The 144,179-nt window shown below is 42.1% G+C and overlaps 1 protein-coding gene across 2 annotated transcripts; it reads right to left on the bottom strand.

Moving 5' to 3' along the window:
* Positions 1 to 61,583: 61,583 nt before the first annotated feature.
* Positions 61,584 to 126,504, bottom strand: ZNF366 (zinc finger protein 366). 2 transcript variants are annotated; one of them, XM_074384884.1, is made up of 5 exons: positions 111,443 to 126,504; positions 79,596 to 80,941; positions 76,314 to 76,505; positions 66,919 to 67,093; positions 61,584 to 63,234 (listed from the first exon to the last, which is right to left on the bottom strand). In XM_074384884.1, exons 2-5 carry the CDS (start codon positions 80,925 to 80,927, stop codon positions 62,702 to 62,704), a joined length of 2,232 nt encoding a protein of 743 aa, XP_074240985.1. In that variant the 5' UTR covers positions 80,928 to 80,941; positions 111,443 to 126,504; the 3' UTR covers positions 61,584 to 62,701. The 2 variants fall into 2 exon arrangements, with proteins under 2 accessions (XP_074240985.1, XP_074240982.1); XM_074384881.1 differs by having other exon boundaries at positions 126,256 to 126,503.
* Between the last annotated feature and the right edge of the window lie 17,675 nt (positions 126,505 to 144,179).

Raw genomic sequence — 144,179 nt, 5'->3', positions numbered from 1 at the left:
GGAAAATGGAGTATATTTGAAAAACCTTAGGTATCAGAACATCAAGGTTATAATCTAATGGTAACAAGTAGTGTTCATGTTAGCACATCCCACCCGAAATACAATAAGTTCTTCTTTATTTTATTCCCCTCTATCACTTGCTGACCTCCCCACCCTCCATTCAACGAGGCTCTGGGCTCCATCTTTCCTAAGTGCCTCTCAATCCATCCATGGCCGCTGCTCTACCTTGGGTGCACGTCCTCTCTCACCTAGACCACTGCTGCACCTGGTCTCCTTTGCCTTAGTGGTCTATTCTCCACATTGCTGCTACATCAATCTTAAAGTGCAAAATGTAGGCCGGGCGCGGTGGCTCAAGCCTGTAATCCCAGCACTTTGGGAGGCCAAGGTGGGTGGATCACAAGGTCAAGAGATCAAGACCATCCTGGTCAACATGGTGAAACCCCGTCTCTACTAAAAATACAAAAAATTAGCTGGGCATGGTGGCGTGTGCCTGTAATCCCAGCTACTCAGGAGGCTGAGGCAGGAGAATTGCCTGAACCCAGGAGGCGGAGGTTGCGGTGAGCCGAGATCGCGCCATTGCACTCCAGCCTGGGTAACAAGAGCAAAACTCCGTCTCAAAAAAAAAAAAAAAAGTGCAAAATGTGAACATGTTCTTTCTCTGCTTTAACCCTTTTGGTGTCTCCCAAAGCTCACAAAACAAAGTCTGAACTCTGAGTCTAGGATAAGGCTTAAGATGGCTTTCTTATTAGGCACTACCTTGGTTAGATCATTGATTCTCAACCCTGAGGTTTAAAAACATTTGCTTTTAATGCCAATACATTTTGAAAACTCATCCCAGATGATTCGACCCCCAAGTGGCCAGATGCTTTTAGTGTGAGAAATGCTGATGAGGGACAAGGTGCTGCGTGAAGCCAAAAAGAAGGCAAGTCAGAGGTCCAGAAGTGGGTGCAGCCTGGAGTTTGGCATTAACTAAAGCTGGCTTTCTAGTCTGAATTAAGCCTTTGTTCCTAGGATTTGCATCAAATAAGACTCATTTCATCTCATCCCCTGGGTCAAGAGGAGGATGCTGGTGATACGCTCTAGTCAGGGACTCTTTGAAAGAACAATTTAAATATTGAATCTGCTCTGCTGTAAATAATGCATCAACTTATTTTAAAAAGTGAATAGTTAATAAGTTGCAGTGCAGCAATTTGAATGTGGAATTAATCTGCTTATAAAATCCACAAGGGAAAAACCAATTCACATAAATTCCTATAACGTTGCCATCACTTCAAACATTCCTGTATACCGGTTGTGCAAACACATACTGTGGTTGTAACAGGGGCAGGGCAGGAATTAGGTGTCATAGTTTGCTTTTACATAGCATTTCACTTATTTTTTCTTTGCCTTCACACAGGACTGAAAAATGAGTCCAAATAGAATACCTCTGTTGAGTATTTGTTTATTTATTTATTTTTTGAGATGGGCCAGGCTACAGTGCAGTGACATGATCTCGGCTCAGTACAACCTCCACCTCCCTGGTTCAAATGATTTTCTTACCTCAGCCTCCCAAGTAGCTGGGATTACAGGTTCGCACCACCTCACCAGGCTAATTTTTGTATTTTGGGAGAGACAGGGTTTTACCATGCTGATCAGGCTGGTCTTGAACTGGTGACCTCAGGTGATCCACCTGCCTCTGTCTCCCAAAGTTCTGGGATTATAGGCATGAGCCACCATGCCTGGTCTTCTGTTGAATATTTCAAAATGAACTTGAGAGAGACCAGTGACTCTTAGGTAACTGGGCATTCTAATTTCTTTTCTTTCTTTTTTGAGATGGAGTCTTGCTCTGTCACCAGGTTGGAGTACAGTGGCGCAATCTTGGCTCACTGCAACCTCCACCCCCTGGGTTCAAGCGATTCTTCCACCTCAGCCTCCTGAGTAGCTATGACCACAGGCACGTGCCACCATGTCTGGCTAAATTTTTTTTGTATTTTTAGTAGAGACAGGGTTTCACTGTGTTGGCCAGGATGGTCTCGATCTCTTGACCTTGTGATCCGCCCGCCCCAGCCTCCCAAAGTGCTGGGATTACAGGCATGAGCCACCATGCCTGGCCTCTAATTTCTAAGTCTTATTACAAGGGTCTTTTCATTTATTTTTATACTAATTATGTATCATTGTTATTATCCTTGAACTAGACAGACCTGCATTTAAACACTTGAGAGTTTAAAAATCCCTGAGAGTTACTAGTTGGGTTACTAGTTGGGTTTGAAATCCCTGATAGTTACTAGTTGGGTGACTCTGATCAATTGACTTACCCTCACCAAGCCTCTAGTTTTCTGGTTATTGTCTGTGCAAGGTAACTATGCAAGACTTCTCAAAAACAAGCTAGACACTGAATGCATGTCAGTCCTTCTCTCTTTCCTCCCTTTCCACTCCCCGTCACACACTGTGGCATAACCTCTGTGCTGTATTTGTGCAGTTGATGATCTCCTGTTAGTCTAGAACTGAAATGTATTTTCTTGCAGTTACGTACTCCTTGATAAGGTCAATTCAGAAGGAAACATTGGTCCCAGTGTAGTACAGGGGTGTACTGTAGAACAGGAGAGCTGCTGCTTGGCTGTCAAGAGGCCATTCCAGGTGATTTATCCTGTAGGGATTTACAAGGGTTCAAGGTATTCTGTCAGCCATCCAGACATAGGACTTTATTTGTACTATATACAGATGAAAGGTCTCTCCTCTTGGAGAGTATGTATGTCAACCAAGGATACAGAGACTGATATATACAAACCAGAATGCTGATTCTTTTAATGTATGATGAAAAATATACCATTGCTAGTGAGGGGGTGGGCAGTGGTGAGGGTAGGGTGAGACAATTTATTAGAGGTCCAAACCAAGGGAAATTGGCTCCACAGTGTCAATGCTTAGGTCACCCTGACAGATCTCTCTCTCTCTCTCTCTGTCTCTCTCTTTCTCTCTCTCTCTCTCATACACACTGTTTTATTTTCTATGTTCTAGTCTGTGCTTTTCTGTTCATGCATCTTTCTCCAACTGAAGTCCTATAGCATTCCAGCCCATTGCCTTGAGTTCTCCTTGATTGCTCTCCTGGGTGTCCCAACGCTCAGATCGTCCTGTCACACTCCTGTGGCTTTACTGCCTGGTTTATGTGGGGATGCCTCTTTCCTGCCTGCTGTTTCTCTCTTTGTGAGTGAAGATCAATTGCTATAATGGCCTGACCTTTCTTTCGTTCCCACTTTCACTTTCCCAATTTGCTTCTGTTTAAGTCCCCAGGAAGACGGAGTGGCTTCTCTCCTTAGTAGATTTGGGAAATATAAACTGGATGTACAAAGATCAGCTTTCACCTCTGGAGCTCCATTCTCCTTTTCTATGTTTCCAAGGGTAACCAGCCTCTCTGATGACTGATTTAAATCTTTATTGTAATATGACATTATGTTCTATCAGCTCTCCAAGATTATATATACCTGGGAATTATTTCTCTTTTTAAGCTCCCCCAGTGCCTCTCAGCTCTGAGTTAAAATCTGTTGCTTTAAAAGCTTAATTGTCAGACGCCATTCATTAAAAAAATACTAATCAGTACAGACACTGTCCTGAGTTTGGGAAATAAAATGAGAAACAAAATGAACCTGGTCTAGCCCTCACACAGTTCGTGTTTTCATTTCATTATCTGGTCTTAGTTTTGCATTCTTTCTTGGGGAAAGCCTGAACAGTATCTCCTAACCACAGTGCATTTTTGATGGTAGAAAGAGCTCTGGACCTTTGTGTCAGGCAGATCTGGATGGAATTCTAGCTCAGCCACTCACTAGCTGTATGTCAGCAGACAGCCAATGAATTGCTCTGAGCCTTAGTTGTCTTAAAAGTTAAATTGCTATGTAGTTAAAGTACATGATGGCGGTTGTGAGAATAAAATGAAATAGGGCAGGTATAAAGTCTTAGTAGAGAACTTGGAACTGGTAGGCACCTCATAAATGTAAGAAGACACTTACTAATGTAATAAACGTGTAATACACTAGCCTCTGTGCTACCTTCCCACCCCCCTCAACTTAAGCTTCTTGTGAGCTGGAATCATGTCTTATACTTCCTAAAGTCATAATAGAAACTCAATAAACATGTCAATTTAACTGATTAGTTAAATGAGATTCACAATAGGCTATTTTCTTAGTCAGCCTTCTATTTTCTCAGTGGTGACAACATGGCTGGTTTTTCCCCCTCAAAGCTGTGTAACTATGTAGCTGTTGTAAAATATGTCTTTTAATAGCTTCATGCCTGATTTTCTGTTTCAAATATGTCTTCATAAAATAATAATAATTCTTAGCTGTGACCTTGATTAAATCTTCACTAATGTATAAATAACTTTATTGTTAAAAACTATGAAAATTTAAACTGGTTATTTTAATACTTTTATTTATGTGTTATAAGAAATCATACTGATTATGTATTTGAATGGAATGAATTATGTATTTGAATGGAACACTTCATGTACATTGACACAAAGAGTTGAAGAAAAGGTTAAAATATTTTCCTTAAGATTTTTTAGTACGGATGTTCCAATGATCCTGGAATTCTCATTGTTTCAAATAAAATGATGAGGTCATTGTGAAAACATCTGAACTGAGAGAGCAGAGTCATGCTTTTGCATCCTGTTCTGTTGAACTGCACTCTGATCTTTACCTTATCACAAAAATCAGCTATCGCACCTTCAAACTGACGGAAAGCTCACCTAAGCCACACTCTTGTGTCAAAACTGGCTGTTTTTGGCATCCTGGCTTCCTTGCTGTTGACTTAGAAGTTTACTTATTAGATTTTTATTGGAAAAGTCAGCAATTTTAGACTATCGGCAAATTGTCCGGTAAAATTAGGTTGATGGTGTTAACAAGAACGTTAAAGCAAATTTTGCAGGTGATAACATACTGATGGTATGGTAGGAATTGGGAACTGGTTTCTAGACCTCTCGGGGTTTCAGTGAATGCTTGAAGGTGTTTGAGGTACAAGCGCTAATAGTCCACACCCATATGGAATTTTCAGTCAAGTGGGGGAGGTAGACAATAAACTTGTAATTATAGATAATATATGTTAAAAGAAAAGTGAATAGGAAAGGAAGCTGTAAGGAAAACAAGGAGAGGTTAGCTTCGGTAGTTGGTCAGGGGAGGCCCTCCTGAGGAGTCTGAATTGAAGAAAGAGAAGGAGTCAGTCCAGGAAGGACCTGGAGGGATGATGCCTCAGGCAGAGGAGAGCAAGGCAGAGGCTGCGCGGGACAAGCTTGGCACAGTCTCAGAAGCATGGCTCAGCCGGGCTGGCTGGAGGACAGGGAGGAAACACCCAGCACCAAGTTCTGTTTTGTTCCAAGCGCAGTGGAAAGCCATGGAGGGGTTTGTAAACCAAGTCGGGATTGGAACTGATTTCCATTTTTAAATGGTCGTTCTATATTTGATGTGCAGAACATTGTAGTGGGGCCCACAGGGAAGCAGGGAGACCGGTTAGGAGACAAAGCAGTCGTCCAGTGAGAGACGATGGTGGCTTCTATAGGGCTGGTGGTGGTGGCCCTCAGGAAGACAGGTGGTGTCAATCTAAAGATGCATACCGGCCGAACGCGGTGGCTCACACCTGTAATCCTAGCACTTTGGGAGGCCAAGGAGGGTGGATCACCTGAGGTCAGGAGTTCAAGACCAGCCTAGCCATTATGGTGAAACCCCACCTTTATAAAAAATAAAAATAAAATAATAATAATAAATAAATAAAGATGCATACCTAAAAATGTTTCCTAGTTAGATCACTGCTTTCTTAAAATAATGAGAACCGAGTGTCTTATAGGCATCATCCTCAAAAAACACACTGACATTACAAAACAATGTCTCATTTCCATATAAATGCATAGATTTGACAGACACTTTCCATGGAATCCTCACATCTGAGCAGAAGAGAACACTCATACCAGCCATTAGCATAGGAACTCAGAGATGGTGACTGATCCTCTTGCCAAGCAAACTGCTGTTCTTTGTGATTGGCAGAGGCTGCCATGCGGGCAACAGGTTTGTCTATGCACAACTGTCTTAAAATTGGCTGGGGCATTGGGTGTGTGTGGGAGGTGTCTATTATTAAAGGTATATTGGGAAGCAATTCTCCTGTCTCAGCCTCCTGAGTAGCTGAGATTATAGGCACCCGCCACCATGCCTGGATAATTTTTTGTATTTTTAGTGCAGACAATGTTTCATTGTTGACCAGGCTGGTCTCGAACTCCTGACTTCCTTTTCTTCTTATAAGAAGAGAGAGCAGAGAGCTTGCTTTGTCTCTCTACCATATGGGGACATGGCAAGAAGGTGGCCATCTGCAAGCTAGGAAGAGAGCCTGTATAGAACCCAAATTGGCCAGCATCTTGATCTTGGACTTCCCAGCCTCTAGAATTGTGAGAAATACATTTCTGTTGTTTAAGCCCCCCAGTCTATGGTTTTTGTAAAGATAGCACAAGCAGACTGTGAGAAACCAAGTCCCTTCCTCTGTCTACTTGTAACTTGCAAATGGGAGGGAGAAGAATGTTTTAGCCTTAAACCAACTTTAGATTTTCAGTGATTATATAAATCTGAATATTTTTTTCTTACTGAATTGAGATCATAACTTGTTATATTTTATTCCTAGAGAGTAACCAGAAATAGAATGGAATTGTTTGAGACATCTTCCAGGAACTGGGGAAGAACTAGCCTGAAAAGTTAATTTAGGGTCAGTGGGGGAGGAAGATAAAGTTGCTTGAACAATTCTTACATCCTAAGAATTGTTCTTGTTCAGCATATTGGATTATAAATTAGCCTCCCAAATCAACACATCATGTTTCATACTAGAGATACTGAGATATCCTAAAGGAGATAGAGTGACTCCAGGTTCCTTAGAAATGACTACCTGGCAAAGCATGCCGACTGGAACCAGATTGGCCCATCATGGAAACAAAGGAAAATGGAAGAGCCAGCTGGCTGACCGCACTTTCGGAGACATTAATTATCAGATTTCTTTCCATTTCCAAATGTACAAAAGATCGCTCAAGACACAGGGGAAATTAATGTTTGTGAGCGCTGGAGTCCATGCAAACCATAGCATTTAAGTTAGAGTTGTTTAATAAATCATAGCCTAACTTCCTCTGTTGCTCATGGCTGCTTTGTTGTTGTTGCTTAAAATGTCTGCCAAACAAAGGGTTATATAACTTTTTACCTTACCGTGGTAGAGCTTATTTAGTAGGTGATGAGTAAACTGCCTCAGCTGTGCAGCACAGAGCCCAGTTATAACCTATGTGCAACTGGCATGTGTGTAGATAGTCTGACAAGAAAATTTAATTTCACTATGATTACTTAAAACCTAACAAGGAGATTCTGTCTGTTAGCCACTTCTGGTTTGGTTTCTTCAGCTATTCTGGCCTCCTTCCCAAGTGGATAATTCTCATTACTAAAATAGTGCAGCTCTAAGGCAGGCCACATGATGTTTGAATGGAGTCAGGGCAGACGGCAAACATTTTTGACCTTCTATCAACATGAAACCAGAGTAGGTTAATACCCTCTACGTGGCAAGAAGACCAGTCTGCTAAGTAAAAGAGGACCCAGATTTTGATGAAAAAAGTTAACGCTGATAAATGCAAAATACGAGGCCTCTTTTTACTTATCTTTAAATATTTTAATTGAATGGACAAAGTGACACCATTCTTTAAAGTTTAAGAGAGCATTTCAAATGTGTTTGTTTATTCAGGATTAGATTTTGCAGGCATTGACTAACATTGTCAAAATTTGGTATACCACTAAAGCAAATCAACATTCACTCTTAAAAGTCTATTTGGAGTATAAGTTGCTCAGTTTTCATGCAAGAGTAAACAGCACCAGGTGATAACGTACCGTGTTTTGACCCTCTCCTGTGATGCTAGTTTGCCCAGAAATGAGTATATGCGTAGCAAATTAAGGCGGCTCATAGGTTCAAAAGCTGATCAATAAAGCTAAAGATAAGCACTTAGCAAAACTGAAATAAGGAAATTGTCTGAGATGAATTTCTATACCATAAAATTCAGCTATTTCAAGTGCTCAATTCAATTTTTTTTTTTTTTTTTTTTTTTTTTTTGCAGAATTGTGCAACCATCGCCACCACCCAGTTTTACAACTTTTTCATTGCCTCAAAAAATTACTTCATGCCCATTTGCAGTGAATCTCTACTCCACCCTCCGCCCCAGGCAACCACTAATCTAATCTCTGTCTCTACAGATTTCATAGAAATGAGATACAATATGTATTCATGTGTACATCTGGCTTCTTTCAGTTAGCATAAAGTTTGGCTCTTATGAATAATTATGCAATGAACATTTGCTTACAAGTCCTTTTTGTAGATACTTGATTTTCTTTCTCTCAGATAGGTACTTCAGAGTGGAATTATTGGTCTGTATGGTGAGTTTATGTGTAACTTTTTTAGAAACTACCAAACCATTTTCCAAAGTAGCTGTACCATTTTCCATCCCCATCAGCAATGTTCCAGTTGCTTCATATTCTCCCTAACATTCCTTATTGCCTGTCTTTTCTATTTTAGCCATCCTAGTGTATAAAGTATTAACTCATTGTGGTTTTACTTTGCATTTCTATAGTGAGCAATTACATTCAACCTCTTTTCATATGCCTGTTAAACATTCCTGTGTCTTCTTTGGGAAAATATTTATTGAGTCAATTTTTAAATTGTGGTGTTTGTGTTCTTGTATATTGAGTTATAAGAGTTCTTTATATGTTCTAAATCAGGTCCTTTGTTAGGTACATGCTTTGCTAGTATTTTCTTTCAGCCTGTGACTTGCCTTTTTATTGACTTAGTGGGGTGTTTTGAAGTGCAAAAGTTTTTGATGGTGCTGAAGTCCAATTTATCAATATTTGTATTTTATGGATTGTGCTTTTGTTGTGACTGACTTTTTAAAAAATAATGGTTCTATCGTAAATGGGTGCATGGGAACATATGTCTCCTCTTCCTGTTTGCTATATCCCTAAAATGGCCCAAAAGTATTCTACTAAAGAAAAATAGTGATAAGGGAGTTTTAGATAGGCATAGTCTCTAAAAGATTGTTTTTTTTGAGAATGTAGAATAATGACCTTGCTTTGAATAAAGGGTAGGAAAAAAACCCAAAACACAGCAAGAAAGTTATTCTGAGAGAAAAGTTGCATTAAACATAACATTAAATTAATATTAACAGTTATTAACAATCTAGACAAGCAGGAGGAGAAGAAGTGGTTAAAACTTAATATCGTTATTGCTTGGGCTCAGGAGTTCGAGACCACCCTGAGCAACATAGTTGGATCCTGTCTCAAAGAACAGTTGGATCCTGTTTCAATAAACAAAACACATAACATCATTGATTCTTTCTGGGGACAATACGTGAAAAAAACAGAAGCCTTCGCTGTTTAACGGGTGGGTCAGGTCTTAACTTCAGACGGGCCAAGGGGAGGGACTGTCAGTGCTTTCTTCCTTGTTATTCGCTCATCTGTTTCCTGGCAGCACACGATGGGGCTGGTTAGTAGAGTGTAAAAGAGAGGAGAAAAAAAAGCCTAGCAATAGATAAAGAAAATAGCGATGTGAATAAGTTGGAGTCAGAAAACCCAGGCTTATATCCCAGCAATAGACCCAACTAGAGAAATTCCATCAGGACCGTGATCTCACAGTCATTGTGTCTTCCCCTTTAACATGCAAACAGTAATTCCTTTTCATAGCAGAATCAGGTGGCGATGAAGTTGGGGGAGCCGCTTGTGAATGTGCCTGCTGCACTGTAGGAACCCAGTTCCTACCACAAAGATCCAGAAAAGTTCTGGGCCAAAGCACCTCTAGGTGGGGCAAGAGTGTGCTAGCATGAGGTCCCAGAAGATTAGAGATTAAGACCACCATTCGCGGCAAAAGTCAACATTTCCTCTGAAAACCTGACTAGACGCTAAGAGAAAGAATCCCAGGCTCATCAGTCATCTAATATGGGGAGTGGTGTACAGGAAAAGCTCTCTGAGAGAGAGAAACCCCATAGATTTCTGTTTTTATCTTATTAGAGGTACAGGAGACCTTAAAGAATAACTGAAAGATAAACAATATCAGAGAACAAAGGAGAGCAGAAGAGTTTTGTTGAAATCTAAGCACTATCATTAAAAAGAGAAAAAATCATGAAGAATTTTTCTTATCCGCCAATTGAAGACGTTGGTTTACATAACCTCCGAGACTACTTCTTGTTTATGATTCCACCGCAAGGAAGAACTCTTCATAGAAGTAAGACTTTACTTGCCAGAAGGAGCATTTCCAGAAGACATTTTAAGGTGGTTGATAACATGGAGTTGCCCGAAAAATTTCCTTAAGAGGAAAGTATTTTGAATGAAGTAAGAAAGCAAGGTTCCTACCTTAAGACACATGCCAGTACTTAAAAATTCACACGTGGACTGGGCGTGATGGTTCACTTCTAATCCCAGCACTTTGGGAGGTCAAGGAGGGCGGATCACCGAAGGTTAGGAGTTTGAGACCAGCCTGGCCAACATGGTGAAACCCCGTCTCTACTAAAAATGCAAAAATTAGCTGGGTGTGGTATTGTGAGCCTGTAATCCCAGCTACTTGGGAGGCTGAGGCAGGAGAATTGTTTGAACCTGGAAGGCGGAGGTTGCAGTGAGCTGAGATCGCTCCCCTGCACTCCAGCCTGGGCAACAAAGAGTGAATCCTCTTCTCAAAAAAAAAAAAAAAAAAATCACATGTGGAAAATACTGAGGACAAGTCTTAATTCTGCAGATAGAATCTCCTTTAGCTAGGAATCCAGAAAAAGCTGATAATTTGGAATGTGATACTGGGGATGGGTAGCTTCCAGATTACAATGTTAGACATAGTAATGAAATTTGGAAAGACCTGGAAATTTGCAAATAGATCTGGACCTACACCTGGGCCTGGAGAAATCCTGCTAACCACAAACATCACAATTAAATCGATTGTCATGGAAAAGATTATTTTCAGAGATTGGAAATCTCCTCATCATTCTCTGGGCCTGCTAATCTAGTTGTTAGCCCCCAGCTTAGACTTATTTGGGGCACAGAAAATGGCTGTGACTGAGTTTTAAATTGTATGCTTTGATAGTTGAATACAGTGTTGTATAAAAACTACTAAAGTAACTCTGACATTCACACTCTAGCTGAGTATTTTCTGTTCTTCCTCTCCACTGGTGACTGTGCTGCTCTTGGCCCTGGGAGGCTTGTTCTCTGTATATCCCATCAATCGCGGCTTTTGCTCTCTGGTTTCCTGTGGGACCCTGATGAATACCACCACATCTTAGTGTTAGGCGTTCGAAGAAAAAACCCCGATTACATTTATCAACCTCAGGAGAATGAGAATGGAAGTTCCGGTTAGAATGTGTGTCTGTGGTGTGTTTTGTATGAAAGTGCATTTCTGTAAATAACATTTGTGCCTCCTCAAGGCCAAACTTAAGGGAAAGAAGGAAGGAGAAAATAGATAAATGAACCCCAATTCTAGGCAATGACACCTCTGTCAGAGAGCTCCTTATGTTATGGATGCAAGGCTCTTTGCCTTTAGTGTATGTAAAATAGTACGAGTTTTATTGTATATCTTGTTAATCCATACTAACTGCAAAAAGTCCACACAATAGTGAGTTATACAGTATTTCTACAAAGTAAAAACGACTTATAATTCCATTAGCCAAAGCTGACACTTGACAGTATGTCCTTTGAGACTTTCTCTTTTCTCCATTTCTCCGTTTATTTATTTGCGTGTGTATATGTGTGTGTTTAATTACTACAGCAACATGGGCTGATTTGAAAAATATCATGAATATATCAAATTGTAGAGAGAAAAAAATTGAGTCAGATTTTTGTTTTGAATCAGAAGTTTGTAAAGGGGAATCAAAGTTACTTAAATATTTTTTATTTCATAATAACCTAACCTAAACTTTCTCCATACTCAGCCTTCAAAGCCTGATACTCGCAGAATGTGGTTATACATTCACAGCCTGAAAACAAGTCCAGGGACACTGGCTTGGCACAATTCCCTGAAACTCCCCCAGTTTCACTCTCCCACTAGCTCTGTTCCCCTCTTCTTTTCAACGAGTAACTATTTATTGATGAAAAATTTAATAGCCATAATCTTAGAGGAGTTTTAAAAAGCATTAGGTAAGGCCGGGTGTGGTTGCTCACACCTGTAATCTTAGCACTTTGGGAGGCTGAGGAGGGCAGATCACGAGGTCCAGAGATGGAGCCAGCCTGGCCAACATGGTGAAATCCTGTCTCTACTAAAAATACAAAAAATTAGTATGTGGTGGTGCGTGCCGGTAATTCCAGCTCCTTGGGAGGCTGAGACACGAGAATCACTTGAACCCAGGAAGCAGAGGTTGCAGTGAACCAAGATCATGCCTCTGCACTCCAGTCTGGTGACAGAGCAAGACTCCATCTCAAAAAAAAAAAAAAAAAAAAAAAGCATTAGGTAGAATTTTTCTTTTCTTCTGAATAACGTAAAGGTGTTTTTAAGGAAAAAAAAAAGGGCTGGGCACAGTGTCTCACACCTATAATCTTAGCACATCGGGAGACCAAGATAGGTGGATCTATGAGTTCAGGAGTTCAAGACCAGCTTGGAAAACATGGTGAGACCCTGGTCTCTACACACACACAGAAAAAGAAAAAACAAAACTAGTCGGGTGTGGTGGCACGTGCCTGTAGTCCCGGGTACCCTGGAAGCTGAGATGAGAGGATCACTTGAGCCTAGAGAAGTTGAGGCTGCCAGTGAGCCCTGATCACGCTACTGCACTTCAGCCTGGGCAACAGAGTGATGCCCTATTTCAAATAAACAAATACAAAAAAGAAAGATTTTTCATTGTAAAAATAATGTTATTGTTATAAAAACCTCAAGTAACAGAAAAATAAATATAAAATGAAGTTCAAAAACATGCCATTCCCCTGTCAATTCTTACCTAAAACCATCCAATTCCCATACCTCAGAAATAACCACTGATTAAGCATATTTTTATAAAAAACTGAATAAACAGGACAAATTTTCTTCAGATGTTTTTAAGAAATGTAAACCAAAAAGTATCTGAGACAGCTCTCAATCAATTTAGAAGGACACTCCCAGAAGAAAAACAAACCCAGAATCACAGAAATGGTCGGTGGTCTGCGCCTTTCTCCAAAGATGAATTTGAGGGCTTCGCTATTTAAAGGGGGAAAGCAGGCTGGAGGGGAAAGAGGGAGGATATGCTAATCCACATGTTGCCAGAGGAAAGGAGCAGGTAGCGGGACAGTCAACTGTGTATTCCTCTGGTGCTCAGAAAATCGGCACCTTCCCTAAGATAGGATGAAGGCAGAGTAGCTACCTGTGGAGATGTTTAACATGTTATCTACAGCCATCTGCTTAGGAAGAGAGGAAAGGCAGTTTCTTGCATGACTCAGCTTTCAGCTTCATTTTTTTGCCTTTGGCATAGTGAACTGGGGTCCTGACTTTTTTTTTCTTCCTTTCACAGAAAAAAAATGAAGGTTGGAGAAAAAGAATTAGCTTTTGTCTTGCCCATTTTAAATTGGCAGAAAGGAATCATACCTACATACAATGGATTCAAAGCTAGAAATACGCTTACAGAATGGGTAGCAAAAAGAATGAGACAAGTTTTTTCTGTTTTTTGTTTGTTTGTTTGTTTTTTAATTCTGAGAGAAAAATGTACCCATAGAGAGGAATTCAGCTTGGGGGGAAACTAAGAAAAGATTCAGTATTACCAAGTTTTAAGAATTGAAACTTCCAGGGAGAAGTAGAGACAGAATGTGGTTGACACACCATGGGAATGTGAAGGGAGGGCTTCAGCCAGAGGGTGACAAGTGTCCCCCATGGCTGGCAGTGGGAATGAAGAAAGGTGGCCTTGATTGCTGGGTGCTGAATGTTAAGCCCTCAGGCATGACCCATTTAGTGGAGAGACAAAGGAGTGGTGGGATGGACTGAAACCCAATGGTAATATGAAAATATGAAGCAGACAATAGAAGGCATGATATGAGAAAAGGGACATGAATGACTCCAATGGTACATTGTCTTTTTTTGATAATTAAAGAAGATGATGATATTTTGAGGGTCTGGCTAAAAAGATGAGAACCATTGATGTTTACTAAGTGCTATCATCTGTGAAATTGCTTCTGTTCTAGTTTATGGTTATAATTGTTTGCAGAACCTTCTAACAATTGCAACCAGCCTTCTTAGAATTTATTTTTTTCTTTCAAAAATAGCCACTGTATTTTTGAAGATCTTTGTGTTGTGATTAAAGTCCTAAAAGCACTGTACATGAGAAAATAAGATCCTGCATAAGCTTTTAAAGGACAAATTTGGAGTTTGAACCCATTTAGGAAAGAGAGAAAAATCCTCCCTAAGGGGAAGTGGGAAGAAAAATGAGGAACAAAACTGTAAAAGAGGTAGACTGGAGATGTTTATGCTCACTAACTGTTATCGGTTTCTGAGTGCGGTGTGAAAAAAAGTTAATAGATGATGATTGACTAGGAAGTGGTAAAATGGAGAGAAAAGAATGCATTCTTCAAAATGGGGTTAAGCTATTTTTGTTATTATTGTTGTTAGACAGTTATTCATTGAACTAGGTTTACATATTTTGATTTTTAAAGTACAGGAATTATGAAGATAAAGTAAATGATATTTGGGAAAATATAATGTTTGCTTTGTCATTTTAAAACTTCTTTTGTAGGACTTTTCCCACTAGAATATGTTGCCTTGTTAAGTTGAAATCTGATTTAAATCTGCTGAAAAATCCACAACCAGTATTTTCTCTAGTTATCTATGGGATAACAATTACGGGATAACTAGAAAAAATACTGGTTGGGTGCTCAACAGTTGAGCACCCAAGACTTAGAAGGGAGGAATTCAGAACAAGCGTTTTTTCAAGTGGGCAGATGTAAGGCAAAGTAGCAGAGAGGATGCCCAATGTAAAGTGCTGGGAACGAATGTGGCAAAACAAGCCGTGTGCGTCTCCAGTCCTCAGGAGTGGTTTGTACTCAGACTATCAGAATGGCAAAGTTGGAACTACCCTGTTCAAAACCATACTTATTTACTACCTGCTAAAAGATGAAGAGGCCTACTTACATTTCAGTCTGTTGACTATCAAGAGCCCCGGTTAGGACTGTGATTTCTTTGATTGTAAGGAACGTTGTGGTCACATGCAAATGCAGGAGAAGGATTCAGGCTGAAAACGCTACGATGTGGGGAGGGTGAGAACCAGAGCAGCCTTGGGCTCTGGCTAAATCTTCTCCTCTGTCCTCTTGCTCTGTCCTTCCTTTCACTCCCATTTCCTTCCCACCCCTCCCTTCCCCCTTCTCTCCTTTCTTGGCAACTCTCCTTTCCTCTGTCTACTCAGCGGGTCCAAAACGGCTTATGCGGGTTATCCCACCTCGTCTCCCTCTTTTCCTTGAATTTACATAGGCTGCATCATAACTCTGGACTGTTCTCCCTCTCCTTACCCTAACTAGGTCCCGTCTATTCGTTCAGAGTGTCCTCAGGTACTGCCTCTCCCAGGTAGCTTCTGTTGATCCCCTAAGGCTGAGATAAGTGTCCCACCTGTGAGATCCCAGGATCACAGTTGCTAACCATGCCATCTTGGGTATTTCCACTCTGTATTGAATGGCCTGACCGCTTGTCCCTTCCCACACTGCACCATGAGGCCCTTGAAGGCAGGGATGAAACCCCCTTGCAAAAATTATAACAGTGAGAAAACTATGATAGTGAAAGAGATCTATCTAACCAACTTCCATCATACCTTTAACCTCCAAACTGCCCTTGGTCATTCTTGGCTTGGGCCAAGTTAATTTTGGGAGAAATTTAGTTTATAGCTTAAATGATAACTGCCCTTCCCCAAATTAAAGTGCCTTTGCAAAATTAGTGGAAGACTACCAGGTTGGAGAATGAGAGGAGCCTGAATTCTGCTAAGATATAGGCATAAAAGATTACCAGCAACTATTCTGGAGGTCACAAGGTTTGCAACTTCCCCTAATAATTCCTGTAGATAACATGGCAATTATAGAACCTAGGATTGGCCTTTTGAGATGTCTTTTCAGGCTTTTGCATTTCTGCAAATGTCTCCACCCAGACCCATAACTTTTAACTTAACTGGTCCTATAGCCCCCATCCAGAAGTGGGCTCAGTGTGCAAGGACTGTTTTTCACACTCTTATGATTGCATCCCCAAACAATCAGCAGCACCAATTCCCCTGCTGATCAAATTATTCTTGTAAAACCCCAGCCTCTGAATTTTTGGAGAAACTGATTTGAGTAATAAAACTCCTGTCTCCCAGTCAGCTAGCTCTGCATGAATTAAACTATTTCTCTATTGCAATTCCCCTGTCTTGACAAATTGGTTTTATCTGGGCAGCAGGCAAGGAGAACCTGTTGGGCAGTTATAGGAAATGTTTCTTCTCTTCCCAGAACTTTATACAGAGTATGAAAGTATCTATGAATGGTATGCCCTGGGGTTATGCAGTGGCCCCCTGACCAGAAGCTCACTGGACATTTATTGAATGAATGAATGAATGAGTGAATAAATAAATATATCACTCACATTTCTAAATTACACAGAAATTGTATTGTCATAATACCTATTCTTCTGTGTTTGTCTTTCTCATTATGGTATGCATCAGATTTGTTTATTCTAGAGTTTAATTTCAGAATTCTATACTGCAGACCAGGCATGGTGGCTCATGCCTGTAATCCCAGCACTTTGGGAGGTCAAGGCAGGCTAATTGCTTGAGTTCAAGAGTTTAAGACCAGTCTGGGCAACATGGCAAGACCCCATCTCCATATAAAAAAATACAAAAAACTAGCCTGATATAGTGGCATACCCCTGTAGTCCCAGCTACTCAGTAGGCTGAGGTGGGAGAATCATTTGAGCTTGGTAGGTGGAGGTTATCATGAGCCAAGATCGTGTTACCACACCCCAGCCTTGGCAACACAGCAAGACCCTGTCTCAAAAATAAAAATTATTTTTAAAAAAGTATTCTATAGTGCAAATTAGTACAGGTCTAGCATTAAGTAAAATTGGACTGACACCAATAAAGAAGGACCCTGACTTATTTCTTGTCTTGGATTCCTTGATTGAGAATTTCAGTAGCTGATGTATCTCAGCTGGCTAAGAAATAGCCTACTTTCAGGAAAACGGCTCAAGATGAGTGGTTTTGTTAATATCCAGGACACAAGCTCTGCTTTAGATGTCAAATGACTGAACTACTTGGTATTCCTCCTAAACACTTTCACCCTCAACTGGAGAAATTCATTATGTAAAGAAAATGTGTTCATGTTCTCACCAGGCTTATAAACTCTTGCTTTGCATCTTCAGCTGGACTTGAGAAACTGATTCTAATGTTCCTGATTTGATTTCACCATGGTCTGTGAACACCACAAATTCACCATGTCCACAATGTGAAAGTGATCTATTTCAGTTACTGCTTCATTCAAGAGTTCATTACTATGCACTTCAAGCCAGGCTCATACTCACCCGCAAAAGGAGGGTGAAGAGGTGGTTTTGACCCCTGAAGTATTTTGCAGCCTAGCACAGCAAACCTATTCTAGGTCTTTCCCAGTAGCACCAGATCTGACTCCGCGTTCAGGTGTCACATTCTCAGTGGGGCTTATTATGAATTCTTGGGATACCAACATCAAGAAATATCATCTTCCATCTCCAGTAAGTAGAGGGGGATAAACCCCATTTCTTAGATGAGAAAGTGGAATTTCCCTCCCAGAGCTCATGGAGAAATTTTTGACTTATATGATTTTGCTACCACACCCACGATGGTCTGAGTGTCCTTAAGTATAAGAATCCCATTTCCAGTTGTTGAACTCTTGTGCCAGGTTGGGGATTAATTTCTCACTTGGCTAGTTTCAGTGGCCTTGTCCATAGTTATGTTCCTCTCAAATATCTTTTACTTAAAATAAATAAGTACAAAAAATCCTCCATGGAAGCCTGAGGGGCATTCCTTACACATGTGCTCACGGGGAATTTCCAAGAAGCTAATATGGTTCTAGGATGGGAAGGTCAGAGAAAGAATCAAATCAGTCTTGATTAAAAATGGCCGCTTAAAACAGTGAGCATCTGTCATAGGCAACTACATGGAATTGTGAATTTATAATAGGAAGCTATGCGATGTCTGCTAAATATTTTTTGCTAATTTCAACCCCAGGTTTTGCTTTCTGGAACAATATTTTGGATTAGGCATGAGCTGAAAAGAACTAGCTTGCAAGTAAATCATTTCCTTTTGCAGTATAAATAACCTAACGGGTAGTTTGTTGGCTGGTGGCCATCCCCACTTATAAAGGTCCAAGCCAAGATTTGTTCTTTCCTGGGTTAAGATTTTCCCAGAGCCACATTTAGGAACAACCGCATCCTTTCCTTATTAAGGCTCGAGCTATAAAAGAAGGAATGGAAAAGGTGGAAGCTTGTCTGTCAGCAGGGTCACTAAATATTCCATTCCAAAAAGCCAGCTGGCACTTGGTCAGCCATTCAGAGTTGAAAGGCCGCAAGACACCTGGATCAGGTGCATCCTTTCGTAAGTTAACTGTACAGGAGCCACAGAATCAGACCCTGTTGTATTAGAACTAACCAACAGAATCAGACCCTGTTGTATTAGAACTAACCAATCAGCCTCCCAGATTCCCATGCAACTCATTCATCGGACATCAGGTGGCGCCAACGGTAATCATCTAGGCAAAAATATCTCCCATTTTCCTGTCTCTGATGCCTAAAATATCACCATTAAAGATTTTTATCTTCATATTGAAGAGCTGAATTCACAAGCCAGCGGTCTGGGATCTAGCTCTGTTGCTGTGGCAAGTCATTTAACTTCTTTGAGTCTCAGTTTCTCATCTATAAGATCTGATTAATAACGCCATCTTTTAGGTTGTTGTGAGGATTACATGAGATATTGTTTGGTTTCAAACTTTGGTGCATATGAAAATTATTTTGGATGTTTGTTAAAGATGTGTATTCTCAAGTTTCCTTCAGAAGATAAAGTATATTGGTTTATTTTGTAAATGTAAAGAGTTGCATGTATGTAAGTAATTGCTCATATTATCTTGGGAATTCCTGAACGAGTTAACACTTCAAGTGGTAACCAGCCCATTGTATATCAAGAAAGGGATTGAGGTTAAAGAAACTGATGTTCATGGAATATCTAACGTGGTCTAGGCCCATTACACACATTATTTAATTATACGAGGTAGGTATTCCCATTTTACAGATGAGGAAATTGAGGCTGACAGAAGTTAAGGTTCTTGCTCAGCATCACATGGCTAACAAATGTTGGGGTCTGTCTGTGAATCTGGCTTTACTTGCCTCCAGCTTCAAGATCTTTCCGTCATACTAGAATTAATTCATTGATGAGATCCTTTCTAAGTGAGCAAAAGTAAAACCCACACTTTAAGAAGAGGAAAGAGAAAGATGAGTAAGACGTTCTCAAAGTGGGATTCCCAGGCCAGAAGTTTTAGCATCCCCTGGGAACTTGTTAGAAATGCAAATTCTTGGTCCCCACTCCAGAACTTCTAGATCAGACACTCTGGAAGTGGGACCCAGATACATGAGTTTTAACAAGCCCACCAGGTGACTTGACTTCCACTCCCATCTGACAACTGCTGCTATAGAGGTGAGGTGGAGTGTGGGTGTCAGTGAGCTGGGGGAGTTGTGTCTGGGAAGGATGGAGGCTCAGGGCAGCATGAGGCAGGAGACACCATGAGAATGAAAGGGTGACTGAAGGCAGAGGATGGCAATCTCCGAGCATACACCTTTGCTTCTGCTCTTGCTCTGTTGTTCTCAGGCTAGTCTCACTGTGAGGCTCCAGGCAGGATGGGACCCGCATCCTCCATGCCAAGGAATGGCATGGTCCCAGGAGAGAGTCTTCTATAGAAAGAAGAATCTGCTAAACATTGGAACCAGTCATTCATTAATTTCAGTGACTGAAGATTTAGGGCAAGGACAACAAGAAAAGTTCAAATATCAGAATGATCTCACAATGAATGGAAACAAGAAAATAGGCACTAAAAAAGCTGCCCCTTTTCTTTATAGTTTTGCCTTGCCTCTCTTCCCCTACCACCTATCTGGAAAATAGTATCTAACCATCAGAACTATCTTGCAGTCTTTCAAAGTCAAGAATTCTGCCCTCAAAAGTTTATGAAGATTAAAAAAAACGTGAATGTGGACCTCGATAACCTCAATAACAGGCAAAAGGCTTAAAAGAGTATTTAAAAATAAATACCCATTATTTGAGCTCAAGAGTTTGAGACTAGCCTGGACAGCAGAGTGAGACCCCATCACTAAAATAAATGAATGAATGAATGAATGAATGAATATCCTTGGGAATGAAATGACCAAAATGTAGTTTTTGAATTGATTAGGCCATGAATGTAAATGTAATTAACCACAAGCATGTGCAACAAATAGGCAAGAGACTTTAGCAAATTACTAAATGTGAAGAAATTGATTCTTTCATTTCATTTTTTAAATTTAAAAACTGTAGTTTTTGACAAGCAATTACATTCACATTGTTCAAAATTTTCAAAGGTTCAAAAAGGCACACATAGAAAGTCTTCCTCTTATCCCTCACCCTTGATCACCCTGCTCCCTTTCCAAAGGCTACCAAGGCTATCAGTTTATCATAAATCTTTCCAGACATGGCCTACACATTTAAACATTTTTACATGAGTTTCAGCACACTATACAGTCTTCTGCATCTCACTTAAAAAAAAAACCCTAATATCTTTCAAATCACTAAAAATAAGATATTTCACACAAAAATATGGGCCGGAATTATCAGTGTGCCTTCCAAAAGAGTATTCCCAGAATGAAAGAGTATTCTCATATGACTTGTTCCTCTGTGAAGTAATGCTGACTTTCTAAGCTTCACTCTATCTGATTCTACCATCTAGTAGTGGTTTTTGCTGTTAAAGAGAAGCAGCAGGTGAGCTGATACCTCTGGTAAACACACTTTGGCTGAGTGGCCAGATAAGATGGGGTGCTCTGTACCAGTATCAGGTCTTGACATTTGCAGGTCCAGAAACACCCCTTTTTGTCACCAAGAGCTGTTCCAACTCAGTGAGGCTCTCAGAGGAAATTTATAAATGCCTGCCCAGTTTCAACAAGACTCAAAAGTCAAGTGGTCTCCCCTTGGCTGATAAGTCCCCTTTCTCCTCTAGATAAGCCTGTAGAGGAAACCAAATTACTATCTAAAAGGTACTTGGTAAAAGTAGAGTCAAAGCTAGAGGCATAGTTGGTGGTGTTAACAGCTGCTGCTATAGACGTGAGGTAGAGTGTGGGTGTCAGTGAGCTGGGGGGTGTGAGTCTGGGAAGGATGGAAGCTCAGGGCAGCATGAGGCAGGAGACACCATGAGAATGAAGAGGGTGATTGAAGGCAGAGGATGGCAATCTCTGTTTGTCGTTATATCTTTTGGTAAGAAGACTCTTACTTGTATAGTTATTATTTATGCTGATTATGGGCCAAGCACAGTACTCCTGTTATTGCATTCAATTCTCTCACGATGTAAGGCAAGTTGTCTTATCTACATGTTACAATTGAAGAATCTGAGGTTAAGAATGGTGAAACAGCTTTCCCAAGTTCACACAAAACTCCTAACTATCCTCTCCACTCCCTCTATGATTTTCAGGAAAATCCGTCAAAGAATGCCTTCACACAGGTTAAAATTCCTTGAAGGTCGGGGTGGGGGATCGTAGTTCTCTTGATTACATCCCAGTCCTGATGACGCACATTCAGCTCTCGAGACACCATTCATACATCCAGCCAGCATCACTGTGGCTCTCTGGGTGCTAGAGATGCAGGAGGAAGAGGCTCCCACCTAGGGGCCTGGTCTAGCAGCGAAGAAAGAAAGGTAAGTTGGTATTTACAATGTAGGATGTTTCATAGAGAGAAGGTGTATCAGACATTACCTGAGGGCTAGGAAATGGTTATAATAGCTAACATTTATTAAGAACTTGACCCCAAACAGAAACTGCTCTGAATTTTTGACACTTATTTAATTTTCCCAACAATCCCCTGAGGGAGGGATTATTATTATGACATCTCACTGGTGAGAAAACGGTCCTGGAGAGGTTATGTAACTGGCCCCAATGGCACACAGCTAGTGTGAGCTAAGCCCTTCCAATAGGTGTTTTTCTTAGTTCAGTTCGGAGGACAACATGTCTGAGATTCATGGCGCCTTTTCATGACTCTTAAGAGCTAACTGTGTCATCACAATTAATAAAGTTTGATGATATGACAGCTAACATAGTTTCTGCGGAGAAAGAATAAAGTAGGAAGGTATCCAAGGAAACCTTAATTTTTTTGACAATGTACTCATCTCATCCTTGAAGTACTGAATGGGGGCAAGAGAGTTGACTTGATATTGATATAGACATATGTTATTTTCAAAATTGATAACTCATTCAATTTAAGGTGTCATGCTGTTGTGCCTGAATTAGCTTTCCTTCTCCCACAGTGGCCAGCCATCTTTCCACTGGGAAAAGCCATGTTTTGTGGTGAGCTGTAGACTATATCCCAGGCTGCTCTTCATTGTGCAATAGCAGTCAAAAGGGAAACTGATACGGGTGACTCAACTCGACCCATCACTGCCACTAGAAAAAATAACCCGAAACCAGAACTTACTGGCTCTGATTTCCTGGTATCATTTATCCAAAGAGCAGTATCATCTCATTGATCTTAAAGGAGTTCCCTCTAGAGAGGGGATTTCACCAAAATGCATGAATAAGCAGGATGAGCAAGCGACTATATTCACCATGGATGGGACCTGTGGGGAAAGGGAATGTGGGAGGCATTTCAGAAATGCCTTGAGCTGGAACGGAGTGTGGAGAACTGGAAAGGGAAGACAGGAATGGTTTATTCTAGGGGAAAGTTTAAGATCTGTTCTCAGAGCATGGACTAAGAGTTAGGAGTTAGAGAAGGGAGTCGCGAGAGTAGAGGCTTCTTGGAGAAGTTGCCACTCTCTCATTTCTCCTTTTGTGAGAGCTAGCCCTCACTCACATAAACAGACTCCAAACTGCTACATCTGAATCCCAGGAAACTATTCTTTCTTAAGCGTAACTGATTGGTTCAGGCGAGTGGAGCCAATTAGATTTGTCTCTGAGGAATTTAGAGGTTTGAAGTGAGTGGTTTCAGGAGTCCATGTGGTCGAGGGAGGTTAATGGCCTGGAATTGACACTGATGCTGATGATTGAATCTGCCCTGGGCCCAGTCCTCGCTCAGTCTGGCTGTTTGGATTCTCCTTTGAGTTCTTTCTTTCTTTACTTATTTACTTATGTTTAAGTTAGGGAGGGTTGGTTTCTGTAATTTGGGACTAGAAGAACCTTATCTAAGACAGTGAGAAAGCTGGAAAATGTCACTTCAGTCTTTGATGACATCTTTTCAACACTGACTGAAGAAAACTAATTGATTTTTTCCTTTTATTTGAGACAGAGTCTCACTCTGTCACCCAGGCTGGAGTGCAGTGGTGCGATCTCGGCTCACTGAAACCTCCGCCTCCTGGGTGAAAGCAATTCTCCTGCCTCAGCCTCCTCCTGAGTAGCTGGGATTACAGGTGCCTGCCACCACACCCAGCTAATTTTTGTATGTTTAGTAGAGATGGGGGTTTCAGCATGTTGGTCAGGCTGGTCTCAAACTCCTGACTTTGTGATCTGTCCTCTTCAGTTTTCCAAAGTGCTGGGATTACAGGAGTGAGCCACTGCACCCGGCCAGAAAACTAATTTCTTCTAAGTAAGATTGACAGGTCAATTTGCTTGAAATTAAGGCTCCACTGAAGTCTGAGACTACTTGAAAGTAGAAACCAAGAAAAGTGGCTTCTCTCTCTCTCTCTCTCTCTGTCTCTCTGTCTCTCTCTCTCTCTCTCCCCCCCCTCTCTCTCTCTTTTACCTTCTTAAATCATTTAAATTATATCTCAGGAAACAAGATTAAGGTCTGTGACTGACTCCAGCCAGGGGTGGCCCAGAAGCCTACCTCTGGGTAGGCTAAGATTTCCAGAACACATTACTGGCTGCTAAATCAGGCTTATAGCATCAGAATACCTACAGTGAGGCCCAGGAGACTGCATTGCAATATTGTAAACAAGCTTCTCATTTAAGTTTTGCGTCATTATTTCGATAGATTTTATATATGTGTGGGTGTATATATGCATATATATTTAACAGCAATGTTGGAGTAAATTCCACTTCTGAAACATTTATTAATTATTAGCTTACTATACTAGTTTCCCAGTGTTGCCTAACAAGCTAACATAAACCAGGTGGCTTGAACGTACAGAAATGTATACTTTCAAAGCTCTAGAGGCTGGAAGACTGAAATCCAGGTGTTGGCAGGCACGTGCTCCCTCTGAGGGCTCTAAGGAGAATCTTTCCCTGTTCCTTCTAGTTTCTGGTGTTTGCCAGCAGCCCAAGCGTTCTTTGTCTTGCAGCTGCATGACTTCACTCTCTGCCTCCATTGTCATGTGTTGTTCTCCCCGTGTGTCTGTGTCCCTGTGTCTCTCAGTCATTGGATTAAGTGGCTTAAGGTCCACTCCAATCCAGTAGGACCTCATCTAAGGTTGATTATGTCTGCAAAGACACTATTTCCAAATAAGGTCACATTCACAGGCATGGGAATTGAGTCCTGAACGCTTCTTTTTGGGAGAACACAATTTAACCCACAGCATTTCCTGTAGAACATTTATGCTTATTTCTATTTTTTTTTCCAAATGATAATGCTGCAATATTTTACATAAATCTTTGATGTCACCCCCTCCATTTCTCTATGACTGATTACTGGAAAGGATGACAAGTCAGATAGAGTATCAATTCAAGTCCAACCAGGAAAACAGAAAACTCCTTTTAAATTTTTATAGCAGTGGGGAATTAATGCAAAAAAAAAAAAAAAAGAAAAGAAAAAAGAAAAAAAAAGAAAAAGAAAGAAAGAAAAGAAAAAGAAAAAGATTACGCAGGTGCTGGAAGTGGCTGCAGAGCCAACAGGGAAGGCGAGGCAACCCAGAGTTTGGGAGTGAAGCCACTACCATTCCTGTGAGCATCAGGATTCATGGGCATCAGATGGGATCTAGAATCATGACAAGCCTGGTGGCCAGGAGTTGGATCCTCAGCAGTGACTTTCAGAGGTGCCACCTGAGGTAGAGTGTAAGGACCCACCTTCTCCTTCCCTCCCACCTCCCAGCTCCATACCAGTGTCTCCATGGCACTGTAATAAATAATATTTCCCCGAATTTCAAAGGCAATATATACTACTATGGGAAATTTGGAAATTAGAGAAGCAACCAGAAAAACATTGAAGTTCCCTTACCATTCAGAGGCAACGACTATTAACATATAACTGTGTATATATTTCTTCTATGAAGTTATAGTATTCTATACATGCTATTTGGTAGACTCACTTTTAGTCTCAACAATACGTTGAGAAAATAATAAAACATTTTTAATATTAAATTGTTTGATAGCATTCTACAATATGGGTATATTATGATTTTAACCTGTCTCCTGTTATTAAACTTTCTGGTTGTTTAAAATCTTAAAAATAAAGAAGATGATAATTTCAGATGGTGATAAATGCTGTGAAAAAAACGCAAACATGATATTTTGGGGAAAAGACTACCGTAGACCCAGCAGTCAGGGAAGGTCACGAAGGGTAGCATCTGAAGCTCGAGCCTCGCTGGAGCATGCTTGCTGATTGGCACTTTACCGAGTTCCACATGGTAGTCCCTAGAGCTGCGCTGGTCAAATTGGAGTGCTTGTACTCACTGTTTTGTGTCACGGCTATTCAAAGCCACAGTATAAGCACCTATTTGGAACACCCCATTTTACTGAAGGTTTTGGAGAAAACAGTATTTTATATTAAAACAGACTGACCTGTTATTGAACGAAAGAAGATAATTAATATGAATACTTAAAACAAAACACAGAGACTCAGAGAAATGTCAAGTTTGCAGCAGACCCCACACACTAAGACCCCTAACTCCCAAGTCTGTGGGTCTCCAGTTCGTTTCCTGTGCCCTTCGGAGCACTTCCTTGGGAAAGTCTGAGAAATACTGCAGCCCTGCCACGTGCCTCATACGCATCGGTGAGTGCTCAATAAATATTCCAGACTTGGAATGGAATCATGTATTCATTGCCCTATTACATGCAAAGTGAGAGTTGCCATTCACAAGTGGCTCGTTTTATTTCTGAATGTTGGAGTTTCTCTAGGACTTAGTATTTGCTCTCCTGAACTCTAGAGCTTACACCACTGTTAAAATATACACTATGATGCAACTCAAAATCCAGCAAGAAACCTCACAGATTCTGCCTTCAGGCCCCTGACTTAGTGATTCCGCTTGCTGGAGCATAAGCTCTGGGAAGACCCTTTCTTCTTAGCTTTCCTTTGGGGAATATCAGCCCTGTTCGAAACTCATAGTAGGTGTTCTGTGTGTGTGTGTGTGTGTGTGTGTGTGTGTGTGTGTGTGTGTGTATTTAATGATGAGAGAATGAATGACATGAGAATGAATACTGTCTTTGAAATTAACCACTTCAGCACAATTAGTGTTACATAAATGCAAATCTAACATAGGAATACTTTTCTCCTAGAATAGCATAATGAAATTACTGCCCCTTGGTAATATTCTCAGAAACAGAGACTTGTCCTAAGATATGAAATATTCCACAGGTGCTAGAGTTTACTCTCCCAGGGCAAGGCAGCCCCCCTAGGTTTGTGTTTAAATAGATTTCAAATAAAGCAAGCCATTAACACATCCAGTATTCAGACCAGAAGACAAGTATCCTTAAGTAAATAAAAGCCTCCAGGAACCTACAGAAAGGCAAGCCATAGGAGAAATTTGCTTATCCCCATTTGCAGACAGTTCAGCAGAGACAACAGCTTGCTGGCTGTCCACCCTCAGCCCACTCTAGGTGAGAGAGATATCAGAGACTCAGGCAAATCAAAGGCACAGACTACCTTTAAGTTCCTATCCAGGGAACTTAACTTATTGGGACTCCTGATTTGTATTTTACTTTCCCATGTTAAGAAGGCAATGACAGAAAGGGCTCATGGCCACTATAAGGGGTAGGAGGCATTTTGCAACTTCGTTGAGGCTTTTACAATGAATATCAGACACTTGTTTCCCAAAAAAGACAGACCTAATCTGCCATAATGCTTGCTGTCATGGTCAGATGACATGCAAGTTGTGAAGGATGTCAGATAACAGAAGTGATGAAGGAAGACGGGAGAAGAATGCTTTCTGGTATTAGGTATAAACCAGGTAGCTCAGAGGGCACCTAGGAAAACAAGGCTGGGTAAAGGGAACAAGGGCCAAGACATTATGGTTGCAGAAGTGTGGCTGTCCCTAAGCAGGAGTGGAGGAAAAAGGGTCATTTGTACTGCAGACACCTCTGGCTGTTCTTGTCTAGAGTTTTCATGAAATTGAACTGATTTCACTGAAGTGGTCTGGAGCTTGCTGTTCAAGAGTGTCTTTTCTTTCTTTTCTTCCATTTGAAGGCGAAACTGTTCAATGGGAAACGTCAGTGATCAACACCTATGCTAAGAGACCCCACCCCCAAACCTAGACTGGAGGTGCTGGGCTCTTTACCCAGAGAGTTTCTGCTGTTCCTTGCTCTTCTTGTCCCATTCGTATCCTGTAGTTGACCGAGACTTCCAGAAGAAGGGGTTACAGCTCCTATTTCTCACTCTGCCCCATTTTTCTATCACTACTCACCTCATCTCACAACCCCAAGGTATTAAAACCATAGAGAAAGTAGGAAGAGTTTCCTCTAAATCTAAGAAAAGTCTTAGACTGACAAGTCCTTCATTCCACACATATTTGTTGCTTTCTTATCCTGTCTTGGGTTTTGTTCTAGGAGCTGGCAGTGCAGCAGTGAACAGCAACAAAAAGAGATTTCCTGCACACATGAGACTTATAATCTAGTTGGGAGAGGCTGACAATAGCAAATAAATGTATGGTATGTTAGAAGGCAATAGGTACTGTGGGTAAACTAAGGCAAGACAGTGGAGGTGAAACTGGGAGGGACTGTTTATCTTAAACAGGGTGGGCGGGAAAGGCCTCTCTGATAAGTGGCATTTGACCAGAGGCCAAAAGACAGTTAAGAAATGAGCAGTGGGATGGATATCTGAGGAAAGGAAATTCTAGGCGGAGGAAATAGCACCACAAAGGCCCGAGTCCAGAATGCACGATGTCCTGTCCAAGGAGCAGCAAGGAGAATATGGTAGCTGGGAAATGAGGAGCATGGGAGACTTTTGCAGAGTTCTACCCAGAGCAGGATGGTGCTAGCTTGGACTCAGGTAGCAGTGGTAAAGGTAGTTGAGACACTATCATATGTATGCTCTATTTTGAAGGTAGAGCTTTCAAGATTTGCTAACAGGTATGAAACAGTAGAGGATCAATAGGTTAGAGAAAGACATCTTTTAGACATCCAACTCTGTAGAGAACAGAGTTGGTTATCAAGGTCTAGAATGCAGAGGAGATACTAATGTGGGTATTGATGGAGTCTAGGCAGCTGGTGTTGGGAGCGCAGAGAGAGGAGGCCCAAGGACTGGGCTCTGGGCACTCCCACAACAAAAGGTCAGGGAGATGAGAAGGGATCCGCAGAGGAGACCGAGAAGGAGTTGTTCATGAAGAATGGAGAAAAGAGAAGGGAGCGGTGTCTCGAAGCCAAGTGAGGAAATGTTTCAAGAAGGAAATTGTGATTAGCTCTGTCCAATGCTGAGGAACAAGTAAGATGAGACCAGATGGGGCAACGCGAAGGTGAACGGCGACATTAACAGAATAGCTCTGGCGGAGTGTAGGGGGACGGACGGCTTGGAGGAAAGGGGAGGAAGGAAGCAGAAACAGCAGGTAAAGATTTGCTATAAATGGGAGCAGAAAATGGGCAGAAGCTGGACGACATGGGGTCAAAGGAATGTTTTTTCATGATGGGAAGTGTTATTTTTTTCTTCTATGTGGTATTCATTTATTTATATATCAGACAAGGGAGATAGGTTTGTTGTAGCCACATTAGAAAATACAGATAAGAAAACAGGAAGAAGAAATTTATTGAAGAAACCTTTAATCGTACCGTGAAGACATATGAACTCTGTCAGCATCTTGGTGGGCAGCCTTCCGGACGTTTTTCCATGCTGTGCAAGCCGTTTAGTAACCTCTCTTTTAAACTGCACAGTATAATCTTAACATCTCTTGTGTCAGCATGCATTTATGGCGTCTTTATTAAATAGCTGCATAATACTTCATTTATTTGAATATACCTGGATTTGCTTAGCCAATCTTTTATTACTAAACATTTAAATTGTTTTCTTCTTTTACCTATTAAAAATACTCCTTTGTACCTATGTTTTTGTGTACCTGTCTGATGATTTTCTTAGGATGAATTTAAGAAGTAGAACTATGAATCTATGCACATTTTAAAAAGAAGTTTAAAATACTTTTTTTGAAAAAAGATGAGATGTTCAGCATATTTTTTAAAAAGATGTTTAACATACCAAAGCATAAGCAGCAGTGTGATATGTTTTCCATGGCTGCTGGAGAGTGGAAAATTTAAAATCTCCAAGTTTTTAAAGTCAGAAATCCAAGCAAAGACAAGGTCCCAAGGTTTTAAATAGCAGAATCTTTCAGGAAGGGAGAAACATTGATTTGTTGGCACAAGTCTTTAAGAATAAAGCTTTTATACAAATGAAGAGAAAAGAATATGTTTAAATCAGATATTTTGAAGACTAAGAAAACATAACTTAATTTGAGGAAAGTTTTGTTTTGAATTGTCAAATATATACTTATACTTGTCATCGTAGAATTCAGTCTGGGCTTGTTTGTGAGAAGCTTTCCGAGGAGATGCTGCCATTGCTTACTGTTGCATAACCTTGTCCTGAGATGATGATGCTTTCTTGTTTGTTTTTGCAGGAAATTTTATTGACGTAGCATTTTTGTTAAAGGAAACTAAATTTCAATTTATTCGCTAACCGTGTAACTTTTAACCCATTATCTATCTCTGCACATAATTAATCTTGGTTTAATAAAAACAGGAACAAGTATAAAACTTGTTCTAATTCTCCCGGAAATAAGATATTTTCCTTTTTATCAGTTATGGTAGATTCTTGGCTTTTTGTCTGAGATCACAAAGGCTAACTTTTTTTTTAATGATCTGGCACTGAGCAAGCAGTATAGTTCAGTAGAAAATCTTCGTGTCCTCATTCCACTAATTTGACTGAGATCTGCAAAATGGAGATAATACCTGTCTCTAAGGTGTTCCTTTCTATTTACTTTTAAAAGTATGTGAAAGTCTGGAAACTTTTTTTTTACTTGCTGCGTGATTTTATTACTATAAATATACAGTAAAAACAAACGGGCCCATCTGAGCGCATCAAATGGCAGCACGTAGGAGTCCCAGCGGGCCATTCTGCAGCCCGAACTTCACGCAGAGCCCTGGCACCAGGACTGATGGCTAGAGGCTGTGGCCTTGGCGGAGCGGGAGGAGAGGTGGGGTTGTGGGGAGGTGCGTTGGGGAGAGGTGTGTGGGGAGATGCCAGGGCTGAGTGCACACACACGAGGGAGCATATGCATATGTATATGTGTATGTGTGCGCATGTGCGGGAGAGCATGTGTGTATGTGTGTGTGCAAATGTGCCTGAGCATGTGTGTGTGAACGTGTGAGCATGTGTGCGTGTGAGCATGTGTGCATGAGCATGTGCAAGTGACTGCATAAGCATGTGTGCATGAACGTGAGAAGTCGTTAGTCACTTCATAGGCACTCAATAAAGAGCTACTGATTTATAGCATCTATCAGTCACATCAGATCATGTCAGCGTCAAGGAGTGACAGATGTCTTTATTTTCCAAAAACAAATTGTGACCCGAAGATCCCAACTGGGGGAGTCAGTATCAGTGTAATATTTGTCATTTTTCATGTTCACCCTTTCCTTTGGGTTGCACTTGGACAGTGGCTCCTTATCAATGTGTCTCTAATTATGTGTGCATACACACATCCGTGTGTGTGTGTGTGTGTGTGTGTGTGTGTGTGTGTGTGTGTGTGTATTTGGAGGAAACAGGAAAGGAATCTGCCTATCGGATCACACTGGTCACTCTCAACATCACAGCTCATTCTGCTGCATGCTGCTGTGGTGGAGAGCTGGCCCCCTGTTCATTGGTAAGACCATTCTCAAACATAAGAGTAAAAGCCTAACTGCCTAGCTTTTATTTGTGGGAGAAGGGAGTATAATCATTTTTGTTTCTTTAGAAAAGTCTAGACTAAGGAGGAACAAAAACAGGGCCTATTGCATGTGTGAATGCTAAGGTCTAGACTCCCGGATTCTAAAATGTGGACGGAATCACTGAGACTTGAACTTCCTTCCCCACTTACAGATTTGTGTCTGACATGCTTTGCAAATAACTACTTTGTCTCAGACTATGTACGTAGGGTAGGAAAGAGTTGGCTTCTTCAGGAGACAGCTCATTCCATCACCGGACAGAACAGTCTTTAAAGTTCTTCTGATCTTGAATTAAAAACTTCCCAATTGCCATCTTTTATAATTAGTTTCGCTTTTCAGGAGTAATGAGGAGCAAGGGAAGCCCAGTGTTGAAACATTTAAAGCCAGTTGTTACATTCCACTTCCTGGATGGCTGAGTTCCCCAGTTTCTACAGCTGGAACCTCTTATCTCTCACTACAGGCCAGTGAGGGACCAAGATGAAACGACCTTGAATGCAAACTTCTGTGCTTCCACATCAAGCAGTGTCATGGGTGGTTCTGCTTCACCTGAATATCCTGATAGTTCTGATGACTAAAGAGAAGAGCAACATTAGCTGACAATTATATGTGCTGGAGTCATTGTTCTAAGTACTGTGTGTGTGTGTGTGTCTTAGTCCTTGCAACTTCCCCATGAGGTAGGTACCATTTTTATCCCCAGGAAACTGAGATCACATGGCTAGTTACTGGCACAACTGGGATTTAAACCCAGGCATGCTGGCTCTAGAGTCCATGTGCTTACTCTCTAAGCCAGTGGTTCTCAAACATGAGCATTCCTTAGAATCCCAGAAGGCCTGCTCAGACATAGACTGCAAGGTGCTTGAGATTCAGACGTCTTGGGGCAGGAAGAGTCAGAATTTGCATTTCTGGCTGGTTCCTAGGTGCTGCTGCTGCTGCCAGTGAGATGGGCATTGTGAGAACCACTACTGTGTGCTGAGTCCAGCTCTTGATTCCCCTTCTTGAGTGGCTTCCTTTGTTGCCTGCCTGGTACCCTGACACCTCAGGGCCTAGCTCCCTTTTCCCTGGAAGTCTGCCGGAACATTCCTGAGTCCCCACTCTGCTCTGAGAAGCCCCATACCGCCTGCTTTCCTTGGTCTCTACCTACTCTCATCTGCAAGACGTCCCTGTTCTCCATCTGCCTTCCTGGCCTTCCCGGTGCTAGAAAACTTCCTCCATCATAGCCACTTCGTCAGGGGTTTATCTGGCCTGTGGATTCTACTGCGTCCTGTCCCTCCACAAACTGAGCTGTGGCGATGGCAGCTGTCACATGTACCTTAAAACTTCTGAGCTGGTGGGTATGAGAGTGGGGAGTTGACTCTAGAGACCCTGAGCAGCCCCACCGCCCCCCGGGCCCGGTTGCCCTCTGGCCCAGCCCGGGAGGAGCCTCGAGATCGCAGCCGACGCCACTAGCCGTCCCGCACCCATGAGCTGCGAGGCTGAGGTCCAGCAGCTGCCGCGACACCAAGCCCAGCACCAGGGGCAGCCCGCAGGCAGCGGTGGCCAGGGACTTCACCTCGGCCGCCCCTGCCCGAGGGAACAAGAAGGATGCGGTTCCATCAGCGGGAACCACACTAAGGAAGACGCATTTTGTACAGCAGACTGCCATAAAGCAGCAGCAGCTCAGGAAGCACCTTGGCACCTTGGACATGGAGAACTGTGTTTGGTGTTGACGGAGCAAAAGGTGTGGAGGCGGCGAATGCCACGGGTCCTGGTAGCGGTCCAGTCCAAGGCAGTACATGCAGAGACCGCAACCCTCCACCTTCCGAGACCGGCAGGGGCCTCACGCACTTAGCAGCAGAATCAGCAGAATCATGGGCACAGACGACGAACAAGGGATGGGAGCGCGCACGCCCGAAGGCCAGGCCCAACCATGCGCTGGCTGCAGGCGCAGGGCCGCCCTTACCACCTGCGGAGACCCGCGGGCGCGGGCCACCACGCCAGCCCTCCTGCAGGAGCAGGGATGAGGGTGCCCACAGCCAGGCGCAGGAGAACAGGGTAGACCAGGGAAGCAGGAGGCGCATCCGGGACTCACACCACGATTCCGCAGGGCCCTCCTCTGCAGTGCTCAAGGGGGTGAGACCCAAGGTCAGCAGCGACCTCAACGTCACTTACCGACACCAGATGCCCAGAAAACCCTAAACTACAAGACGGCAAAGAGACAAAAGCAGCGGATCCATCAGCTGAGAATCCGGCTCCCGAAGCTGAGTAAGTGCGGGCTTTCCATCTCTACCATCATCCTGGTTATCATCCAACCAGAAGAAAGGAACGCAAAATTCCAGCCACAGGAAATGAACAAAAGTTGAAGATCTTAAGAGCTTGTTATTTGTCGGTTGACCAGACAACTGGAACTATCTGCAGTGTCCATGCAGCATAGCGGGGGTTTGTTGTTGTTGTGAGACAGGGTCTCACTCTGTCACCCAGGGTGGAGTGCATCGTGGCTTACTGCAACTCCCGCCTCCCGGGTTCAAGAGATTCTCCTGCCTCAGCCTCCCGAGTAGCTGGGAATACAGGCATCCACCACCACGCCCAGCTAATTTTTTGTATTTTTAGTAGAGACGGGGTTTCACCATGTTGGCCAGGCTGGTCTCAAACCCCTGACCTCATGATTCTCCCACCCCTAAAGTGCTGGGATTACAGGCGTTAGCCACTGGCCTGGCCGTTTTGTTTTGTTTTTGAGACAGGGACTCATGCTGTCACACAGGCTGGAGTGCAGTGGTGCAATTTCACTCACTGCAACCTCCTCCTGCCTCAGCCTCCCAAGTAGCTGGGACCACAGACATTTGTACCATGTCAGGCTAATTTTCATACTTTTTTGGTAGAGACGGGGTGGGGGAGTTTCCCCATGTTGCCCAGGTTGATCTTGAATACCTGAACTCAAGTGATCAGCTAGCCTCCAGCTAGTTTTTTAAAAAGTTATTATTATTGTTATTATTATTATTAGAGACAGAGTCTCTTGCTCTGTTGCCCAGGCTGGAGTGCAATGGCGTGATCTCAGCTCATAGCAAACTCTGCCTCCTAGGTTCAAGCAATTCTCCTGCCTCAGCCTCCCAAGTAGCTGGGATTACAGGTGTGCACCACCACGCCCAACTAATTTTTGTATTTTTTATGTAGAGACAGGTTTCATCATGTTAGTCAGGCTGGTCTCAAACCCCTGACCTTGTGATCCACCCACCTCAGGCTCCCAAAGTGCTGGGATTACAAGTGTGAGCCACAGCGCCTGGCTTAAAAAATTTACCTAAAGATGTCTCTTTGTGAATAATAAACATTTTTTAAGCTCCCCCTCCCCCTTTTAAATATATCTTTAAAGGTTTTTAAATTGTTTCATATCTGGTCAAGTTGGGATTTTCAAGAACTTCATTTTTAATTTGTAATAACGGTTTACGACTTGATTTTTTTCAGAAAAGTCAACAAACTGCAAGGACCTGTTAATAAAGATCTTAAATAATTTTTTTAAAAAGACTTCTGAGAACCTGTGATCTAGGTTAATTGTCCTGGGTCAGGAAGTCTTAATGAACAGTGATTTCAAACCTGTGACTGTTCAGGAGACCCTCTTCTGACCTTGCTCTAGGCAATCAAGGTGCAGAACTGTACACAGTGCTCCACGTGGAATCTGACTGCAATTCATTGGACATGATTTTTCTTCTTTCAGAATTTGATATTCTATTAATACTGCCTGTGATTGCATTAGTCTATCCCTTTGGTATGTATCCACTTTGCGTCCAAGATTTCCAAATATTTTTCAAATAAACTGTTTTCAGACCGTTCTTGCTTCCATCTTATGCTTATGTAAGTAGTTTTTTTCTCCACCTTGACAAGAGACTTTACAGTTATCCATGCTAACTTTCATCTGGTTTGTTTTTATATTGCATTAGCCAACATAATTTTTTCTTTTAGAAATAAATCTTTTTATTGTTTTTTAATGAAAGGAATATTTGCTCATTACACAAATACTATAAAGTACAGATAAACAAGCAAACAAAAAAAGAACATTAAAATTTTATTATGCCACCCACCCAGAGTTGATCATTGTGAATACTTTGGGGTGTATCTTTCTAGAATCTTAATAAACATCTTTCTAAATTATCCATAAACAAATTTCCATACATAAATGACCTATAGCAGTAATTTTGTAGATTCAGTCTTACCTCTAGTGTATTTACTATTTCTTCTAGCTCTGAGTCAGCCACAAAGTGGCTTCTGTGTTTTTGTGCATGTTGTTGATAAAATATTGTATAATATAAACGAAAACAGAATCCTGCCTCATAGTGCAATATTTTGCCCTCTGGAAGACTACTGATTCACAGTTCAGCACTTCTTGGGTAGAAGTTTTCAACCCGTTAGAAATTCATGATAATATGTAGCCTGCAGATATGGTGATCTAACTCTTGGAATTCCCAAATTACCAGGCTTCACATTAAATCTACTATTTGTAGATTCCAAACTTCAATATTGTACTAGGCTGGGCACAGTGGCTCATGCCTGTAATTCCAGCACTTTGGGAGGCTGAGGCAGGTGGATCACTTGCACCCAGGAGTTCAAGACCAGCCTGGACAACGTAGTAAGACCCTGTCTCTATTATATATAATTTTGAAAAATTTGCATTACTTTACCTGCTTTCAGAAATAAAGTCATTTGTCCATCTCTAACTTTCAGGCACTTTTTCTATTCTGTTTGATTTTTCAAAAATTAATGGCAACAATTCTTTTTTTTTTTAAATGAAACATGAAACGATATTTTATTTTCCATCAAAACATAGGCTATCACAAGTAAACATATTAAAAATATTAACTAACAATAGCTATTGATTTTAATATAAACAGCTCAGCCATGAGCCTTCCTAAATTTGATTTTTGACTGGCCAATCTCAAATTGTAGGAATATTTCATAGTTTGGGTCCCAGGTCTGTGAATCTTACTTATTTCGTCTTTCTTCAATGTTAATGATAAATCCTTGCACGGCATCCTTGATTCTTGCTCGCACAAGGTTGTCCAAAAACTTGCAGTCATGGTGCTGGTCCCACTCAACTTTCAAGCGATCCCGCGCATTTGACTTAATGGAAGCCAAAATAGCATTATGCTTCTGATGGGTACGTTGAATTCTTTCTAGATGTTGCTCAGCCCTTTGGCCTTTAGGAGGTTTGCTTCTCTTGGCAACCAGACCACTGTGTCTCGGAAGCGGGTTCCACCCAGGCTGAAAATCTCCGTGATCATGGGTGTGCCAGCCCCTCCTGCCTCCTCCTCCTCATTATTCTGATTAGTTCTTACATCTTGAGCTAGAATTCATCCAAGTCTAAAGAATCAAAATCTTTCATGAAGTCTATTCTGTTACTAACTTGGCCCCCATCTTGGACTTCAGTGCAACCATGTTTGTTCTACACCTTCAGGTTTTGAGGCTCTCTCACTGTCATAGAGAAGGTAGAAGCAAAATAAAAGCTGTAAAGAAGTTTTACTTCCCTGGTTTTTTCCATTAGCTTTAGAATGTGAGCCTCAATACACAGTTCCGGCCATTGTCACTCTGGTTGTAGCCAAGAAAGCCATTTCGATGCCTCTAGATTTTTTCATAAGCTTTGATTCATTTGTTTTCTTGGCTTCAGCCTTCTGGCTATGATTTTGGCTCTTCTCCACCAATCTGTCTTTTCTCTCCTAGTCAGGTACTTTTCTTTGATCTTGTGTGCATGTCATATTTTACAATCTGATTCCACTGACATGGACTTAGCTACTCATTTGCTTCCTTACCTTCCTGTCTCTTTTCCTTTACTCCACGATCATTTTTTAAAAATAATATCTTCAGATTTTTTATAGACTCTTAGGCAACTTCTCCTTTTACATGAAGGCTCTATCTGCATTAACATACTTGAATATTTGAAATCTCAGACAGATGCCTCATTCTGCTTTCCATTTTCTTCTGGGCACAATGGAGAGTGTATGGATATCATTTAATAAGGTTGTAGGTTAGTAGTAGCAGAAACAGACTATGGCTAAGGGAAACAAAAATGGAATTTGTTGGAAGCGTTATCAAGAAGCTTAAAGACAGATGGTCAGAATCAGGCTATGCAACAGACAGAACTAGGGTGGCTCCAGGAGTTTATTCAGCAGAAATTAATCTGCCTTGTTGCTAATAAAAGAAGACTTCAAAAGTTCGTGGAAGAATAAAATTAAAAAATAAAAATGAAAAAATATTAACTTGATGGCTCACCATAAGTTCCATCAAGGTCAAGACACTTTTACAAGCTGTGATACCAGCCATTCAGTCCATCCCTAAAGAACTGAGGGCCCTGGAAATTTCACCATGTCAGTGATGTCTAATTTATATTTTTAACTGAATAAAAATCGTGTCCTCTAAAGATTTTGTTTAAAGATTAGGAAACAGACGGAAGTTAGAAAGAGCCAAACCAGGAGTCTAAGGAGGATGCCTAAAGATTTTTCACCAAAAGTTTCAAAAATTACCCATGTTTGATGAAAGGCATGAGCAGGAGCATTGTTGTGGTGAAGTAGGACTCTCCGATGAAGCTTTCCCAGGTTTTTTTCCTGCTAAACCTTTGGCTAACTTCCTCAAACACTCTCATAATCAGCAGATGCTGTTGTTCTTTGGCTCCCCAGAAAGTCAACAAGCGAAGTGAGTTGAGCATCCCAAAACACTGTTGCCATGACCTTCGCTCTTGACTGGTCCTCTCTTGGTAGCCATTGCTGTCACTGCCCTTTGTCTGCGGGATTGTACTGTTTTCATTTTCGGTTGCAGTTCTTCAAAGAAATGCTTCGGGATCTTGATCCCGCTTGTTTAAAATTTCCATCGGAAGCTCTGCTCTTGTTTCAGCTGATCTGGGCACAACCGTTTTGGCACTCATTGAATGGAAAGTTTGCCCAATTTTAATTTTTCAGTCACATATATAAGCTGAGCCAAATGAGATGTTTGCGGTGGCTTTTTTTTTTTCAGCTGTTAATTGTCAGCCTTCCTTAATCAGGGCACTTAATTGTTAGCCCTCTTCAATTATGGCAAGAACAAGATGAATTTTTCCTTGCAAATTGGTGTGGATGGGCTGCCACTGCTAGCTTCATCTTCAACACTGTCTCATCTTTTCTTAAAATGAGTTATCCATTTGTAAACTGCTGATTTCTTTGAGGCATTGTCCCTATAAACTTTTTGTAAAGCATTAATGATTTCACCATGCTTCACCCAAGCTTCATCCTACATTCGATGTTTTGTTTTTACTTCATTTTTAGCAGATTTCATGTTGCTCTGATATGGGCTGTTTTCAAACTGAAGTCTTATCCCTCTTGAGATGCCTCAAACAACATCCTATTTAGATATGTTATAACAAGTTAGCACAAGTTTAATTTGGTGTACGAAATTGAAAGTCACTCAGTTTTTTCATAATGTGCATTTTCATGAACATTCTGAAGACCCATCACATACTTCAGATTGAAAATCTTAAGAGAGACAGTGCGTCTGATTGGCCCAGCATAGGTCAGATGCCTATCCCTTGGCTAGCGGAGGCTAGGAAACTGATTTACATGTCCAATAAGGCTACACACAATGGGGAGGAGGTAATGCTCCAGAGGGAACTGGGGTGCAATTACCTGTAGTGGGGTGAATACATGATAGAATGCCAAAGAACAACTGATGTCCACTGTAGCTACTGTCTCCCAAGGTTCACCTCACTTCCACTATACTAATAGGTTTTACCTTTTTGCTCAGAGTTAAGAGTTGGCCATATTTCCTTTATTGATCCATCTGCTTCTGAGAAAAGATGTTATTAGCAAAGGACATTAGAAATTTATAAGATGTTCTACTTTCAGCAGGGTGAGACTTCCCACAGGTATCAAAGTAGTGGAAGTCTCAGGAGTACTGGTAATATCTGTGCCAGGTTGAACAATACCTCTGAAATTCTATTACCTTGTGGCCCCAAATCTTTTAGAAAGGACTATCAACAAAAGCATTTGCTTCATATTAACCTATTAAATTACTTTAGCAATCAATCATATTTGGGGTTTGTGGTATAGCCACTAGGGATTCCCAAATGATGATTCCTGAAACTTTCCACTATTTCTTTTTGAGAATTGTTAATTGTGCCCTCAATAACATCAGCACCCATGTGGATGCTGATTATCCAGCACTTAATACTCTGTTTCATCTTTCTTTCATGTCTTTATAGTTTTTCTTAGACTTTTTTCTCTTCCTCATCATTTCAGGGTTGCCATTTATTTTTCTTTTTAAATGAATTCCTTTAAGCCTTCACAAGCGGCCCTCAACATTCACCAGGCACTTATCCTAAGACATGGTAAGCCAGCCATGTAGCTGTCACTCACATCTCATGACTGTCTTCTCTTAAAGACAGAATCTTCAACTAGAAGGATAAAAATACCATTGTGGTGCCTGGTTCTTAAATTTCCTATCTAGAATAGAGACATATGTCAGTTTCTCCTGACTTTATCATTCATTCCCTCGTGAGCCCATAGGCAGCAGGCTTAGGCTGGGCTCTCCTTTTCAGACATCTTCAAACAGATGACACAGTTCTGAATTGACTGGATCAGGAAAACTACAGTCATCTCCTTATTCTCACTATGGATAAGCTCCACAAAACACATCTTTCACGTGCAAGATTAGCAGGCATATAGGCATTGGAAGTGTAAAAGTAATTCTTAGGATAGTTGATTCAAAGACAAAATCTTAAGAGGTGATAATAGGGGTTGGAAGAATGAGATTAAGGGAGTAACATGGTAACAGGAGAGGCAAGATTCCTTGATAAATTTTCCTGTTAGTGCATTTTCTCATAACATCCTGGAGCTCTCCCCTGCTCAGCAAATTAGAATTACAGTTGAACTGGGAGATTATTTTGTAAAACCTTCTGACCTTCAGATGTCATATTTGAAATGGAGGCAGGGAACAAAAGAAGTCCTAAATGTCATACACAGGCGTCATCAACCCCAGAAAGACTTGGACTTTGGTGACTCTTGAGAAACCACAGCTGCCAAGATGAATGGTGATTTCCATGAAGAGATTATTCGGGAATCTGTCATCGGGATGCCCTTTTAGTTTTAGAGACAGCTAGTCTGGAAATGTGAAACTTGCTCATGACCCAGTTTTCCTTTCCTTTCAACTGCCTTTAATGAAGTCATAAGATCTGACAATGACTAAGCAAGCAGCCATGGAGTGCATCCCAGGTTCCGGCGTTGACTAGGCAGGGTCACTTTCTGGGGTGCTTAGACATAAAGGAAGCTGAAGGTGAAACAACATCTAAGAGAGTGTGTCTAAGAGTCAAAATGAGGGAAGCCAGGCTGGGAACAGTGGCTCACACCGGTAATCCCAGCACTTTGGGAGGCTGAGGCAGGTGGATCACCTGAGGTTGGGAGTTCAAGACCAGCCTGGCCAGCATAGAGATACTGCGTCTTTACTAAAAACACAAACTTACCTGAGTGTGGTGGCTCGTGCCTATAATCCCAGCTATTTGGGAGGCTAAGGCAAGAGAATCGCTTGAACCTGGGAGGCAGAGGTTGTGGTGAGCTGAGATCACGCCATTGCACTCCAGCCTGGGCAACAAAAAGAGCAAAACTCTGTCTAAAAAAAAAAAGAGGGAGGCCACCAGATCCAAGGCCCAGTGATTCAAGAACAGCATAAGAAGTGTAGTAGAAAAGGCAGGACTAAAGAAAGACTATTTTTGCCGTAAGTGGGGCTGGGAGATGAGAGCTTTCTCTTTTCTGTAAGTGACTCTCTGTGGTATGACACCCGTGTTAAAAACACTGAGCAGACTCAGTAAGAACAACTGTTCCCAAAAAAAGGAAGCATCTTTCATTCTCTTAACCTGAAGCAAAGTAAAAATCAAGAGCTCTAGAATCTTATCATCAGGAGCTGTTGCCCTTAATGACTAGAGGCTGGAAAGTCAAAGGTATGGCTTGTCATGCTGTATACCTAGACCAACAGCCACTCCTAAACTTCTATTTAGACAGTTTCAGGGATGACAATTTTGTTGGGAGAAGGGACAAGTGGGCTTAATTAAGGCAGATTCAGTTAGATTTTGTATGTATTTTGGGATAGCTTCATGGTTGAAGGAGATGTGGTCTGATGGCTATGGAGAGTCAGGAGTCCTCAACCAGCCTCCTCACAATCAGATAAGTTGACTCCCCTGATGATGAAGTTGTGTTGCAAAAGATGCAGAGAATTGTGAAAAAGGTGTTCGTGAGGAGGACAGGACACACACTCTGACCCCAATAATACAATATACAAAAATGATTGAAGGGAGCACAATTCCAATTTCCAGGCTACATTTCCATTTTTACCCATGCAAGTAGAAAAAATAATGAAAAGAATGGTGAGGTAGAGAGACATAATAGGAATGAGATGATTTCACCTTATCAGAGGAAAGAGAGAGGAGTTCATCACTGTCTCAGTCTAGGAAGGATAATGGGGAAATAATGATGAGCACAGATTCTCCATGCCCAGGGTAGACATAATAAAACAGAGGAGATTGAAGCCATGGCCAGAGGGGAGATTGATCTGGGTAATAGAATTTCCTCCTCTGCAGGCTGTTAGAACTGAAGACATGCTCTTTTTCTAATATGACTTAGTTGCAGCTTCATTGGTGTCCTCACTACCTATCCATCCCTCAGATATGATAAGCACAGTCAGCTTAACTAGGGACACCTCCCACCAGTTCTGCCTGGGTGGCGGAAACAGACCCAGATGACATCTTGACCACAGCCTCGTGAGAGACCACATGCTGGCTCAACCCAGATAAGCCACTCCCCAATTCCTGATCTGTGGGATTTTTAATGTGTATTGTTGTTGTAAGCAACTAAGTTTTGGGGTGATTCCTTAAGTAACTAAGTTTTGGGGTGATTTCTTACACCTCTCCACCTGTGGAACAGAAGAGAAAGAAACAGGTTTGGGCAAAGGCAGAAGTTGAGCTTGGATACAGTTTCAAGGAGGTCCTCAGCTGGCCGTATGAGAGCTTCTGAAGCTGAGATGATACTCACAGTTATTATTATTTTTTTAAACTATAGCAGTTTTTTAACCCTATTAGAAACTGTCCCATACCAGTGCATAAAGAGCTTCCTTGTTCTTTTCCACAGCTATATAGTATTCCACTGTATGAAGGTAGGTATGACAATTTATTTAGACAATCCCCTATGGATGGACATTTAGATTATTTCAGTATTTCAAGGCATGCCTCAAGGTGCCTATGTGTACAATCATCTTTTGTACACATACATATAAAAGCACAGAACAAATCCCTAGAATTGGAATTGCTGATACGCAGGCTTCTCACTCAGTATCCACAGGAGTTGCCTGATCCTTTATGTGTCGTCTACCTGCCCAGAGTTCTCACTCAAGTACTGGAACCTCTACCTACTGTAAGCTGCCTGGAGACCCCACTGTAGTCATCAGACAAGGAGCACTTTATGTAAACTCAGAGAAAACAGATGAAAAGTTTATGGGTGAGTTATTGAAAACATTAAAATGGGACTATTTCAACAAGTCCATTACAGCATCCTGCATAGACTCTCAGGTCAATAAAAAGTTCTCAGACACCTAACGCAGTAAGACATAGTGTGAGAGGCAAAAAGAAATGAAAGACTTGGTCTTCACTCTTCACAAGTTGAAAATCAATTCTTCCCACCAGCTGGGACTCAGAAGAGCTAAATCCAGTCTGGTGGTTTTTCTCCCTCACTGATACAGCTCCAGTCGCCAGGGGAGAAACTGCCCCGAGGTCACTGGGGGTGGGAATACACTCTTGGGTGGATTCTCTCTTTTTGTTTTTCTCTCACACATACACACACAATTTTTTGTGTGATGAAGTAAAATTATACCATTATGAACAGAGGGCATTGGCTGAATGATGTGGGTTTCCCATTATCTTCATGGACTTCTTTAATCCAGAGTGGTTTTGTTTGTTTTGATAAAATGCACATATGTTTTCATGTACATCTAGTGTTTCAGTGACTTTCAGTCTATTTTGACCATGGCTAACAGTATGAAACACATTGGCAATACAATCCATCCAGCCATCCACCCGTCTATGTATATCTTTTTAAAAAGCATCATCAAAGCACCTAGCCTTATTATGCATAATATTTTCTGATAGTTTCTATTCTAGTCTATTCCATTTTGTAAAAATGTTGGTCTCAACCCACTTGATTTCATGATCTACTAATGGGTCATGACCTGCAGTTTTAAAAAACACCACTCTCTATACCACATTACATGCCTGGATTAAAATTCAAGTGTTTGCCTTGTGTAATAAAAACCTTAAAAGCCTTAGAGCCTGGCTTGTTAGATTTGCTCTTCCTTTAAAAGTTAGCAGTTATCTCTGCTAAATGTGCTGGAGGCGACATAAATCTGAGACTTTCTCAGACGTTGGCATTAATGTGCTGTCATTTGGGGCTGGTGTTGGGAGTACCAGTAAGTGCACCTGGTTCTGCCATTCTTCTTGACTGTCTGTCACAGCTGGAGAGGTACTTTCCCACCAGATGCCCTTTGATGCAGCTCACAGGAAGAGAATGCCGTCTCCCTGCAGCTGATTGGGTTACGTGTTGGGGAGAAGTTTGTGTGTCTATCACTAGGAAGAGTGATCTGTATGCAGAATCCTGGGGAATAGAGTAAGATGACAGGCAGATGTGAAAGAATTCTCCCTAAGGTTATGCCATCACGCCTGGAGCAATATTAATGATCTCACATGTGTGTTTGGTCAGCCTGGGGACATAGAGGAGGGAAACTGACACGATGGTTTGTGGGTCAGCTGTGTGTCAGGACTCACTCTAGGCACATGCCTGTGTCGTCACATGCTGGAGTAGGTGTAGTAAGAGCTAACGTGCATTGGGTGCTTATTTTTCTTGAGGGATTTACAAGCATTATCCCATTTAAATCTCACAATTCTATGAGGCTGGTACTATATGACTCCCAATTTTTCAGTTGAGGAAAGTGAAGCTTAGATGGAAGGAATCATTTCCCCAGAGCTACCCAGCTAGTGTAAGACAGAGCCAGGACCAGAGCCCAGATAGTCCCCAGTCCACAGCCCATGCTCATCACCACCACCCTGAATTATTGTAGCGGAGGGAACTGACTCAAAAAGAGTAAGTAAAGGGTACGTCATCCCAGTTCCACAGCTAACCAGTGGCAGAGCCAGGATTCACAAAAAGTCTGTCTTGACATTGAAGCCAGATTCTTTCACTAGAACCCCTCAGCTCTGTTGCTTCCTGGGCCCGTGGTGACCAGGAGGAATTTAAGGGGAAATGTGATTCAGGAATGCAAGTTTGAACATGGTAGGATGGAAGGATCTGGTGCTGCTATTGAGAAACATGTATTCTAGTGTTGACTCTCCACAAGCTTGCCGGGGGTTGAAGGGTCAGGGGATGAAGTCTCAAATAAATCATTCTGTGTCTTCAGACAAATAACCATGCAAGCCAATGGGCTTTTATGAGCTCCCTAAGGATTAAAGCTAAAGGGGTGAGGGATTTGGACATTTTAAAGTTGAATACAAATGTAAAACCTGACTTAATATTCCTTCTTAAGCCATGTACCTTATGCCAAGAGAAATGTGATACTTTATTCTTAGATGGATAGAAATAAAATGCTTGTGGTCAGTAACCACTTCATGGTTCTCAGAAGACTTACCACTCAAGTCCTTCTCCACTGTTACCTTGGAGCACCAGAAAAGGAATTGCTACTGCCAGGAAAGACATTTGAAATTTGGGGTAGGGGAGAGGTGTCTAGATAGACAACCTCAACCTATTGTACACATCTAAGTAATAATTGTCATAGTTGTTAATACGATACCTAGCTAATTTATATAAATAGAATTCTGGATCGTTGCCTCAAAAGAAGTTTAATTATCCTGGTTATAATTTGGGAGCTTTCTATATAGCTTCTGTATTGTTGCTTATTAGGGTAGTCAGATTGATGGACTTTTTATAGAATGGCCTACTGATAAAGGCCTCACAAAACTGTTAAGTTCATTCAGGACAGTGACTGTGTCTGTCATGTTTATTCTGGAGTCTCCAGAACCTCTCCAACACAGTGCCTGTCATGTAGTAGGTGGTCAATAAACATTCATAGAATGAGTAAATAAAGCTGTCGGTCCCCTTATTTTGATTTCAAAGGGAAAAGTCTTGCTTTACAAATACTGTGGACAAATTTTTAACTTTCAGACAAAGTATCAAGGCTTCGCATATGATGACAGCAGCATATCTTCAGTGGCTAAGTGTAGGCTTTCATCACCAAATGCCTCATGTGAGTACTTAAACACATTGATTCTTTCTCTCTAGACAAACGAAAACCCCAGAGAGGATTTCTGAGGTTTTTGCTTGCTGGCTTTTTGAAGTGTTTACAGTTGAAAATGTGCAAACTTCGGCAAGGGGGTAGACCGACAACTTGAATCCTGGTTGGATACACGCTCCGCTGCTTCCCTGGGCACGCACATCACCACCTCCACCCACTCAAAGGGAAGATGCAGTGCTTGTCTACTATTCATGGAAAAGTCCTAGGAAAGATTAACCCACAATATTCGTGGTGCAAGTTTTTTTTTTTAATTGTACTTTGGGCTCTGGGGTACATGTGCACATCCTGCATCCTGCAGGATTGTTGCATAGGTACATATATGCCATGGTGGTTTGCTGTCTCCATCCCCTGTCCCCCCCCATCACCTACATCAGGCATTTCTCCCTATGTTATCCCTCCCCATCTTCCCCACTTCCACCTGCTGTCTCTCCCCTGGCCTCCCCATCACACCTCAACTAGCCCAGTGAGTGTTGTTCTCTTCCCTGTGCCCAAGTGTTCTCATTGTTCATCACCTGCCTATGAGTGAAAACGTGGTGTTTGGTTATCTGTTCTTGTGTCAGTTTACTGAGAATGATGGTTTCTAGATTCATTCATGTCTCTACAAAGGACATGAACTCATTGTTTTTTATGGCTGCATAGTGTTCCATGGTGTATATGTGCCACATTTTCCCTGTCCAGTCTATCATCGATGGGCATTTGAGTTGGTTCCAGGTCTTTGTATTGTAAACAGTGCCGCAATGAACATTCGTGTGCACGTGTCCTTACAATAGAATGATTTATAATCCTTTGGATATATACCCAGTAATGGGATAGCTGGGTCAAATGGAATTTCTATTTCTAGATCCTTGAGGAATCGCCAAACTATCTTCCATAATGGTTGAACTAATTTACATTCCTACCAACAGTGTAAAAGTGTTCCTATTTCTCCACATCCTCTCCAGCATCTGTTGTCTCCAGATTTTTTAATGATTGCCATTCTAACTGGCATGAGATATTATCTTAATGTGGTTTTGATTTGCATTTCCCTAATGACCAATGATGATGAACATTTTTTTCATATGTTTGTTTGGCCACAAATATGTCTTCTTTTGAAAAGTGTCTGCTCATATCCTTTGCTCACTTTTGAATGTTTTTTTTTTTTTTTTGGTGTTGTTGTTTTCTTGTAAATCTGTTTTAGTTCTTTGTAGATTCTGGATATTAGGGCTTTGTCAGATGAGTAGATTGCAAAAATTTTTTCCCATTCTGTTGGTTGCCAACTCACTCTAATGATTGCTTCTTTTGCTGTGCAGAAGCTCTTAAGTTTAATTAGGTCACATTTGTCTATTTTGGCTTTTGTTGCCATTGCTTTTGGTGTTTTAGTCATGAAGTCCTTGCCTGTGCCTATGTCCTGAATGGTGTTGCCTAGGTTTTCCTCCAGGATTTTTATGGTGTTAGTTCTTATGTTTAAATCTTTAATCCATCTGGAGTTAATTTTTGTATGGGGTGTAAGGAAGGGGTCCAGTTTCTGCTTCCTGCAGATGGCTAGCCAGTTTTCCCAACACCATTTATTAAACAGAGAATTCTTTCCCCACTGCTTGTTTTTGTCAGGTTTGTCAAAGATCAGATGTTTGTAGATGTGTGGCATTGCCTCTGAAGCCTCTGTTCTGTGTCATTGGTCTATATCTCTGTTTTGGTACCAGTACCATGCTGTTTTGATTACTGTAGCTTTGTAGTGTAGTTTGAAGTCAGGTAGCATGATGCCTCCAGCTTTGTTCTTTTTTGCTTAGGATTGTCTTGGCTATGCAGGCTCTCTTTTGGTTCCATATGAAGTTTAAGGTAGTTTTTTCCAGTTCTGTGAAGAAAGTCATGGTAGCCTGATGGGGATAGCATTGAATCTATAAGTTACTTTGGGCGGTATGGCCATTTTTACCATATTAATTCTTCCTAATCATGAGAATGGAATATTTTTCCACGTGTTTGTGTCCTTTCTCATTTCTTTGATCAGTGGTTTGTAGTTCTCCTTGAAGAGGTCCTTTACATCCTTTGTTAGTTGTATTCACAGATATTTTATTCTCTTTGTAGCAATTGTAAATAGGAGTTTGCTCATGATTTGGCTCTCTTGTCTGTTGTTGGTGTATAGGAATGCTTGTGATTTCTGCACCTTGATTTTGTATCCTGAGACTTTGCTGAAGTTGCTTAACAGCTTAAGGAGGTTTGGGGCTGAGACGATGGGGTCTTCTAAATATATTATCATGTTGTCTGCAGATAGGGACTATTTGACTTCTTTTCCCAATTGAATACCCTTTATTTCTTTTTCTTGCCTAATTGCTCTGGCTACAACTTCCAATACTATATTGAATAGGAGTAGTGAGACTAGGCATCCTTGTCTAGTGTCAGTTTTTAAAGGGAATGCTTCTAGTTTTTGCCCATTCAGTATGCTATTGGCTGTGGGTTTGTCATAAATAGCTTTTTTTATTTTGAGATATGTTCCATTGATACCTAGTTTATTGAGAGTTTTAGTATAAAGAGCTGCTGAATTTTGTGGAAGACCTTCTCTGCATCTATTGAGATAATCATGTGGTTTTTGTCTTTGGTTCTGTTTATATGGTGGATTATGTTTACAGATTTGCATATGTTGAACCAGCCTTGCATCCCTGGGATGAAGCCTACTTGATCGTGGTGGATAAGCTTTTTGGTGTGCTGTTGGATTTGGTTTGCCAGTATTTTATTGAAGATTTTTGCATCAATGTTCATTATGGATATTGGCCTGTAGTTTTCTTTTTTAAGTTGTGTCTCTGCCAGGTTTTGGTATCAGGATGATGTTGGTCTCATAGAAAGAGTTAGGGAGGATTCCCTCTTTTTGTATTGTTTGGAATAGTTTCAGAAGGAGTGGTACCAGCTCCTCTTTGTACATCTGATAGAATTCAGTTGTGAACCCATCTGGACCTGGGCTTTTTTTGATGGTAGGCTATTAATTGCTGCTTTGACTTCAGACCTTGTTATTGGTCTATTCAGGGTTTCAACTTCTTCCTGGCTTAGTCTTGGGAGTGTGCAAGTGTCCAGGAATTTATCCATTTCTTCCAGGTTTACTGGTTTATGTGCATAGAGCTGTTTGTAGTAATCTCTGATGGTAGTTTCTATGTCCAAGGAATCGGTGGTGATCTCCCCTTTATCATTTTTTATTGGCGATGCAAGTTTTATAGCAGTCAACCAAGGACACAGTTAGCTATTAGGTCACCTTACAATGCAGAATAAAGGGAAAATAGAATCCAGAGTGGGAAAAGAAAATGAAATGGTAAAACAGAAGAAAATGCCTTAACTGGAATAAAGACTTGATATAGTTTGGATGTTCATCCCCTTAAATTCTTATGTTGAAATTGATTGCCAGTGTTGGAGGTAGGGCTTAACGGGAGGTGTTTGGGTCATGGCAGAGGTGGGGATCCCTCACGAATAGTGCCCACCCACTGTGGGCAGATGGTGGGTGTGAATTCTTCCTCTGTTAGTTCCTGAAAGATCTGGTTATTGAACAGACTCTACACCTCCTTTGTCTCTTGCTATGGAATCTCTGCACATGCTGGCTCCCCTTCCCCTTCCACCATGAGTGGAAGCTTGTGAAGCAGCCTGTGACCTTCACTAGAAGCATGCTGGCACCGTGCTTCCTGAACAGCCTGCAGAACCATGAGCCAAATAAACCTCTTTTCTTTATAAATTACCTAGCCTCAGATATTCCTTTATAGCAACACAAAATAGACTCAGACAAAGCTTCTATTCAAAACCCAAGTAGGTTCCTTGTTGTTTGAAGAATAAGAGGTACAGAGCAACAGCACGGCTATAGAAATAAACCCCATATAAATCACTGAGCATCTATTTACAAGAAACAGGTACAATTTATCTTTTATTTTCTATTTTTATATTCATGAGACAAGAAGGGCGATTATGAAAGTAAATATGGAACCCAGCATTAACAGCCGAGTAGATAAAGGAATTCAAGTGCTTTAATTAAAAAATTATGACCACAGTGAGACACACTTCACACCCATTGCGATGGCTATTATTAAAACATGGAAAATAACAAGTCTTGATGTGGGTGTGGGGATAATGGAACTCTCAGGCACTGCTGGTAGGAATTTAAAATGGTGTAATTTCTGTGGAAAACAATTTGGCAGTACCACGAAAGTTAAACATAGAATATTACCACATGATGGCTGGGCACAGTGGCTCATGCCTGTAATCCCAGCACTTTGGGAGGCTGAGGTGGGCGGATCGCCTGAGGTTGGGAGTTTGAGACCAGCCTGACCAACATGGAGAAACCCCTTCTCTATTAAAAATACAAAAATTAACTGGGCATGGTTGTACATCCCTGTAATCCCAGCTACTCGGCAGGCTGAGGCAAGAGAACCACTTGAATCCAGGAGGCAGAGGTTGTGGAGAGCTGAGATGGCACCATTGAAACTCTGTTTAAAAAAACAAAAAACAAAAAACAAACAAACAAACAAAAAACAAAGAATATTACCACACGTAGGTATATGCTATGGCTTGAATGTGTCCCTCAAAGTTCATGGGTTGGAGACTTAATCCCACTGCAATATTGTTCAGAGGTGGAATCTTTAAGAGGTGGTCATGTCCTGAAGACTCTGCCCTCATAGATGGGTTAATGCCATTATCTTGGGAGTGGGTTCCTGATGAAAGGATGAGTTTGATTCCTTTGTCTCTCTCACCCATGTGAAGCCTTCTGTCATTCTGAAGCAGCAACAAAGCCCTCACCAGAGGCTAGTCCCTCAATCTTGGACTTTCCAGTCTCCAGATCCATGAGTCAAACAAACTTCTATTGTTTAGAAATTACTCAGTCTGTGGTATTCTTTTATAGCAGCATAAAATGAATCAAGACAATATATACTCAAAATCAAAATGGAAACAACTGAAAACTAAGACTGAAACAAGTGTTTGGACCCCAGTGTGTTCATAGGGGCATTATTCACAACAGCCAAAAGGTGGAAAGAGCCCAAGCGTTCACTGATGGATAAATGGATAAACAAAACGTAGTATAAATATATATAATGAAATATTTTCAGCCTTAAAAATGAAGGAAATTCTAACGTGCTACAATGCAAAATATGCATGTGACATGTGCTACAACACAGAATATGCATGAACTTTGAAAACATTATGCTAATAAAATAAGCCTAACATAAAGGACAGGTATTATATAATTGCACTTATATGGGTAACTGAGTAGTCAAATTCAGAGTCAGAAAGTAGAACAGAGTATACCAGGGGCTGGGGAATAGAGAGCATGGGAATTATTGTTTAATGGGTGCAGAGTTTCAGTTTTGGATTATGAAAATTTTCTGGTAATAGATAGTGGGGACGATTGTACAACACTGTGAATATACCTACTGCCACTGAATTATATGCTTAAAATGGTAAATTTTATGTTATGTATGTATTTCTACGATGATAAAGATGGTAATGTAAAACCTATGAATACGTTAATTGTATTCCCAGTGTTGTATGGCCATCACCGCCATCGTCTGCTACTTCCGTCAGTATAGGTCTTCCACAGCTCAGTGCACGGCCAGGGGAAATGGAACCTGTTGGTGTTCACTGGCTGCTCAGTTGGCCTAGAATAGCTTTCCTGCACCAGGACACTGGGGAAGATGGGAATGCCAGTTGGCTGCTGAACCAACCAGGACAGCTCCACCACGACACGGAGTTATGGGGAATGAAGGGCTGCACTCCTCACCAGCTGCTCCACTCAGCACCTCCCCACTGAGCAGTGGCTGGGGATGGGGGAAACTGTTTCCTGGACACCCACCCAGGAGAGATCTTCTGTCTGCACAGGTTGGGGAGGTGGGAGCTGCCAGCGGCCAAGCCCACTGGACAAGCCACCTGGAGCTTGCGGGGGAAAGGGTGCAGACCCTAGCTTGACTGCCATGGCCTCTCACTGCTCCTACTGAGTTTCTGTAGATTTGTTGAATAAATATTCCTTAAATTGTTGTAAACCCTTTGGCCAATCACTAGAGATTTTTGACCGATTGTCTTTTACCTGTTTAATAGGTGTCTCCCTGGGGGAGAAGTTTCACTGGCATCGTTCCTTTATCATTCTGAAAACTCCTTTCTTTCTCATAGAGTTTTAATGAACCACAGTGGAAAATGCATCTTTTAAGACAGCAGCATTTTGTAGAGGTGCTCTTGAAGGCTTCTCCTGATAAGTTCATCTATCAATCTCCGTCTGATGGAATTCTAAGGAGAAGAAGAGATAGTGGCTATATCTGATCGCAGGTATGTTTAAAACCTTGCTGAAGATGGTATAGTAGTAGCCAAGCCCTTTGCTCAGAGAGCTAACAGTCTGAATAAGGCAAAGCATTTGAGTAGATAAACCTGAGATCAAAAGTAAAGTATCCCTGCAGGAAGGTAAGAAGATTAATAGCATGGAGACATATGGAGCTTTCGGAAATACAAGCCATTTGAAATCCACAAAATCACCTGTGTCTTCGGAGAGGAGAATAGAGGGACTTCCAAGGGAATTAGACCCTGTCAACAGTGTTTGCTTCAAAGAGATGCATCAGTATGCCTGATGAATGTTGATTGAATGTACCTGGGGAGGCTGACATTGTAATTATCCGTTTCTGAGGCTCTGCATAACTTTGCTTTGATTTTTGCTTTTTCTTCCTATAAAGACTTTGCCATTACTGGGAATTTCCTGTTTCTTTTATTTTAAATTAGTTTTTAAGGAGTGAGAAGAGGCAATCGACTCAATGCTGTATGTATACAGTCTTGTAACACCACTGCTGAAGATTTTAAATATTATTCTGACTCGAATAACTTGCCATTCCAAGTGAAGCTGTTTTCTTTGCTAGACTTGCCACAGTTTGGAAGGGAAGCTGTTCTTCAACAATGATAAATGACACAGCAATTGTTTCTGCAAGTCCAGAATGATGAATAGATCTTACCTCATCCATTCCCTCATTTGACACAAGATTGAGACCAGTTTCATTACTGCTACTTTATAGAAGAAGAAAAAAAACCATTTGCCAGCATGCTTAATGTGATGAATTGCTAAACTAAGAGCACTGTCCTTGTAATCCTTTTTGACGTCTCTTAATGTGTCTATCCATTTTCCTTCCAAAGACCAGTTGTTTATTAAGATCCACTCTGTGAAAAGAGTCACACGATGTATTTCAAAGTCAGTTGAAAATGATTTTTCAGGTACAATGCCAGAAATTTTAATAGCCCTCCACTTCCCCTTCATATTGCCGGTGTAATCTCTGGCATGTCCTGCCAAGGATCCTCACTCTCTCACTTTCCTTGCCCAAGTGCATTCTGAGTAGCAAGGACTTCTGCTTGGACTCATTGTTTGGATCAGGCTCAGAGAGACAGCCTTTGTGTTTTTTCTCATGGGCTAATAAAGATGAGGGGTGGAGTCGGGGAAGCACGTCTTAGAGATGAAGGGCAAATGGAGATCTTTGATTTAAAGAATGTAACTCCATCACTCTCTCTTACATAAAAATTCTATTCATCCCACACTTCCTACTGCAAATCACATTGGTACACCATGACAATGCAGTAGATACACAAGGACTTTTCCCACATCACACTACAAACACAGCCACCCTCTCTGGGGAGCGTAAGAGAAACTTTTGGGTTTCCACTTCCCCTCCATTTGTTTGAAGGATCAAGAGAACACTGTTCCATTTTCAACAAAAATTAAAAAGGAAAATCATGAAAAGAGCCAACCTCCTTTTTTTTTGTTTTCTCCCTTAATATATTGTTGCATCCAGGGAAGAGGAAACAGTGAGCGCCACTGATACTGGGTCCCTGGGGACCCCATAAGGGTCACTCCCCAGCTATCAAATGAGCATGTCTTCCTCCAGTTGCAGAGTGAGTTTGTAACGGGAATGGAAGTTACTCTTGGCTCAGCTCTGATGTGCAAAAAAAAAAAAAAAAAAAAAAAAGAGGAAAAGAAAAAGTAAAAGAAATGCCACAGTGCTTTAGGGAACCAGGCTGTGTTCACACCTGGGTTTTCACGGGACAGAGATTTTCAGCTTTAAGCCTTTGGAGATTTGGAGAAAGGAGTTTTGAAAAATCATTAGCCATGTTCCTGCCAGCCTCAGCAGGCCAGCTAAGAACAGTGTGTTCCTTCAGGGCAGGGACAAATTCCTTCCACATGTTTTTTTTTTTTTTTTTTTTTTTTTTTTGTTTGTTTCTTCTTAAGGTGCTCTTATTGATGCCATCGGCCAATTGACTTTGGGACTTAAAATGTGACAATATCTCATTTATTCTACACTGTTGCTAAATAAGACGATCACTAGATAAAATTTTCCAGATAACTATCATCCTTTGAGAATTGAATTTTTTAAAAAATGGACATGTATTTGGACTCCATTTGGTGAATAAAAACAAAAGAGATGGCTAACTCTTCGATTGTGCAAGCTCATTTTCATGGGTACATTATTTTATTGGCTGGATCAAAGATGTCCTCAGAGTCTACAGAGATGAAAAGGTCTCTGCAGCCTCACATCATGGTCTTGAAATTCGAGCCTTTCCATTCGTTTTCTGATCTTCTAACTCAGTGTTCGTTTGGTATTGTTATTCTGCCATTTCCTCCCAGAATCTGTGTCTGAGAGGCCTTCTTCACTGATTGTAACGTACAGCAAAACTGAGAGAAACCAGGATTTAGTTTTACATACATTACTGAGTAAATATGCCCTCCTGCCAACCAAGTAAAGAGCATGGTTTTTATGACAGCTATAAAAATCTAATTGAAGCTGAGCGCGGTGGCTCAAACCTGTAATCTCAGCACTTTGGGAGGCCGAGGCGAGTGGATCAGAAGGTCAAGAGATCAAGATCGTCCTGGTGAACATGGTGAAACCCTGTCTCTACTAAAAATACAAAAAATTAGCTGGGCATGGTGGCGCGTGCCTGTAATCCCAGCTACTCAGGAGGCTGAGGCAGGAGAATTGCCTGAACCCAGGAGGCAGAGGTTGCGGTGAGCCGAGATCGCGCCATTGCACTCCAGCCTGGGTAACAAGAGCCAAACTCCGTCTCAAAAAAAAAAAAAAAAATCTAATTGATCCCTTCAGTCATTATGTGAGGATATGGACTTTATATCAAGTGGCATTCTTATTTTGAACTTACAAAAATATGCATCTTATTATCCTTTACCTTTGTATCAGATTTCGAGCCATTCATTTCTGAATTATTTGTTACCTCCTTAATCCAGGCCAGTATTATCTCTCAGAGATTATGGAAACTGCCTCTTGATAGTCTTCCAGCATCATCCTGGCTTTCTTCCAACCGTATACACTACAGTTAGAATGAGCTTTCAAAAAGTGAATCTCATTATTTCGCCTCCTTACTCTATGGCTTTCCATGTTAGCTTCACCTTGCATCACTCACCCTCTCCTGCTCAGCTCTACCACACCGTCTTAAGGAGTGAAAAGGGGTAACTGACTTGATCCTGTATGTACACACTCTTGCAAAACCACTGATGAGGATTTCAAATATTGTCCTGACTGGGATAACCTGCCACTCCAAGTGAAACTGTTTTCTTAGCTAGACTCACTGCAGGTTGGAAAGGAAGCTGTCCTTCAGCAATGATAAATGACATAGCAATTGTCTGTGCAAGTCCAAGATGATGAATAGATTTTACCTTATCTATCCCCTCATTTGACACAAGGTTGAGACCAGTTTCCTAGAAAAAGAAACAAAATTATTTGCCAGAATGTTTACTATGATGAATTGTTAAACTGGCCATATTTTACATATATATCACAGAATTTTTGCAACTGCTGTCTGCTCTGTGTGGAATGCTCTTTCCTCTTTCCCTGGTCGGTTTCTTCTATCTTTAAGTTCTCAAATTTCACTTCCTCAGAAAGGGAATTCTTCACCATTTTCATTAAAGTAGGCATTCACTATTATTCTCTGTCTAGGGTAGAGTATGTTAATAGACATGAGAGTGAACATGAAGTATGGAAATCTTTATATCACATGTTCATACACATCATCAGATAGCATCTACCATCGAATAAACATTGAATCACCTGGCAGACAAAAATGACCTCACCAGTTGACTTCAGCCACCCCAGCACTGGAGCAAAGATCACACAAACAAAGTAGCCATGGTGGCAGAGATTACACACGGGCCCAACAGCAAGAACTGCATTTACAGAGGCTAATCCAGCCACTACCACCACTGAATAGCCAACATGCCAACCATGAGGACTGGGGATGGGCTTCCAATATGACACCATTGCTCAAGAAGACCAATCAGTCACTTGGTAAGATGTTGGCTCTAATGAGCGTCTTTCATCCTGAGGGTCCAGTGGTTCCTTAAAACAGGCATAGACACACAGTCCGGGTATACGTTTGCTTTCCTGCTCATGGGAACTTAGCCAGCACTACTATGCAAGGGATGGAGTTATGGAATGCTTAGAAATCTGTTGGCACAGAATTCTATATAGCATTGCATCAAGCCATGGCCTTCAGCTTATAGTAACTGAGGTTTAGAAATGAGCCCTGACCGCAGGATCTACTGATCGTATCAAATATGCACCACCCAGAAGTGGCTAGCTTCCTAAAGCGCTTCTTGGAGGAAATACTCTGGAAGGATGGATTACCACCCTCTGGTATATGCATTGAATCAAATACTTTTTTATATGGTGCTATGTCCTAATAGAAAGACTGCATAGGTCCAGGGACCGGGAGTGGGAGTGGCCCCACTTGCCACCACTCCCAATAACACTCTGGGGTGACGGGGCCGGGGAGGGGAGTTGTACTTCTTATCATATAACTCTGGGATTTGCAGGGTTAGAAACTCCCATCCTCAAAGATGGTACACTTTCACCTTGGAACATAGCAAGAGTATCATTAAGTTATAAACTACAGCTGCCACCTGGACACTTTTGTTCCTTGCCTCCAGGGCCCAGCAGACAAGGAGAGGAGTTACCACCTTGGCAGAGGTAATTGACCTGATCATCAGGAGGAAGTAGGGCTGTTACAGAGTGGGTCATGAAGTAAAGTGTGGAACCCAGGACCTACTTAGGCTCATTTTGCTACTTCCTGGCCCACTTGTGATGTTAAATGAACAGGCATAGCAACCTCATTCTGCAAAGGGCATATGTCAAATAGCATCTGAGCTGCTATAACAAAACACTATAGACTGGGTGGTTAAAACAACAAACATCTAGCTCTCACAGTTCTGGAGGCTGGGACGTGCAGATCAAGGTGCAGGCAGATTCAGTGTCTGGCGAGGGCTCCGCTCCTGGTTTGCAGACAGCTACCTTGCTACATCTTCACATGGGAGAGAGAGAAGGCCTAGTCTCCTCCTCTTCTTCTAAGGGCACTGATCACATCATGAGGGCCCCACACATAACTCAATCCAAACCTAATTGCCTCCTAAAGACCCTACCTCCAAACACTATCACACTGGGGATTATGGTTTCAAGATATGAATTTTGGAGGGACACAAACATTCAGTCCATAGCAGCATGGTGACAGGGGCTCCGATCTCTTGCAGATAAGGACCTAGAGGAAATCACTAGGAAAGTCACCGAGACTACCAGTGTGTAGAGGAATGGACATTTGGGTATTTGATGGTGAGGGGAATCTAGACTGAGTAATGCAGGAAGAGAAAAAACAGTATCAGTTTTGGTCCCTCGACTCGCTGCAGCTGTGGGGGCTGAAATTTGTGCTCACCTTCTCTTCTAAGTTTTCGTTCAGGAGGAGAAGCCCACTGGAATCTGCAGGAGATGCTTCATGAATATGCATGCATAAGCGGACTGGGGCGAGGCAGAGATGAGTCATCCAGTCTCTCCAAGGAAGCACTTGTACCTGAGCTGTGGAGCTATGAGAGTGTGGTTGGCAGACAGCCTCCAGCTGCCAGCTTCTTCAAGGCCTGCCCCAGCTGCAGAGAGTCACGCCGTTCCAGGGAAGCCCACATCTGGTGCTGAGCCAGGCAGGGGTGTAGAGAAATGGACATTTTTGTTCACACTGGCACAACTCTGATGGGCAACATCTGACCCAGAGCTGCCCACCACACTTGCTGAGGCTTTGTTAGGGCTGCACTGCAAGTTGCTTTCTCCCTCTGCTCAATCTTTCTTTCTTCTTCCTTCTTTTTACTGGTTTTCATCCTTAATAAGTAGCTTCCATTCAAATGTGTCTCAGCACTGCTTCCAGAGAATCCAGCATGCTATAGGCAGAGAAACTTGCTAACTAGGTAATTTGGGGTGAGTTATTTCACTCTCCTGAAGTTCCATTTCCTCATTGATAAAATGGGGAGAATGTGTGCGAGTATGTAAACCACCTGGCACAGTGCTTGGCATATCACAGTGTTCAATATGTGCTGCCGTTTTGCTGTTTTAAAGGGAAGTTCCCCAAGAATGTACAGTCCCCCATGCTGACACAACTTTGTGACGTTTCCGTTGAGGATGAAAAGCTGATTGCTCAGTTTTCTGGCCACACTGTTGACAATCACAGTGCCTAATTAGTTTTTGTTTGTTTGTTTGTTTGTTGGGTTTTTTTTTTGTTTTGTTTTTTTTGTTTTTTTGTTTTTGAGATGGAGTCTTGTTTGGTTGCCAGGCTGGAGTGCAGTGGTGCGATCTCGGCTCACTGCAACCTCCGCCTCCCAGGTTCAAGTGATTCTCTTGCCTCGGCCTCCTGTGTAGCTGGGTCTACAGGCACACGGCACCATGTCCAGCTAATTTTTTGCGTTTTCAGTAGAGATGGGGTTTCATCATGTTGGCCAGGATGGTCTCAATCTCTGACCTCGTGATCTGCCCACCTAGGCCTCCCACAGTGCTGGGAATACAGGCGTGAGCCACCGCGCCCGGCCTCACAGTGCCTAATTCTTAACACAGCATCACTGTGAATCCAGCACATTCCAAGTGTCTTGCATGTTTTAAGTCATTTCAACAACCCAGGGGAAAAGGTAGAGTTCCTAGTCCCATCCTACAGATAAGGAAATGAGGCACAAAGTAGTTCATGAACGAACGGGTTGTGGTTCTCAAAGATTGGAAGCGGAAGAGCTGGGCTCTGAACACAGGCCACCTGGGAGCAGATTGGAGCTTTTGCTTATGGCATCGACTGTCTCTTTGTTGAACTTTATTTTACAAAGAATGTGAGTCAGAATGAGACAATCCTGCCTTCACCTCTCACTTGCCTGTAACACCCTTCCAGAATAATTTTTTTTTTTTCTGACTAGGAAAGAGCAACAGGATGAGGAAGATGTCACCTTCCTGCAGATAGATTGGGATTCATTCATCTCTTTCTGAAGCCCTGAGGGAGGGAGAGTCCAACACACTTGTATCCCTGGGGCTGAGGAGCCAGGCACTGGGAGCTACCCTGGCAGAGTGCATAATGGCAGGAGTGAGATATTGACAATGGCAGCTTCCCTGCAAAATTTCAGGTATCTGCAAATAATTAACTCAGCTTTTTCAACATGTCTTTATTCGCTTAAATTAACAAAATATAGGTTACATGCTCTTTTCAGGTAAACTGCTTTTTCAGTGAAACACGAAGCAATATTCACAACTTGGGCTGCTATATGCTTAAGAGTTTTAGTTTTTAAATAGCAAGCCAGAGTTCTGTACAAAATCAACATTTGGTGTAATGTTGTCCAAATATGTGAACGATTTCAAATGTTAGCTCTGTTATATTTTGTTCCAGCAAAGCAGACAAAGATCGTAATTCAAAACACAATGTTAATATTTTATTAAATGCCTTCAGGGCTTAATAAATACAGTATGCACATTGAGCTTTCTCATGCAACTAAACTACTCATATACAAATATACCAGTTACTTTTGTGGGTTTATGAAAGGTCAGCCTTAGTCTCATGGCCAGTGGGGAGTCAAATTTTTAAAAATGAAAGAGGAATTGAAAGGCACCATGAGGAGTGATCATAGGAATGAATAAAAAGAATAAAAGAGAAATATGCCACTTGACTGGTCCATTAATTGGTTCAAAGTGACAGTGGTCAAAAGGCTGGAAAGTATTTGGTAGTAACCTATTTTCAGAGTCTCACAATGTGATATTCTGGTTTTGGAGTGCTGGTAATCTTGGAAGGCTTGCCTTCTCCTTCAAGGCTTGCCTTCTGGTTCATCAGCTCATTAGGCAAGGTTGGCCAACCCTTACCTCAACTCTGCGCTCATGCATAGGGTGTCCATGTAATTTCTCACCCAAAATGGAATATTTCTGAGAATTAAAGTGACACTTGAATAATTATCCTGGGACAACAGGTCTAAACTAGGATCATCCCAGGCAATCCGGGACGTTGGTCACTCAACAGCATACAAAACCAAGGTTTTAGCCTTCGTGCTTAGAAGGTTAATGCTGTATTAACCATCAGGTTAGATCTGATCAAGTGTCTTATGCCCAGAGTCAACAACTAAAAACAAGCCCTGGAATACACTCCGTAACAAATTGTTTTTACTTCTCCTAGACCTTTTATCTCCCTCCAAATAAAATTTTACTTAGAATGTTAATGTATAAATCAGATGGAACTTGAGCTGCTTGCAGTGAGGTGGGTGTGGGAGTAGAGTTTCTCCTCCGCTAACCACTCTTCGGAGGCCTACAGATCACCTCTGGCTCCTCTAAACACAATCTGAAAACCACCATTCTAGACCATACTCTGTCCATCTCAACATTAACGAATCCCTCAAACATTCCCACATGGTTTGTTCTGGGTGGAAAGGACTAGAGCCTGTTACTCTAGAACTGCCTAGTTCCCATTCCAGCCGGGGATCCGTAGACCCAAAGGGCAGTCTGCAGCACCTGTGGTCAAACACAGCACATGCGTAGGTCCTCGACACATGGCCACAGTGTGGACAAATGTGCAACTGGACCCTAAGAGTTGGAGGCCTCCCAGGCCACTTTGCCAACTTCCCGGGCAATTTTATCTGAGGCACTGAGGAGCTATATTAATAGTGAGTGGAAGGGACTTGCCCTTTTTGACCCAGAGTTGTGCTTGTAACCACAGAAACCCACAGCCTTCTCTTCACCCTCTCCTTTGCAGGTGCCCTTACTGCAGGACATCGTAGCCTTTGCACTTCATGGTGGTGGGGAGGAGAAGCTTTAGGCAAGGTGGCAGGGGAAACGGGTCAGAGATGGACAAAACACACGGGTGAGTGATGATGACCAGGTGGGGCTGACAGGGCAGCACCTTGACCTACAGAAAAGGCCAGCCCCCAGCAGCTGGAGATGGACATGGGATAGGATGAAGTACGATAATAACCAGTACCAGGCTCTACAAATAAGAGTCAAAACTACCAACCAAGAGGTTTTCCCATAAACAGACACAGTACCAGAGGGTTATTGTTTATGGGCAGTCACACGTACACGACACCCGGTCAGTGTTGCTTTTCTCAGTGCCAGTGCCTACGTAAGGCAACCTGCTGGGCCCAACCCACCCAGTAGAGCCATTTCCACTCACTGGCATCATGGTTCAAGCATCTGGGAAGAAATAAGGAGTCACCATAGGCCAGTCATGCATTTTTCAACGTAGTAAGTGACCATGAACATTAGAGGCATCATCTTCTAGTATAATGTAAAAAGTATGTATCTATGTGTAGAGTGTGTGTGTCCCTTTACAAGGCTCTTACAGACAGGGAGGAAGGCCTAAGTCTGCAGTATGATTGTGAAGTCTCCCATTCTCAACCTTAATGAGTGTGAGGCTACGAACAGAAATGCTTATGAAGTCCCTGGGAGACGTCCTGGAAGTCACAGAAATGGTGAGTTCTATTTTAATCCCCTCAATCTTCTCAATATTGGCTGCACATAAGAATTGCCTGGAGCAATTTGGAAAAATCCAGTTCTGGGGTTCCACTCCAGACCAATTAAATCAGAATCATAAGAGGGGAGGCCTTGGTTTGGTGTTTTTTTTTTTTTTTTAAAGGCCTCCCAGATGATTCTAATGTTCAGCCAGCACTGAGAACACAGTCCAGAGTCTTCTTTACTAATGATCAGCTCACAACTATTCTAGTACCCCAAATAAGTCAGAGCTTAGAGTCCTAGGATAATTCTCTGGGGTCGCCCCTCCACCCCTAGCTCTGAGGAGAAAGCCCCCTGCTCACTGGCTAGCTGGTGACAACTCTTCTGCATTTGTCCTTTTTCTTTTCTTTTTTTTTTTTTTTGTTGAGGCAGAGTCTCATTCTGTCACTTAGGTTATAGTGAGGTGGTGCGATCTCAGCTCACTGCAACGTCTGCCTCCTGGGTTCAAGCAATTCTCCTTTCTCAGCCTCCTGAGTAGCTGGGACTACAGGTACCTGCCACCATGCCCAGCTACTTTTTGTATTTTCAGTAGAGATGGAGCTTCACCATGTTGGCCAGGTTGGTCTCAAACGCCTGACATCAAGTGATCCGCCTGCCTCGAACTACCAAAGTGCTGGGGTTACAGGCATGAATCACCACGCCTGACCCCTGCATCTGTCTTCCGGGGCATGAGACCTCAGAGCCAGACAGCAATGGTCTCCAGGAGGGAGCTCTGCTCAAGAAGTGGGGGCTTATCGGAGGAGACAGGACTCTGAACATCATCAGATCATCTTGAAAAAAATGCTCCAAATGCCCAGTCTGACGAAGACAGCAGACACAGAACAAGAGAATCTTAAGTATTCTAAGCAGGAATCTAAGTATCGCCCATTTCCCTTAGTCAAAAATTATTCTTCTGAAATTTTACCTTATATCTGCAGCAACTGCTTGAGAGCATTCTCTTCAATAGCTCATCCTCCCATGCCATTTCTGACATTCTTGGTTATAGAATAAAGGCTACATTTATATATACAACTACTAATATTTTCATCTATCTGGAAAATATTATAACCTTCACGAATTCACCTAAACAGTTATTCATAAGGTGACACCTCAAGCACCATATTTTTGCAATTAGAAATTTACCATGTATTGCATATTAATCAAATGAAAACAGAATTCTAAAAAGCACCTCGGCATCAACTTATAATTAGGTATCTAAAAGAACATGCACAGTTTATTATACTGGCGATACATAAAATACCACTGAAGAAGACCCTGTACATGTGTGAAAGGCATCACAGCCCGGTGAATGACCTGAGAAGCCTTTACATTACCTACATCCCTGCTCATTTAGTCTAAGCCATTTGCAGAGATTGGTCCTATTCACCAGTCCCCAGAAAATGACAGTTCATGCAGAAGGCTATAGTTGAACTGCCTCGTTCTCATTTTCCAAATGTAATTTTAAAACTGTCCACTTAGACACCTAAAAGCATTGCTTGTTTTTCCATTTTCCTCTCCAGTAATTCTTTCAAACTCTCATCTCTGTGCTTGAAGTATAAGTAATCGGAAAAAGAGGGGCCCCGCCGGGTGCTCGGAAAAGCCCCGAGGCTGAGACACTCCTCTCTGCCGGCACAATCTCTCTCCTGGCCGCCCTCTGGCCCGAGGTCGCCCTTGCTCCTCTCCTCCCATTCCTCCTTGGAGACTTCCTCCTTCTCTTTGCAGGCTTCCTCCAGCACCTCGGGGGCGTGCTCGGGCTTGGTGGACAGATCCTCGGGCGCGCAGAGCGCCTGGCTCTGCGGGGCCAGGCTGGGGCTGCAGGGCGCCACCTCGTAGCAGTTGTCCTCCTCTTCCTCCTCGTGGCAGGGGCTGCCCCGGGCACTCTCCCCGTCTGATTGGAACACGGGCCCCTGGACACGGCGCTTCTGAGAGAGGTCAAAGGGCTCCTCTTGCTCCAGACTCCTCAGGACGCCGGCTGTCTGTGCCAGGGCGATTCTCCCCCTTCCCAGACCTAGGAGAGCAGAGCGAGAATTCATGCACCTGAGGAAATACTGCCCAAACGGGGCCTCGAGGAAGGGGAGCAGCCTGGGGCCGTTTAATATATTCTGATCGCATATTTTAAAAATAGATCATTCCCAGTAAGGATGTGGTGACAGGAGGCTTGTCACAGACAGCGTTAAATTGGTTTAATCCCTTTAAGGTGAATTTGGCAACATGCACCAAAAGCTCTAAAAATAAGCTTTGACTTAGCAATTATGCTACTGTGAATTTAAACTGACAAAATAGGCAGGCAGGCGCACAAAACACATGTGTGTGGATGCTTATCACCATACTTTTCATCACAGTCAAACTGTGAAAAATGTTCATGTTTAACAATAGGGGTTTGGTTAAATAAAGAATGATATATCCATATAGTGAACCACGTATAGGTGATGTAGAGATCTACTAATGATCATAAAAAGATATTGGCTATGTATGTTAAGTAAAAACAAAATATATACATTATGTATGTGTGGGTATATTTATTTATTTATAGTACAGACCTAATTATATCTAGCTAGCTATCTCTATTTAAAAAAATGTCTGGAAGGGGGTATGTCAAAATCTTAAACTCAATGAACATTTTCTTTTAACTTTTAATCTATTACTGTTGTTTTTTTTAATCATGAGCGTATGTTTTATCATAAGAAAAAAGCAAATCGATAATAAAGCTATTTTCACCTTGAACAAAGCAAAGAGATCCCATTTGGGGCAGCAGACACCACCCCATGACTGTGGGCCCTATGCCAACAGCCTACTCATAGACAGGGTAGAGATGGCATGCAGAGGTCCTCTGAGGAGTTCACACAGCCCCTGTGTCTGACAAAGAGTGTCCCTGCTGTTGGGCACAGTGATTCGAGAATGCCTCATATTTTTTTTCAGATGGACTCTCTCTCTGTCGCCCAGGCTGGAGGACAGCGGTGCAAACTGGGCTCACTGCAACCTCCACTGCCAGGGTTCAAGCGATTCTCCTGCCTCAGCTTCCCGAGTAGCTGGAATTACAGGCATGTGCCACCACACCCGGCTGATTTTGAATTTTTTTGTAGAGACAGGGTTTCTCCATGCTGGTCAGGCTGATCTCCAACTCCTGACCTCAGGTGATCCACCCACCTCAGCCTCCCAAAGTGCTGGGATTACCACAACACCGAGAAGTAATCCACCACAGTGATTCTCAGTGATTCTCGGTGAGCCACCGTGCCTGCTGAGAAGACCACGCTTTTGGCTTTAGTTTGCAGGGCTGTAGGGATGGGCTTTTCAGCATGGCAGTTTCATTTGATCCTATCTTTAAGGCCTTGGCCTTTGATGAGCCAGTAGTCAGGCCTCCAGGAACGGGCTGGACACTGAGGAGAAGCAACAGGAAGGGAGGGGACCCAGGATGCAACCATACCAGGCTTCTGCAGCAGGGGGGAGGCGGGGGGGGGGTGTGTACAAAAAAGAGGGGTAGAGGCGATGATGTCCAACTTTGCTCACTTTATGGTGCTGTCAGGTGATGAAGCTTTCTGTATCTTTAATCTTATCAGGGGACAGGAAAGATCTTTTTGTTTGTTTGTTTGTTTTCGTTTTTTTGAGACGGAGTTTCGCTCTTGTTACCCAGGCCGGAGTGCAATGGCACGATCTCGGCTCACCGCAACCTTCGCCTCCTGGGTTCAAGCAATTCTCCTGCCTCAGCCTCCTGAGTAGCTGGGATTACAGGCACGTGCCACCATGCCCAGCTAATTTTTTGTATTTTTAGTAGAGACGGGGTTTCACCATGTTCACCAGGATGGTCTTGATCTCTTGACCTCGTGATTCACCCACCTCGGCCTTCCAAAGTGCTGGGATTACAGGCGTGAGCCACCGCGCCTGGCCGGAAAGATCTTTTTAATGATTTTTGAGCCACTTCAAAAGCTAGAGTGAAAAATAAAAGCTAATACCCTTTGTAGATGAAAACACCAAGATTGTTGAAAGTCTGTTAAAATTTTTCAAAGCAACTCTCTGATAGTTATTTTTCCAGAACCACAGAGCTGTTAGGTGCCTTTTAGAATTTGAGCATCAGTGTGGGGTAAGTCATGGCAACCAGGTCGTGCTGTGCTTTCAGATGGAGTGTGGTCTTACTGACTTGTATGTTACGCATCCTGATGACCGAGCAAACCTCACCTCTTCTGGAAAAATCCAGGCCTAGTTTGGGGATGTGGCTCAGGCAACTAGAAATTTTGTGAATAGTGCAGGAGAAAAACATTTGCAGGAAAAATAAAGTTGTTTTTGTTTTAACTAGGTTGTTTCTCAGGGATTTTGCATAAACTCCAGGCCTTGTGTTGTGACCACAGCTCCCTGTCATCCAGGAATCACTAGAAACTCAGTGGGTACTGTGAAAAACCTGAAAGCTACAATCATTTTGTTTCACGCTGTGTGCGCATATGTGTATCTATTTATGAATACACATGCCCACTCAACCATCTCTTTTGTAAGTGGGTGAGTGAAACAGCACACAAACAAATTACCCCATGTTTCTGCCTAGGGTAATGAGCACTGGCTTGATTCAGAAATTATTAACTGGGAATCCCAGTTCTGTCTTCAGACTTGCTGTTTGACCTTGAGGAATTTATCTAACGCCTCTAGGCCTTGGTCTCCTCTTACATAAAATGAGAATAACAAAGTCTCTCTCATGGCATTGTGGGGACAAGCAATAATGTCCCTAAGGTGTCTCACCCTGTGCTTTGATCATACTAGTGACCGAAAAGCTGTTAATATGATTTTGTAAATTACATGTAAACCTGTCTCCTCTCCCCACGCACAGACATCCTAGAAGGCAGACCGTCTCCTTCCACTTGTATCTGCCTCTGCGTGTAGTGCACTGCTTTGGACACAGATGCATTTATTTCCTGTTTATTGAAGGACTGATCGATTAGGTGATTAAGGAGCAACCCTGCTGAATTCAGTAGATCTAGAACACAAACTCTTCATTGCCAAGGGCCCTGGGACTGAGCAGGTAAAGGCGATAGGAACTTTTCATTAGTTTAGTGAGGACTCAGTAGGGTGTAAACCCCTGCTCTGCATATGGGCCAATCAGCCCTACCTCCCAAGCACAAAATTGTCCTTGGGTTTGTCTGGTCATGAACAAGTTAGAAAGACCTAGCCTGCTACTAACACACTTCTGCCAACAGTAGGGCTTGCTCATCTATTTTCTAAAAAGGAAAGAAAAACTGTGTGCCTATTAACAGCAATGCCATGAAGTGCGTACAATAAAGGCTGCAGAGTCAGAAAGGCTGAGGTTCAAATCTTGACTCTGCTGCTTTTCAGCAGAGCAACTTTGGGCAAATCGATCTCTTGAAGCCTTCGTTCCCCTACTATAAAATAGAAATAACAGAAGTTCTTCCAATCTGGAGTTGCCATGGATATTAGCGGCAAGACATCTCACGTAGTGTCTGGAACAAAGGAACCAATAATGGTACCGAATTGCATCATGATGATGGTCCATTGTCCTCTAATTCACCTGTACTTACTACCTTCAGAAATGAGCATCAGATTTTTTCTAGTAACATCATTAAGGCTACTCCTGCTACTCTGCTCCGGTCTTGACAAGAATAACCCTCAAGGTAATGCCCCATAAAACGAATTCAGCTCCCATTTGTTTTTCAATGGACTGACTCACGGGGCTTCGCAGGAGAGTGATTACCTTGGGAATGAAGGCCCCGCTCCATGACTCCGTGCTTGACTTTCATGTGGCGCGTCAGGTTCCCCTTCAGGGTGAATTTGCTCGGGCAATAGAGGCACTTGAAGGGTTTGCTGTCCGAGTGCAGGTGCATGTGGCCCATCAGGTTGTGCATCCGGTTGAATTCCTTCCCGCATAGCTGTTGAAGATGGGGATGAGAACACAGGTTACTCTGCCTGAGTAAAGCCCCATCCAGGCCCCTGGAGCACAGATACCGCTTTTTTGTGTGGACCTTGGCATTTTAATGTGCTTGCAAGGAAAACGTCCCCAAGGAAATCAGGAAGGAGCCTTAGAGTTGGAGCAAGTAGGGATGGATTCATAAGATTTGTTCCTGGAGTTCAGAGATCTTTAAATTCAAAGTAAAAATATCAAAGCTTGTAAAGCTTCTTTTGAATAAAAGCTTTGGAAAAGGAAAAGAGCTGATCTGAAAAGCAGCGGCTACCAGTGTTCTTCCTTTAATAATAAGAATATGATTATGATGCAATACGGAAGGCATTGTTCTGAGTCTACCATGGATTATCTTCTTTAATTCTCATACCAATCGTATGAGATGGATGCTGTTGCCATCCCCATTTTACGGATGGGCAATCTGAGGACTTACATCACCTGGCCCAGGCACACAACTAGTGGGTGCTGAAGCTGGGGTAATGAACTCAGGCTATCGGATGCCAGAGGCCACATGGTCAACCACCAGACCATACTGTGTGTCTCCCGACACAACTCTTCTGTATCAGGCAGAAGAGAATAAAATAATAGACTGTATTATTACATAAACTGTATCAGACAATGCTTTTTCAATTGCTTTATTTTCTAATTACTAGTATGAATTCAAAGTTAAAAGAAATGAAAAATCCTCCAAGGAAGAAGTGTGTCTTTTCTCTGGGTAGAAATTTGTAGTGAGAGTGCTATCTCAGGTGTACAAAAAATAAACATGTTTTACCCTTTCTTTCTCATCATTCTTCTTATTTCCATCAAAGTGCAAATACGTGAAGGACCACTGGTCTGCCAACTTCTTTTGGAAGAAGAGCAGAACTTTCTTTTCACAGGTCATTTTGTATATGCAGAAACAGCAGGCCAGAAGTAGACTGCTCTGGGGGTGCTTTTATTGTCCCCAAACCTTACTAGAACAGGGAAATTCCAGCCCTTCTTTAGCTTTGGTAGGAGGAATGCAAAGAGTGATTTTGTGTTTGTGATTGGACCAGAATGTTAAGGGAGGAGCATTCTCTTTCCCTCCCCAACCTCAGAGGCCAGTGGATCTGTGGCAGTGATATGTGGTCAGATACAGAGATAGTCAGGGTGAGGCATCCTCTGAGGCTTACACCAGTTTTCCTTTCCCACTGAGATATATTTTTAGGGCCAATGTTGGGGATCCTGGATTAAATTTTTATTAATTAAGGCAGCATTTTCTTTAGTTGGCTGTAAGCGATGAGTGTTGAGCTTGTCTTGAAAGAGTAGGTAGACCTCTCAAATGATGATTCGGGGAGATTAGCCTAGGAGAATGCTGGGTAGTAAGAGGAAGCCAGCCTGGGATTATGCATTTGCCACAGGTAAGCCATGTATGGCTAATGAATGGCTGGCTCTGTATTCTTGAGTAATTCATGTTTGAGTATTCCCCACCTTTGCTCTCTCTTACTAGCATGAATGAATTTGGCCTACTGTGTGGGGTTCCAAGCTCAGCATCCAGACAGAGCACCTGCACACCATATTCATTTGAAAATGGTGACCTCAGAGGAAAAAGGATGACAGAATTTGTCTAACTCCAACTTTCTCAAGAGAAGCAATATGTAGGATAGATGACCGTTGTATTATCAATTGAGATAACTTAAGATGTATCAATCTGTGGCTCAGTTGTGCACATGTGTAAAAGTTCTATTAGAGTTATGTTTATTAGCTTAAGTTGCCCACTTCTCCACCATCATGGCTGAAAGCTATTTTTCTTTAGAGACATAGTCTTTCTCTGTTGCCCAGGCTGGAGTTCAGTGGCACCATTTTAGCTCACTGCAGCCTCCACCTCCTGAGTTCAAGTGATTCTCGTGCCTCAGCCTCCCAAGTATCTGGGATTACAGGAGCCTGGGTAATTTTTGTATTTTTAGTAGAGATGGGGTTTCACCATGTTGGCCAGGCTGGTCACAAACTCCTGACCTCAAGTGATCTGCCTACCTCAGCATCCCGAAGTGCTGGGATTACAGGCACGAGCCACCATGCCAGGCCAAAAAGAAGCTTTGAACCTAGAGATTCTAGATTAGAGATTTCCAGTCATGTGTCATTTTTAGAAAAAGCCTATCTCATTTGGTTTGTGGGATGGTTCCTGGTTATTCGGTGTGAAGCTGCTGTTACAAATGCTGAGTATAACCAGTATTTGCTTCAGATATGTTCTCACTCAGGAGACTGCAACATGCACTAAAACTTTGCCTGCTTTTTTATTTATTCCCTGCCTAGTATTGGGGTGACACATCACAGCTCCTCATTCAGCATCTGCTGAGTGAGGAAAGGCATAGAGAACATCGTCACAGAAGAACTGATCAAAGGAAAAGCCATGAGTGGTTAAGTACAAGGAATGTAGGGGGAGAGAAGCTGAAGGCCAGAAGATCAATTAGGCTACTGCACTAGTCCAGGCATGAACCGGGTCTCATGGTCCTACAGGCCAGAAAGAGGTCATTGAAAAGAAGTGACAAGCAATTTCTACACTTGGCTCCATGATGAGAGAAATTCTTCTTTCAGTGATTATCTGTGGTTGCTGACGCCTTAGAAGCTGAACTGGTCTGAGAGGGTTTTGTAAAGGGGGTGGAATTTTAGCCTAACAGTGAAAAAATGTGTAGAGTGCACTTTGTCGTACACAAAGATAAAGTGTCTTCATTAGTTATTTTCAGACACTTCAGCCAACCTTACAGCAGAAGTAAGGTAACCATTATGGTTGTGATAATGATCAACTTCTTGCTGCTGCCACACCTTCTGGGACGTTGGGGCAGTGTAGACCTTGCAATTCACTTGCCCCAAGGTCCCACCTATTCCCCTTCCCCAGCTCCATGCACAGAGATGTGCGCGGATTATAATGGTGTCTGGGCTCTAAACAGCATCCCAGGTAGTCTCCAGTGAGCTGACTTCCTTTTCTTTGTAGCCAACTCAATATCAAGCTACAGGGCTACACACACAGTACACTTCATGAGTGCCTGCGGGGGAAATAAACAAGTCAGGGAAATATCATTACTTCATGCAAAATTTTAAAAAGCATCCATCACCAGCTCGCATCCTTTTCCCACTAAACCTGTCAGTTTTCAAACTAAACTCCTCAGTGGCAGAAGGATAGAGCCAGTTAATCCAGGACCTGAGATACCTGGGCTCCATTCATGTCTGGGTGGTAGGTACTTAGCTTCGTCCTCTCAGACTTGGACCGGCCACCAAGCCTTTTGGTCCTTATCCAGAACACTTGGCCTCCTCATCTTTCTCAGAAGATGTTCCTCATGTGAAAATACCCAAGTGTATGGAGATATGTTATGTCTGTCTCAAGAAAGAAACCTCTCAGACACTTAGTGAAGAGAAGCTGGAGAAAGAGGATGGGCCAGTGAATCACGGCGCTTTGGGTGGAGGAGTCTGAGATGTGAGCCCCGGGCAGAACTGGCACAGTAGGGGAGGAGAGTTAGAGCAGGGGGAAGAAGGATGGATGGGAGGGAGCACCGAATCTCTAGGTTCTTCCCCAGGGAAGAGCAGCCGTTTAAGTTGAGGCCTTCTTAAATCATGCGATGTGAAGCTAAGAGTGTGCCCAAGCAGGACTTGCTGAATCGTCGCCTGCCAAGGTCTGTGGAGAATAAAATAGGAATGGATGTTGGTTCAGGAAGCCGCTGGAGTAGTGAGGACTCTGATCCCATTGTGCAGTGGGCATCTCCACCAGTGTGCCCCTGCCTGACCTCTCGGAGGCTCTAAGGAGCACCATCAGTGTGTCTCAACATGAAATCTCAGCTTCTCCATCCACCCGCTTTTTAAGATGGAGGTGGACCTCAAAATTTAATGAAAAATGGAAACAAGTATTTTAAAGGGCCCTTTAAAAATGGGTTGCATGAGTTATTAGGCTTTGAGATGTCAGAGTAGGGAGAGGAGGTGAAGACACAGAAGGACAGAGAGCTTGTTCCACTTTTTCTTCTGTATAACATTGATAATAATCATTGTTTCCTATGAAGGTTGTTGTAAGGATCAAGTGAGATAACTCACAAGAAGGGCTTGGCAAATAGTAAGAGCTCAATAAATATTAGCTCGTTTTACTCTCATTCTTGTGTATATAGTAGACTCTTACATTACAGAAATGGAAAGCTCTTTGAAGATGAGGGGAATATTAAAGGAAGAGCCAAATGAGGCATCCACTGAGTAAATACCCGCCAGGCTACTTGAAGTGTAGTAGAAATGCAAATAGTTGCCGGGCGCGGTGGCTCAAGCCTGTAATCCCAGCACTTTGGGAGGCCGAGGTGGGTGGATCACGAGGTCGAGAGATCGAGACCATCCTGGTCAACATGGTGAAACCCCGTCTCTACTAAAAATATAAAAAATTAGCTGGGCATGGTGGCACGTGCCTGTAATCCCAGCTACTTAGGAGGCTGAGGCAGGAGAATTGCCTGAACCCAGGAGGCGGAGGTTGCGGTGAGCCGAGATCGTGCCATTGCACTCCAGCCTGGGTAACAAGAGCGAAACTCCGTCTCAAAAAAAAAAAAAAAAAAAAAAAAAAGAAATGCAAATAGTTGTACCCGCCCCAGGTCTGAGAAATAAGGATGGAAAGAAAGGCTTCATCCAAGGTTCAGGGGTTGGAGACAGCCCAGTGATTTGGCTCCCCCATCCCTAGTCTGCCCTTTGAACAGCTGGCAGATGCCTTTGTGCTCCGGGCCTCCTCATCCTGGCCTCCTGGCACTGTCCTCCTGGTCCAGGGCCTGGAGGCACCTCGGGTCCTTGCCATGAACTCCAGTGGCCATGCTGACAGCCATGGAGAAGCTGGCTCTGGTCAGAGATCCAGGGGGATGGCAGCGGGCAGCCACTGGGCTGGAGCCAGAGCAGCACACTACCTCACCCCAACCAGCCTGCTGTGAGCTTCAGAACTGAGATGCGCCAGGAAGCCTGTGTTTTCCTATTCAAAGAGGAGAGGTCAGAGCTGCAGCCTGCAGCTGAGGAGAATGGCCTCCGTGAAACTGCCCTTCCCGCACATTCTTCTCCCTCTCTCTCTTTTAATAAGAAGGGTGTTCCTTTTCTCAAAGGGAGAAAGAGGGAGGGAGGGAGAGAGAGACTGTAAACTGTCCAAAAGGACCGTGAGAAAACAGGAAGCTTTGAAAAGTACAAGAGAAAGCAAGATGAAATCTATTTGCAGGCGGGCCCCTGGGGACATGTGAGGCATTGTTAAGCAGGCAGTTCATACAGCTATATCCTTCCTTCTGCTGAGGAGGGCTTTACTGCCAAAAGCCTGCTATCTGGTCACTGCCTTAACCCCCTCCATGCCAGCCTGAAAACCCTGACCCCAAGCACCGGGCCCCTCAAAGCCCCCCATCTGGTTTCTTACTTCTTGGAGCGTCAAATAAAGTGAGGGGCAAAATGGAGTCAGTTTGACAACAGTGGTGGAGACCCTCTCCAGGGAGATTTTATCCCTCTTTTGACAGCTCTGCCCTCTGGCCTTCAGCCTTCTGCTGCAGACAAGGTTTCAGATGACCTGGTGATTCATAACTTAGGCAGCTCCCGGCTTCACCCATCTCAAAAGAGAATTTGTCCCGGAAATTCTGGATGGCTGCTTTTCCTGGACAGGTTTCCCAAAGACGGCAGCTGGTTCTTTGCTGTTACGGAGTGTGGTCACTACAAGGATAGGATCCAAATCAACCTCCGTGTGCTTACCCAGAATCTGGGAAGCGTATTTCTGAAAAGTGGCTTAAGTCTACAGGCGCAGGTCTCTGGAAAAACTCCAGCTGGCTCCAAGAAACACGAGTCCAGAAGTCTAGCCAATAGCAAAAGAGCCCAGAAGGGCAGTAACTTTTTTATAAGAAAAAAAAAAAAAAAAAGAAACATGAAATGGAAACCTCTCCTCTCCTCTAATTTTCCATCCCATTGTTAATGCCTAATCCCACAGTGAGAGAACATTTCTGCTTGCTAGGGACAGCTGTTTCCACCTAGCACAAGGCCCGACAAGATCAGTTCATACTGAGACAGGAGGAAGGATTTATGTTAAGAAGGAATTTTAATGGTAAGAATCCCAAGAAATTAGAATCTGTTACTAAAAGCCTCTTCCTTGCTGTGATTTTTTGGGTAAAGGGGAGAGAGTGAAGGGTGCCTCTTCTGCCCAGCCATGTCAATCACAAGGCATGAAGTGGGTGGCTCTTCCCTGTTACAGCAGCAAAGCGCAAGTCCAGTTGCCTTGAACTTGCCTGGGCTTGTAGTCCAACACCACCGAGCAGCCAGCCAGCCATTTCTCTCAGATGGCTGGGAACTGTATGGCAATGGGCAAATGGCCCTCCATCCCTCTCTCAACTCCCAAATCCTAACAACCTTCTCCCAAGGCCAAATTTCCAAGAATCTAGCATAGCACAGCTGGGAAGTAAGAATCCAGACAGCACCTTGAGATGGCTCACCCCACAGTGTGACCTGGATCTAGTTTACAAACACAGAGAGCCTTGTGATGTCATCTGCAAACACAGGCGAGCTCTGCAAGTCTGTTGGAAGGAAGAAGGGTGATGGTACAAAGAGGGCACCCAGGAGGGTGACACTGATGGGAGATGGGGACAGGGAGAGGGAGGCCCTGGCTTATGCTTTTAGCACTGTCTCAGAGAGAGAGGGCTCTGAGTTGACGTGGCTAACACTGATTCTTGTTTCACAAATGGCTAAGTATGGAGAAGGCCCACTTTCTCCATTGTTTGACAAGAAGGTCCTTTCACAGCCAATTAGTTTTGTCTGACGATAAACAAAACTCTGTAGCGAGCCTCCTGACCTCTAGTGTGGTCTCCGGAGAGGTCTTACCACCAGGAAGAAGCAGCCTTTGCAAATGGCCAGTCCAATTCCTGTGCCAGGCCCATCTCTCCCATTGTAAAATTTAAGCTGTGCATTGTTTCAAAGCTGGCATCTTACTTTATAAACCACTCTCTTATGGGTTCTGGTGGTGTGGACCAGACATGGAGCCTAATCTAACCTCAAGAAATGGGTAAAACAGAGTTTCTGAACTGTAAACCTGACCATCAGACACCCTTTGGACCATGTACGTGCACCATCATCGGAGTGGAGGCAGAAGGAGCCATCGTTCATAAAAGGGAGCCCCTAAACATCAAGTTGGGCCCAAGTTACATAGCATCTTGTAGTCTCTTGTGCACTGATACTAGCGAGAACCCTCTAGATCCTCAGACACTACCTGGTCCCAGAAGTCCTCCAAGCCCCTGAGGGTACAGAAACAGAACAGCCGGTGCCCTCAAACCACACATAACCTACACTGGCTTTGTCCCCTGACATAATCCTATATTTCAGGAACATTTTCTGCCTGGTTTTACCATTACTACTGGACAAGAATTGATGAGGTGGAGGTAGGAGATGACTGAATGGGACAGATGTGAATTTTCAGGATACTGTAAACTATGTAACGGGCTCCCTTCATATTTTAGCAACTTTACTCCACCACCATCAGTTGATGAGCTAAAAAATTCAGTTCATGCTTGAAGCCCAAGAGTAAACTCATCACAAGGAATGAAGAATGGCAAAGAGACCTACTTGTCCCTCCATTGTAGGAGGCAGTAAAACCCTTTGCAAGAAGAAGCAGCTCTGTTACATGTGACGTGCTCTAGGGGCTCAGTGAAGTGGGAAGGAAATCAAAGAGAGAGAAGAGGAGGCCCGTGGAGCCCATGGGCTCATGCAGCCAGGCCTCACTTCATGGGCATACGACACAGGGTGCCACCATCAGAAAGGTCCTGAGTCTGGCTTAATGCCCTGCTTTCACCATCTTGAAACTCCCAGTAATGTTTGAACAAGGAGTCTTGCATTTCCATTTTGCCTTGGGTCCTGAAAATTATGTAGCCTGTCCTGCATACAGCTTACTCCCACTTTAGACAGATATAAATTGACTTTCGAACCACTGGAAACGTGAAGAAAAGGAGGGGAAACAGAAGTGGGTGGCAGGAAAAGGGCTGGAGGGAGAAGCCTCCCTCTATCACCTCCGGACATTGCCCACACAGGTCTAGGGAAGCTCTGGTGTCTGACCCCTCACCCCTTCCAAGAGTTGCCAACACAGGAAAAAAGTCAGCTTCACAGGGGATTCCTTCAAGTGGGGCCACATGCAGAGGGATTAAAGCAGGAACAGCCCCTGGAAGCAGGGAACCCCACTTCAGGAATATGGATCAGCAGAAAGTATCATTTAAACTCCACTAGGCACGCAGTAGCGGAGAGAGAAAACCTTCATTTCAAACAGAAGGGCTCTAATGATACCTGAATGTGGTGATTTCCCTCTTCTTCCCCCCCAGCCGTCTTCGTGGCCAGATGACACCTGGCCAATACATCACTTGAATTAAACCCAGTCATGTTCAGTGTTTTCTTGTCATTTTAGAAGTAGAGAAAGAAAACACTGGTGTGGGGTAGGGACAGCCTCAGGGGGCCGAAGCATTTCTGAGTAATGCCTGTCAGAGCTTCTGGCTTTACAAACTCCAGCTCACACATTTTCTCAGCTGATGAAATACAAATCCAACCAAATTAGCCTAACACGGACATTTTAACAAAGACGCTCCATCCCTGGGGTACATGGCACTTAGCAATAGATGAAAGACACCTGAAGTGACGGTGCTCACAGTTACTCCACAGCCTGAGCAGGCATTTCTGAAGGCCTCGGAGGGGCCAGCTTTGGAAGCCTTCTCATCCTCTGTGGGAGGCCTGCCTCAAAGTACACGTATGGCTCAGCCCTGCAGTCAAGAGGCAAGGAGGGGAGAGGAGGAGAAGGCGGGGAGGCTGTGCTAGAAGCTTCTCTGACTCTTTCCTATGCCCTGCTCATTGCCTTGTAAGGGGAAGAAGGTTAAACCTGCTCTCTCCTTTCTAGAACGAAGGCTCTCCATATCACCTTCCTCCTTTAACAGCCTCCTTCTCCAAAAGGGCCTTCCACCCTCAGACCTTTCCGTAGCGCCTGGCTCCACCCCTGGGCACTGATGCCACAGTGAGACAAACAGGGCAGGCTCCTTAGGGACCTCCAGCCTGGCGTGAGGTAAGTGGGGTGTACGGAGGGACAGAGCGGCAGATGGGACCTGGGGTTGGCCATGGCCCTATTCTGAGCCCTCGTAGCCCCACTGATGAAACAGAGTAGAAGGCTCCCTGGGGACCCTTTCCCATCAGGCATTTGCACAGCTCTCTGGTTCCTTCCTGGTCCCACTGCCCACCTTGCATTTGAAAGGCTTCACGTCAGAGTGGACGATCATGTGTGCCTTTAGGGTCTGCTTCTGGACGAAGCTCTTGTAGCAGAGGTGACACTGGTAGGCACGGATGTTGGTGTGGATCAGCACGTGTCGCTTCATGTTGGCCAGCAGGGTGAACTCCCGCCCGCAAATCCCACACTTGTGCTCCTTCACACCCTGCGGGAAGGCAAGATTCAGAAAAGTGGTGATTGACAGGTAACGTGCTTTCATCAGGATCACAGCCTTCATGTTCCTGTCTGCCACATAAACCCACAAAGAGCTTGGTGATAGATGCTGAGTTTCAAATAATGTAGCTTCAGTCTTGTTAAATTACTATTTTCTTGAAAAGTGTTGATTATGTAATCTTTTTTTTTTTTCCTACTGAAAACCATAAACTAGCCAGATTATTGGAGGAAAAGAAAGCTTTCGCTTTCTTTGCTCCAGCTGCTGCTGGGGCTAAGTCTCCAGTGATAGTTCTTGAGGATTAACAGGCTTTTGGTAAGAGCACTGTGGGCTGATATGCAACATGAATCTATAATCCGGCTTTCATGATAATGAAAAAATAAAATCTTCTAAACTGATGTTTTCATTTCCCTGATGGAAACCAGTGTTCTCTTGGGTTCTCATTAATAGACTCGAAAATCCCAGAACAACTTATATCCACACTTCAGTAAATTACAACTTGATAATCACCCTCTCAAGTTGGTCCCCTGAGTTCCCACAGGCCACACTGACCACCACATGACATGGATATGGAGCCTCCCCTAAGCCAGCTCCTCCTTATAAGGAAATTTGGCAGGAGTTAGCTTTCTGAATTAGGAAGCAGGACAGGAGGCTTTCTTGTCTCCTTGCTGTGCATGAAGGTGTGTTTGAACTAAGGCCCTTAATTGAGAGCATTTCCAGGGACCCACAGCGAATCCTGACTATCCATCATTTCTCTGCAAAGGCCTTTGCAAGAGGTCTTGAGCCAGAATGACTTTTGGAAAGAAAAGTTTAGAGAACGTGGGCGCGAAACTGAAGGTTATCATAGGATTAGAACAAGTTACTTAGTTAACAACTCTACCTAATGAAATCCATATTCCCTGATATTCATAGTGGCTGAAGGAGGGAAGGAGGGATTCCAAGCTCATCTCTGACTCTTTACCTATATTTCTGTTTCTTTACTTTGAGGCATGGTAAGAAATTACCACTCTGCAGTTCCGACGGGCCCATCGTATTAAAGGGTAGATTCAGGTCTCTGCCCAACTATTTACTGGTTGTAAAACCTTAGATGAGTCCTGTGGCCTTTTTTAGTGAAGTCTTCTCATCTCAAGATGAAGTGGTGGGGCATGAGAACCCTAAATGCTTTCTAACTCAAGCACTGTCTAGTCCAGATGATGGTACATGAGTATGCATTTATGCTAATAAGGAGACCTAGAAATCAACCTCCTTTAGAAATTAAAGTTTGATTCTGCCTAAGGAGATGAATTTTTTAAATGTAGTGCATATTCCAACACTGAGTTTAAAATTATAAAATTAATGAAAAAAATTTTCTTAATGGGTTTTATATTATATTTTAGCATATTTTAGATTTCCTCTGGGCTTGGCTCTGATCCATTTGTCCTTAAACCAAGGAGAAGTTTCTACTTATCACTGTTTTCAGAATTCTTTAAAGAGAATTCTGTGACCAAAGTAAGATTCACCTGTGGGCTGGCCTAGCGTGCAAATGGACAGGAGCCTGGACACAACTTTGAGGCAGCAAAGGAAACTGTTGGCTCACCGCAACCTCTGCCTTCCAGATTTAAGCGATTCTCCTGCCTCGGCTTCCCAAGTAGCTGGGATTACAGGCGCCCGCCGCCTCACCTGGCTAATTTTTGCATTTTTAGTAGAGATGGGATTTTCGCGGTGTTGGCCACCCTAGTTTTGAACTCCTGACCTCATGATCCGCCTGCCTTGGCCTCCCGAAGTGCTAGGATTACACCCAGCCTTGACTTCATTTTCTACCATCTTACAGGATCTTTATATACTCTAAAACGCACTTTTGATTCCTTTTCCACAAATACAGGAGCCCCTGAAGTTAGTGAATGGTCCCCTCTGCGGCTGAGTCTCAGTCTGGGTCCTCTGCTGACGGTTCCTGCGCTTGGCAGGCACTCCCCTCTGGATGGCATCTGCAGGTGCCTCCTGTAGGCCAGGAGCTGTTTGTGCAGAGCCCACAAGGCAGCCACACATTTCATCTCTGCTGCGGAGCCAGAAAATGCTGTGTTTTGTCCCACCCTAACAAGTGAAACCTATTCTAGCACAGCAGAAACATTATCTTGGCTGGGCAAAGTCCTCTGCTGACCTTTCAGAATTAAAGAGTGCTTTAGTAACTCTGGCTTGCTAGAAGTCTTTCCTGCCAAGAAAATCACTTGAGTTTAAGGGTGTGAGAGCAGGAGTCAGTGAGGGCAAAACTTCCTCTCAGAGGCTCAAAGCAGGTTCCAATGGCTTAGCTGGGGTAAGATTTCAGGGACATCACTAGGGCCTTGTTTTAGTTAGCCTGAGTGACTCCAGGGGTATGGTTGCAACTGGGCTAAGCTTAGACTCTTGGGCCTGTATTTCCCCTTGAGGACCTGAGCACAGGGAAGATCAAACAAAACCAAACAGAGAAGGACACTTTCTCACGCCTCCTGCAATATAAAGCACAGGGCACTTCACTCAACTAGGCACAGGATCAACACAGGGAAGCATAGGCCCTGCTGGCCTCGCTGAGCTCTGCTTCCCTTGGAGAGCTTGTGTGTGAAGCAGGTCTCACCATTGAGGGAGAAAACAACCCAAAAGATTGTTTCCCACTGCTTCAACAGTAGAAGACAAAGAGAATTCTCTAGAAGAAGGTGCTCCCTGGCACATCCCAGGCACAGAGCTGATCTAGGGTCTGAGGACACACTCATGCTAGTGCCCTGGATGAAGTTTCTAGAAATAGAATCCACAAGATTCTTGTAGGGTAGGGAGCATCCTTCCTCATCCTTCTCTGCAAATGTCTGCATTATTTATTTCTAGGCCTACCTTAGGGTCTAGGAGGCTGGTAGGGCCGGGAAAGGGCTTGGTTGAAAATCGTTCTTTCCTATTTAAACGTGAGGAAGGACCTCAGGGCTTGGCCAAGGGACCGCTTATCTGGGGTTGCCCAGCTCCTCAGGGTCAGGTGCGGAGCAGGACAGGCCCCAGCCGGCTCCCCAGGGGTCTGCTCAGGGCCCCTGCTCCTCTTCCCCAGACCCCGCCACCCCGCCCCGCTCTGCCCGGGGCCCGTGGTACCTTGTGGGTGAGCGAGTGCTGCTTGAGGTGGTGCGGCTGCACGAACTCCATGCCGCACTCGGAGCAGATGTAGGGCCGGATGTCCTTGTGCTTCATCATGTGGTTCTGCAGCTGGCTCGGGTACTGGAAGGTCTTGTCGCACTCGGAGCAGTTGTACTGGATGGGGCCCCGGTGCGTGGTGAGGTGTCTCTTCAGCTGGGCCAGGGTGGGGAAGTCGAGGCCGCACTCCACACAGATGTTCTCGCGCCCGCTGGCGTGCTTGGCCTCGTGGGCCTTGAGCTCGCTGGGGTAGGCGAAGCCGCGGCCGCACACGCGGCAGTTGTGCGGCTTCACCTCGCTGTGCTGCATCATGTGGCGCTTCAGGTGGCTGGTCTGGGTGAAGGCCTTGTGGCACACCTGGCACTTGTGGGGCCGCGTGCCCTGGTGGGTCAGCATGTGGGTGTGCAGGTGGCTGAGCTGCTTGAAGAGCTTCCCACAGTGCGTGCACGCGTGCGGCTTGATCCCGCTGTGGCCCAGGATGTGGGTGACCAGGTTGTACTTGGAGGTGTAGGACTTCTCGCAGGTGGGGCACTGCCAGCGCTTCTGCGCGCCGCCCACGTCCACGTAGTAGCTGTCGTCGATCTGCACGTTCACATCCACCCTCTCCACTTTCTGCTTGGTCTCCTCGCTCTCCTGGGGCTCGGCTTTCCGGGGCAGCAGAGGTTCCGGGGGCTGCTTGGGCAGGAAGGCGTGCCGGCCGAAGGGGAAGGGCGAGGACGAGGGCACGAAGAAGGGGAACATGAGGCCCGGGTGGAGTTTGGGGTAGTAGGGGTAGGGCGCGGGCAGGAATGGAGCGGGCGTCGGCTGGGGCCACATGGCGCTGGGCTTAATGGGCTCCTGCTTGACGGGCTTGGCCCCCAGGTGTCCCAGGCTGCGGTAGAACTGGAAGCCTGCGTTGCACAGGTCGATCATCTGAGAGTCATACTTTGGGCGCGGGGGCTGCGGGAACAGCAAAGGGAGGTCGGGAAGGCCGCGGTTTTTGTTCTCCTCGGAGTGGAGGGCGAGGCTGGCTTCTTCTGTAGGGTGGTTATAGGGCATCTTGGTGGGCATGCTCTTCCGTTTCCTAGACCCCCCTCCTTCGAAGACCCCAGGGAACCCATCTAGGTCTCCTGGAGGAGGTTCATACCGAAACTGGGAAAAGGGTCCTCGGAGAGCTTCTGGGAAGGGGTGTCGTTGGGGAGCCTTCACCCGAGAAGCCACTGGCTGCAGGCAGTGGGGAAAGGAGGGGGTCTTCTTCACAGCCAAGTTGAAATGCACATCCTCATCTTTGATCATCTTCATTTCCTTCTGCATCCTTGGCAATTTTCCTTTAAAGAGAAAGAAACTTTTGTGTTTTGGTTTTGTTTTGTTTTAAATCCTCTTTTCCCTTAAGGGTTTTGGCTATTTATCAGTACTGATTTGTGAAGAGTAATACTTGCTTAATATGGATCCTCATTTATCCTAGGGCTGTTCAAAATATCACCTTTCTATCTTCCGTTATCAATATGGATAGCACTGGCCTGTTGGGGTGACCCTAGGGCTGAATCAAATTAGGCTCCAGTGTAAATCCCGCCACAAAACCACAAGGGGTGATGGTAGGAGGGGGTGTGGACTAGTTTGGGAAGAAACCCGAGAACTCATCTGGCCACTGTCTCCATTTAAGATGAGGGTACCAAGGTCTAGATAAATGAAATGACATTCTCAAGTGACACAGGTACTCGCTGAAGGAGTGAAGACCGGACTTGTTCTGCCGCAGCTGTTCAATCTGAGGTGTAATTGCATCTACTAATGGTGATTGGAAAGTGATTTTTAGGGTCTTTTTTTTTTTTTTCTGTAAGGCAACCAATTTTCACTGCTACTCCCTTGCTTGGGCCTTTGCTACTGGAAAATGAGAATGTTCAAGGCCTCATAGAAAAAGGGATGTTAAGGCTCAACTCAGACCTAATTGTTTCTGAGTATCCACTCTGAGTAAGGTGTGCTACTAAGGCACAGGGAGTGAATGACATTAACATGATTTTAAAAAGCATTTTGAGTATCTCAATGTTATAAAGTTATCTTGGCAATATATACATTCCAGTCTTCAGCCTGAAGCAATCTGGGATGAAATATTCCTTCATTATGTGAAATAAGGCTGCACATGGGTCTCTCCTTTCAGGTACGTGTCAAAGTAAAGGGCAGCCTTGGTGACTCCTGTGGTGCCTGACATGTCCCCTGCTGATACATGCCACGGGACATGGGCATGTCTGAAAGAGCCAGTGGTAGGACCAGAGTCTGAACCAAGTGTTGTGTTTTCACATTTCTCCTTACCAGTTTTCTTTTTCTTTCTTTCTTTCTTTTTTTTTTTTTTTTTTTTGATGATGGAGTCTTGCTCTGTCGCCCAGGCTCAAGTGCAGTGGCACAATCTAAGCTCACTGCAACTTCTGCTTCCTGGGTTTAAGAGATTCTTGTACCTCAGCCTCCTGAGTAGCTGGAATTACAAGCACACACCACCATGCCCAGCTAATTGTATTTTTAGTAGGGACGGGGCTTCACCATGTTGGTCAGCTGGTCTTAAACTTCTGACCTCAAGTGAACTGCCCGCCTCAGCCTCCCAAAGTGCTGAGATTACAGGCATGAGCCACTGTGTCTGTCCTTGTCAGTTTTCTGTCTTCCTCATATGGATACTGACAGAATGAACTAAGTGCCAACTCCACATTTCCAGTGAAAGTCAGTTCTACCCAAGGCCTCTGAGTTTGAATGGGATCAATCCCTTTTGCTCATCAGAGGCCCCCATGGAGCCAGTTGGCTTGGCCAGGTGTAAGGTCTGATGTAGGGCCACTAGAGACAGGGCTGACATAGGGTCTTAGACTAACTCAGGGCTCTGGCCCCTGGGACTATCTACAAACAAGGTCATATGGGGTGAGGGTCCCAGGAATGAGAGGACCTACAGCTTTCAGTGATTTTCTATGATCCTTGGGGAGTCAGATACAGCTTTTACAATTATCTAGATATTCCTAAATTCTTAAATTGCATGTGTGTCTTTTTGAGAGGCTTGAGAGCTGCAATACAATTAAAACAAAAACGAGCCTTTAAAAATTTTGTTACCAAGTCTATACACAGACAATCCAATGAGGAAAAAATATGTGTCCTTATTATATGACCATCTGGGCATTATTTAAAGCTGTATGTGAAACTGGACAGAGAACAAAAAAATAATGCTTAATATTTGCTTTGTGTTTATGTGAGTGGAAAGATAGCCATGGCTTGTCTTTCTTACCATGGGTTTTGGGCTTGGTAATTATGAGCAAGAACTTGTGCGTCCAGCAAATGGGAGGCCCAGCCTGTGTCAGCTTTGCTTCCTCCTAAAATTCTTTTTTTCCCCCCCAATTTGTCTGTTTATTCCCACAAGGCAGCCAGGCATGGGGGTGCTGAGCTGAGCCCAGCGGGCCATGGGACTTTCCTCCAGCGGGGTCTACTCCTAAAATTCTTACTGCAATGCTAGATCTTCTTCCACTGCTGCCTCAAGGTCCAGGCAATGGTAGGAAGTCACAAAGGCAGTGGGAGAATGAAATGTCTAGCTTTATGAGACCCGGAGGGGTGTGGGTGGGTGAAACGAGAGTCGTGCTGCTGCTATCAGAAAGGACCAGCAGGAGGATGGGGAAGCAGAGGTTCTTTGAGGTTTTTCTTGTTTACTAAATCATCTCTTAGCTTGCAATGCAGCAGGTCCTGATCTCTAGATTCACATAGAGTTATAGAGGGTGTGGCCTTGGCCCAAGAATTTGTTGCATCTATAAAAATAATTGACTTTCAACAAGACTAAATGTGTCCCGCTTAATTGGAAGGGAAAATGGCAGATCCTTTCCTTATGATTTCATTTGGAACACAGTTGGTTTTATAACCCCTTGGGAGAGAAATTTCTTTTTGTAGAAGGGCTACTCAGATTGGAAAAGACTCTTCCAGACTACAAGTGCCTATGGCAAACCACTGCAGAGCTCATAGAGAAGCAAACTCGTTCTCTTTTTAAAATTCTCCTCTGATTAAAAGAGGCAATAATTCCTAGTACATACTAGAGAGCTTGGGTTGAGAAAGTAAAAAAGAAACAAGTCAGAACCTGGGCCAAAACTTACTGAGTTTCCTGTGTAGTTTATTATTAAGAAGGTACTTGAACATGCTTGGCTAATGATGTGTTGTATCTTTATATAACGTGGTGTAGCTTATACTGGAAAGCTACCGATTTGGAAAGGAATGTTATCACTAATTTTGAAACGGAAGGTATTTCAGTCTATGCACGTTATTATTGCTTTTGTTCAATATTTTTGTTTTTAGTTATGACATAATCAAGTAATTGTTTCCTTTTAATACATTAGGATTTGTAATATACTCCCAATATTATGTTAATCTCAAAAGCATATTTATTTTTAGCATTTGAATTTTTATCACCATTGTCCTAGTAAAGCAAAAAAAAAAAAATGTTGAAACAGAGATGATGTGGTTATTTTTTTAAACATAAATGACAAAATTATGTTCCCAAATACAGACTTTAGTTATATATATTTTAATTTTTTACATATTTTAATCTCATATTTATTTCCTTCAGTTTCTCTGTGTATATATGATGATTCTACTACTCTTAAAATAGTAGTCTGTGCACACAAGAATAAAATTAGACACCCAGAAGGTTTTGATAAAGTAGGATCAAGCCTCGGAAATTTTTACATTTAAAATGGTAGTCCCTTTCTGCATACAGATGCCTTTCTGCATAAAGACCTTAAGGAGCATCAGCAGTTCCTACAGAGGTCAAGGAGAACTAGTTCTGATTTCTCCTCATCCTGCTTGAGAGAGAAATCAGCTGTGGCTGCTTCTAGCTATTAATATCTCTGCCTTTGAGCCCCAGCACCAGGTGATACGGAGAAGCCCCAGGCGGTAAAACAACAACAACAAAATCCAGAAAACAAATCCATCCTGGGGGAGGGGAGTGTTGAAGGGAAAAGCAGGGGAAGGATGTCTCCCTAAGGAGGTAATTTATCTTGAAATCGGTCAAGTTAAAATTCTGGATGTCCTCAGCAAAAAATATTAATAGATTCCTGGAAAACCTCGATGTGTACCACCCACGTGCTTCCCCCTATTTTTAAAAATAGGTCCACGGGCACCCATAGAACTGACAGGATTCTTATGTAGGAGGCAGGGGAGGCTTGTGGGTGGCAATCTGGTTAGGAGACCCGAAACATGGGGAGGAGGGGCAAGCCCTGCTCTGAGTCATTGATCCATGGCTGCCTCCAGAGGTCCTGGAGAAAACCAGCAGGTTGTAAGACAGTTTCCCACCAGAAAGAGTTGAAACAACACAAAGAAGAACTGAAAATGTAAAAGCTGCTGGGTATGGGATAATGGAAAGAGCGTTGGTTTGGAGCCTGAAAGTCTAGGTTTGAATGTTGGCTTTGTGCTGGCAGCTGTGGGAGGCTAAGTTACTTTTGAAGTTTGATTTTCTCATCCATGAAATGGGAGTTAGGATATCCCCACAGGCTTGTTGGAAATTTGGAGCGTGTATGAGAAAGTATGTTAAACACTCGACAGTATGCTGCCCTTAAGGAGTGAGAAAGAGTGCACAGGAGTGGAGGGCTAGGTTGTGATCAGTGGTTTGATGCTGTCTGACATCATGTCTGTTTTCTAAGCTGAACCTCTTGATCACCATCGATGGCATCTGGGCCTCTGCTTTGCAAGTTAACCAAGACTTTACCCATTTATCCTGAGTTGGTCTTGTCACAGCAGTGAAGATGAACCACACTCAAAAAGGCCACGAGTAAGGCTAGGATGAGTTTACTCATTCCATGTGGCAATAAACCATGTAGTTAGAGAATAACTCCCCATCCCTTCTTTATGACTTTCTTTGCTATGATGGAGATATCTACAAGCATATATTAACAACAGACTGCTTTGATGAATGGGGATTTGAAGCAAAGGCTGGTGTCGTGAGCTATTTCAGCCAGTGTGTGAGAAACTGAAACACTGCCTCTATTCTAATATCAGAGGTCACCTTCCTAGGGACAGGACGACCTGTTTGTCAAACCCAAAGTCTCAGACGCTAAAATAGTGTAGGATCGACATTAGCAAACCAGCTCTTAAAATTCCTGCTTGACTGTGAAGACAGAGACTGGGTCTGTTTCATTCACTGCTGCATCTTCAGTTTTTGGAATGGTGCCTGGCTCAACATAGATGCCCCATCAACTACTTTGAGATGAAAGAAGAAATGGGTGGTTCTTTAAAGTCTCCCCATGAAGCTTTAAAATGTTTAATTTTGTCTTGCATTATTTAGACTGCATGTCTTTTCATATGTCCCTAATGAAATCATCAGCACACTTATAAGTTCTTAGGTAGTTATTATGAAAAGAACTTGAAACACACACTTTGTGTGAGCTGTTGCTTACCCTCCTCATCCAAGGGCACTATTTCTGAACTAACTCTCAGATTCGGGATAAGCCCTAAATCCTGGCTACACTAATGCCGGAGAGCCATTATCAAAGTGCCATCAAGTTCTGCAACCCAGTCAGAAAACAGATTCCTGAAAAGGCCAAAGGGCAGTCAGAGGTAGAAAGAAAGACCCCGGGATTGAGAAAGGGAAATGTAAACCAGGAGTGGATGGTCACCCTGCACTCTTCCACCTAAAAATAATGTTTGGGAAATTAGTAGCAGCCTGCTCTTTGTACTAGTAAGGAGGAGAGGACTTTAGAATAATCATTCATTTTCACTGTTATGGTCAGGCATTATTCTAAGGTCCCTGGCTTTCTACAGTGCATCATCCAAACCCAACAGGCTATAAATCAAGAAACAAATAGTTTGAAAAGGAAAATATTGGGCTGATTGGGACTCAGATAGCTTTCTTAACTCGTATTATCTGTAAGAGTTGGTTATGAAGAAACAGGGAATGAATGAATTTTAAAACCAAAACCAAGACCTCCTCTTTGACCCGTAAGGACCAATGGGAGAAATACAAGGACTAACCGAGATGAAACCACATTTAGTTTGAGGGGAAATATGCTGCTAATAATGCTCTTTAATTGGGAATTCACCTAATGCACCAAAATATAAATATTCCCCAGATAAAATTACTGGTATTTTGTTGTTCTCATTCAAATCGAAGGTCATTCCAGTAAATGTTCTTAAGAAGAGTCACAATGAGCCAGCATGCCACGGGCAAATCTATTTATCTCTCCTCCACTACACTGATTTCCTTTGATCTTGAAATTCACAAAAGAATATTCCCTCTTCCATGAAAGAGAGAAAATGAACTCTTTATTCCCTGAAGCTTTCCCATTTTCATTGGAAAATGTTACATTTTACTCCTGGAGGCCCTAACTTCCCTTGTAATATGAGCGTGGCAGTTTACTTATGTGATGCATCTCAGAACTCTGTTCTCAACACAGGTGGAAGCAGGAAAAAGATGAGAGTCAAGGAAAAGGGTGAGAATAAACAGCAGTGTGAAGAGAAGCAAAGGGTGGGGGGTGGGGGAGGACCACAGGAAGGCAGAAGAGGAGAGACACGGACAGGCGGTGATCCTTTCTGTTCATACAAAGGACCTCCTAGGAAGGCTCCCCTGAAGAGGCATTTTTAAGCCTTAAAATGAAATGTTCTAATGTTTCAACACAATTGTCTTAATATATATGAACTTGTACTGCTGTGTTCTTCATTCGTAGATATTTGGCAAGTAATGATTCAGTCTGGCATTCCTGTGATTGGCAGGAATAGAAGGGGTTCGAAACATAGCTAGCAAACGGAGCAATATGTGGTCAATGTGAATGTTCTCCCTTGTCACTCTCTGGGTCCGTGGTAGAATCAAAAAGAGGTAACCAGATGCTGGGCCAGGCCCCAGGACCCTTCCAGATGCCCTTCGGGCCCCCATTTAATTTATAGACCCTAATTCCTCCAATTTGGTTATAAAAATAATCTGTCAGCCCATGGTATAAGCAGAGTCCTCTAGGAGGCCAGAAAATATTAATGGGTGATGAGACTCGTTCATATATGAAATAGCCAATTGAACTCACAAAATTAATTTTTTGAAAGTTCCTAAATATCACCAAGACATAAAATAAAGTCAAGTTTAGTTGTGTATTTTTTGAATTGTCCATAATGAACATGCACATTTACTATTTGTATGTCTTAAACATACATGTTTAAGAAGCCCTTAGTAAAAAAATCATCAACAACAGATTCAGCTACTAACTTGCATACGTTAAAATAGATGTGGGTTTCATTTAGGAAAGAGAACGTTTTTTTTTTTTTTAAAGTGCTGAATACCTAGGCCAGTTTCTGGAAAGCAGGAGTGAACTTGGAACAGCAGCTAGCGTGTTGGGGTTATCTCTGTCCTCATGACCCATTTAAAGGAAGGAAATGAATTGGAGATATGACATAGCAATTCTCTTCTCCAACCCTCAGAGTTAGTGTATCTCTTATAGATGGTGCTCTAACTAGAATGTTAGAATTTTTCTCCAACTTTCTTTAGAGGGAATGCCTTTGAATCTATGTTGTTTGTTTATGTTCATAGATCAAATAAATTTGAGAAACTTACTCCTAGCTACACAAAAAAATGCATAGACATGTTAGAAAACTTCATTTGGTCCAACCCTGGAAATGACAGTTTAGTCAGTCTGCTGGGCTCCAGAATTGGTAGATAATACCAGAAAATATGACTATCTGCAAGCAAAAGTGCTGCGAATCAACGCATCATTGATGAGGTTAGCCATCTGTGGAAGGAACCTATTTTAAAAGTATAACTCAAGGAAATATTAGCTGGGGAGAAGTTGATGGAAATATTTTGTATTTTGCTTGTGGTGATAATTACGCAATTCTGTATTTGTCAAAACTTAAAAAAATAAAGGAATGAATTTTACTGAATTTAAATTAAAAGTAAGTTTAAAAATATAAAAGAAATATACAAGAAAATGCTATTCTGCATACCATTATTAAAAGTGTATATGAAGCTATTTAGAAAACATCCAGCAATAGTCAAGGTGACCAGACGCCACCCAGTGATCAGTTCATCTTTATGGAATGTGTCCAAATGTATGCATATGGTATACAGAGGAGAACAGGCTTATGAGAATTTAATAATCTTAATTCCTGCTCTTTCCAAAGGGGAGACTTTAAATATGGCAGATACAAGCATTTTTGTGTATGCATAGTCTATTCAGCAAGAATATTGTGGGGGCAGGGATGATGCACTAAATTATCCTTCAAGGTAATCTTTTGCGCTGATTGCACGTTCAGTAAATAATCTTCTATAATTGCTCTAATATTCTTTGAAATGCAATATCGTCTGGAGCCTGGCACTGTCTCTCACAGCTGTAAACCCAGCAACTAAGAAGGCTGAGGCCAGAGGATTGCTTGAGGCCAGGAGTTTGAGATCACTGTCTCTGCAAACAACAACAACAACAACAACAACAACAGCAACAACAACCAACTTAGCCAGATATGGTGGTATGGGCCTGTATTCCCAGCTACTCAGGAGGCTGAGGTGGGAGGACTGCTTGAGTCCAGGATTTCAATGCTGCAGTGAGTCATTTTCATGCCACTGCACTCTAACCTGGGCAACAGAGCAAGACCCCAACTTAAAAAATTAAATAAATAAATAAATAAATAAATAAATAAAATAATAATAATAATAAAGTAGTCTGCTATCAATGGACAAGATTATTCTGGCCATTAGAAAGTATACCCCTACCTCTTATAATTCAAGGTTGACTAGCATTGATACTTTGGTCCATAGGTCACTCTTGGGCACCATTTTCCCTAAGCTTGATGAACTGAGTTCTCCAGCGTCATGGAAGTTGCTTATTATAATAATCTCCACACTCACAGGCCAAATCCTAAGTCGCCATGGTCCCACCAGATGCTGTTCACCTGAGCAACCAGCTGCCTTCTTTCTTTGACATTTCATTGGCTGTATCAGCCATATTGTTGCAAGACTGCAGGGCAGGAGGAGGAGAGACGCTTCCCTAGTGGAGTCTTTATGGAGACTTGAAGGTGAAACCTTCCTTTCCATAAGAGCCAGAACCAAACCCCTCACTTCTCTGAAGCCTATCACAATTGTTGGATGTTCCACTCATTGGCAGGGTCCTGTGCTGCCAGTCACCTTTCTGTGTGTGTGGATGTCCTATATTTCTAGCATAATCTGGTTGGAAAGTCCGAAACTTGCCTGGTGCCTCATATATGGTTTAAATCCAATCATTACCTGAAAATTTACTTGAAAAATAACCACGTTCTAGCTTTCTCTTTCTCCCTTATCCTAAGCAGATTTTTGTCATTTCCTGAAGGCAGGACTAACTGGTTCACTTGTTCTGTCCCAGTTTATCCTGAGCCAACCTCACATAAATTAACTGCTAAGAACATCTCCCCTGAGGAAGGTGCTTTAGCCATGGCGTAGCAGGGACTGGGATAGCGCTCCTTGGAAGGGATGGCCCCTGCTGCATCCTGGCTCAGGCTCCTTGGCCAATGAATGCCATGTTCTTTTGATATGAAAGATAGAATGTCCCGTTTCACTGAAATAACATAAATTAATGTGAGAGGGCTCTGAAAATGCCCAAGGTAACAGTGAGCAAATGCCAATGAGCCTCTGAGTGAGTATGTTACCACAGAGTAAAACATGTCCACATTCCCACAAACACAGTGTTTGTTTTGCCATCCCCAGGAGGGCAGGCCATCATGATTTCTCTCACTGACTCGATAGCTACAGATTCCCCATGACTCTTAACGCAAATGCTCATTCGCTTTGTGGAAATGCCCATCCTCATGGGCAGATGCGTCTAGGATTGCACTGTTTCTTTTTATTTATGTAGATGGATTTCTTGCTGTATTTCTGCCTTCTGATGATAATCACTCTGCATCTGGATCCCTTTTCTCCTCACTTTACATTTTTATAATTCCAAGTCTTCTCATTCATCTGCTTCATATTGATTTTTTTCTATTGATTATGCTCACTAAAATCATTCTTATAAAATATACATACTTATAAAATATATGCACTGATCTCCTTGTGTACATGTACAGATAGCCTACTTCTAGAAGGAAATAGAAGAATCTGGTACTATCTGCTGTCTCTGGGGAAGAGGATTGTAGAGGGCCATTCCCATCATAGTTTGTAGGTAGGTGTCTCTGCAGCTGTTCAGTGCCCTGGCTGGAAAGGAAACTTTTAATGGTATACTTTTGGAACTGATGCTTTTATACACCGTAGATAACTTAGCTATTCAAACACTTGCACTAAAAATGCAAAAATTCATATTGGCTTCCAAACAGCACTCGTCTGACTTGGGATTCCCTTCCTTTTGAGTGCTGAAAAATTCCCTTGAGGCATTTTAATGGACTTCTTGATTTTTCTGCCCAAGGCCTTTAAAAAAGTTTTTTTTTTTTTAAGAGATAGGGTCTCACTTTGTTACCCAGGCTGGTCTTGAACTCTTAGACTCAAGTGATCCTCCAGCCTCAGCCTCTGCCTAAGGTCTTTTGATGCTCTGTAAGGGCTTCACCCTGGCTTATATTTGGGTATACAGCTTTATGACCTAGGCTATGTCATCAAAAAAAAAAAAAAAAGTATAAACCACAGTAAAGACTCAGACTGTGAGGAACCGCCCCACAGGTATTCACTCAGCAAACTGCTTCAAGTGTCTCTTCTTGTCTCTTCTGTGTCTGTACTATGCTGGGTGCCAGGAGGACAGTGTCTCATAAACCAAACACTAGGTTCAAGGAACTGATCATGCAGTGGAAGAAACCAACAGCCAGATGTGGAGCTAAACATTTTAGGAGCTGCTAGAAGAATATCTAATTGGTTGATTGATTTACTGAACATGAGAGAACAGAAAGCAGAACTACATTTCCTTGACTAACATCAGAAACGATTTTCTTTCAAAATGTTCTTTCCTTTTTTCAGTCATTAAAATGTCAGTTAAAACAACAAGAAAAGGATGAAGGACTAGCTCTGGATGTGAAGGATGAGAGAAAAACCTTCCCGTTTCCCATCCAGTGCCGCAGCCTTCCCTACCCGTGTGTTCTCCAGAACAGAGGACAAATTTGGAGACTTGGAAAATTAGGCTGACTTTCAATTAACTGCATTAAGAACGCCAGTATGTATAAGTCCAAAAATGAACTACATTTAGCCTTGAAATAAAGATGAATCTGTTGTAAAGATCCACAGTAATTACAGAATTACACACTGCAAATAATGACTAATCCAGTTTCTCCACTCCAGCCCTCCCAGTTTCTTTCTGGCTTCTTCCCCAGTGCTGCAGCAAGACATGACAGGGCACTCTGGCATGTCAGCGGTGAGCCCTTTAGCTTTTGGCAATGTAAGGTCCTTCCCCACGGCCCTGATGTAGCTCGGTTGTTAAATTAAAAGTCCAATCCTATCTGTACCACTGTAGAACCACACAATATCAAAGTGCGAAGCATGCCCCAGCCCTCAGACAGAATCAGTCCCCTTCCTCGCAGCTCCCACAGACTGTGTCCACACCCCCGAGGGAGCTTCCTCATGGGATATTGCAATAATCTAACCTCCCACAACACTGGGATCTCCTTGAAATCTTTCTGCATCATCACTGTCTCCTACAATAACTGGTGCTTAAATGATGAATTTTCAAATTACTATAATTTTCTAGCCTTAAGAGGATTTTGTTTTATTCTATTTATTTGTACAATAAATAGTAGATAAAACTGCCTGGAATGTGGATATGAGGCTGGAGGAGGAGCAGTCATGTTGGAACCATGAAGCAACAATGCTTCTTGCCAAGTGTGGTCAAGAGGTAAAGGGAGATTGTCAGTGTGGAACTCCTGTATCCACTGGTGCTGGTCTTCTTATCTGAGAAAATGAATTCTTTAAAATCCCAAGTTCTGTGGCTTGCAGCTAAACACAATCCGTACCTGATATGTAGAGCAAATCAAATGTCAACTCCTCTACCTGACTTTTAAAGTTCTGCATAATCGAGTCCAACTCTATTCCCCTTCTCTCTAAAATTCTGTCAACTGCAGCCAGATCAGACTTCCACTCTTGTCTGCAAGGGGCGTAATGATCCCTTCCTCTTTGCCTTTGTTTAGACTGATTGGTCATCCAGGAATGTTCTTTTAATTGATCCATTCCATTCTTTAAGGCTGAAGTTAACTTCAGCCTCTTCCCAGAAGCCTTTGATTCCTACTCAGTTATCTGTTTCTTGTTTCAAATCCGATGGCATTAACCCACTGATCCCTGGGTTAAATGCACGTTTTCCCCCCTATATCGCACTCTGATTATTTTGTGGTTAGGTTTAGTGCTTAAGCTCCCTGCAGCCTGGGATTCATACTCTCTTCTGTCATTGCACTTTGCACTGTACTGACCACCATGAAGATATTCAGTAGATATCCCTTGCTTGGTTGTGATCCTCTTATGCATTGCTGTATCTGCTTTTGAAAAGAGGTTTGTCTGTGACTTGAAGAGCACATGTGAACGTAGGTTGTGTCTCCATCTGGTAAATTAATATTGCTATTGGTTGCCAGTTCAGAATCAGAATGAATTAATTTGCCATGTGGAGAAATGTACAGCAGCAAATATTATCATTGTGGCTTATTTATTACAGTGATCATTATGTTGAATTTGCACATTGTTTAAAGAGCATTTGTTCGTACTGGAGATCAATTTTTAACTCCTTAAATCTATGTCTTTGGCCTCAAGAAGATGAGATCAGGAGTTTCTGACACTGTCTCAGAAGCACCACAAAGGCCAACTAAAAGCCTTGGAGCTCTCAGGCTCCTGCTCTGAGCTGGGGCAGCTAAGCCATCCTGAAAGTCTCCTTGGAGGGCTGTGCTTCTCCACTCCACACAAAGGAGAAAGGATGGGGGCTGGGGGTGTGTGTGCCACTGTTGATTAAACCTGTGGGGTTTTAAGTATTCTTCAGCTAAATTGAAATAATCACAGGACTTATATCTTGGACAGTTTTGTATCTCTCTTTAGGGATTTAAACTGTGAAAATCAAAAAGGACATCAGAGTAAGGGAGGGAGAGTCCAAATTCAGAAAGGAAAGTTACTGTAATTTCTCGATTTTCTACGTTACGTTTTTTTCAATGAGATTTCATCACATTCATAACCTTTCTTTCTCTTTGTCTAACACATACACCCATGCACGCATGCACGCATGCACACACACACACACACACACACACCCCAAGTAAAGTAATCCAGGTTGCTAATTCTTTGTGTGTGCATTACCTTAACAAAATACAGGCTTCCCTTCAAAGGGATCGAGATTAAAACACCAAATAGTCATTGTAATTCCTAGACTAGGAACTGTTATTCACTAAGGTAGACTTTGAATTCCAAGTCATAAGTGGATTCTCTGGTTGAAGATGTGGAGGATTCCACTGGTATGGAATCCAGTGAATAACAGTTCCTAGTCTAGGAATTACAATGACTCTTTATTTGGTGTTTTAATCTCGATTTTTAAAAATTTAATTAGAAAGAAAGGAGGGGTAGCATAAAAGAATTGTTTCTCTTGAATTTTTCTGTCCAGGGGACAGATCTTGGGGCAAACACCCACAGAAGCCATTTATAAAAGCCTTTGAGGTGTTTTGGGAGCTTCTTTGAGGAAGCTCAGTGTTGCTTACTGAGAATTCCATCCTGGAGTCTTGAGAAGAAAGGCCAGAAGTTACCATCTTTTCTCTGACATACGGGAATTTATGAGCAGCAATCCTGAAGACTTCAGGCCTTAAGACTTTCCTGCAGGGCTCAGGGGCTCTAGAGTGACCATCAGGCTGCATTCACAAACTGGTCTCTGGTGTATTTACTGCCCACCACAAGCAAGGTCCATGGTGGGTGGAAGAGAAGGGGGTCTTCTGCAAAGATGTGTAAGATGAAATGCCTTCCCTTAGAGGCTTGCTACCTCATTGGAGGAAACCCACTAAAGATCATAGGACCACAGATTGTCTGAGCTGGTAGGAACCTAAAAGGGCCACAGAGGTAAGCTGCACTCAGTTCTCTTAACCTTTCAGAGGCTTGGTTTCCACATTTATGAAACTCAGCCAATAATGCCTACCTTAGTGATTCATTCAATGAGATCATTATCTTGCAGAGGGCCTGTACAGACAAGCAAGTTTCCATGTGGTTTAAGTACTATCAATATACAAGTCAGAAAATTGTATTCAATAGATGATACTGATAATAGGTTATCACTTTGGAGTGAAATAGTCAAAGATGTTCTGCTATGGATTTAATAGTAGGTGAAGGACAAAGAGGGCTGGAGCATTCTGGAACCAAATCATTGAGGGTAAAACATGCCCTCTAAGGTGGCTTCTAGCAACGATGGTTGATTTGGGCTGATCTGCCCAATCAGAGGCTCTCATTTTCCATTAGCCTGTAAAATCTGGGCTTGGGGAACACAGTGACACTTGCTGTCCTGAACAAGGAACAGAATTTGTCTGAGTGCAGCCCTGTTGCAGCACTGAGCTTACCATGTGCAAAGAAGAAAAGTATGATCCCATAACACTGATGTCCTCACCACTCTAAAGTTACAAATCTCCCTATCCCTGGCTCTCCTGTTCACAGCCTCAAGTTTTATTACCCTAGTAGCACCATAAAAAAAATACGTTGGTCATTCATTTGCTTACCATCTGACTTGCCGCACTAGACCATAAGTTTCGTCAGACCAGGTGCCTGGCCTATGTTCACTGTTGTATGCCTCTAGAAGAATGGCTGGCACATGATAGGTCAGCACATGAGAATCACTTGGGAGGTTTTAAATAAAATGCCCCCTTCCCCTAAGAAATGCAAGCCTAGGCTTCTCCCGGATCAAAATCACCTCAGGGTCTCTTGAGTGGGGGTCAGGCATCAATGTTTTTTGAAAGCTCTGTATTGTAAGTGATTCTTATGGCCACCCCAGGCTGAAAAGCACTGTAGGGAGTGCTCAGTGAACCTCTGTTCGATGTAAATGACAAGTCTTTCCAAAAAGGGAAGTGTGAATGGGTACAGTGAGTGGGTGAGCGTGGAAGAGGAGACATTCTGATGGAAGAAGCCCTGTGATTTGCAGTCATCCCTTCCTTTCCACCACCCACCTAGGATACTAATAATGGGGTTTTGGAGGTGTGGAGAAAACTTTTTTCTGTCAGGATTGAGTTGATGAGGCACAGTCCATGACAATGGCCATTTGGGGTCCAGGTAATCCAGATCCTGAACAGGTTATGCTCTCCCCTGTCAACAGGGGAGAGTGCTCACGGGTGTATCATTTGTATGTATATGAGTCCTGAGCAGAAGACTTCTCTCCATCCCAAACCAAGACCCTGCCCAGCTACTTGGTGAGAAGCTGGGTGGGAGATATGGCTACCCCCATAGGGATGGCTCTGCTAACCCACAAAGCTTAACAATGAGGAAGAGGGCAGGATGTTTTCTTTCTGCATGACTATGATACTTCTGAAAGGTTGGGCTGTGGGATTTTTTTTTTTTCACTTCTGTCTTGGAAATCACCCTATATACTGGTTGGACTGCGGGATAAGATTTCTTTACATTGAGAAAGTATTTCCCACCATATAGAGGAGATAAAGTGGAACTGCTGGTTTTTCAACTCCCTTAATGGCTTCCAATGCCATTTGTCAAAAGGTTGGTTTTCTTTACAACATTAAAAAAAAAAAATTCTAACAACAAAAAACTAAGTGCAAAATCTTCCCTTGTACTTTGATTGATGGTTCACACCTTTTGGAATATCTAGCTCATATTTTTAGAAAGAAGCAGCTGGTACTCTTGACATTTAATTTCAACAAAATGCCTCATTCCATTCCTTCTCTCCCAGAGAGGGTACACAGACTATTGGAAAATATCCAGTGGCACTGATCCAAACGTCTACATTAAGTGTGGAGAAATGGCGGAGTATATTTTAATGTCCAGGAAGTTGAGCTAATGGCATTGAAATGGCAGATCCTAAGAAAACATGATTATGGCAAGGAAGGATGACTATTCTAGCTGCTATTGGTATCTGCAGGAGGGACCTTTAAAACTGAACAAATAGGTTTCTGTTCTTGGGTCAGTGTTTTAGCCAAAGAGCTTTGCTACAGATCAACAATTCTAGTAATAGTAACGATAGCTATTATTTACTGAGGACTTACCACATCCAAGTCTTTTACATGGATTCTCTGGTTTCATCACCACAATTGTCCCTATTTTATAGATAAGGAATTTGAGGCATAATATTTGTAAATGACTTATCTAAGGTCACATACCCTGGAAGTAGCAGCTTTTAGCCATCTGTTGGCAACATTTTACTATAAGGGATCAGATAGTAAATATCTTCAGCTCTGTGAGGCACACAGTCTCTGTTGCAACTACTCAATCCAGCCAGTGGTAATGGAAGCAGCCAGAGTCACCACATAAACAAATGGAAGTGGCTGTGTTTTAATAAAGCTTTATTTAAAAAAAAGTGGTGGGCTGGATTTGACCTGGGGTCTATAGTTTGCCAGTTTCTTCTGTTAATCATAACATAAGAACTATTGCAAGCAGTCATTGAGCCTTCTTATATAACGGCCTTCTGGGTAAATAATTGAGGTTTTGTTTGTTTGTTTGTTTGTTTTAATGAATCATACTTCTGAATTCCAGCCACAATCTAAATGTGTTGGTGGGAAAAGACATTTGAATGAGTAGGATTGTAAGATCACATAAGAAACCTTCAGGGGAAAGCCACCAAGGGCATCATGGCTCCAGGAGTTTGTGAGGTGGGCAGTGAAAGAAAAGTTAGGTTTATGCAGTTTCTGCTCTATGCCAGGCCTTGTGAGGGGTTCCTTTACACTCTCCCATTTCTTCAGTGTCTTGATATACCATCCCTTCTATGCAAGTTTTAAGGTGGCACACAAAAACACACCACCACAAAGAAAAAAGAATGGAAGGAAATGGAGCATTGTATCATTTAATCCTCACATCAATCCTGCAAGGCAGGTGCCATTATTCTGTTTTATAGATGAGAAATCAAAGTGCAGAGGGGAACTGGCTTGCCCGAGTTCAGGGAGTGACTAAGTGGCTGAGCTGGCTTTTCACCCCAAATGTGCTCAATTTTTTGCCTGTACACCTTTCATTAGTCCACACTGCTCCTTTAGAGTGAATGCACATCTCACCTTGCTTAACTCTAATCACTGAGTTTGGAAAGTCAGTTAAATTTGATATTTTATTTATTTTTGCCCTACGAAAAGAAAAGGAAACCCTGGTATATCCTCTCATTTTACATGATTGCTATAATAATCAAGCAAGTAGAGTAGGTGAAAGATTTTTCAAAGGGGAAAACGATTCTGCAATGTAAAGTGGTGGCATGTGCCAGGGAACTGGCCATAGAAAGGGCTTGCCCACCCCCAGGGGACTTTGTCTACTGAATCACTCAGATGGCTCAAGTTGGGGGAGAAATAGGCCTCTAAAAATCCCCTGAAATCAGTCCAAAGCCCAGGAACTTGGAAAAGGTTACAGAACAGTCATTCAATTTCTAGTCACATAAGTGACTCTTATAAACACTTGTTTCATCACCATCCCCGCCCCCGCTCCCTGTTTTCCTCCAAGAGATTTTCCTCCTACTTCTGTTCATTTCAAATGGGTTCTTCCTCCTGAGGATGAGTGTAAATCCAGCCCTTTATCCCAGACCTAGCCCTAGCCCATTTGTTTCAACAATACCATTATAATAGGAAACATTGTATCAGCTTCATTCCAAGTCCAAAGCTCCAACTCATTGGTAGAGATGGCTGTACTGAGTCTGCCTTACCCCTGTATCTTTTAAACCTCTGGCTAAAAGTCATAAACTAGAAAGACTGAATAACCTGATTACACAAGAAAACAAATTCTTGCTGGGCATAGCAGTTTACACCTGTAATCCCAGAACTTTGAGAGGCTGAGGCAGGAGGATGGTTTGAGCCTAGGAGTTTGAGACCAGCCTGAGCAACATAGGGAGACCCTGTCTCTACTTAAAAAATCAAAAATTAAAAAATTTAAAAAGGAAAAATAAAAAAATTCCTGTATGTCAAAAATCACATAAAATTTAAAAGGAAATGACAAACTAAAAATATTTTTGACATATGACAAATAATATTATTCAATGTCTAAAAGCTTCTACAAATCAATCACAAAAGTGACAACTTAAAATGGAAAATTGGGCAACAGCCACCAAAATGCAATGCAGAAGAACAATACTAACAACATATTTTTAAAAACTTTTTGGGGGCTAGTTTCATGTAACACCAGATACTTAATTATCACAGGGGATAGTTTCATGTAGCACCAGATACCTAATTATCACAGAATTGTGAGTAATAGAGATGTTTAGACAAAATGTGCAGGATTGTATCTGGCATACTTAAGTTGCACGTGTGTGTGTGTGCACAAGGATGTGTACTCTCTCTATATAAACACACACCTGCCTGAGACAGTTTAGATGACCGGAGACAGGATGGGACTGAATTTCAGGTTCAAAACTTGTGTAAACAACATATACAAATATAAGCAAGACTTCATCCTGAGAACTTGAACGAAGGGTAAAAAAAAAAAAAAGATACATTTAAGGAGGAGATGCAAGCAGGCTCACAAAGTCTTGTTTTGCAGCAGTGGCTGGAATGTGGTATACACGGTCCAAGGTTCATCATCTAAGGCAAAATCATACATGAGAAAAATCCATTCATGAAACTAAATCATCCTAATGCAAATGACATTTCATGAGTAGAGACTAAAACCAAAGTGTGAAGGACATTTTCCAAATCAATGTGAAAGTGTGCAGAAATAGCTGGATCTAAATTGAATAAGAATTGTGTGACAAATTGATGAGGTACTGAGGGAAAGCCAATGAAGACACTGAGGGGCCTATTCTGAGCGACTGGATGCCATAGGCTGAATCTAGAAGAAGATTCTGCATAAAGAATAATTTCTTGGAAGGTTTGGCAAAAGAAAGTGTTCTTTTAAGTGCTTTCCCGTAACTTATTTTCTGTTCCTTGGAACTGTTTGAATTTCGGTGTTTGGGAATGAGTTGGTTCTGGTGGATTTCAATCTACATCTCTCCCTTCCTGTACTCCCTCCTTCCCTCCCTCCCCACACCCTGCTGTCTTGGCAGAGTAACAGGTTGATTCTGTTTCATCATTACCCTTCTCTAGCTTCCTTATAAAAAGGGTACATTAGATAACATTTAATGGGCATTTGGGAAATGAAGCTGTCAAGTTTTCATTTTCATTTATGCTGATCGAAGAACTGGTGAGGCGAACCTAAGACAGAACTAATTTGAATGCATAAATAAATAATGGAGTGAATAAATAACAAAACACCTTTCTACTGAAGATCTCACCTGGAGAGAGGTAATTAATTTGGGTCTCTTTAATAATAGCAGAATATGGGAATATTCAATCTAGAGTTTGCAGAATTGCCTATAGTTTCTAAAACCTTTGGGTTCTCAAAATAAATAGCTATTCTGTAGAAAGTAATGGGAAATTCAACGTAAGTGAAGACTGCTACTTAAAGAGGATTAAGCAAGCCACACTTTAAGAGTGCCCCTGTATATCTTATTGTCGAAGAAGTGAGCCCTGGGTCAATTCACAGCTTGTGAACTTCATGTGGAGAAAGAGTACGGGGGATATTGAAGGAAGGAATAAACACCATATGTGGACACCCTAAAACTGACAGGTGACTCAGCTCCCTGGGTGTTAGAGGGCTGTTAGCAAATAATAGCAATAATATAAAGCCCACACGGCCTCATGGTTAGCAAAGAACAGAAGAAAGTTCTGAAAGCAGTTGATATAAGCTGGCTACTAATCAGACATATTAAAAGACAAAATATATTGGTACCAGAATTAGATGAAAGTAAACAGTTCTATATAATTTATTTTTAATGACCTTTAAATGGTATAAATTTATGACCATTGTAAATAGAATGCTGAAACATCTAAAAGAGAAAATTAAAATAATCAATAATACTATCACCAAGAGTTACTGTGTTAATATTTTGGTCTGTTTCTTTCAAGTCTTTTACTATGCATGAATGTATTTTCTTTTCCAGTACTACTTACTATATATCTCTAAGCACTAAACAAATAGCAGTGCAGTAGACAACTTTGTTCATAAATCCTTGTTACGTCTCTATCATTTCCTTAGATTAGATTCTCTAGAAATAGAGGTACAGAGTAAAAGTATATTAATTTTCAGGTCTTAATATACATTGCTAAATTGTTTTCCTGAAAGGTCAACTTAATTTATGCTTTCATTACTCATTTCTATAAATGTATCTTTTAAACTCCTATGACTCCTTTTATTTTCCACCTGATGTTAAGTAAGCGTCTACGTTTGACTCAACATTATACTAGGAATAAGAACAATTCTAGGTTTATTAAGATAATTATTTCATGATGTTGTGCTAACTTACAGTGAGATAACTCTCACTTCTTTAAAATATTTTCATACCCATTAGTACATTTAGTTCCCCCAAAACCCCTGAGATGAAGAAAATTAGTTATAGAATGTTTAGAGCATGGGAAAGGGTTTCTGATATCATCTAGTTCAGATTTTATTCATGTTTCCATCTGATAGCGGCACTGGGCAAGATATGAGAGTTTTAAAATTCCAGAGCCCAAGCGTCAGGAATCTCAGTTCATATATTCCTTCCTGCTGGATGACTTTGACTTTATCCTGGTCCCTGTTAAGCTTTGTATCATTCTCAATTTCCTCCTTCTTGCACTGTTTCATCAGTCCATTGGGAAGTACACTATTAGATTTCTTGCTCTGCCAGGGGTATGAAAATAACTAGAAATCTGGACTCGGACTCATAAGTAGAGACAGAACAGTCTTCAAATGAGTGTTTTATCTATGATGTGGGTGATGACCTAGAAAAGATCCCCCAAGATTGTGTAATGAGCCAATGAAGTTGAGAGAGTCAGATCTGTGCTTAAGATAAACTTGAAAAACCAAAGTAGTCAAGGGGAAGTTTAGTAAGAAATGCAGGATTCCAGGCTCAGTGTTATTTCAGCACCAAACTATTCTGACAATACAGACTATCAAATGCTAACGTTTGCAAGGACTCCTCTGGATGATTCTCACCTGCTTCTCTGATTTAGGTAGCATAAGTGAGTTATTTCAACAGACAGTGGGCATCTTCAAGGGAAACAAACCACCTGTGCTCCCTAAAGATTGGATACTCTATGTTGCAGATTAGCATCATGTTAATGTACTATGAGATTACAACACATTGCTTAGAGCAGGCGACCCCAAACTTCTTACACAGGGGGCCAGTTCACTGTCCCTCAACCATTGGCGGGCCGCCACATACCGTGCTCCTCTCACTGACCACCAATGAAAGAGGTGCCCCTTCCTGAAGTGCGGTGGGGGGCTGGATAAATGGCCTCAGGGGGCCGCATGCGGCCTGCCGGCCGTAGTTTGGGGACGTCTGGCTTAGAGCTTAAAATGGCAGTGTGCTGATGTTTGAGCCACCACAGACTCGAGAGAGCTGCTGCCTTGTTTTCCTTCGGGGTCAAATTTATTTTATTTAGAAGCATCACCGTAGCATTTCTAGTTTCTCTCTCTCTCTCTCTCTCTCTCTCTCTCTCTCTCTCTCTCTGTGTGTGTGTGTGTGTGTGTGTGTAATTTTAAATTCTGAGAAACTATCTTTTAAAATGCCTGACATTTAAGAAAATCTGGCGCTGTATTGCCACTACTGAAGCCAAGTATAACATGTGTAGAAAGTAGCACAGTTGAGGATGCTGAGTGTGCCAAATTTCCCTTAAAATTAACATTTGCACCGTATGTTGGTACCCTAAACTCAATACTTTTTTGGCTGATGAAAATGCAAAAGGAAAACATTCTCAGACTGAGTCCTCTTCTCTTTCTTTGTAGATACTGTTTTAAAGAAATTAGCAGTAGTCTTCCTTTGGAAGTAAAAACAAGTGCCTGCTGTAATTCTTGGTGAGAAGTCAGGCATCCAGTGGTGTCGAAGCTAGAAGATCCATGCTGGTCAGGCAAAGGCACCTGAAGGTGTCAATCCTGCAAGGTTGTCCTGTGCCCTTCATTTACCATTCAGCCCCTCACAATGTCTTGGGTGGTAACTCAGAGGTGAGGTCCAGCTTCTTCGTCCTCTATCATGATGTTCAAGAGAGTAAAGTGAACAGGTAGAGTCCGGAAAGCTCCCACTGAACTTAGAGCATTATACCAGATATTTAGATAATGCCCAGGCAACCCAGGATAACAAAAGCCACGGCAGTGTGCGATGGCTCAATGCCTGTAATCCCAGCACTTTGGGAGGCTGAGGTGGGTGGATCACAAGGTCAGGCGTTCAAGACCAGCCTGGCCAAGATAACGAAACCCTATTTCTACTAAGGATACAGTCGTGAGTCCCAGAAGCTGGCTTCCTGGCCTTTTAGGTGACATTCATTCTCTCTGAGATCCTTCTTCAGATAGCCCCTACCTGTCTCTGTGGCATGTAGTTTCCACAATATGAGGAAGAAGTCACATTCTTTGTGCCTGTGAGCCAAGTATCTTCACCTTTCTTGGTTTTCAGTGTGCTTTGTATAAACCAGTGATATATCATCATGGTCCCTGGACACCTGTGTGGCTCTGGCAGAGTTTGGGGCTCTCCTTGAATCACAGGAGACACAGCCTTTCACTTATAAATATTGATCCTAAACTGTACCAAGGGGAAGGATGAGAGGACAAAGTTGTGTTGCTACTAAAACTGCCAGAGATATTTAAACTATGATGGGAGTGATGGGCTGGGGGCTTTGTCCCACTGGAGTATTAAGTAAGAGTCATGTGCTCCTGGCCCTCAAGCAGGATTTTTCTATGAGGCACACACAGCATTTAATGGGAAAATTTGAAATCTAAAAAAGTCTGAATATCTACTTTAAAAAAATTTTGTTATGGGAAAGTTCAAACTATGAAAGTAGACAGAATAATATCTGTCCTTATACTTAGTTTCAGTTCGTGACCAATCTCGTTTCATCTATACCCCACTCACTTCCCTGCCTTCCGATGGGGATGCTTTTGAAGTAGATCCATGACATCGGATTATTTCATCTATAAATATTTCAGGATGTATCTCTTAAACAAAGGGACTTTTTTTCTTAAAACTTAGCCACAATGGCATATTATACCTAAAACTCAAAAGTTTCATTAATCATTTAAATAGTCAATATTCAAATTTCTCTAGAAAAAATTTACTCATTTGCTTTGGAATGAAAGCCATTTTGGAGTTTTGTCAGTTCACCATTGAACTAGAGAAGTCCCACCCTTCAGATATCATTAAGGTTGAAAGGAAAGGTCTCTTTAGGAGTGATGACAAGGTAAAGAGAAGGAAAGACTGTCTGGACTTTCTTATCCTAGAGTCAGTGATCATTAAGACTGAAAGGGTAGGTACACATTACCCAGCCCCATTAGACTTCCTTATTGTAGACTGAGGCACAGAGTAGTAAGCTGATGTCCCCAAATTCACACAGGTAATTAATCACCAAGTATTCCATTTTAAAATGCAAGAGCCTCTATTTAAGGTATTACCTATTTTTAAAATTACCACAGGACCTATATTTCCAGTGCTTTGTTCGTGACTTTAAAATGTGTGTAGTTTGATGGTTTAGAGCTGTGCTGTCTAATTCAGTACTCATTAGCCACGTGTGGCTTTTGAGCACATCATATGTGGCTAACCTGGATAGAGACATGCTGTATATGTAAAATGCACACTGGGTTTTAAAAATTTAGTAAAAATATTTAAAATATCTAGTAATTATTGTATTCTCTTGATTAAATGCTGAAAAAATATTTTTCAGCACCGACACTCAGCACATGTCAGAGTGGTCATTTTACATGGATTTGTGTGATTATTCACTTAATGTCTGACTCTCTCCATAGACTATTTTCTCCATGAGGTCAGGGATCCTGTTAGTTCCTAGTCACTAATGTGCTCACCCCATAACAGACCCTCAGTTAAAGAAAGGAGCAAAGGAAGAACTACAGGAATCCTGCTTGCTCTAGCTGTGGCCCTTCCTTCTTTATTACCTCTTCCCATTTCACTCATGTGTTCCTGGACAGGCCAGCTGAGTACCTTGGTATATTAATTAGCAAATCGTATGGGTTCTATTTTCAATGTCTGTCCAGAATCCAAACACTTCTCACCTCTTCCACTGCCCCTGCCCTGGTCAGGCCACCAGAGGTCCCTTCTGGGATCATGGTAACAGCCTCCAGACTCTTCTCTTCTCCCTTGGTCTCCCATTAGCCTATTCAACGCAATACTCAGGCAGGTTCTATTAAAATGCAAATCAGATCTTGTCATTCCCCTGCTCAAAACTCTCTAGTGATTTTCCATCTATTTCAGAGTAAAAGCCATAGTCCAGACAGTGGCCTGCAAGACTCTACGTGAAGTTTCTCCCTGTTCCTCCTCTGAACTCATGCCTTACCCCCGCCTTACTTGCTTCTTCCACTCCCACTCTCCAGCCACTGGTTGTTCCTGGCACACGCCAGGCACTCTCCCACCCCAGGGCCTTTCACTTGCTGTTCTTTCTGCCTGGACAGTTCTTCTCCCAGATACCCACATGCCTCTTTTGCTTCCTTCAAGTTTTTGCTCAATACCACCTCTGAAGTGAGGCCACCCTAACACTGGCTGCCAAACACTCCCTATTCTCTCCCCTTCCTGACTTTATTTTTCTTCATGTCTTCTAATGCGCCATATAGCTGACTTTATTCATTGTTCATTTTCCTCCACTAGAATGCAAACTCTATGTGCACAGGAATGTTTGTCTTTTGTTTCCTTATATATTCCTACTGCCTAAAACAATGTTTGGTGAGAGGTTGTTGCCTGGTAAATACCTGTTGACTGTGAGACTAAAGCTCAACTTATGCACCAGAAAAATAGGCAGACTTGAGTCCAGTCATTGGGCTTGAACGTGCAGAATTGGCCTGTGCTGTCAGTGGGACCAACTCAGCTCTGTCTCAGTCAGGAGACTTGGAAGCTCCCTGCACTCAGATTGGCTGCCCAGTCTCCCAGCTCCGTTCTGATGACCGTGAGGCCCAAGGAAACAGTTTGGATTCAGGGAGCGTCTCACTGGCTCCTCCCAAGATCCGCTGCAGGTCCCCTGCCCCACACCACCACACACAAATATACCACAACACGCTCTCCCTTCCCAAGGACACACTGGGCTATTTCTAAAACTGAGATTCTGATCCAAAACAGTAGCCAACACGTAGTGCATCCCCTGTGTACAGGAAAAGACAAGAGACCTCTGAGCAATTTCCTGGCCTTATATTTTTCCATTCCAGTAAATGAGGCCTTCTTCAGCTCAGGAATCTCTCTCTGAACCAAGCCAGTGCCTTAGTGGTGCACGCCGTTTGTGACTGCCTGGCTTATTTCTTTGTTATTTTGTTTTCCCTTTTAAGTGATCAACAATTGGATTCCTTCTGTCATGAAACTTCGACAGCCAGATCTACTGATTGACTACCAGTTAAAGTGCATAGAATGTGATGGAGAGTTTCCTTCCTAAATGGATATTTTATTCAGCCATACATAATACTCAAATAGTGCTCTCCGCCTTCGAAGAGTTTGGGAAAATTTGCACCTCATTAGGCTGAGCAGAGCATGAGCTCATGCTTTATGGATTGGACCCCAGCAAGGTTAAACAATTTGCCTCGGGCTAAAACCTGCTTTGCTCTGGACAAAGTACTTTGTCTTTTTTAATGAATCAGAAAAATATAATGAATAAAAAATGTAGTCCCTTAACTACTGTGTTAATCAGTAATTTGGTTCCAAGTTATTTCCATGTGCTTTTTTAGGCCATATTGGGGGTTCTTCCTAGTCTTCTAATATTATTTCACAGTCTTTCTTCTCTTCCCCTCTCTCTCTCCTCCTCCTTTGCTTCATCCTCTTTGGCTTCTGGAACACTCTAGCTGCCAAGGGGCAACTACTATACCCCCACCTGACAGCAACCCTTGTCCCTTTCCCTCAGGGACTCACTTTCAGATGATAAGCACATTGATGTTAAAGGATGGGGAAGGCTTAAGCTCAAGTTCCTAAGTGTGGTGGAAACCACAGAATAAGTTAGTATATCTTTTGGCCTATGTAGTAGTGAGTAACTGAAAACATTTTAAATGCAGACAAATACGGGTATGTTACAGAACAGAATGCAAAAAGCCAGGACAGGTTAAAGTCTGAAATTCTACCTGTGGCTCACTGCCTAGGATTTCTTCTTCAGATTTTTCTCTCCCATTAGAAAAAGAGAAGTCTGAGAAGATCTGACATAACAGAGTGCCGGGTGCGGTGGCTTACGCCTGGAATTTGAGCACTTTGGGAGGCTGAGATGGGCAGATCACTTGAAATCAAGAGTTTGAGACCAGCCTGGCCAACATGGTGAAACCCTGTCTCTACTAAAAATACAAAAAAGTTAGCCAGGTGTGGTGGTGCAGGCCTGTAGTCCCAGCTACTGGAGAGGCAGACGGGAAGAATCACTTGAACCCTGGAGGCGGAGTTTGCAGAGAGCCGATATTGCACCACCACACTCCAGCCTGGCTGACAACAGAGTGAGACCTCATCTCAAACAAAACAAAACAAAAACCTGACATAACAGGGTGCTTCCTCTGGGTTCAGGAGGAAGAAATGCTGGAATTGACTTCCCAAGGGCTGGTGGAATCAGCCTTTCAGTCTTATTATTTTATTGCTCCTTTGAACAAAGATATTATTATTTTTTTTTCCTGGAGACTGTTTTGGCTGAAAGAGATAGAGGGAATTTGGGGACATTCTTTTCTCTGGATTACGAACATCCACCAGGCAACAGCCTTACCCAAGTAAGAGCAGAGCACCTCTTCTCTTATTATTTAACAAATAAAAGCAATAAGAAAGGAAATCGATGACATTTGAGACTAGGATTAAGAAGAAAACTCTGGCATGTATTTAAAGATACCACTTCTTTTACATATGATTTCACATCGAATGTGTTGAATCCCTTGAAGGAGAATTGAAGTGGGTTAAATAAAGTAATGGCTGAGCCACAGTGATTTTGGTTTGACCTGTCCACATCTATGGCATGTGCATACCCTCTTAAGCCCCAAGAACACTTTAGCCCAGCAACTGCATTTGGAGAAGAGAGGTTGGGTACCATGTATGGAACATGCTTCTTAGCAAAGAGCTAAGAAGCTGACATCACAAAACCTGGCTTCGAAAGCCAGCTATATCACTTCCTACCTTCCCTAAGCCTCAGTTCCTCAGCTATAAAACAGAGATAATAATACTTTATTCATGAAACATTTCTAGCTCTTCTTCTGGGCACATGGTTGGATTGCATTTTCCTAACCCTTTATAGGCAGGCCTGGCACATGACTTTCTTTGGATAATAAAATGCAAACACATGAGCACAAGTGACATGTGTCATTTCCTCGTGGCATCTTTAAGAAATAGCCTACAATTCTGGCCAGATGTGGTGGCTCCCGCCTGTAATTCCAGCACTTTGGGAGGCCAAGGCAGGTGGATTACTTGAGCCAGCCTGGGCAACACAGCAAGACTCCATCTCAAAAAAGAAATTAAGACCAAAAAAAAAAAAAAAAAAAGAAATAGTCCATAATTTCATGTTATTTTCTGTTTCTCTGTCATAGCGGCCTGAAACATTTCAGATAATTATTCTGTCAGTCTAGGGCCTAAAGGTAAGATGACCAGGATCTATATACTGGATATGTAATACAAGTAAGGCATATATTCCGTTTTATTTTCTTTTTTTAAAGTTGGGAGATATAGGGGTTATTACTGGAGCATAACCTCATCCATCCAAACTAATATATTTCTTCATGGAATTGGAGGCAGATTAAAGAATGTACTTAATAGGTAATGTGCATGGCACATGGCAAGTACCAAGTAAATGTTGGTCTTTCCCCCCTTACCAGATTTCTCTGCTCCATGATTTTCCCAGCCCACACTTACCAGCCCTGAGCTTTGCTACCCTTCAGAAAGTTGTTTTCAGTTTGAGAAGGATGAGAATGAACTTTAAGACCTTTAAAAGTATTCCCTAATACCCTTTGAGAAAATGGGAGAACCCCTGAATGGAGCAGAGTTGGGAATTCCCATGATGGGAAGAGAACGTTCTCTGTGAAATTTACAAAAGAGAAAGGAGCTAAGGGTCTTCTCAAGGGAATGAGCCAGAAAGTAAAACCCACGACCTCTGAAAATTTCCAACCACAGATAATGCTCCACAGTGCAGCATCATGTTGCTGTCACTTAACTGGAATCAGGATACAGGCATCTCATGGGAACACGTTTCTGACCCTCTTCTAGCAGATTATCTGTCTGGAGGGAGCTGCAGTCCTTGATCTGCTTACTACCAGCTTTCCTGACACTCCAGCAGGAATGATGAAGAGGTCAGAGCTTGAGCCTGAGCTTCTTCCTTGCTGGCTCCTTAAGATGGCCCTCCCTTCCTCCACCAGTTCCAGGCTTCAAGGGTAGCTTCAAGAGTCAGAGAAGGGAAGTCAGCAGGGCCACTGTTGCTGCTTTGGCCAAATCACTCAATCATTTAAAAACCTAATCAATTAGACCATCAACAGAATACCTTTTTAGAGTGTTTACATCTTCTGTGGAGATAAATGCTCCTACCTAAAATTACTCTAGAAAGCCATGTCTTTGAATTTTACTCAAAAGGTAAATCATAATTCATCAATTTAGCAGGTCAATTTTGAAAATTTTCAGAATAAGGGAAAGCAAGAGGAATAGAAAACAGATGAGATGGAGCCGAATAAGTCCTCCGCTTTCGAAGTCAGTTACAGAAATGAGAGGCAAGCAGGACAGCTCCCCAGGAAGAGGAGACATGAGGAAAGATGGCAAGGTACCAAGGAGAGCATTCACTCATGAGATTTGTACTTAGCTTTTGTGGAAGACAGGCACTGTGCTGGGCATGGAGGGACAATGGCAAGAAGATAGTGGTGGCCCTGGCCTTCTCAACAGGGGCAACGGCATTGCTATTTGGGGTCCATTTTTCGTCATGCCAGACCGTTGTGTACATTGCAGAATTTTAACATCCCTGCCCACCCCCAGCCACTAGATGCCAAAAATGCCCCTTAGTCATTATGATAACCAGAAAGCACCGTCCCTATTTCCAAATACCTCTGTAAGCACTGGACTGGCCCCAGTTGACAACTACTGAACTTGAGCATGATAGTTGCTGTAAGTAACATAGTACGCAGCTCTCCGAGGAGCAAAAAGAACCCCAGCAACGGTAGGAGGAGCCAAAGAGAAGCCTGCCCCGAGACCCTCTTCTCCCTGATGGCATGTGCTGTCTACATCTTTCCCTGACCTGTGGGCTCTGAGTCCAAAGAAGACAGGGCCAGCTCTGAGCTGCTGTGGAGCTCTCAAAAATCACTAGATTTAATGGAACGGTTTAGGGAGTGAATAGAATTATTTGAAGAAATAAGGAGAAACTGTATGGGGTAGGGATTGGTTAGAAAGAACTCCCAGACAGTCATTGATAAGAAACAAGTTGGCATTGCACATGTTAACAGACATAGAGCTGGCCCACAGCCCCACGGAAAGCGTGTACCTGGCCATAGGCACGCCATTGCAGGATTCATGTTATCTGACCACCTCGGGAATCTGACACAGACTTTTGCTTACTCTAAGCCCTCTTCCTCATTTTTAGGTTGCATGTGATTATTTGGGAGAAAAGGAAGGATGATGAGAAAAAGGGAAACTAACATGTATTGAGCACCTAGCATGGCCAACCAAAGTACTAAGTATGTCCAAGTACGTTGTTCATATATCACAGAGACACTGAGTGATGTGTGAGAAGGAGCAGAAACTTGGGAGTCAGGCAGCCCCGGGTCTGAGTTCTGGAGCTGTGGCAAGTTGCACAACCTCTAAACCACAGTTTCCTTCTATGGAAAATGGGGATAAAAAATACTAATAACCCAGCTTGCCTAGTTATTGTAAGATTTCATAAAATAAGAAATTTAAAGCCTATGGTACCAGAAAAAGGACACTTAATAAATGGCAATTATACTAGTATTTGGTTTCCCTAAAAACACTGGTAAGAAGATAGTCTAAAGGTTCTACAGAGAAAGGAAGAAGGCCTGGGACAGGATTAGGGGTGAGGATCTAAAAAAATAATAAAGAAAATCAATTATTTTATTTCAAGTTTCTTATTTAGTTACTCCAGAGCCCCTTCACCTGGGCATTTTGAGGGAGAATTCCAGAAGTTGCTGTCACCCTGAATATTGGCCCCAGAGAGCCCAGCTCTGCTCTGTACTGACCAAAACCACTGGGATGGTGGTGGTGGAGGAGTGTTCTGGGTCAAACCTTATGGACAGAGACAAATCAGAGAGTGTGCAAAAGCACTGTGACCTACTGGTGAGGAGACATAAAACTATAACTTAGGCCGGGCGCGGTGGCTCACGCCTGTAATCCCAGCACTTTGGGAGGCCGAGGCGGGTGGATCACGAGGTCAAGAGATCGAGACTATCCTGGTCAACATGGTGAAACCCCGTCTCGACTAAAAATACAAAAAATTAGCTGGGCATGGTGGTGCGTGCCTGTAATCCCAGCTACTCAGGAGGCTGAGGCAGGAGAATTACCTGAACCCAGGAGGCGGAGGTTGCGGTGAGCCGAGATCGCGCCATTGCACTCCAGCCTGGGTAACAAGAGCGAAACTCTGTCTCAAAAAACAAACAAACAAACAAACAAACAAACAAACAAACAAAACTGTAACCTACTGAGATGGCTGGCATTCCCTGGTATGTTAATGAGGAAGTGTGTTGGAGAGCTGGGTTCTTGATAGCTTATGTTTAAATGCTTCAAAGAGCTGACACTTAAAAGAGCTTGATTTGTTTCATTTGATACCAATGGGTAGACACAGGGCCAGTGAATGTAGGTAACAGGGAAACATATTAATGTTCCTTATTATAAACATACCTGGAAAGTTCTGGAAGGCAGAAAATGGGTCTTAATTTCATGTCCGCACATCAGCACAGAGCCTCCCCAGTGTGGAGTTCCAAGGAGCACTAGCTGCTATCATCGCTGTGACATGTCATCTGATTACTGTCTAGTATTAGAAAAGGCAGTGGAATCTGAGAAACGGATTATTTCTTCATTGGCCCATTTGGCCAATACCTTTGTTAAAACCAAACCAAAACAAAAACCATGTCAGCTAGTGCTGAAACTCAGGACAGCTCATCTTTTAAAGTCAAGCAATAAGTTCTTTTCTCCTCCTTTCAAAACCTCACTATACAAACACCAAAACGAAACAAAACCAAAGCAAAAACAACTGTTCCTATAAGGTTACAAGGCTGTTTATGTAGCAAACTAAGTAGCTAACCCTGGGATAATCTGAAAGTAAAATTTTAAGCTAGCTAAACATTGAGCCTGCTATGAAAGGTCATTCTAACTTCCTTCGACCTTCTTATAACTGTGGTCCTCAGCATTTTGGTTTGTGGCAAGAAAGCATCGCTTCTCTTCTCCCATTTAGAGGGTCTAACGGCTTTGTTTCCTCTTATGGTTTTTAATGAGGAATAAAGCCTATACTTCACATCAGTTCCAACCCAAATTTTTCCCACCCGATTTTTTAAATGCATGTTGTGATACATCTAGCAGATTAAGCTGATAAACTTCGAAAGTCTCCTTGGCCAGAAAATACAGAAACATCATCAGCTTTCTAGCTTGAGCTCCCCAAAAGGAACATTCCCCAAATGTAGCCTCTGCACAAAAGCAGCTGTCCTAATTGCCTGCCTGTGACTAAAGAAATGTAGATTAAAAATTACATATATACAACTGCCCTTATTTCTATTCACGTGTTCATTTATTCACTAATTCATTCCAAAAATGTCTATTGAGCCCCAACTATGTGTCAACAACAGTCTCAAGTATTCAGCAACAATATTTGTTGAGTATTTCCTATGTGACAAGAATGTGCTAAAGACATTACATGCATTAACTCATGTGACTGTCACAGCACTCTATAAGGTAGGTGCTATGATTCTCCTTATCAATGAGGAAACTAAGGCACAAATAAGGTAAGCAAATTGTCCAAGGTCACTTAGATAATAAAGGTAAGAATTAGAAGTTGGCCGGGCGCAGTGGCTCACGCCTGTAATCCCAGCACTTTGGGAGGCCGAGGCGGGTGGATCACGAGGTCACGAGATCGCGATCATCCTGGTCAACATGGTGAAACCCCGTCTCTACCAAAAATACAAAAAATTAGCTGGGCATGGTGGTGCGTGCCTGTAATCCCAGCTACTCAGGAGGCTGAGGCAGGAGAATTGTCTGAACCCAGGAGGCAGAGGTTGCGGTGAGCCGAGATTGCACCATTGCACTCCAGCCTGGGTAACAAGAGTGAAACTCCATCTCAAAAAAAAAAAAAAAAAAGAATTACAAGTTTTGGGGGAGATAGTTGTTAGATGAAGGAAGAAATTAAACAATGATGATCAGTACTTCCAGGCATTTTCTAGGCTTTGATCAAACATGCAAACCTACTATAGGTAGCAATTGAAAAATGGAAATATTCTTTGCAACTAGAAGACTAGACTCTTCAAAACACTTTTTTGTAATTTATTAGTGAGTCCTAGCTTTGGTCTACTTCAATGGATTCCAGACTTCTCAGTTCAAGGACCTCTTGTAATTAAAAAAAAAAACAACACATTTTGCACATTACTAATAAGTTAGAAAAATACGAAATAAAAGCTATTTTGAATTCAATAACATTTTAAAATTTATATTTAATCAATGAATAGGTTAATTACTATAAATAACCATAACATAACATATACTATAACATAAATAGAGGTTCATATACTTCTAAACCATTATTTAGTCAGTCCAAAAACATTAAGCACTTGACATCTACATACAGACTCTTTGCAATAACTCTACATTATCCTGAAGATCCATGGAGCTATATGACTTCAGCTGAATCCTTCACTCTCTCTGAGCTATAGTTTCCTCATCTCTAAAGTAGGGATAATAAGAGCTGCTACTTCTTCAAAGGATCTGAGAGAATTAATGTGAGACCAGGAAGAATTTGGGAAGCCTCTTGTCCTAGAGAGTACAAACATGGTTTAAAACACAGTTCCTGACAAATACAGTTCTGATGTAGTTAAGGAGAGAAGACAGACATGAAAGAATTAGTAATCAGAACAACTGTTAAACTGAACTGTGCCTTCTAGAATCCAGTTCTAGAATGTGATCTGATCATGTATAAGGCAAGCAGAGTGTGAAAGGGGTCTGCTCTCACCTTACATGCATGGGGGAAATTCAACTCCTTTAAAAATTACCAGGGATTTGCGTGTGGGGTGTGTGTGTGTGTGTGTGTGTGTGTGTGTGTGTGTGTGTATGCGTGGAGGGCTACTATTTATGAGACACTTGAAGTTACAGGGATCTACAGATAATTGTCTGGATTTAGATAAAACCCTTGCTTCTGCACTGAGACTAAAGTTGAAAAATAGACATGCACATATCATGGTAATTAGAGGTGTTTGGGTTGGTTTCATTTGATTTGAAGCAGCAACTCATTTTTGTCGAATGACTACCATGGCGAAGAGGTTAAGCAGTTGTCCCCGTATTAATATTTAATAATATCTTAATCCAAATGTCAATTAAGGCACATTTATCATGTAAACTGAAACTCACTGTAACTTAACTGGCTCAACACCCTGCATAATGTCGTAATCTTGTTGTTTCACAGCTTGCGTTCATCACATTTTCAGAATGAAATTGACTCCAGGGGATGGACTCTTGGAAGAAGTTTCTTGAAGAAGTTTTCCTCAGTGATACTGGCTTGCAGGGAGCAGAATTTATTCCAGCCTCTCCCTTTGGGTTGTTGCATGAAAAATAAGCCATTTCATCACCACCAGGACTCTCAGTTTACAGTGGTAATGAATATACAACCTGTTAACTTACATGCCTCTCTTTCCCCTACTTCTATGAAAGCTCCTGGTCCCATGAGTAGGGGAGTTCAGATTAATAATTAAAAGGGCTAACCATTTATTGAATATTATTAATTACATGAATTATCACTCTTAATTCCTACCCAAAGAGGGGGTGCTATTTTATACCTGTCATTCAGATGAAGAAACTGCACAGGTGAACTCCCCATGGTCATGCTGCTAGCAAACAAGGTGGTTGGGATTTCTTCTCAAGCAGCTGCCCCTAGGACGTGGTTGTAACTGTTCCTGTGTACTGTCTTGCATGTTTGCCCCTAGAAAACATTCTAGGCTGCCATTTCACCGTGGTTGACGTATTTTTCATATTTGCGAAGAGAACAGGGCCCAAATAAACTAAGAGGCAACTGGGTGAGAAGGAACAAAGCCTTTGGTTGTGGTTTTATATGTGGCATTTGGTGACATGCTGGCAGGGAAAGAATGAGAGGAATGTTGACAGGAGTGAGATGCTCATCCTTAGGGAAATTCCCAGAGCATGGAACTTACAATCAGAAGTATCTTTAGAGATCAACTTTATTTTACAGATGAGAAAACAAAGGCTCAGACATTTGCCCACTATAAAAGAGCTGGTGTGGCTGACCTGGGTCTCAGCTACTCCACCCCACCCTCTCCCTGGTACAAAAAGGAAATACAGTTAAATATTTCCTTATATCCTTGTCTCCCAGCCATCCTACTCCCTGTCCGAAGGCAAATTCTATTAGCAAGTCTATTGCATCTTTCTGGAGATATTCTATACCTATAAAAAAACATACTTTTAAAAAATTACGAAAGTGGTAGCACTCTATAGAATTCAAGCACCTTGGCCTTTTTACTTAGCTATACAGGTTGGAGATTGCTCCCTTATCAGAACTTATAAAGCTGCCTCATTTTTTTTCAAGTTAAACAGCTTTATTGAAGTATAATTTACATGATATACACTTTATGTGTTTTAAAATATGCAGTGTGATGAGTTTTAGAAAACTTATACAGTTGTGCAACCATCAACAAAATCCAATTTTGGAATAATGTCATCACTCCAATTAGTTCCATTATGCCCATTAGCAGCCGACCTCATTCCCACCCCTGGCCCTAGGAAACCACTAATCTACTTTCTGTCTCTATAGTTTTGTGCTTTTAGAAATTTTTTATAAACAAAAGCATTCAACATTTATCATGTGTCTGGTTCCTTGGCTCCTTTCTCTTAGCATGATGATTTTGAGATTCATCCATTGTTGCGTATATCAGTAGTTCCTTTTTATTGTTGAGTAGTATTCCATTGCATAGACAAACCAGCTTTTGCTTATCCACTCGCCAATTCATCAGCCTTTGGATTGTTTCCAGTTGAGAGTATTAAGAATAATGCTGCAGTGAACATTGTGTGCAAGTCTTCATGGGAACATATAATTTTAGTTTTTGAGGGTAGTCACCCAGGAGTAAAATGGCTGGGTTGAATGGTAAGCATATATTTAACTATTTAAGAAACTACCAAACTGTTTTCCAAAGAGGCAGTATCCTTTTACATTCCTACCAGCAACATATAGGAATTTCAGTTTCTCTGTGTCCTTATCCACACTTAGTATTTTCCATCTTTTTGGTTTTAGACATTTTACTGGATGTATAGTGGTATCTCAACAGAGTTTTGGTTTGCATTTTCATAATCTAACAATATTGTGTATATTTGATGTGCTGACCTCCCACTTATACGTCTTTTTTGTTTAAGTTTTCAAAATTTGTGTCCATTTTTAAATTGGGTTGTTTACCTCATTACTGAATTTTAAGAGTTTTAAAATATGCATAAAACAAGTCCTTTATCGGATATTCTTAAAACAAGTCCTTTATAAGATATATTTTCTGATATTTTCCCCTAGTTTATTGCTCGTCTTTTTATTTTTATAACGGTATCTTTTTCTTGAAGAGCAAAAGTCTTTACTTTTTATAAAGTTCAATTTATAATGTTTTCATTTATTTCATGTTTTGTGTCATAACTAGAAATCTTTGCCTAAGCCAAAGTTACAAAGATTTTCTCTTGTGTTTCCCTATAGAAATGTTACAGTTCTAACTCTTACATTCAGGCCTATGATCTACTCCAAGTGTGAGATAAGGGCCAAGCTTCATTTTTTTCTTTTGTTATAGATATGGAATCGTTTCAGTACCATTTGTTAAAAAGGCTGTTTCCCCCTCCTTAGCATCTTTGTCAAATCAATTGAACATATACCTAGAGTCCATTTCTGGACTCTATTATGTTCCTTCATTTGTTAGGTCTACATAACATTCCATTGTACAGATGCCCTGTACTAATTTAACCAGTCTGTTACTGATGGATGAGTGTGCTATTTCTAATTATTTTCTGTCCAAATAATGCTGTGGCAGATACACTGCGTTGTAGGTATGTCTTTTTGCATCTTATTTATGTAGCATAAAATCAAGAGGAGTCAATGTTACAGTTTGATAGACATTCAAAAATTGCTCTTTATAGATGTTCTGCTAATTCAGTTACACCAGAAATATCTGAGAGCTCTCTCCAGAACCCCAGAGACAAGTGTGTTAACAAATATTTCATCTTTACCGATCAAGTAGATAAAAATTGGTATCTCATAGTTTTATTTCGCATCTTCTTATTGTGAATTAAAATATCTTGTATTTTGTGCATGTTTAAAAGTCAACTGTATTTCATGTGAAGTATGTGTTTCATGTCATTTACTCATTTTTCTGTTTATACTAAGCTCTTTGTGATACATGTTGCAAATGCTTCCTCCAGTTTTTTGTTTGTCTTTTGACTTTGTTTATTGAGTTTGGGCCCTGAAAAAGCTTTTTATTGTAATGCAATAAAATGCATGATAAATGTTAAGTCTTCTGCGTAAAACCAGAAAGGCCCTTCCTACTCTGAGATTCAAAAAAAACACATCTCTACGGTTTTATGTTTTCTTTGTTTTATTAAAGATTTTTTTAAGCAAAATTTTTGGTTCACAGTATATTTTTATTTTTAACATTTTCAGTCTTTGATCTATCTAGAATTTATTTTAATGTAAGAAATCAAGTAAGAATATGTTTATTTTTTTTTCCCAAATAGCTACCCAGTTGTCCCAATCTCATTAATTACATAATTCAACTTTCTCATCTGATATGCATGTTATTTTTATCATATGCTAAATTTCCATATGCATTTTAGTTCACTGATCTGCCATCCATTTGTGTGTCAGCACGCATACTCAATCCTCCATTCTCTGACTCCAAGTAACATTCTTTCTTGCGTTACTCACATTCTCACAATATCTCACAGTAAGTGGATGAAATGCTTTATGAATTGCTTGCAGTAACACTTAAATCTTCTGCCCTGTTCTCCCTGTCCCCACTAGCTAACAATATTCAAATTCTTTTTAACATCACTAAGAAAAATATAATTAGGACAGTAAATCTGTTTGGAAGTTTAAGAGATTGAACATCAGATACTACATTCTTGAGTCAAACAATTTGGGGCTAACCCATTGGCTCATAATCTTTTATAAGCGCCAATGAATTTGGGTAGGCAGTGTGTGTATGTATACACAAGCGTAAGGTACATGTCCCATGGACATAGCGATAGCACTTCTGCAAACCACTACCCCTCCTAAAATATCCGTATTGATTGAAGAGCAAATACATTTGGCATCTATGTCCTAATCCTTCCGAAATGGGATTTTCTTGCCATTAAATGTCCTTCCCAACTGCATGTATTAAAAATGTGATGCTGAAATTCTGCTCCAAGGAAACTCACGGGGGAAAAGAGCCAATGTCAGTCATTCTAAATAGTGGGATGTGTCTGAGCATATGGAGGCTGTAAATACGCATGGAATGGGATTGCCTTCTACAAAATGATGCAGTTTTGAGCAGCACTTTGTTGCCCTCAAAACTGGGCTGTCTCTTCCTTCACAAACAATCCCATTGAGATCTGGGGTTCAAGCTGTCACCAGAAGAATTCTCTGCCTCTGGATACTTCTCCCTGGCCAGAGACAGGTGATTGTGCCATGAAATCACTGGGTGCTAGGAGGGCTGCAGACCATGTTGGAGGAGCCTCTCGCTTGCCTGCTGCATCACTGAATGTTTCCTGAGTGTCAAGAAAGACGATGCTGGGAATAGTCCCTCCTTGCCCAGATCTCTGAAAAGCCAGGTAGGAGGTGAGATTCTGGATATGCCTGCCAGCAACCTTTCAGAACTTTTCACATGTTCCTTACCCTAAGAATTCAAATTCTAGCACTTCAGGAACCCCGCCTTTATAGATTAAGCATAGAGCTCTTTGGCACCCTAAAAATGTTCAATATATACATTTTTTTTTAAGGATAATGCTAGAAGACCCTTCTTTGTGCTTAAAAGAAAAAAAAAACTGAAAAAATTCTCTGGGGGTAGGGATGAGGGGAGAAAATTCCACTGTGCTATGGGAAAGAAAAATGCCTAAACTAGAAAAGCAGCAAGAAACAAGTGGTGGGCACGATGGGGGTGGGTGTTCCATCAAATAGTGCTGAAAACGTGAAATTCCTCATTTCCCTGCACTTTCCATGGCAGGTGGCCAGGGGGCCTCAGTCACGGGAGACATGCCGTGGGCTCCATCCAGGCAGAGGGCCCGTTTTGTCCAGGCTTCAGCGAACCAGAGGCGATTCCGGTCCTGCTTCCTTCCCCCACCCCTCCAACAATAGTCCCCTCTTGATTTCTGTGCCGAGGGAGAACGGTGAGTCCCCAGTGCAAAGGAAACTCTAAGGATTCTTTCCACAGAGCTTTCTGACTGGGAAGAGGGGGGCGTGTGGACTGGCGTCTCCTCCTTGGCTGTGATGCTGGAGAACGGGGTCCTCCCTCTCGTCCTGAGGAAGACACAGGGCAAACCGCAGGATTTCGTGTCCCTATTCTCAAGCATTCAAAGGAAGAAGCCGGCAGAGTATCTTTTCTTCCTGGAAGAACTCTGCGGTGCCCTCATGTGTATACTGTTGTTTTAAAGATTTTTTTTCAAGCTACTGAAAAAAGCAAAATTATTTTTTAGGATGATCTCCCTGAAGTACTCATCACTACCCTCCCTGGGGTCTTCCTTACCCCGAGCCAGTAGCTTGAATAATAGGCAGAGCCTTGGTCCCCTCTTCGGATTTGTTAGATCTGAGGGCGGGCTTACAAATCTGCCCCAGGTGGCTCTGATGATTGGTGCTCAGAAAGCACCTGAAAAATATCCCCGACCTTTCAGAGTGCTAAGACTCCATGACACTGGGTTAACTTCATGGGGGAGATCACAGAAATCATGCCTACTGTTGCTCAGAGCTGAATGGACTGGAGATTTGTCCAGTAATACCAATATTTAATAGAAAGGTACGTTTTCTTGGACAAGGTCAAAATTAACAAATGGCTTTATAACTCCTTGGAATAGGGACCTACATTCCAAGATCAACCTGTGTGCAACAGTTAAAACCGTAAGGCAGTGTTGCTCAAACTTGAATGTGCAACTGCTCACTTACAGATCCTGTTAACATGCTGGTCTGATTCAGTCGATCTGTGGTGGAGCTGGGACTGATTCTACAATTCTAACAAGCTTCTAGGTGGTGCCATGCTGTTGGCCCTTGCACCCCATTTGAAGGCTATTGCCTTAAAGAATACATTTTTTAAAAAAATTATTAGCTACAGCTGACACTTCTTTTTTACTAAGAAACCTGAAAACAAGCAACATTGATTTATTGCCTTTGGCAAATCATGTACTTTTTCTAGTTTATCTGTTCAATAAGCCTTTCTTTGGCTCTGAGATGAGGAGAATAAGGCTCCTAGTTGAGAATGCGGTAAGTGCAATGAAGTATCTAAAGTTCTAAGGCCCCAAACCTGGTAATGACTCCTGCATAAACAGAGCTGGTGGTGGCAGTGCTGTTGCTGGTAAGTCACTCTCCCATTTAGTATCAGTGGCCATCACAGAATGAGGTCAGAGTGGGAGCATAATCTCTCAAAGGAATATAGGAGAATTGCTTAGAATTGTCTTTGCGTGCCCCGGTACTTGACACTAAAGAGAGGTTTTATCGATATGAATAGAGGGAGCCTTCTCAGTTTCTACTACAATTAACAGACACCTTGAACACCAATGTTGTTAAATGTAAAAAGCATCTTCCAAAATCCCAACTTTCCAACTTTTGCTATTAGGCATTTAGATTTACCACTTTAAATTTGCCAAATAAGTTTAAAACTGCCTCAATCCAGTGCTTTTGGCTTTCTTCAATTGCCTTTAATTAAATAAAGGGAAGGGTATTGTGCTCTACAAGGGTATCACATTTCTCTCCCTGACTTTACCACATGGTGTTTTGTAAACTCAGCCCAAGTGGCATTCCTTTAACTTGGATTCACAGCCTTTGCCTATAACAAACCAGAGAGCTGAACATTTCCTACAAGGCTGGAGTTCTTTTAGTCAAGGAAAAACAAATGACCGTTCTCTCTGTCGCCAAAAACAATTTGCAAACCCATCATCTGCCCAGAAAACAAATGGAAAAGAAAATGCAGCAGCAGTCTTTTCTGTGTATCTATCTGATAAATGTTAATTTCCCATGAACAAATGGGTGGGGGTGCTTGCCAAGATGACATTTTACTACCCATGTAGCAGCCCCATGCACTCAACAGCAGAACCAAGCCCATATAATTCCAGTCAATTCAGGTGAGGGATAAATATATCAAACTGGCAAGTTGGTATTGTCTAGACTCCAAAAAAGTTTGAATAACTTTTTTTTTTTTTTTTTTTTTAGTAATTAACGGCTTCATCTGGCATTGTATAAAGATAGCATCTTTCACTCTGCAGCCCACTGATTCATGAACTCATCTATTTAACAAATATTTATCGTGCCTCTATGACAGGCTCCGTGCTATTATAGGCCCTGGGCAGACAGCAGTGGGCAAAACCAAGTCTTGTCCTCCTGGTGCTTACTTTCTTGTGAACGTATACATTGCACACAACACTGGATGAAGACATGTTCTGATTCTTTTTCGTAAATACCATTACTTTATGGTCAGAAAGAACAGCCATCAGCATTATTTGTTGTCTCCATGTTCCTGTCAGAGGCAGATCTGTCTCCATTGCTGCTCTATTTCGTTACCCACATAAACATGTAAGAAAAAAAATTATGAGTGATTTAGGTAGAAACTAAATCAGGAGAATGAAAACAACTTTTTCTATAAGGTTTCTATTTTCCTTATAATTAAAGCAGGCAATATGACCTGTGGGTGCTGATTTTTCAAACTCCATTATCAATCTTTTTGCCTTTTTACATCACCATTAAATTAGGGACATGGATCTAACTTCTAAAATAGGTTCATCACAGCACACGTTGTAAAAAATAAGAAACAAAACCTTATGAAATGGAACCTACTAATATTTTTAAAGGGAAGAGAAAAAGTTGAGTACCTGTTTTTCTTGATTAATAAATACATGCTCACTCTAAGATGCAAATAATATAGAAATGCATAATTTAAAAAGTGCTATTTGGTCAGGCGCAGTGGCTCACGCCTGTAATCCCAGCATTTTGGGAGGCTGAGGTGGCTGGATCACTTGAGGTCAGGGGTTCGAGACCAGGCTGACCAACATGGCAAATCCCCATCTCTACTAAAAATTCCAAAAATTCGCCAGGCATGGTGGTGGGCACCTGTAATCCCAGCTACTCAGGAGTCTGAGACAGGAGAATCGCTTGAACCTGGGAGGTGGAGGTTGCAGTGAGCTGAGATTGTGCTACTGCACTCCAGCCTCGGTGACAGAGTCAGACTGTCTCAAAAAAAGTGCTATTTATATTAATTTGTAATGTTTACAGATCTAAGTAATTGATCTTGTGATTTACATATGGTTCTAGAACATTGATCATTATCATGAGATTGCTCGACCGGCTAGGACTTTCCTTATTCTATAATACTAATAGCTTCTAAAATAACAATGGATATACTCAGAAATATCTTCTTGGGAGAACATCCAGTGCTGAACAGGAATTCCATTTAAAAGCATGGCTCTAACAGTGAGCATTTACAGTTAATGTTAATGCCACCCTGAAGAAGATGGAGCAAGACACCGACAATCTGTTTTAGAGAATCACGGCACCTCAGCAAGAGTCTCACATTTCATCCCGTGCAATGGCAGGGTAGGAGGAGAGTGTAAACAAGCCCCAAGTGAACTCTAATACACACACACACACACACACACACACACACACACACACACACGCCACCTTGAAAATTACTTTAGCCCATGTTGTCATTTCACAGATGAGAAAACTGAGATCAAAGTAAAGAAACCTGTCAAGTTATGCATATAGGAAATGCAGAGATTGGGTCAGAACATCAGTGTTCCGACCTCCAGTCTGGTCTTTTTCTACTCCACCAAGCCACATGAGAAGGCACCTTTGGCACGTAAGTGCAGAACAACTCAGCTTTGATTTGTCCCTAAGGTTAAGTGTCCAAACAAGTCTCTGTTGTATCACAAGCTCTCAGTCTAACAAAAGGACCTGAATGGCTTCAGATATTGGTGTATTGGTGGTAGATTTTTGACTGTTTTTCCTGTTGTATGTTTTGCTTTTGGTAAGTGGAGAGAAATTTAACCAAGACCTAAGTAAAAATATCATTATTACTTAACAGACTAATGGTCATATAGGTTTTGAAGTTTAGAGTGAAAGAAAAATAGCAGTTGGATCCATCAGGCACCACATACACAGACACACACACACACACACACACACACACACACACACACACACACATTCACCCATGGTGATACAGTGTGTTTCTCTGTGTGAAGGTGAGGGGCTCACTGTTAGAATGTTTGAGGTGAGAGAACCCCAAGTGTGCTCAACCCTGGGCAGGAGGAGAATGTGTCACTTTAAGTCCATTTCTCTTTAGCTGAGTCACGGTGCAACTACCATAGTCTCCAAAAAAAGTGTCTCCAGACCTCCACGACCAGGGAAAAGGTCACCAATGACACGGAACTCGAGTGCTTGGGGAAGTGGGTGAAAGGGAGAATAAAATATCTACAATATAACTGAAGTATCTTCGCACGTTCATCCAAGTTGAAAACGTTTATCCCAAGACAAACTTTCCCCTGCATTGAGCTGTGTTGAATACAGCTGCATTCAATGAAGGAAAATCTTCTCCCATTAGCAAAGATAAGTATCAATACATTAAAATCTACCCTCTTTTATTTTATAAGAATTTAGAGTTCAGAATATCTTCATTCAATGTGTGCCCAACGCTAAAGCTATGAGGACTAATATCTGCTCTGATATATCCTCGGTACAGTACTAAGCAAGAATAATGTCACAAATTATAGGAGACTCATTCTATTCTCTATATGAACAAAATACAGTACTCTTAAGTGTTAATATATGGCTCTTAAAAATACATATAACTGACATCGATTGACTTCTACTACTTACCAAACATTGTGTTAAGTGTTTTATATCAATAGTTGTATTTAATCCTCACAATTCCATTATGTTGATGCCATTTTACATTTGGGGACACTGAGACTTAGAGCAGTTAAGTACCTGGCCTGAGGCCTATCAGTAAGCGAGGAAGCTGAAATTCAAACCCAAATTAATATGACAACAGCCTGTGCCCTACTCACTCTAATTTGACTCACATCTAAGCACACAGATCTACAGGACACACATCCTGACATGATTTAAAATGTATTTAAGAAATCATAACTTAGTTATGTGTATAGTTTTGGCAGAAATTAATGAGTAAAATATTGTATGTCTCAAATTCTGTATCACTTCAAACTGGAATTCCCCCAATGATATCACACCATGACCCCCAAAGAATCACACACTGGAAGTTTCCACAAATGCCAACTCACTCTTTGGAGTTGAGTGAGTAAAGACAGATTGAGTGGTAGTGACTTAGACTAAACCAGTCGATGGCTTTTGTTCTTCAGGTAGCTAAAGTCCTTATTCCACAAGATCCAAGAAATAATTTCACGGCAATGACTTAACAACTTAAATGGAAATATTGAATACAATTTTTTCTTTTAAAGAAAACTGCATATCCTCAGCTTCTTAATCTCAAGCCGTAGTGAAGACTCATGCTAGCAGTGGGGCCGTTTTCTGAGCCACTGGCCTACCCACCTTGTGCCTTCCTTGTCTTTAATTTAAGTGCCTTTCTTGTCTTTAACAAATGACTCTGCTGTCATTTGTTTCTTATTGTGTTGCATCTGATGCTTTTACTCAATAAACAAAATTAGAATGTGTTCTGTGATATTGTTTTAATTGGACACAAAATTAAACACATTATCAAGAGAAATGAAACTGAAAGGAGCAAGTGAAGATCGCAGACCTGCGTTTTCTTCTGGGGCCACAACTGCTGATAAATGATGCAATAATCCCCTGGACAATCTATCCCAGCTACCTTTTGATCTGAAGATCTATAAAAATTGAGTAGTAAGGGGAGGAGGTAGGGTAGCTGGAAACCATTTTCAATTGTTACTAGAATAATTTTGCATCTGCAAGCTGGCAAACTCTAATCACGTCTCTTTACATTGCTCCTTTTATGGTGCTCCTAAGGAAAGTCTATTGAAAAAAGGAGAAGAACAAAGAGATCTGACTAATGGAACAAAAGCTACATCACAGTCTAGTTCTATCATGTTTCTCATCGTTAGTAAGATGACGGTTCAATTTTGAATAAAGATTAATTACTTGAATGTGGTTAAAGCATAGTCTGGCCAAATTAATTTTAAAAATGAGAGTCTAGCTATTTTTATCTTACTCTTCACATCCCAGGTGATTTCAGTCAGTACATTTCATAGGAGTGAATATTTTTTAAAAGTGTGTATGGCCATTGGCTTTCTCCCATTCGGCATCTCTCGGAATTGAAGTATTAATATTGGGAAACATACTGAGTCTCTCAGAGTGACCTTGCTGACCTATTTTTGACAACATGATTTCGGCTCCCCCATGGCTTGTGATGATGGGTTCCTGGTAACATTATCCTTTATGAAATATTTAACTGAATCCAGTTAGACTTTTAAAAACTAGTTGTCTATATGAGCCTGACTAGCTTGCTGTGCTCTATTTGGTGCTTGGAAACCCAGGCACTGGGTGAATGTTTTTCAATTGTGCTAGAACTTAGTTTTCCCCTCCTACAGACATAAACGATCAATCTTAATCCTCCAATTCTAGCTGCATATTGTTTTCCAAAACTAAAGCTATATGCCCCAAAACCTTTGCCTTCTTTCATGTGGCAGATGACATTGCACAGGGAACCTGAGCACATAAGCTCCCCACATGCAGAACTATTTCCAAGTGACATTCCCTTCTTTCTTTCCCTCCTACTTCAGTGATGCAGAATAACCATCATATAACAATTAACAATCCTCCTTTAGGGGGATGCGGAATGGAAAGAAAAGAACAGGAGAAGGGCACCTCAGTCCAGGCAACATGTTAACAAAAACCCCAGAGAAAAACCACAGTCCTTAACAGACAGCCTGATAAGGTTCCCAGGACATAGTACTGAGGAAGAGCAAATTCTACAGCGGGACATATCTCATACTCCAGTGGCTCCTGGTTCACCCAGCCACATGATCTATGCCAAAATTCAGATTTAACACAGTGTCCTCTTTAGTCCCAATGTAATTCTATTTCTAGTTTTACCAGCCTTAGCTCTGCAAAGCATCAGTATTCTCTTACAAAAAAAAAAAAAAAAAAAAAGTATTAGCTTAAATTCTGGGCCATCCATCACTCACACCCTTTGGTTAAGGCTATACTCAGTAAGGTATTTTCTGTTGAAGATGCCCACAGCAGTATCCACCCCAGGAACCTTGAAATGGAAGCAGAAATGATTGCATGGGTAACTTACCAGCTCCTGAGGTCTGAATGGCTGCAGCAGCCCCACTCCTTTACCTGATCCCTGCTCTCTCTGTCTCTCTCCCTCTCTCTCTCCCTCTTTCACTTGTGTACAGATTGCAGGGAACTTAAAGAACTCGCAGGGACAGTGTTTCGAATGACTTAAGAAAGAGAACAGGAACAATACTTCGTTCTCTTTTTCTCAGATGAGTACCTTCGGGAAGAAGGAAGGAAGGGAGGGGAGAGGGAGGAAGTCAACAACCCTTTGCTTTCCTGAAAAAAAATAAGGAAACAGAAGATAGACATCTCATTTTCTCTTAAACAAAATGTTGGAAGGGGCAAAAAAGAAAAAAAAAAATCTTTGAAAAAAGGAATTCCTCAAATATGCTCTCTGCCCTGGGAGCTTTAAAGCGATGAAAACGCCTTAGTGGCCTGTCCTGTCCAAACAAATGGTGTTCCAGAAAGGCAGGCTCTCCCGTGCTTGCAGCCTCCGGTATCTGGTTTGCAGAACTGACACAGCCGAAAGGGAACAAATCATGTCATGTCGACTCGGAGCGAGGGAGAGCTTGGCCTGTCGTGCTAACCAAGGTAAACCTGCGGCCTGTAAGACAGTGTCGGGGCTGGTCAGCCAGGACTCCTGGCTTCTCCTAGGCCCTTTGAAACACCAGCATCGCTGCAATTCCTCGGCTGACTCTGGATCCTTAGAGTTTTTCCAGAATCGAATAGCAGACTTATGCTCTGGTCACCGAGCTTTATGCAACAGACCCAATCCAGCTTCCATCACTGATGGACGAAAAAGAGAAAAGAAGTAACTAACCACAACTGCTGCAGGACACGGTCATCTCAGATCTGTTGTTTGTATCATCCTATCCTCTACCTTCCTAAGGCCTCTTGGATTTAATCACCTCTGGAAAACTGGAAGGAGATTTCTAATTTCAAAATACTGCCAAGCAGTATAGGGCTTAGATAAATCAGCCACAATTTTTGAAAACATATGGGGGAGGCAGGAGCAGCAAAAATGGAGGAAGTAGCCTTTATCAAGGTAGAAGACTTGGGACTTCCGCAGGCAGGCTTGGGCTCTGCTTAGCCTTAGCTGCACTTAGGTATGAGCTGCGTTTTAACTTCTCGGATTTGTGTTATGTCTTTTGCACCCCTCATTCATCTGGCTAGGATCATTTTCACTGTGAAAAGGAACTAGCAGTTACGTAGGCCTTTGTGGCAGCAAAAGAAAAACTAGCTTTACACTACTTCCTCATTTTGCCCAAGTGTGAAAAAAATGAGGTGAACAGATACACCTGATTGCAAAGAGTCACAAAAGTGAGTTCAGGGAAAGAACAATTGTGAATCAGTGACCCTGTAAGATTGTGATTAAGTCCTTATTGGTCTATAGGATTATGTTTTTATTCTGACAGGTTTTTTTCCTATCATCTATCTATCTGTCTGTCTATCTAATCTATCTACATATCTATCTGTCTCTCTTTCTATCTAGTTATCTGAATATATGTGCATGTATCAGAAAGAGACATGAAGATTTTGATAAGATTTTGATACTCAGCACGTGTGCCCAGGCCAGGGCAGAGTCCCATTCTTCACATCCGCCACGGCACCGACACTGGCACACCCACGGCACTGGAGTTCTGGCCTGAGTGACCCAGCCTCACCAACAGTGGGGAACACGGATGACAGAGACAGTCTCTACGGTTTGCCCAGAGCCACATGCCAACACGTTTCTGTCTCCTGATCCCGGCTCTTGGGCTCTTTGCCCTCTGCTGGCCTTCTTCTGCATCCTGCCTTTGTAGAAATGGGAAGGGAAATGAAAATGAACATCTGAGAAAGCCAGGGAAGGGGCATGAGGGAAAGGAGTAGGAAGGCCTAGGAACGGAGTCTTTTAAAGTGGGAGCAGCACTGGTGCAAACCTTTGAATAAGGGAGGTGAAACAAGCAGGCAGCTGAAATCACAATAAAAAAGCAGATATCCGTGGGAGTGAGGTGGGGTGAGGAGGAGCAATAGGGAGGGGGCGAGGTGTCAGGGGCATCAGCAGCAGAGGAAAGGAGGGATCCAAGCAGCAAGATGCTCAGGCTACCAACTCCTCGCAGGCACGAAACCACCTCTGATCACTTGGAGAATCTATTGCAGCAACACACAGCCCTTCCCATATTTTTATTCTTCTTTGCAGCCCCAGGGCAAGGCCAGGGCTGAGCCCCAGGAGTCCAGGCAGAATCCAAAGGATTTCCCTTTTAAGTCTGCAGAATGTGGGGACTGTCACGTTGAGGCCGTGTTGTTTTCTCCAGGCCAGCTGACCCGCCCAGACAGCCTGGATTGGGACATGTGCCATTTCAGGCTGCATGGCTTTGACTGAATGGGACAGCATCCAGTCGGGATCTGACATCTTCCCTGCAGCCAGCCAGGGGACTTTCAAGGCTGCTTTGTGCCAAGCTGCTCCATGCTCACATGGCCTTGCATCCTTGCCTGTGAGATTCACAGAAAAGGCTTTTCCCTCTTCCCCTGAGGTGCCAATCACCTGAACAGTCACCCTCTAAAACTTGTGAAACCACCCACTGGGTGTCAGGAGTAGAAATTCCTAACCCTCCCATTAGGCTTGGCAGGAGAGATCTCTAATCAGGCCACTGGAGCTCTAGTTCTGTCCTGGCCTATCTGCATCCTGACTGAAAGTGAATGATCCAACTGAGACATATGAGCGGGAAGGGCACATGGCTGTGGCTCTCACCCCTCAGGAAAGCCCCATGTGGCACAGCATATTATAAAGAGTACTTGAGTAGAGAGAGGGGCTGCCTACCCCCGGGAATAGATAGGAGGACAAGGAGAGAAACCAAGGTGAGGGCAGTGCTGTGACTCCAGCCCTCAGAACCAGCACCACAGAAATAGGAGCTCTGCTCAGAATGGCATCCTGCCTCTGAAGTGCCCGAATTTGTATGGTGCCAGCTTCCAATGACACAGAACTCTGGGATCATCTGTTGACTCCTGGACCAACTTGATTTCAAGTCATGGAGGTAGCTGGGTAGGAGGGAATAGAGAAAGGATTGGAATAGAACATATTCTTCAGAAAAAAGCACAAAAAAGTAAGTGTACAGGTCAGGGAACTTCACAAAAGGAACACATCTGAGTAGCCAGCACCCAGATTAAGAAACAGGACACAGACCCCCAAACCTCTGTCACTACCTCCACTCACATGCCCTGACTTCCAGCACCTGACATGGATGCACATTACCTGGTTTTGAATTTACATGAAAATGGCATTGGCTTACACTTCGTTTGTAGTGTGTTCGTGGAATTTGTCCCTGTTGTTGATGTAGCTGTGGCTCATTCACTCTCACTGCTGGATAGGGTTTCAGCCTGTGGATATACCACCATTGATACATCTCTTCTTCTTAAGACAGACATTGGATTGTTTCTAGTTTGGAGCCATTACAAATGGGCTGCCAGGAATATTCCTGTCCTCGCCAGATGTCTTTTTAGAAGCCTGATGCAGGACTCATCTCTCTCCAGGAAGACTGGCTACTCCAGTGATTCACAGTCTTTCTGTTTGGTATCCTCTGGCACTCACTTCCTCTCACAGGGGATGCATAGCGTAGATTTTAAAAAAAAAGGAATCAAATGACTTTGATTTGAGGACATGGCCATGCCTTTGGAGACACTGGCAGAGTTCCTGAGGCACTTGGGCACTGGTTAGGAGCCACTGTTCTCACTTCCTGCAGCAACCTGGAGATGCAAGTTCCTGCTGCTCTGAGTCACGCTCCAGCAGCTCCCCATCGCCCCTGCAGATTCTATGGAAAATGTGTCTCTTCTCTCTGCTCTGGGCTTCTCACGAACATGCTAAGTTTTGCTACGTGAAAGTGCAGGAGGGATGGCACAGTCCCCAGCCTGAAACTGTTTTGAAACTTCCTTTGTTTCTTTGATGTACAGTCTTCAACTTGCCAAACCCCAAAAGCTTCCAAGTCCCAACTCTCAAAAACGTGAGAATGTTCATTTCTTTTTTTCTTTTAAGTTTTTTTTTTTTAGCATGAGAAGATGAAATGAAAGATTCATTTAGACAAGTTATTGAGGAAAGTCTATTTTACGCATCTAGTTTTTTCATGTGACAAGTGGAGATAAGAACACCTCTATTTTGTACAGTATTTGGAGTAAAAAGAATAGGTTAACATCGTTCACATACTTACCATGTGCCAGACACTTCTAAACACTTCATATGTCAAACTAACTTAGTCATCACAACAGTCCTCTGAAGTAGGTGCTATTATTGTCCACCATCCCCCCTGTCCTTTTTATAGATGAAGAAACTGAGTAATGGAGACATCATACTACTTCCTTGGTACCACACAAATAGTAAGATTTCAAACCCAGGGAATTCTCGCTCGGAGCCCTAATTTTTAGCCACAAAGCTAACATACCCTGCTCTCCAAACTAACGCTGCATGTCACATAGTAAAAACCAATCACTGCTCCCTATAATCGGAGAACCGCATGTATTACAATATAAAAGGCACAAAGGTTCATAGGGCAACCCTTTAATAAACATGTCTTATGGACCAGGAAGCCCCATGCTAGGAGTGGTTAATGTGCTTCTGGATTTCATTGCCTCGTAGAGGAGAAATACGTTAAAGAAATCAAACAAACCATACCTGAAGAGCTAAACAGTTACCATGGTGGTCAGTGCTCTGAAGATGAAGTCTGGGAGTGACAGGACCATGTAGCAGGGGACCAAATCCGGGCAGGAAGTTCAGGAGGCTCTTCCTGAAAATGGCACGTCAACTGAGACCTCAAGAATGAGCACGAATCAGGAAAGATGGTGAGGGACAGCTCATGCAAGGGGCCAGCCAGCCAGGCCTGAGTTCAGATTGTGACCTTGATCCTGAGAAGGGTGGGAAATCGTTAAAGATTTTACGTGGGGGATGGAATGGTCAGGTTCACGTTTCAGAAAGCTTCTTTTGGTCGCTGTGCAAAGAATGAAGGGGAGCAAGAGTGGAAGCAGATGAGCAGCTGTAAAGTTGATCCTGCCAGTGAGTCTCATCAAGAGACATAGGTGGACTGTGGTAATCGCCGAAGGGGTTCTCCTTGCCCGCTGCCTAGACGGAGCCCATTTATCAAGACAGGGGAATTGCAGTGGAGAAAGAGTAATTCATGCAGAGCTGGCTGTGCAGGAGACTGGAGATTTATTATTACTCAAATCAGTCTCCCCCAGCATTCAGGGATTGCAATTTTTAAAGAAAATTTGGTGGGCAGGGGCTTGGGAAGTTGGGAGTGCTGGTTGGTCAGGTTGGAGATGGAATAATGTGGGTGGAAGTGAGGTTTTCTTGCTGTCTTCTGTTCCTAGGTGGGATGGCAGAACTGGTTGAGCCAGATTACCAGTCTGGGTGGTGTCAGCTGATCCATCCAGTGCAGGGCCTGCAAAATATCTCAAGCACTGATCTTAGGTTTTACAATAGTGATGTTACCCCTAGGAGCAATTTGGTGAGGTTCAGACTCTTGGAGCCAGAGGCCGCATGATCCCTAAACTGTAATTTGTAATCTTGTAGCTAATTTGTTAGTACTGAAAGGCAGACTGGTCCCCAAGCAAAAAGGGAGTCTGTTCTGGAAAGGGCTATTATCAATATTGTTTAGGAGAGTAAAACCAAGAACTGAATTCCTTCCCAAAGTTAGTTTGGCCTATGCTCAGGAATGAACAAGGACAGCTTAAAAGTTAGAAGCAAGACAGAGTTGATTAAGTCCGATCTCTTTCATTGTCTTAATTTCCTCAGTTGTAAGTTTTGCAAAGGCAGTTTCAATATTAGTGCCTGGAGAGGTCATAGGATGACCAAGTTTGACCAGAGTCTGTTGGAGAATAAATATAGGCAATGCCTGGCTTAAGAAGAACTGAATTATGAAAGCTCCCTACTTTCAAACAGCAACATCTACCATTTCCCTACCATCCCCAGTTTCCAGAGCCTCCAAAGCTAAGTGCCTACCCACCACTTTATTCCACCCAAGCCTCCTGTCTGCTTGCCTTGCTGTCATCGTCCCACGTCTAATTTTCTCAACACTCACCTAACAGAGAGCTCCCTTTGAGTAATATCCAGTGCTGTTACCAAAAAGCTATTGGCATCTCCCAAGCTAGCCCAGCAGTGGTAGTTGGAGAGATGGAGTAGAACTCAGTATTTGACCTACTAGAATTGGGGAAAATGTACCCCAGGCATTCCATGTAGAACCCAGGCTGAAATTTCTAAGAAAACTGTTATACTTGGTAGATTGGTGGTGTTGTAACAGAGTTCCAGGACATTATGGTTTTAACAACTGATCTGAGGATACAGGAAAAACACTCAAGTTTTTCCTGCTATACATTTACATCACAGAACACTTCTGACACCAGACATGTGCGAGTTTTCCCCACATACCTAGGAATCAACCAATTCTGCAGCAGACACCAGTAGGGTGTCCTAATTCAGTTCAATGTCAACACTATCTACCTGGAGATAGCATCAGATCTCACAGGTTGAAGATTCGGTCCCATGATACTATCCTCCACTTCAGGTGCAAATCGAAAGCCCCGGGTTGTTTCACCTTTGCTTCTGACTAATCAGCTATACCTCAGGGTGCCCATAACCGTCTCCTCAGGTTCAATTAATTCGCTAGAGTGGCTCGCAGAACTCAGGTAAAGACTTACTTACCTTTGCTGGTTTATTATTAAGGATATTACAAGGGATACAAATGAACAGAAGATGAAGAGTTGGATAGAGCAAAACATGGAGGAAGGAGGGCAGAACTTCCATGTCCTCTCTGGGCATGCCACCTGGAAGCTCTCAAACCCAGTCCTTTGGGGTTTTTATGAAAGCTTCATTACACTGGGATGATTGGCTAAATCACTGGCCATTGATGATCAATTTAACCTTCAGCCCCTCTCCCCTTCCTGCAGGTTAAGGGGTGAGGCTGAGCGTCCCAACGCTGTAATTACAACTTGGTCTTTCCTGTGACCAGCCCCCATCCTGAAGCTACCATGGGCTCCCAGCCACCAGTCAACTCATTAGCCTATCAAATGACACATCATTTTGAAGATTCCAAGAATTTTAGTTGTATGCCAGGAAGGGGACTAAATACCAAATATCTATTTCACCGTATCACAACTGGCTTGTGGACTTAACCAACAAGGAACATGCAGTCTGAGCTCTGAATATCTGGTAGGAGCAAACAAGCATTTTTAAGTTGGGGAATGTTCATAGTCATATTAAAAGTAAAGCAAGCCATCCTTGTCTTCTCTTTCTTGGATTGCTTGCTTTGGGACAAAATTAGCAGCCTGTCATGAGGATACCCAAGTAGCCTATGGAGAGGGCCACATGGAGAGAAACTGAGGGCTCCCACTAACAGTCTTTGAGTGCACTGTCAACTGTGGGTTATTATTAGGCTAATCATTCTCCAATCTTCATTTCCATAACTTAGTAAAGCTCACCTTTTCACAGTCTCCTCCAGAGAGGTTGTAAAGGCCTTTTCTTCTGCTTGCAGGCTCTCTTCATGTGTCTGTGGCCCACCAGGGTCAGGAAATAACTTTATTTTTATACATTAAACTAAATATAATTAGAGTTCCCTTCCTTGGCAAAGTTGTCCAACAATTCTATGTCATTAGTTTTTGGATGCCACACCCTTCCTTAGGTTGTCCCAGACGTAGGACTCAGGCAATCTTAGGAAGACAGCACTGAGCCTTGATCCATTTGGGTCATTCATGGTCCTCTCAAAGGGGGCTGGTTCTCCTGGTGACTCTAAACACTCAGTGTCAAGTTCCATCACAGGAACATCTACCAAATCTCTTTGACCTATTGCCTGCCTCGTGCCCAGATCTCCTGCCCCTGACATCTATCTATACAGCCCAATGCAGGTGTGATGCAAGGTTGCAGCCACTCTAAGAAAACCCACAACCTGTCTCATTTCCCAATCTTCCAGGATACAACTCACGCCAGGGGTCAGGCTTCTTCCTTCTTCAATTCCATTGCCATGTCTTCCAGCCTCATTAGATCTAGATCAGTATTTAGCTCTAAACCCAAAAATTTAAATAAGCCAAGCAGGTAACACATGTGTTCAATAGGTGTGCCATGTGTAACAGAGGGTTTGGTGGTGATCATGGCAAATTGAAGAGTCTATGTTCAATGTAAAGTGCTTTGTGAGCACATAGGCCTAGTGTGAACAGATCTTATTTTTTAAAAATAAGACAAAAATGGAATATTTATGTGGAATCTATATAATATGATAGAATTGGGCCAGGCATGGTGGCTCATGCTTGTAATCCCACACTTTGGGTGGCCAAGACCATAGAACTGCTTGAGGCCAGGAGTTTGAAACTAGCCTGGTCAACACAGTAAGACCTGTCTCTACAGAAGAAAAATAAGAAAATTAGCTGGGCAGAGTGGCGTTAGCCTGTGTTCCCAGCTACTTGAAAGGCTGAGGTGGGAGGATTGCTTGAGGCTGGGAGGTCAAGGCTGCAATGAGCAGTAAGCAGTGATCACCCCACTACACTACAGCCTTGGCAACAGCAAGACCCTCCCCAAATAAAATAATCTAAGAAAAATTTAATTATATATGTGAAGGGGACCTAGCATTAGGGTTTCATAATACATCTCCAAATTCTTCAATATTCCTTTCTTTGAGAGATGACATCAATTCCTCATCTTTTTAGTGTGAGTTGGACTTAGTGATTTGTTCCATAAAATCAGGATATGGAAGAGCGACAGTAAGGGACTTAGAAGACACAGAAGGCACTGGAGTCCCCTCCTTGTTTACTCTTTCTTGGATTGCTTGCTTTGGGGAGAAATTAGCAGCCATGTCATGACCTAAGTAACATGCGGAAAAGATCACATAGAGAGAAACTGAGGGCTCCCACTGACAGCCTTGCGAGTGCACTGTCTCGGCAATGGAGCATCTGGCTCAGTCACACTTTCAGACAGTGGCAGGCCCTGCCACACTGACTGCAACCTCATCAAAGATCCTGAACCAAACCACTCAGATACACTGTTTCTGAATTCCTGCCCCACAGAAATATGAGATAATAAGCATTTTTTCAAAAAACCAGTTAGTTTTGTTATTATTTGCCATGTAGCAGTTATCTTTTGCTAGTTTACAATTTTGGCTCTAACTTTTCAAACCAAAAATCCCAGGTAGGAATATTCATAGGTGGGTGGATCTCAAAATTTGACTCCGAAATTAACTAAGTCTGTTAACTGCTGTACCCACCTTCACCATACCACCAACCAAGTAGGTCTATGATAAAATAGTCACATATTTTTTCACCTCCCTACATCGTATGTGGGATAACAAAACAGTGAATGTATTAGTGGCCCCTGGTAGACTACAAGCCATAGGAGTTTAACTCATCATCTATGCCACTGACATGTTTACTTCTTTCCAACATTTGTTAGTGAGTGGGGGTGATGTTGTCTAGTCAAGTTCTCTCTTTAGCTGTCTTTTCTTTATAGATTTTACATTACCATGGGTTAGAAGATCAGCAGCTAATTTGCTTTAGGTGGTGGCAAAATCTATACTTAGTGTTGCAACTGCTTAATGAATACCACTTAATCTGAAGGCTAGATGTTGGAAAGATGTTATTTTCTTTAAAGGAGAAAAAAAATCAACAGGACCCTTTCACCAAAAAATAATCCTCCTTGGGAACAAATTCAAACCACAGAATGTAAGTTTCATGGGAATCAGACTTTGCTGGATCACCCCTGTATTCCAGTGTCTGGAAGCCACTTGGCATGTGAAAGTTGCTCAAGAAGCAACTTTGAATGAATGAATGAAAACGTGAGTGAATGAGACCAAAAAGAAGAGGTGTCACTTGGAGGAGGAGGATGGTTCCCTCCACGGGGCATTCTTCTAGCCCCACCCCTTCACCCATCTCATTCTTAAAATGTTGTCATCAATGAGGCACATTTGAGGTAGGCTAAGACTTCTTGAGAAATATGGTTTGAAATCCAAAGAGTGGGAAGAACACCTTCAGACTAGACATGAACAGATCTGGCTTCTACCCTCGGCCCTTCCACTTACTAACCACAAGGACCAGGAAGTAGGCCTCTGCAACTCTTCTTCGGTTCTAATTTCTTCCTCTGCAAAATGAGATTGAAGTTTCCAGCCTTAACACCAGAGGCTTCATGAGTCCATCCCAGGCTTCCCCTTCTTTTAACACCCTCTCCAAAGGAGGCAAGTCACTGCTTGTGAGGTGCTTTGAAGCTGAAAAACCGGAGGCCTCAGAGCAATGTGACCAGAGGCGCACAGCTTGGCAGATGACCTGATATGACTGATGTTCAAAGCAGCTGTCAGTGAATAGAAGGCAGCACGCACAAAGGAGCCAGCCAAAAATAATGAGAGAGGTGAAAAGAAAAGAAAAGAAAGAAACACAGCAGGGCAAGGCTCCAGGGTCACTTGTGTTTCCTCTGGTCTAACCTCCTCCTTCTCCTCCACCCAGTCCTCAAACAACCCCCTCCTGCCTCCTCCAGCAGAAAAGTTAAAAGCTTTCTTTTGGAAACATAGTAGTTTGCTTAGACTGATGCTGTTTACCTTTGGTAGGACAGCCATTGGCGGTGAGTTCAAACACAGGAAAAGGCCTGTGTTCCAGGAAGAGCTGCAGACGGGCTGAAAGACCGGCCATGATGCTGCTGGGTTGCACTATTCCTAACTGGTGCTCAGTCTGAGATCACACCAGGCCCTTACCTCAGCCCCTGGCAACCAGCTTCCAGCTATTTCTTGGATTACTACCTTCCTTTGGGAATATTGTCCCTAAAACATAAGATGGTGTGAGATGGAGGAATGGGGAAGTAAGGGAGGGAGAATAAAAAGAGAAAAAGAGGCTTACATACAAACAAAAACACAATAGCCTTATTTCCAGTCTAGTATGAAAAACATTAATTAAAACAAGCAGCAAACTTTGGTTTTACATTTGGAAGTTTCGTTATTTATTTGTTTCAATTATTAACATCATCCTCTATGAACCAGGAGTACACATCTCTCAAAACGAGGCCACACACTGCCCAGAGCAGCTACCTCCAGACAGCTCTGATCTGTTGGTGAAAAGGAAGGGAAAGAATCTGCCTCCTTACATTTTTCAAAGTGACAGAAAGGAGGGAAAGCATATGAGGAAACAAATGCTGTTAAAGGATCAAAATCTTCTGGGCCTTCCCCATTCCCCCCAAATTTCTTTCTACTAATTCCATTTCAAAAACTCCCTTGGCTCCAAGGCACTAGATTCTCTGGTTGGGTCATTCTCAAGTTTACCATGAGGATCTCACTTCTCTTTCCCTGATTTTAGAGTTATTTATGTCAAAATCTTTCTGTCTTCCAGAGAGCTCAAAGCATCCTGTCTCCTCCAGAAGCTCTTCCCCAGCTGAAATGTAAATGAAGGGCTATTAGTCTGCTCCTCAGCCACCCACCTCCATGGTCCCTGACAGTGTGAATGAGCTCCTCACAGCCAGGATTTTTTTTCTCCAGTGAAAAGTAGCAATTTCTCCTACACTGAAAATTTCCTGAATAAAAAAATTCATAAAACTCTGCATGTAGTATTTTATTTGGTATAGAATGAGTTTATAATAAGTTCCTTTGTGTTATTTCAAGATTATTCTTCTTAACTCTGGTTTTTAGCAGTTTGATGTATCTGCGTGTGTGGAGGAGTGGGGGTTGTGGGTGTGGGTGCATGTTTAATCCTCTTCTGCTTGGGGACTGCTTTCCTTCCTAAATCTGTAACTTTATGCCTTTCTCTAAATTTGAATAATTTTCACCTATACTTCTTTTCAAATATTTTTTTCTGAACTATTTTTTCTCTTCTCCTTCTCTGACTCCAGTTATTAAGACCTTTTGATATTGTCCACAGTTCCCAGAGGATCTGCTCATTGTTTTTCAATGTCTCTTCTCTCTGTTCTGCATATCAAATAACATCTATTGAATGATTTTAAAGATTACTGATATTTTCTGTTATTTCTATTCTACTGTTAAGACCAACAGTATATTTTTTATTTTAGATATTGTAATTTTTAATTCTAGAATTTTTATTTGGTTCTTTTAAGACAAAATAGTTTTTAGTTCTTTATTGAGCTTTCTTATCTTTTCATTTATTAGGAGTATGTTTTTCTTTATGTCCTTGAGTATAATTACAATAACCACTTTAAAATCTAGTCTGCCGATTCCATCACCTGTATTATCTCCAAATTGTTTTTTTTTTCTCTTGAGAATAAATAAGTCATATTTTTTTCTTCAAATGCTGAGTAATTTTGGAGTGTATTCTGGCTGTTATAAATGATACACTGAAGAGACTCTGTATTTTGTTATGCTATTCTGAGGAATATTGTGCATATTTCTTAGGCAGGCAGTTATCTTGGCTGAATTCAAATTGCAGATTCTTGTATATCTCGAAGTAGGCAGCAGCTCAATCCAAGTTTTTGTTTTGTTTTGTTTTGTTTTCCTCAGCTGAGAGGCTTGAGCTCTGTCCCACAAATGTGAGACATAGAGTGTAACCAGAAATTTCTAGGCAGCATTTGGGTGTGCTCTGTCTCTCTCTTTTTCTCTCTGTGATTATCTCCTTCATGGAATTTCCCTCTCATTTTCAAGAAGCTGTGGTTGCCTTGAACTCTGACATTTGGTTCTGCAAGCCAGGAAGACTGTGGGTTTCTATCAGAGTTTCAGTGACCCCCATGTCGCACCAGCTATAGCCTGCTCTCAGGATAGAAAAAAAAAAAAGAAACATAAAACTTAACTCATGGCATTCCCTTCTTCAAGTATAAACTCTTCTGTAATATCTGCCTGCTTTTATTTGCCCTCAGATAGTTTTCTATTCTTCTAAAGTTTTAAATCATAATCTGCAGAAAAGTTGGTTAGGTAGAGGTTTATTACTATAAAAGGGAGTATAACTCTTATTCTTTTGCTTCTTGAACAAATAACTATTCAAATATTTTTTAAGACATAGTCGATTTTACTCTAGCAAATAGTTTTTGTCTCAGTTTTGTATTTATTTGCACACGGTTCTATGGGTCAGCAATTGAGGCTCAGATTGATGGGCAGCTCTTCTGCTGGTCTTGTTTATTCTTACATATATTGTTACATTCTTCTAGAGGCTTGACTGGGATTATATGGTTGAAGACATTGTCAGTCACTGGCAATTGATGAAGGAGTTGGCTGGGCCTCTCTTTCTATGTGGTCTCTCATTCTCAAGGAGGCTATCCCAGACTTCTTCATGTAAATGTCCCAGGGTTACAGGAGGGTAAAAGTGGATGCTACATAGGCTCTTGAAGCCTGCAATTAAAACATACAGTGTCATTTCCACCACAAAGCAGGTCATAAGGCTATCCAGATTTAAGAAAATTGAGTGCATGTATGTGTACATATATATATAGAAGGAATTTGTGGTCATTTCTTACACTTCAGCACATTATTATAAAAAGATTATTGTGCAATAATAACAGCAACAATCTTATTAAAATGTAACCCCCTTTGTGATCACCATACTCACTATGAGACACCCATATGAAGAAGAGGGATGCTTTTCTTCATGCTGTTTTGTATCTAGGAAAAATTAGGAATTGAGAGGTTAAGTAGATTTATCAAGATTGGAGAGGCAGTGATAGATAGAGACAGGATATATAATATTTGGTATATAAGTATGCAAGATGGAGAAAAGCAAAAAACAAGATGAGATTAAGAAATGCAGGAATGGGATGGGGGAGTTTGCAACTTTAAATAGGATATATAGGAAAGGCTTTACTGAGAAGATGAGGATAGAGAAAAGATTTGAAAGAGGCCAGGGAAGGGGAAGACAACTTTCATTCAGTGGGAAGAGTAAGCACCCTTGGTGGGGTATGATATTATGTATGTATGCCATATATAGTTCACTGAATCTTCCATTATATTTTTATGAATTGGTGAATCACACATTTATCATACTGAATATCCAACACCTGAAGTAATCACAACTTAAAATTGTCTTATAAACAATTTCATATCATACCAGATTGGGTCCTTTATAGGAACTTGTTAAATGCTACATAACAATTTTGGTTCTGTAGGATATGTTACATTCTTGGTATATATAAAGTGCTTTATAGTGACTAACAATTTTATAAACAAAGTAGAAATAGAAAACTGTGAAAAATATTATTTCTTCTGTTAAATATATAAACTGAAACTTCTACTCACAATAATTGATGATTAGAAAATTCGGACCAATCCTTCTACTAAGGAAACCTAAAGAACTAAATGAAATATAAAAAAAAATCTTAAAAGAATCAAAGTATTAAGATATTGAGTAATTACAAAACCAAAATCTAGAAGAGGAGAACCTAGAGAGTATGACCAACATTCAAATCTGATTTTGCCCTAAGAACATTTGTTAATCCTAAAGAAATTTACTTTTGGTAAATTCCTGGGGCCAGGAGGCAAAAGGCAAGACCTGTAATCCACCAGAATTGAGAATTTTAACAAACCATGACCACTTTAAGTTGGGATCCAAAGGATCCAGGTAAGGTGAATCATGAGTAAGCTAATCCCTGCAAATAATTTTGATTTGACTTTATGTCACCTGGGTGGTCCAGGAAATTGCAAACCTTGATCTTGGTTTGAGATAGACACAGACTGGTAGCACCTCAACTGTCTGGCAAAGGCAAAGGAAAATCCTCTTTGGAAGAAGAGGATGTTATTCTAGGCCTCAAATTATTGTGAAAATTCATACAAATAATCTTTAAAACACAATGTCCAACATATTGTCAAAAATAGCCAGTCATACATGGAAACAGAGCTTATTGAGCAACACCAGCAGAAACAACAGACAACACAAATAGACCCATAATCACCAGAAATAATGTCTGTTGGAATTATTAGTCACAAACTATAAAATAACTCTGCTGTGTCTGAAGAAGAACACAGGCAGAAGGCAATGTTTTAAGATGATAGCCAAGAATATTAAGGACTAATAAAAGATATAAATCTATAGATTCAAGAAGCCTAATAGAGCTTACACAATATAAATTTAAAGAACAGCACTGCCAGACACATTATAGTGAAACCATGGAAAACCAGAGAAACTGGGCTGTAAACACACCACATTAAAAGCAGTCATAGAGAAAATGACATATTATCTTTAAAGAAGTAAGTTAAATTGACAGCTGACTTTTAAAAGTTAATAATTGAAGTCAGAAGACCATAAAATAATATTGTCAACATGTTGAGATAAAACAATTGCACACTTAGATTTCTATTCCCAGGAAATATTCCATTTATTAATATATTATTATATTATATATTCATTTATATTATATTTGGTAAAGATAAATCCTTTTTTTAAAAAAAAAGAGAGAGAGAGTTTGGAAAAATTTAAAAGATGTATTTAAGAAACAAGTAGGGCCGGATGTGGTGGTTCACACCTGTAATCCCAGCACTTTGGAAGGCTGAGGTCATGAGGTCGGGAGATTGAGACCATCCTGGCTAACAGAGTGAAACCCTGTCTCTACTAAAAATACAAAAAATTAGCCGGGCGTGGGGGTGCATGCATGTAGTCCCAGCTACCCAGGAGGCTAAGGCAGGAGAATTACTTGAACCCAGAAAGCAGAGGTTACAGTAAGCTGAGATTGCACCATTGCACTCCAGCCTGGGCAACAGGGTGAGACTCCATTTAAAAAAAAAAAAAAAGAAAGAAACAAGTAAAATGATCCAGATGGAAAATCTGAGACTCAGGAAGAAATGAGGAATTTAAAAAAACAATAAAAACAGATTACAGAATTTAAAATTATGTAGAATTTTAAATTGTGTCAAGTGCCAATTAATTGGGATGTAAGTAGATGGGATTGAAGTGTTCTAAGCTTTCTGAGTTGTAGAGGCCAATGATAGAGATTAATATTTATATTATATTTGGATATGTTAATAATGAAAGGTTAAAACTGAAATAATAAATAGAAAATGGTAATAACTTTTAGGACAGCCACTAAAAGAATAGAAAATTATTGTAAGCCTTCCAAAATAGTAAAGGAGAAGATCAATGATTAAAATATCTTAGTTGATCCAAAAGAAGTCAAGAGATGAGAAAAAGAATCATAGAAGCAGTAGAACATATTGATCATGAAACAGGATGCTAGATGAAAACCCAAATTTATCAGTGATTCCATTAAATATAAATGAGCTAACCTTACTATTCCTAATAAATATTTCTTAATAAATATGCATTAAAGGACTGTGAGGAATATTGGAGAATGCCCTGAGCTGAGGATAGGAGGCCTGAATTCTAGTCCTGCTTTTTAGTCATCAGCTAACCATGGACATCTGACCAGTTCTCTGGACTTGAGCTCACACAGGAAATGAGGACATTGGGTTGGATAATGGATGAGCTTCGTTTAGTCCTTTTAGACTTAGAGATTATTCTTATGACCTCTTTTATGTTCCAGGTCTTAAGATAGCCTCTTGTTGAAGGAAGGGACGCCCTCTGCTGAGATAAAACTGAATTCTCTTAAGCTTCCTATATTGCACTTGGCAAGATATCTGAAATGACATATGGAAATGTTATACATTAGAGGTGGCAAAGACATTATAGACACCTTTTTAAAATGACTATTCATATTGACGCCAGAATCTCCAATACTGATTAACTTGGATTCACAAGTGAAAAATCCAATGCACTGATCTCTAATGACAGGTTTGCAGAACTTCCAAAGTTGTTTATATTTATCCTCCCCCACAGGCAATCTAGATCGATCAACATTTAGTACACATAATGGCACTGATACTCTCACTTGATCCATATATAAGCTGGTCATAGGTCACAAACAGAATTTGAGTTATCCCAAAGAGAAGTGGGGATTCCACACTGTGAAGACATTGACCATTATACAATCACTCCTTCACTGGCGTTTAGTGTATTGTAACATAATACAGTTTGTATGTTGCCAACTAACAATTTTTTTAAGGATTCCTGCCCCCTAAATTACAAACTAAATGTAATTACAAGTTAAATAGAATAACAAGTTAAATCCAGTAATAGTGCAATTAATAATAATGCAATTAATAATTCTGCAAAGAATAAGAAAATGGCAGAACAGACATTTTTTCTACTCCTTCAATCATATTACAAAGCAAAAATAATGATAATTGAATCAGATATGCAAAGAAGTCTACACAGAAGCCAAAGGGCATTGAACTCCATCAAGAAGGTTATTTGAAGTACAGATTTAAACCGTCAATCATTAACGAAAACCTCAACTAATATCAGCTCACGATAGAAGAGAGACATTGTAATTAGCAGAAAATTTAATGTATGGTTTATTATGTTTTCTATCCTTTGAAAAGTTCTTTTGGGTATGTTTTATAATAAACTAGTATAATAGCTTATATGTATAATTTGTAAACACTCAAACACAGATAAACATTTTGGATATGTATGCTCAAATTTGGGGAAAAGGTACATAAAGAAATCTGGAGACTCCAGGCCTACTCCAAAAAGCAGAGCCCCGGGGTGGACCTCCAGAGTGACATGAATTGTAGGGCTACAGGGGAGTCGAGAGGCCTCAGGTCTTCAATTAGGAGCCGGTGGGCACTGTGATGTGCTGACTGTGAAGTCAGACAAAGACTCCAGGTTGTCTGTGCTCTGTCATTGTAGGACCTTAGGCAGATGACATATCCTTTCTGTGTTTTTAAAAATGCAGTCCTTGGACCATCTGCATCAGCACTGAGGCACTTGCTAAAAACTTAGATTCCTACCTTGTCGTTTGAACATCACTCACTCTCTTCTTGGGCCAGAAAAGGGTATTTCACTTTACTGAGCACTTTCTCATATTATTATTTTGTATGATTCTCATAACAACCTTGGGAAACATTCCCACTTATAGATTAGGACAGTGAGTGTGGTGGACAGACCTTAGGGTGCCTGCTGATAATTCCTGCTGCCTGCTGTTCAAGTCCTGTGTATTTCACCCCCTGTATGTGTGGATGAACCTGTGAC

The sequence above is a fragment of the Saimiri boliviensis genome, chromosome 1 (assembly GCF_048565385.1).
Source record: "Saimiri boliviensis isolate mSaiBol1 chromosome 1, mSaiBol1.pri, whole genome shotgun sequence".
Classification (NCBI taxonomy): domain Eukaryota; kingdom Metazoa; phylum Chordata; class Mammalia; order Primates; family Cebidae; genus Saimiri; species Saimiri boliviensis.
The sequence above is the reverse complement of the archived record's forward strand: the minus strand, read 5'-3'. Positions and strand labels throughout refer to the sequence as shown.

Excerpts from the sequence above, each read along its gene's own strand:
- ZNF366 (XM_074384884.1), bottom strand. The coding sequence starts at position 80,927 with ATGCAGAAGGAAATGAAGATGATCAAAGATGAGGATGTGCATTTCAAC. Across the intron at positions 76,506-79,595 it reads AGCACTCGCTCACCCACAAG|GGTGTGAAGGAGCACAAGTG; the intron begins GTACCACGGGCC and ends GCCTTCCCGCAG. Across the intron at positions 63,235-66,918 it reads GCGGGGCCTTCATTCCCAAG|GTCTGGGAAGGGGGAGAATC; the intron begins GTAATCACTCTC and ends CTGCTCTCCTAG.